This window comes from Gracilinanus agilis, chromosome 6, assembly GCF_016433145.1.
Source record: "Gracilinanus agilis isolate LMUSP501 chromosome 6, AgileGrace, whole genome shotgun sequence".
NCBI classification, from domain to species: Eukaryota; Metazoa; Chordata; class Mammalia; order Didelphimorphia; family Didelphidae; genus Gracilinanus; species Gracilinanus agilis.
Window position 1 is genome coordinate 176,044,161 of NC_058135.1, and position 120,120 is coordinate 176,164,280.

General features: G+C 35.8%; 1 protein-coding gene and 1 pseudogene across 4 annotated transcripts; one reads left to right on the forward strand and one right to left on the reverse strand.

Moving 5' to 3' along the window:
- Window positions 1–14,938: 14,938 nt before the first annotated feature.
- On the reverse strand, window positions 14,939–95,379 carry UBE2K (ubiquitin conjugating enzyme E2 K). 4 transcript variants are annotated; one of them, XM_044680406.1, is made up of 7 exons: window positions 95,131–95,370; window positions 66,551–66,644; window positions 61,456–61,514; window positions 45,796–45,878; window positions 25,392–25,491; window positions 15,579–15,707; window positions 14,939–15,215 (listed from the first exon to the last, which is right to left on the reverse strand). In XM_044680406.1, exons 1-7 carry the CDS (start codon window positions 95,191–95,193, stop codon window positions 15,141–15,143), a joined length of 603 nt encoding a protein of 200 aa, XP_044536341.1. In that variant the 5' UTR covers window positions 95,194–95,370; the 3' UTR covers window positions 14,939–15,140. The 4 variants fall into 4 exon arrangements, with proteins under 4 accessions (XP_044536341.1, XP_044536342.1, XP_044536343.1 ...); XM_044680407.1 differs by lacking the exon at window positions 15,579–15,707 and having other exon boundaries at window positions 95,131–95,379; XM_044680408.1 differs by lacking the exons at window positions 61,456–61,514; window positions 66,551–66,644 and having other exon boundaries at window positions 95,131–95,373.
- A 20,687-nt stretch (window positions 95,380–116,066) lies between these two features.
- On the forward strand, window positions 116,067–117,551 carry LOC123251780 (annotated as a pseudogene).
- Window positions 117,552–120,120: the final 2,569 nt, after the last annotated feature.

A 120,120-nucleotide genomic window follows, 5' to 3' on the forward strand; every position in this document is an offset into this window, starting at 1 on the left:
TGAAATGTCTGAGGAATCAAAGGCTCCACCTGAGCGTCTTAATTTATTAATCAGTGCGGGGCAAAATGCCAACACCTCCGGGCCAGTCTTCGAGGTAGGGGGAGGCAGACCTTACCTATTAAAAACAATAAATAATTAAAAGGAAACAATGCAATCTCAGATAATCCGATTTTTCTTCTTTTTTAAATTTAAAACATTCCTCCATGGCCACATGATTCATGTTCTTTCCCTCCCCTCTTCCCTCCCCACTCCCAGAGCTGACAAGCAGTTCCACTGGGTTATACAAGTATCATTATTCAAAACCTATTTCCATGTTATTCATATTTGCAGTAGAGCAATTCTTTAACATCAAAACCTTAATCACATCCTTATTGAACTATGTGATGGATCATATATTTTTCCAATGGTTCTGGAAATCTGATTTCTAATTGCAGGGAAAATGGGAGATGTTCCAAGTTGGGAGGGGAGAGTAATCAGATAAAATTCCCCAAATTCAGAAAAAAGGTGTCCCAGGGATGCCCTCCCCAAGAGATGCTGAGAAGGGTGTGATCTCTCGATCTCTCTCTCTCTCTCTCTCTCTCTCTCTCTCTCTCTCTCTCTCTCTCTCTCTCTCTCTCTCTCTCTCATATCCATCAGTATAGGCCCAGTTTTCAAATGCTGTGTGGGTCGCTTGAGGTCTTCTGTGAGAAAACTCAGGTAAATCTGAGGATGGGACTAGTCTCAGCAAAACTTAGGTCCTCAGTTAAGGTTCTCTAAGCAACAGAGGGAGGATGGCCCCCTTTCCCAGCCATACAGGGTTAGGTTCAAGCAGTGCAATGAGGTTTTCTCCCAGTTCTCACAATTGAATAAACTTTTCTCACAAAACAGCCCCCAATTGAACAGAAGGGAACTATGGGACTCAGCCAGGCAGCACTATGAATGAAGAGCCAGGAGGCCCTGGTCTCCAATCTGCCTCAAAACATGTCCTAGCTGTATGACCCTGGACAAGTCACTTCACCTCTGCTGCCCAGCTCTTAGTGTTCTTCTGCCTTGGAATGCATAAAACAGCAGTGATTCTAAGACAGAAGGCAAAGTTTGCTTGTTTTTTGAGCTCCAAAGTGAGTGTGACGCATTCATTTCCTACAATTAAGCACGGATGTCCTAACCGGAGGAACAATAAACTGAGAACAGTGTATGGGCTATGGATCACAGCCCAGCTTCCCCGGCTGCAAGTCGTATAACCTATGACGGAGTCTGTCTCTTCCCCCGAAAAATGCAGATACCTAACCCGACCCCCTCACAGTGCGGTTCTGAGCTTCTGATTCGATTTTCAGGTGTTAAAAGGCTTTAACAAATCCTAAGACATTCGCTATTATTGGCTGTAAACCCTTTTCTCTTATTTTGTAAATTTGAGGAAAGTGGAAGCATTTTATTCACTGCCCAGAAACGCTAGGCAGGCGTGGGACCTTATTACGTAGGAGTCCATCCATCACTTTGGGCTGTAATTGCGGCCCGGAAGCTTCGCCTTCTCCACGAATAAGGAGAACACAAGGACACTTGGGGGGGGGGGTCTCAGAGAATCAGGGTGGCGTCCCCTAGGCTCTTAGCAGCGCCTGCACTCGATCCCCAAGGCCGCTTTTCCCCAGGATCCCCACAGCTCCCCTGGGAGGCGGCTCTGGCCGCTATCCTTTTTACTGACGGGGAAACGGAGACAGAGTAAATGACTTTCCCCGTCACAGTCACTAGCAACTGCAGGACGCGGGATTGGATTCCAGAATCCTGCTCCCGCCCTCCAGGCACGGAGCTCCCTTTGCGGGAGCCAAAGGGGCCACCAATGAGCAGGCTGCTTGTAGTTTGCCCGCCAGCCATTGGCTCCCAACTGTAGACTGCACAGTGACTACATGGGAGTCCACACCCCCGCGTGTTCGGTGGAGAGCTCGGGCCTTAAGGATCTTGCTCTGGCAGCTGGTAATAAGGCGAGGAGAACCGAGGCAGCGGGACCCAGGAGCAAAGCACTGCCTTTGTCCAATTTCCCCAGAAGCAGTAGTGTGGCGCCTCGGGGTCTGGATAAGGATTATCCGGAAGGAACGTCCCTGGGAGGAAGATGGGAGCCAAGCAGGGGATCCGCGAGGATGAAGGGCTACCTGCGATTGTTCCAGAGACCGCCCCAAACACTGGCCATATCTATCAGGATCGGTGTAACCGAACCTGATGGGTCATTGTCTAATCACAGGAATCTTCCACTGAGGCCAAAACTGGGACTCCGGAAACCCGATCCAGACTGTTGAGGTTGTGCCGCAGGATTCTCTGGGAAGACGGGATAAAGTTGCATCAGGGTAGCTCAGCAGAGAAGAGAGGAGGATGAAGGAAGGTTGCATGAAAGGAAAACCGGGGATGGATGAAGGAGATATGAGGAAGAATCCGTAAAACTTAGCAGCTGAGCAAACATTTTGGGAGAAGCAGTCAATGCAGAGGCACGAGTTTGCAAAGGGAAGAACTTCACATTCCCAGTGCCAGTGCCTCGAATCATTTTGGGTTCCCGCACCTCTGTGGTAGGTACCTTCTAAATGGTTCTCAAAGCGCCTTGATTTTGACCACTTCTTCCTGAGCTGATGAGGAAAAGCAAATGAAGGAAGCCTGGGCCAGGAAAGCAAGTACAATGGATTAGACTGCCATTAAAGAAACTCCAGTTCCTTGAGAGGAATCAGAAGTCTTGGAGATTGAGAGCTATGCCACATGCTCTAGATAAAGGGAGACACTGAGTTCATTTCATGAGCAGGTAAATAAGACACAGATAGATCATTAAAACTTTTCAGAATAAAATAAGGGTAAATGCTTTGGGACAATGCTATGGTGCTATTCCGTTCTCTGAGGTACAATATACCTTTCAAATGAATATAAATGTATGTGCATGTGTATATATGTATATACATATAAAATTTGATTCTCAACTCTGAGAGGTATTATTCTTATTTTGCAGATAGGGATTAGGCTGAGAAAGGGAAGGGATAATACATATATTAAAGAATAAAAGATACAAAAAGCAAGTTCATAAGTTCTCCTTGGAGAAGAAAATACAGGAGTTTGCAAAGCTAGTTTTCTCATGTATCCAAAAACAACAAAAGGAAAACATCTCATGGAAGATTTGGTAGTATTATTAGTCAAGAATTCTTGTTAAAGATTTTTCAAGCGCTTAACCTTGTGCCTAACCCTTGCCCTTCTCTCTTCAGAGTTAAGACAGAAAAGAGTTTGCCAAAAAAAAAAAAAAATTTAACCTTGAAAGTAACTACAGGTATTAGAGGATGAGGAGGTAGAGTAACTCTATAAAGAATTCATAAAGGGTAATAATGAAAAAAAATGTGAAGGGGGCCTAGCAGAACCATATATTAAACTATACTATAAAGCAGTGGCCATCAAAACGGAATGATATTGGCTATGAGATAGAAGGGAGTATCAGTGGAATAGACTTGGGGTAAGTGACCTCAGCAAGACAGTGTATTACAAACCCAAAGAGCCCAACTTTGGGGACAAATATCCACTATTTGACAAAAACTGCTGGGAAAATTTGGAAACAATATGGGAGAGATTAGGTTTAGATCAACATCTCACACCCTACACCAAGATAAATTCAGAGTGGGTGAATGACCTGAATATAAAGAGGGAAACTATAAATAAAGTGAACACAGAATAGTATATTTGTCAGAACTCTGGGAAAGGAAAGATTTTAAAAACCAAGCAAGAGTTAGAAAAAATTACAAAATGTAAATTAAATGGTTTTGATTATATTAAACTAAAAAGCTTTTGTACAAAGACAATGTAGTCAAAATCAGAAGGGAAACAACAAATTGGGAAAAAATCTTTATAACAAAAAACTCTGACAGGGGTCTAATTACTCAAATATAGAAGGAGCTAAATCAATTGTATAAAAAATCAAGCCATTCCCCAATTGACAAATGGGCAAGGGACATGAATAGGCAATTTTCAGATAAAGAAATCAAAAGTATCAATAAGCACATGAGAAAGTGTTCTCAATCACTAATAATTAGAGAAATGCAAATCAAAACAACTCTGAGGTATCACCTCACACCTTAGCAGACTGGCTAAAATGAAAGAAGGGGAGAGTAATGAATGCTGGAGGGGATGTGGCCAATTTGGAACATTAATGCATTGCTGGTGGAGTTGTGAACTGATCCAACCATTCTGGCTGGCAGTTTGGAATCATGCTCAAAGGGCTATAAAAGAATGCCTGCCCTTTGATCCAGCCTTACCATTACTGGGTTTGTACCCCAAAGAGATCATAGATAAACAGACTTGTACGAAAATACTTATAGCCGGGCTTTTTGTGGTGGCAAAAAACTGGAAAAGGAGGGAATGTCCTTCAATTGGGTAATGGCTGAACAAATTGTGGTATATGCTGGTGATGGAATACTATTGTGCTCAAAGGAAATAATAAACTGGAAGAGTTCCATGTGAACTGGAGAGACCTCCAGGAATTGATGCAGAGCAAAAGGAGCAGAGCCAGAAGAACTCTGTATACAGAGACTGATATACTTTGGTAAAATTGAATGTAATGCGCTTCTGTACTGGCAGCAATGCAATGACCCAGGACAATTCTGAGGGATTTATGGTAAAGATGCTACCCACATTCAGAGGAAGGACTGCAGGAGAGGAAACATATAAGAAAAACAACTACTTGAACACATGGGTTGGGGCGGACATGATTGAGGGTGTGGACTCGAAACTACCACACCAATGCAACAACAATTTGGAAATAGGTCTTGATCAATGACACATGATAAAACCAGTGGAAATGCGCATCGGCTATGGGGGGAGGGGGAGGTGAAGGGGAAAGTAAGAACATGAATCATGTAACCATGAGAACTTTTCTAAAAAATAAAAATTATTTAAAAAATTCATAAAGACTCTCCAAATTAAATGTACATATAATTTGGGTTGATGACAAACCAAAAACTCCCACCTCACTCCAAAGCCTTGGGTACCCTACTGATGATGATGTTGGACTGTGAAATATGAAACAGTCTCTGAAGAATCAAAAATGTTACACAGAGCACCCCAGAGGAGGCCCAAGATATACAATACAATATACAATGAGGAATTTCATTGAAAAGAAATAAAAGATTAAAGAAAAAATGGGCTATTCATATGTAAAGAGATAATGACAGGTAAACAGTACAAATTCTCCACTGTTGGCCTTGTGATTAACTGAAGGAAGGCCACCAAATTATTGGGGAGTTCTCTCACAAAAAACTTTTAGGGAAAATGGACTTCAGAATGGATGGATTTCATATCATCTGAGAAGTTCATCCTAATTGATAAAAATCACAAACAGATTTGAGTATACTTTAGTATTCAGTATCTACAGGCCAAAGATGGACATAGGAAAAAAACAGAAACGTTGGAAAAACTGGTCCAAGGCAGTGATGTGCAAACTTTAAAGAGGGGGGCCAAAGGAAAGGAAATGCTCATCTGTCAGTCTGTTTCTATGGCAACTCTTTCAAAGTTTCATTGTATTGTATCCTACTCATTGTATTCTTCAGATTAGGAATAAATGTCAGGAGGCCTGATAGAACATTTCAGGGGGCCACATCTGGCCTGTGAGGCATCATTTGCCCATCACTGGTCCAAAGGTAAGAAACAAGTGGGCCAAAGGCTTGTGGATTACATATAATCCTTAGGCCTATATAGCAATGAGTACTTTTCTCAAGGGTTAAGCAGCACTAGACATGGCTTGCACCAAATAGCATAACAACAATTATTGAAATAAATTCTACATTAAGATAGGAAACTGCTGGCTACTAACATAGAAGTCACTTCTGAATCAAATGTAGGCATACAGATAATGATCTAGTGAAAGAAAAGATAGAAATTAATGAAAAAAAAATTGGTGTGCAAGTGAGGCAACTCCAAATTGTCCATTGACAATGAAAGTGGAAGCAGAAAGGAAAAAAACCACTAAAAACATTTAAAAGCCATCATTGCAAAACATCATCATTTTCAAAGTTAGTTTAACATGTAAATTAAATGTCACAAGGTATTGATTAAAATAGACCAGTAATAACCATAACCCAAAACATGACTCTTTGCCAAAAAAACATGACAGCCAACAACAATACTGTTTAAGAACAAAATTCAATTATAAAGCATGAATTATCCCACAAAACACTTAATAGCAACAGAAAGAGAAACAAGTTTACAAAAATATCTTGAAAAGAAATCCAAATATTTTCCTTGTGGCATTTAATGATGGAGGATGACAACAAAAGATAAAAGATGGGAAAGAAAGATCTCCGAATTTTCAAGTTCTTCTGGACCACAGGCATATTATATACTAACATTCTAGGCTTTGCTTCCTGAGGAAGTATGTGGCTATAATGAGCCAGGAGTAACAACCAGACCAAATTGTTCACAGAGAGATCTATTAATTCATTGATACAGGGATCCCCAAGATAAGGAAAATCCCTCTATCAATGGAAGTTACTGATATTGGGGCAGGAATGCAGTAGGTGTCACTGCTACTCCTAAGTGTACCTATAAGCTGTGCTAATGCTACCACTACTAGAGCATAAGTTTGCCTCATGTGGTAGAAACAGGGTTGTTCCCAGTTCATATCCTAGAGATCCATTAAATGTCATGGCTCTGTTACTGTCCTATAAGTTAGGACAAAGATTGTTCTCTTTTGCCCAGGCCCAATTCAGACTCCTTATACTGGGGCAAATACAAAATCAAAAACAAGCCAGAGACCCCCATGGATCAAACATATGTTCTGCCATGTGTAAGCAGAAGAAACGTTCTTCCAGTATTGGAGAGTTTTTGGCCCTTAGAAAATAAAGGCAACACTCCATCCATTAAATTGATTTTTATAATATATAATTTTTATTTATATATAATTTTTTATTATTTTATGTTATAAAATAATATAAAATATATATAATATAAATATAATATATAATAATACAAATAATACAATTCCCAATGGCCTTCCAAATGTTACATTTTCTTACAAATTCAACCATCAACAGTTGGCTCCAGTGTTCTTCAGGATAGAATTCTTAATGACATTGAGGATATTCTCATTGGTCTCTCCTTGCAGAATGGCCAGATGGTTTATATTCTACCATCATCCAGGGATGGAAGTAGGGTGGGTGCCTTAAAATAAGCATCTTCTAGGGGCATCACAAAAAACCCTATCCTCTAGAAGGATTGAGGTCAGACAGGTTCCATCTTCCCCCACCAATTGGTTCTAAGGCAGAAGAATTGTAAAGACTAGGCAGTGGGGGTTAAGTGAGTTGCCCAGGGTCACACAGCTAGAAATTATCTGGGGTCATATTTGAACTTGTGACCTCCCATCTGTATCCATTAAGATACCCAGCTGCCTCCAGATCTTGCAAAACTCTTTTCAAATGTTTTAGGACAATTCTGATTCAGGTTGGTCTCTTGGTAGTTAATATTGGAATGAGACATACCTGAGTCACTCAGTTACTATAAGAAAAAAATATTTAAAAACAAAAACTCTTACATTCCTAGAATCAATACTAAGTCCTGGTTCCAAAAGGCAAAAGAGCAGTATGGGTTTAGAGAATTGGAGTTAAGTGCCTTACTAGGCATAAGAAGTGTCTGTAGCAACATTTGAACACACAATCTACCATCTCTAGGCCTAGCTCTCTATCAAAAAAGCCACCTCGCTGCCCCCATGAGAAAATTTACTTAGTCATAACAGGAAAAGGATATTCCAGTGACTATGATTCAGAGGATGACCAGTTAATTCAGCTAACAGAAGTTCTTTAGCTTCTGGGTTGTCAACCAGTACCCAATTCAAAATTTGGAGGTATATTCTTAGTCAGAAGTCCACGGATATATGGAAAATTATCTTTTAATATAAGTGGTTTCCTTTGTGTTCCTATGTACTTTATAGTATGAATTTAAAAACATTATTCTGAGATGTCTATAATTTCACCAGACTGCCAGAGGGGTCCATGACATAGCTATGAGACTGATGTTCAGCCACTGCTGCATAACATACAAAAGTATCATTTACTATTATTATTTGAACTTGAGCACCTACATTCCTCATAAACAAAATATCAAAATGATAATGTAAAATACTGACACATTTTAAAAGGAAAATGAAAATACCAGACTCATTTCCAGAAAGTTCAAGTGAAACAAATAGAGAATTTTCAAAAGAAAAAACCCAAGCTATCAACAATGAGAAATTAAATGGAAAGATAAATGTTGGCAGAGCTTTGAACTACAGGTTCGGTTCAGGAAAACAATTTGGAATTATGCCTTTCCTCCAACAAAGGGTCACTTAAACTGTGACAGACACCAACTTTAGAATCAGGAAGATCTGATTTCAAGTTTGACACATGCTGTCAGCAAGTCAATTAACTTCGGAATACCCTAGGGAACTATCCACACCTCCAGAACAGATGCCAATCTCCAGTGGGCAGGAACTGTTCTCTCAACAAGAATTCTTCCATATCAATGAAATTATAAGTGTAATTTTAAAAAGTTTTACTTTTACTCTGGTCAAAGATATGGTCCTATAAATTAAAAAAAAAATTACAGCAACCATCTTCATAGTAGCAATGAACTGAAAGGAAAATGAGTGCCCATCAATAGCGGAATGGCTGAATAACTCATATATAAATAGGAGATGATCAATAGGAGATAGGAACTTGTGAGTTGTATGTGTAACAAAAGATGTGTGACAAAGAAAGTAGAACAAAGGGAGGAAATTATGTGATTACTACACTAACTTAAGTGAAGCCAACACTGAATTAGAAGACTGAGGAGGAAGCCCATCTTCCATCTCTTGTTGAGAACACTGGTTGACAACTGTGTTTGTGATAAAGCATACTTTTTCAGACAGGACCAACATGTTGAAATTTTTTGCTCAACTACATGCTTACTTGTTACAGGAGGACTCTGGTTGTAAGGGTCACTGAGAAATGAAAATGATATTTTTAAAAGAATATCAATATAAGATTTAAGAAAGGAAAAAAGATGAACACAATAACAAAAAGGCTATGTCAGTGTAGTGGTACTAGCTTCCTTTGTAATAGTATATATATAATAAGCTATAATGCTGTTATGGAAAATATTCTTCTATGGTCAGGTTTTAGTCACAAATGTTTGGCTTTTAGACAGGTACAGAAATGTTCACGTGTAATGCTCGCAAATAGAAGTCTTTTCTATAAAATGTTTGCATTTATTGTAGAGGAACTACTTATCCTTTGGACTGTAGTTTAATATATTAGCATTTAATGAATAAACTAGAAGTTTAGGAGTGGTTTGTAGATGCTGGCCTTCAGTTTCAATGGTGCCAGAAATTACCAGATCAGGAGTCTCTTGAAAATCTTAGAGGTCAGGTGATTTGCCCAAGTTCAGAGGAAGAAGTTGAGTCCCAGACTTTAGGCTCCAAAGTCAGCTCTCTATCAGATATTCCAAGAAAATGGAAGTCTTACAATGGCAAAATTGAATTTAGAGACCAATATACATGTAACTTGGTAACTGTTGAGGTACTTTAGGTTGGTTCTGAAATAATGCCCATCTGTGGGCCCATATTTAAAGATTTTCCTACTTGGCAGAATCTATCTAAATGTTCCCCTGAAATAGTCTTTAAAAACTCAGGGTCAGCCCTATCCCCAAAAAGATCAAGTTTTAATAGAAGGACTTTTTAATAGCAGAAAAATGAGTAAATCTCTATCACTCATATATAAATAGCTACTGATATATGCTCATAAAAGATTCAAATTTTCTTTAAGCAAAATAGACATCTGAGAAAAGATTTATTCTGAAAAGATACCACTTCAAAGTGTAACAAACTGTTCACTAGCTTATAAACCATATCCCTCCACAAGTAAAAAAAAAACAAAAAAACCTGATCTTTTTAATCTACCCTTTCAAATATTCTGGAACCCAAATCATTTTAGGAACTGTTCAAATAGCTAAATGCTTATATATGGGATGGCACTGCCTTGAACATTGTTAGTCTCATTTCCATTTTTAAAAAAAGTGAGCAGCCTGTCAAGATGTTTATCAATACTTTGTGATATCAAGACACAGAAAAATGTATATTATACATGTCAAACACAAGGGTAGCTTTGGTTTCAATTACTTCTAGTGAGAGTTTGGGAATAACAATGAGTAAAACTTAAATCATTTACATTTGGCTTTGGAAAACAGATTCACATACAGTGACTTCCATCCCAACATCCTAATTAGGGTCCCAATCCCCTCCTAGAAAAGCCATGTTATTATTGTTAACAGCCTAAGATTTAGTGAATCAGTGGCAGAAAACATTATAGATCACCAATGAAAAAGTATTCTCAGATCATTAGTTGTTAGTGAAATTTTCCTTACTTACATACAGCTCTCTATATCAAAAAAGGCCAATCCAGAAAAGTGAGCATTATGAGATGCGTAAGGTACTATGTCTTAATGTCAGGTCTAGAAACTAAGCAAAACAATTTTAATTTAAACAAACAAGATAGACCAAAATTTTAAAAGTTCATATTGTTGCTGTCAAAACACTTCAATGAAAATGACTATCTTGTACTTTTCACCATTAGAAAACACTAGAAATAACTGTTAAACAGAGATTGGTGTCCCTTCTTTTCGCATCCAACTGAATTGCTATTTAAAATATGAATGTTCAGAAATAAGATGAGAACTGTTTTCAGGGAAACATGCATTTATTATTAAGCATTCCCAGTGAAAAAAATCAACACCTTTTAAAATGTGTATTTATTTTTAAAAAATCATTTGTGTACAAAAGTGTTTTGTAGATTTTATTCTCAAGACAAATCCCCACCTCCCCACTCCCGCCCTTCTTCCCCACCCACCAGACAAAAGACACACATCCGCCTCCACTACTTCAATGCTATATGGGTATTCTCCCCTTACAAGAAGTTTGTGGCTCAAAACAAAACCTCCTTACAAAATTCATTATCACTAACAATTTTTAAAAATTTGGAGATGCTAAGGAGCCAGGATCTTTCTGGCTAAAGTTGAATATTCCTAAAATGGCAGAAAGTTTCCAGCAAACACCACAACAAAGCACCATCAGCTGCTGAAATCTGCAAAAATGATACATATTTTCAATAGAATTCCTTTTCTATTGAAAAAAAGTCTTAAAAGTTACATTAAATAAATCTCTTTGCCCCAAAGAAATTGTCTAGTTTTTATTGTGATGCCTAGAAAAGGTAGATAACAGCAAGCAGACAAGGGTAACAGTACAGTGCAATGATTTGTATCCATTTATCCCCTAGAACCAATCTGAAAACTAGTGCCACGCTTGATTATGTTGAAGAGCACAGCTGAATTAACCAAGCAAAAGGGAATACATCAACAGACATTTAAGCCGATGATCACATCTTTATGGCAGATCAGGCCAACAAAGCAATAAACAATAAAAATGGGGAAAATTAGCTATTTTTAAAGAAGTTTTCTGATCCATTTTGCAATTCTGAAAAAATCATCACATGGTACCATGTTTACATCACAGAAAAATCATACCTGGAAAAGGAGGCTATATATCAGTACATACTTCAGGTTGCCTTCTTCCCCAGAAAGTCATTGCCTGACATTAAGCATTTATTTTTAAATTAACGCTAAAAACCTGAAAAGGTAAAAATTTTAAATTAAATTATTTTGTACATCAAAGTTGAAATTCCTAAACCTATAAAAAGCTATTAAGACTAAAGATTTTCACAGGAATTCCATGAATTTAAAATCAACTGTGAACAAATGGCATCCTTTTGTACTTTTAAACATTGCCACCACCTGTATAGCCTACATACCTGAAGGTATGGATCTAACCTGGATCCAACTTTCCTGGCCTAATTCACCATATTTAATTAAAGCAAAAGACTATTCAATTCCTGTGCTTTACCCCTAGAAAGAGGTGTTTGTTATCTACTTCTCTAGAGAGGAATAGTGACAAATCTCCAGGGCATTTTTTTAAAAGTCCTGTATCAGGTACACACTGACAGCAAAGGTTTGCTTTTCACAGTAAGCAGCAAATGTCTCTCATCCACTACAGTGTGCCCCATTCTGTAGTGCATAAACAAACCACACTTCCCCTTTAAATGCCAGGTCTTCACAGTTTTTTTCTAAGAACTTTGCATAGTTTTTAAGCATAGCCAACAATTACATTAACTGCCAATATGATATGCTTCAAAATCAATCTAATTATTTTAGATTCAAAGTTTTTCTCCCAAAAGCAAAACGCCAAGGGACTCCCTAGTCAACTATACTGAAATTCATCTATTCTTGGAAATTGAATGTGTTTAAATGAACATATTCACAACTATAAGCATCTTTGGGAGTCAAATCTTAGCAGCTAATTTAGAACCAAATTCTTTTAAATATTTACATACTGCACTAATTCTTCTGTCACATACTGTTTTCCAGTCATCAAAAAAAAATTAAGTAAATGAATACTGTACAATCAACTATTCTAAGTTGGGCATGTTCCATAAAATTTGTACTTAACAATAATAAAACCTATTTGGTTGGAATGTCGGCGTTCTCTAGTAACTCTGCTACTCCAAATAAGATTTGTATTTTTTTCTTTTGTAAATCTTTAAAAATACCAAATAATAAAAAAATGCAATTAGAAAAACATTTTCCACTTGGGCATCTCTTCATTCCCCAATCCATATTTTTCAAAAGTGCCATTGTTCTAGAATAGGGGGGGAGAGGAGGGTGAAAGAGACGAAGAGAGGGAGGGAGGGAGAGGAGGGGGCAATTTCAACAATTTTGCAATAACAGTCAATTTTATAATCTAGATAGATATAATACAACATAAACAAACTACAAGGGAAGAGTAAAGGGGAACTATTGAAATATTTTAAAGATATAAGGTAAATTAAATTGTAGCCATGAGGATTCCTTTTTGGAATAATTCCTCAGTACCAAGCATAATCGCATCTTCAGACTTTCCTGGGCAGCCTTGAGAAAGTATCTGACATGTACTTACTGAATGGGGTGTCCATTTGAGGCTAAAGCATCTAATCAAAGGCAAGATTCAGCTGTCTTCAAAAAAACGAAGATGTGTAATCCTTGTTCTTTAACAACCACCCAGTTCTCTTATTTCTCAGACAAATATCTGACAATTTTGATACCCTAGCAATATCTAGAAATGGTAGGCTCGGCAGATGTATTTTAATTGGGGGAAAACCAAAAGAATGTTCACCGTATAATTCTATGAATAAGGTTGTGTATCAAAAAAACATGATTTGAGATGTGACCAAGAAGAAATGGGGGAAAAGGTCCATAATTCATTACTACTCTAATGCTTCAAATACAAATTAATAGTCCTTAATTGTTTAAAATAAATAAAGAAAAAAATCATTTCCTTTGGCATCATCAGAAAATAATTGGGCTATAACATTAAAAGATCATTGTAGGAAAAATTTCATGCTTAAGCAAACACTATAGAAAAAAACAGAAGCTTGTGTTTAGTATGTTATGAACAAAAAGCTTACTGCTGATCAGGAAATCCTAAGTTTTAAGAACTAGGTTCCCTTAAATTTCTTATTCTAAGCTTTTAACATATTTAATAATGGTTCTTATTGCTTCCAATATGAAGAATATTAAAAAAATCAAATGTTCACGGATCAAAAACAATGATGTTTGCATCTTTTAAAAACTGTTATGGTTTAGACTAAAGGTGGGGAATGGAAGCTTTTTATATGGTATACCATAACCTAATCTAGTATGTCAACTTTACTTTCTTCATCTGACCTGAAAATTCCATACAATAGTTATATTTGAAGTATACGACCGTTTGCATAAAGTTAATTCAACATTCAATAAATGGTCACACTGATATCTGAATTTTCAAAACTAATAATTTTCAAACTTTTGAATTCAGGATGAAATGTCATTTTAATATGAATAAAAAGTCTGACTGTATGTACACAAGAAGGTAAGGTTTTCAATTCTTGTATTATCAGAAACATCATAAAGAAAGCTAGGTTTATAACACACTTCTATTTCTTTCTATGTGCATTTGAAGTATGTACAGGAAAACATTAACACAGCTTCCATGTGTCAACAAGGGGAAAATGTAAGCAAAAGTGAAATTTTAAGTACCTGATAAGCAATCCCTACCAATAAAGCCCAAAATAATAGAAAACTTACAAACAGTTGATTGCATCAAAGCAAGTACTCAAAGAAAATCTTCAACTGCTGAGACGGTTTTTAAAAAAATAGTGTCTGAATAGCGAAAATTAAGTTATGTTCTTCCTGTTGATTACAGGGAAACCACAACATTAAGAATGTACTGGTTTTAGAAGAAATATAATTAGTAGCCCCATTTTTTGCACCATCTCTAATACAGGAAAGTTCCAAGACTGTGTTTTAAGTATAATGACAAAATATTCCAAATATATCATCTGAAAATGGAACATAAGCTATTATAAATGGCACATTCTCAAACAGAAACATGGGGAAAATAACTTCGCCATTAGAATTTAGATATGTAAGATGAAGAGAAAGTACGTGTGGTGTCCCAATCCAATGACAGGGATGAAAAAGGTTCTGAATAGGTCACCATTTTCAACTTTGGGTAAATCTTGAATTTTCTAAGCACACAAATATTTAAAATGGTGCTCTTTTCAGCTACCAGGTTCTAAGAGGTCTAGCAAAGTACACGCATGCAAGTAAATTCACAGGCACAGAAGATCCATGTTAAAAACATTAAGGTAGCTGTGATGAATAACATCGACAATTTGGATGGCCTTAACACGCTCAAAATATTATTTAAATAATTATTCAACAAAAGCCTGAAGCAAACTCTTGCTAGTCTTGGTCACACTTCTAAATGCTAAAGTAGCATGTTTTGATGTTTTTCCATAGTCTTAGCTGAGCTCAAAGAATTTTTACACTATTTAGTAAGAAAAAAAAATTAAAGTATTTCCCCTTTTTAAATTTACACAGACGTTTAATTAGCTTTATTTACAGAGCAGGGTTTTTTTTTTCAGTCTTCAATCATGCCTAGATAATAATTAGGCAAGAATGCCAGTTTTAAAAGAATCTATGCAGAATTCTAAAAATAACAACAGATGGTGATGCTCCTCAAGAAGGGGGCAAACTGGACTGGACTACAGCAGCAGCTTTCTCTCTATGCCTCAGTTACTCAGAAGCAATTCTGTTGCAGTCTCTACATCCCATGATTTTGAAGACAAGGCCACTATTACTGCATTCTGAAAAGAAAAGAAATGGGAAGAAAAATCAAATCCCAAAGAAACATTTCCAGAATATTTTCAATTACTATTTTTGAACTGGTAAATCGTATGTAAAGTTTTCCTTCCCAAATATATTATCTATTGTATTTAACTGTATTACAGGCATATGTAACAAATATAAATCTTTTAAAGCAAAGAACAGATTTTTTAAAAATGAAGATGTAAAAGAAAATAGATAACTTTTTAGTAGACATCAAATAAAAATGATTGACAGAAAGAGTAAAGATGAAATCAGAAGCTTTTCTGGTTCCTCTCCATGACACCAAGCATTAGAAAAAAACAATAATAAAGCAAAAACTCGCATACATTGTATATACTTACCCTATCAAAGCCCATAGCACATAGGTTTTCTATTTTTTTGGTGTATTCTGGACTAGAAACTGGTGCTCCAGCATACACATGTGCCCAAAGTCGAGCTGTCTGTTTGAACATTTCCGGATTTTGTTTGTACTATATGAAAACAAAAGGAAATAATATTTGTTCCAAATAAAACTACCTAATAGTATTTAATAATTAGCATTTCATCTGCTAATACTTTAAAAAAAAAAAGCCTGACCAAACCTCCAAGTTTTATTATATAAAGAACACACTAAAAATGTTCCATGATCAGCATAGAGATCAATCTGGCATAGAAGAAAGCATACTGGATTTTTACTTCTCTTGAAGCTATTCCCTCATGTATAAAATATGGGTAATAATGACTAAAAATACCTACCTCACTTTGAAACTTTTGTAAATTTTAAAACTCTGCATAAATTTGTTATTATTAATATTTCACAGTGGGTTTCTCTTCTCTGAGTTTAAGTCTTTCCATCCTGTGTGATTCAATTATACTTTAATAAATCCTTCAAAAATCATCTGTTCAATGCAATCTGGGAAAATCTCAAATTATTCTAACTCAAAAGTACCAAAGTATCATTAGGGGTTTGTCCATCTAATAAATAATCACTAGCCTGCCTTTTTTCAAATTATATACTTTCGATAAAATCTTTTACCCCCATTGCTTAGGAAGGAAATCTTTACTAAGACCCAAAATAAAAGAGAAAATAATGAAAAACCTAGAATCTTGATAAGACTGTTTGTTGTACAATATTATTTGTAAAGGGAAAAATCATTAAAAGGGGAAATATAGCTAAGTGACAATTAAAGACTGGCAATGATTACCAAAATTAAGAAACTAAAACAAAACAAAACACAATTACTAAAAGCTAAAATAAAAATACTATGCAAATTTAAGTTTCTAATGGCATTTCTTCCATTACCATTAACAGCATACTTACGTCCCCCAAAACATCTAGAATTTTAAGTAACAAATATTTATTATGCCTGATTTCAACATTAATTATTGTTCAAATATCAATGGGAATATTATATACAGAATTGATCCAAGGAAAATGGTAATTCTTTTGTAAACATCTGGAAATAAGTAGATTATATTATTTTTCTTTCTACTTACATTGAAATAGCCTATCTTACAGAGTAATATGGATCAAATGGCTTCTTAAAAAACTACATTTACACACACTCACACAGGTATGTATGTATATATTTTTATGAAGTACAAGATTACAATTTTGTTTGAGAAAATTTTCAGGAAAAGAAGCTTGCTTTTTTTTGTCTTTGAATACAGAAAATGAACTGTTTGGAGGAAAAAAATGCCTGCAGAAACCTACACTGAATCAGAAGATCCAGAATGAACTTTGGGGTGCAATTGATTGAACTGAAGGGGGTTGAACACAGTTATTTTGAACATACACTCTTATGCCAAAGGGGATTGCCCCCAATTGGTTTTTTGAAAATGTGCCTAGCAAACACTGGTTTTGCTTTCTCCCTCTTCTATGTTCCTCTTATCTCTAATTATTATAATTCCCACTTAAAAGGTGCAATATTGTATGTACCTATAGTTAGAAGATTATTAGGGGTACAAGATGATTGTCAAATGATCCATTGGGGAGACTAGTCTTCCAAAGGAACACAGGGGAGATTGTGAGGATGGGATTAACTCTCCCTCATCTACTTTTAGATTTAATCACTGGAAGCATATACACCCCACTTATCCTTAAGTATGGGGAAGTCTGTGACCCACTTGTGCTATAGTGGGTGATGAATCAGAACTGACTGACTGCCCCCTGGGTAGTCCTAAGCAAAGCTAAAGCTACGATTAGTCCACATAAAGTGGAAGGAATTCATAGGAAGCTTCACAAAGAAGTGTCTTTAAAAGCAGTGGCAACTTCCTATGGAGTCAGTTCTTCGGAGTTCAAGTTGAAGTTCGAATTGGAAGCTGGTGAAGGATCTGCTTCATGAAGGACCTGAGACTCTGAAATTTGGTGAGACTTCTTGCATCTCTCCCTTTGAACTATCATGTGGGTGAGTGAAAAAAAAAAGCTGACACCTTTTCCTGGCTCTTCTGGAGGTACTAGCCTCCGGAGAGGCCCCTTGTCTTGGAGGAGGCCTCATGGCTAGAATGCCTGTTTAATTTACCTCTGGGTCCCTCTTTGCTGGGGCCTCTGAAACCCTGCCTGGTTTGGACAAGGCTGGAGTAATTATCTACTCTCTCTCATTTCCTTACTTTCACTTTCTCCTTTTGTAAATAAACTCATAAAAAGACTTGAGTAATATATTCTCGGCAACCACATTTTTATACATTTAGTCCAACCTTTCATTTTTAACCCTTAAAGTATATTTATATCTCTCTCTCTATATATATGTGTGTGTATATACACACATATATATATATATATACATACACTCATATTTTTATATGTACATATCAATTCACTTCAGCAAATCTTTGGTATGGCATTATTACTATTCAGGTATTGTGCTAGGTGCTGAGGCTATAAAGGTAAATATGAAGCAGTCTCTATCTTCTTGAGGGTTCCATTCATAGACATGAAGAGGTCCATATAAAATGAAAAATACAAGATCAAGAGATTTAAAAGAGGGAGTACATTTTAGGAAAAGATGCCAGATAGAAAATAGAGAATTATGTTTAAGGAGCAGTAGGCCAGTTGGATTAAAACACAAAGTGCAGGAAGGTGTGGAGTAATATATGACATGACTTGAAAGCAGACTGAGGATAGGTTGTGTAGGGCATTAAAATCCTGAAAAGTCTGCATGGGATCCCAAAGACACATGGGAATCAATGAAATTTACTGAGTGGATAATTATTTTAGCAAACACATGATGGATAAGATTTAGGATTTGAAGAGATCAATGCAAAAGACACCAACGGGAAAACTAGTCTAATAGTGATGAGGATTTAGTGCCTGTGTGAGTGGAGAAAAATATGTAAAATATGCTGTGGAGGCTAAAATAACAAGATCCAACAACTGATTAAAATGGAGGAATAAGTTAAGGAAGAGTGAGGAGTCAGGAATACTATAGTTATGTGCTGAAGGAATTGGCTAACAGGCAGGATAGTAACATCAAGAAATAGGAATATTTGAATGGCAAAGCTGAGTTGAGATCAATTAATATAAATACTAATAGATCCAGACTTGATCCTGCAATTTCCTTCAAATTTCTTCAGAATAAGGGTAATGGGAGGAATTGGAGTTGGGTAAAACATGACCTTTAACAAGAAGACTAAAGGGATCCAAGAATCAACTGTAGTATAAAATTAATTTGGTTTGTTACAGGGTTAAGAAATAGGAAAGAAAGAAAAGTACAGTTAGAAAAAAGAAGACGGCCATGGAGAATAATTAAGGACGGAGAAGCTCCTGGTTAAGAAGAAAAATTTGTTTAGGAGTAAGGCTGGGGAACGATGGAATAACAAATTTATAATCTGATAAAGTAATTCTGAAGATTTTGACTTATAGATATTAGCAGCATCAATGTTATGACTATCTTCAGGAAAGATGAGAAAAGAAGGAGTGGCTTAAATGAGTTGAAGAGTCAGAGGAATTGAAGATGAAAGTAACTGAGAGCACATCAACATATTTTTCTGAAAGCAATTAAAATTTTTTAATTATCATACAAACATTGCACAGTGGATGATAATCTTAGGGCCTCCTACTAATTATTCCTCAGCTTATTCTAAGGGCCCATCAAGTCTGAGATCAAGTAAAGACTCCCCAATGAAAGAAGTTTGGTTGAAACTAATGGTTACAAATATTCTTACATGACAGGACAACCCCTCCCCCCAATTAAATATGCCCTGACTTGCTCTTAATGTATACAAATTATTTATTTCAACATTTTACTTGGGTAGTTAAACCAACCAGACAGAGCGACAATACATATAGTATTGGGCCACTCTAACTCAAACACTTGGCATACAAATAAAATATCAATCCTGTTCTTCTTCCCAAACTCAAGTCAAAAAAGGGGGTGGGGGGTAGGGGGAATCTAATAAAGTCTCCTTTAACTCACTGTTTTATTTAATTAAAATTATTCAAATTTATTTATTGCAAAATTAAAATTTTTCAGTCCTACCAGCCAAGATGTCATTGGCTCCTACTTGAGGGTTTAAAAAGAGAAAAATGAGAAAAAAAAACTGAAACGAAAAGAAATAGTATGAATAAGAAGCAAAGAGAAGGATAAGGAATTAAACAAATATAAACTGAAACACAATGTGAGAGGCTCTGAGAGAGATACAAACATGCAAAAGGAATCATCCATACATTTAAGGATATTATAGAGAAGGTAGAGGCAAGATGGTGGATAAAGTATAGGGACTCATTTGATTTCTACCAAATTATCCTCCAAAAAGCAATGATATATCATCTCGAAATGAATTCTGGGGCAGCATGATCCAGAAGAAGACAAGATGAAATAATTTCCAGCACAAAACAACTTAGAAGGCCAGCCCAAAGGATTTAGTGCATCATAGTGGAGGTGGGGCACAGCACACAAGGGCAGGCCCCACTGAGACAACAGGCCTTGGGCACAACTAAAGCTGCAGCCAAGGTTTCCAGAGTTCTGTCATAGACAGGAGCAGGGTCAGACTGCTCAGAAGGAGAGATTATGGGAGTCCCTTTGCTAGCCCTGGGAGCAAGACTCTTGTTACATTGTCCATATACACATAGAACTCGGGAACAGTCCTGGGATAGTCCAGGGTGAGGAGGAGCACCAGTATACACCAGCATTTGCAGCCACAGGGAACCACAGTTCCAAGGGGAAAAAAAGATTCATTGGACTTACTCACAGACCAGAGCATGCAACAGGAGAGTATTAAACACATAGATCCTTACATCATACCACATTGGGAGAACTAAAAACAGCGAGATCCCCAGTGCCAGCTTTGAAGGCACAAAGAACATGAAGTTTGGAATTAAGCTCCCTTCACCACAGTTACAGAGGTCAACTTTAATAGTGTTTTTTTTTAATTAAAAGAAAAAGGCAAAAAAATGAGTTAAAAAAAAAAACCTCAAAACAGAAAGTTATTTTGGTGACAGGGTAGACTCAAACTCAAAAGACAACAAAAGAAATAGTGAATATCCAAAGCCTCCAAGAAAAATATTAATTGCTCTTAAGCCCAAAAATGATTTTAAAAAATCAAATTAAAAGAGGTTGAAGAAGAAGTTGGGAAAGGAAAGGCGAGACTGATACAGGAAAATCATTTTAAAAGAGTTAAAAGCATGGTAAAGGAGGAACAAAAAAAAAAAAAAAAAAACCACCTCTGAAGAAATTAATACCCTAAAAAACAGAATAGGTCAATTGCCAAAAGAAGCACAAAAATCCAAAGAAGAGAATTCCTTGAAATATAGAATTGGTCAAGTGGAAAAGGACGGATGAAAGCTCATTCAAGAAAACCCATGTCTCAAAAATCAGAATTGGGCAAGTGGAAGCCAAAGTTATTATATGAGACATCAAGAAACAATCAAACAAAGTCAAAGTCAAAAGAATGGGGGTGAGGTTGAGGGTTAGAGAATAATGTGGAAAAAAAAAAACTGACCTGGAAAATAAATCCAGGAGAGATAATTTAAGAATTATTAGACTACCTGAAAGCCATGATCAAAAAAAGAGCTTAAATATCATCTTTCAAGAAATCATCAAGGAAAACTGCCCTGATAGCCTAGAACCACAGGACAAAACAGAAATTAAAAGAATTCACCAATCACCTCCAGAAAGCAGGAATAGTATAGTAAAAATCCAAAACTCTGCAAAGAACTTTACAAATGTTATGTCATTTAATAGTAACAACTCTGAGAATAAGGTGAAATTACAAACCCATTTTTTTTTTAAAGCTAGCAATGTCTGAAGCAGTACCACCTAGCAGTCTTACTAAAAGCTCTATAAGCTAAAGAAATAAAGTAGAGGAAAATCAAAAAGTAAAATGTTTAAATATGGAAAAAGAGTCTAACTATGACATCTCTGACAAGAGATATAGTTAAGAAAAAAGAAAATTTCATCAGTGAACAAGGAGGCCTTCAGCTTCTTTTGACAATGAAGTCTTAAAAGTGATGTGAAAACCAGACTGAAGATGATTAACAGAGGAGGCTAAGGAAAAATAAGAGATGAAAAAATTGTGCATGGCTGAAAAGGCAGAGGAAAAACTAATAGTTAAGATTCAAGAAAAGAACATAGAATAGAATTAAGGTAGTTAAATATAGGAAAGGAGGAGAGGATTATCTGGGAAAGGTCAGAATGATCATGAGATGGATATAAAGTTCAAATGGAAATACATTTAAGTGTTCTGTGATGTTAATCTAAGTCTCCTTTACTTTTTGGCTACTGCTGAGGAAAAATAGTAATATATGCAGTTAAAACATATCACAATTGACTTATAAAAAGCATTTCAAGACTGAAAAAAGGTAATAAAATGAACCACTGGTTATAAATTAAATGTACAATAAGACATACTTATATCTATAGTGTTTTAGATTTTCCAAAGGAAATTGCTAATCATACTAGACTGTAAGCTAACAGAAAGCAAGTATAATACCTTAGTTTTATATTGCCCCATTTGCAAATACACTATAGGAGCTTAGTAAACATAATTTCCACATGATCCTTACAAATCTGTATGAAGAAGGCACAGTAAACACTGCCATCATCATTTTACCAATGACTCTTAAGAGTATAGATTCTGCATTAAAAACTCCTCATTTGATATTTTAGGTAATTACAATCCAGAGAAGTCAGGTACCCAAGGTCACAGAGCTAGAGCAAGAGACAGATTAGATTTGAATCTGGTCTCCCTTGATTTCAATTCCAAGACAATTTCTATGAATCTTAGGATCAGAGATGAGAATTGGAAGGAACCCAAAAAAGTCATCTATTTTACAGATAAAGTGAGGTTCAAAGAGAAGTGCAAGAAAACTTAATCAAGATTCTCTAATTCAAATCTCATGACCCCCAATCCAATAACCATTGAAAAAATACACTTGTGAAAAGAACAAGAGAAGTACTAAAATTCTGGGGCTTAGTCTATACTCTTTCTCCTTACCAATGACCCTGCCTAGAAGATTCAAAACTGATTAGGGGGTGGGAGGGGAACAGTCTGATAAACATGGAATTCTCTCTCATTTTTTAAAAACGGTGTTTCCTTTAACAGAATCATGTAATCTTAGAAATGGAAAGGCCTTTAAAAATCACAAAAATTCCTGACATCACAATAGTTGTCTTCTGACTTTTCCTCTTTACTTCTCCTACATTCTGTTGTTCTGATCTCTCATTTAAATCAACTCTTTAAAAAAATTTGAATTTTCTGCATGGTAATCAAAATTAACCATATGAAAAAAGCTGAACAAATAAATACATTTCACTTCTTTCCTTGCAGGGATAATTATTTCAAGGTATTTAGATAATGTCAGGCACAGGTAATATTAGTATTGGTTGGTTTTACTGAATTTTTTTCCCTCTCTTAGAAACAAGGGATAATAATTTGGGAAGGAGAGAGGATGCTATAAAAAGAAAATATGTGGTATAAAAACCCAACCTTCAACAAAGTTACAATCACATGGGGGGAGGGGGGAGCATCTCAGTAGCAAAGTTGAGAGCCAGACTTTAGACTGTTGGTCCTGGGTTCAAATTTGACCTCAGATATTTCCTAGCTTTGTGACCTTGGGCAAGTCACTTAACCTCAATTGCCTAGAGACCTTCCATTCTTCTGTCTTAGAACTGATATGAAGACACAGAAGGTAAGAGTTGTTTTTTTTTTAATCCCACTGGGAGAAGAAAACAGTCATGCCACTTACTAAGAATATACAGCAAGATCATATATAATTGAATGTTAATCTGTTAAGAGTGCAAACTAAGTGCTATAGGTCTGACCGGGCTACTACTCGGCTCAAAAATCTCTTTGAAAGAACTTTTGGAGTCAGATGGGATGGATGCAGATCAAAGCATACTTGTTCTTCACATCAGCGTATTTATGGTTTTATTTCTGGGATGTGGTTTAATATGAAGTATGTTCTTATAACAATGACCAATATGGAAGTATGTTTTGCGTGACAATATATAAATGGCCCAGATCAAAATACTTATCATTTCTGAGTAGGAGAGGAAAACAATTTGGGTCTTACAATTTTGGAAAACTTATGTTGAAAATTATTATGACATTTAATTGAGAAAACAAAATATCTTTGAATTTCAAAAAATCTCTCGGCTCTTTATTGCCTATTTAGATTTCCCATGTGGAATAAGAGGTTGTCCAAAATCTGGAAAGATCTTCCCTTTTGAAGTTTAACTCCTAGGGCTATCCTTCCATGAATTCTAAATTCTAACCAAACTAATCTATTTTCTGTCCTTGGAATTTTCCTTTTATGTTCCCTGTCATCTCCATGAGTTTCGTTGTTGTCAATACTGTTCACTATGGTTTCCCTACCTTACAAAGTAAGTTTACTCTTTAAAAATTTTCTATCATTTCTTTCATGAAATCTTTCTTTATCCCTTGGCTTAGTAATGACTTTCTCTTCAATCAGTCCAAAATGAATGTCCAAGAGACATCTTCAATGTAGGTAAGTACAAAATTCATTAAATTTTCTCCTGACCTTCCTTTTTCTTACAAATTTTACTTTTTCTGCCAAAGATACCATCAACCTTCTAAGCTTTCAGGTTCATAACATCAGTGTTACTCTCAATTCCTTATACTCCTTCATCTAATAACTTTAAATGTAACACACAGAATCATTCTTAAGTCTACTTAATATAATTTGTGTAAGGTATATGTTTTTCTCCCCATCATAGTTAGTAAAATGACAAAAATATTTGATAACTTTCCAGTTAAAATACATCCTGCTGAAATGGAACTCAAAATAAGGACAGGAAGTAGAGCCAGATTTTAAAGTAACTACTTTTGAAAATGAATAAAATTGGTCTATAAACTAATTTTAGTCTTGACTGGAGGTACTGAGCACACATTAGCTAAAAATTAGTTGCCAAAGTCAAAAAATATACTTATTATTCTGTGCATGCTATTAAAACAAATATCAAGTAGAATAAAACACATAGGTATGTTATTAAGTTTTATATTCAGGATTCAAAATGCTTAAAAATTAGACAAAAACATCTTTTAAAATCTTGTATACAGGGGCAGCTGGGTAGCTCAGTGGAGTGAGAGTCAGGCCTAGAGACAGGAGGTCCTAGGTTCAAACCCGGCCTCAGCCACTTCCCAGCTGTGTGACCCTGGGCAAGTCACTTGACCCCCATTGCCCACCCTTACCAATCTTCCACCTATGAGACAATACACTGAAGTACAAAAAAAAAAAAATCTTGTATACAGTAAAATCTACTAACCTACCTCCCGAAAAAAATTATAACAACCCTTCTAAGAAGTTATAGTAAGTTCATTTATTCTTGTTCAAATAAAAAGTTTATAAATATGACATCCTTTGCTGAGTTATACGGAAGCCCTCAAAGTCTACGACTACAATAGAATGTTAACTAACCAAGACTTGTTTTCCGTTAAATTAACAACAAATGCCATGTATTTAGTAAGAATGTATAAGAAGTCAATCCCTATTTGAGTTAGGAATAGGTAAATTGAATTTTCAGTGATACCTAGAAGATTACTAGAACAGGCTAATGAATATATCTTCTATAATTAATCCCATCACAGCACACTAACTTTTAAACATTAGAGAAAACATATGATGAGTGTAATTTTTGTCTAATATGCTAAGTTTTAAAAGCCTATAAAGTGCAAAAGAACTTCTTACTTTGTGTTAAAATATTCATATACCTTACCTGATTTGCTACTACTGCATCTTGTGGATCATCTGGTTCTGCAGCTGCCAATAATGCTTGTAATGAGAGCAATACTGTCCTCAGAGTCATTGCTGCTGCCCTAAAATTTCAAATATAAAAATATTTTTAATAAAACGTTCTAGGTGTTCCAGTAAGAAAACTGGGGGGGGGGGGGGGGAGGAACAATTTTTTTGAAAACTAAGAAAATTGATAAAATGTTTAAAGATAATCTTTCTATTTTCACTTTAAATGTGAATGTTCCTTTACATTTTTCAAAAAGCCCTAATATTTCAATTGGGTTTTCACAATGACTCTGCTGTAAAACAAGGGGTTGAGATATTATTACTCCCATTTTTAGATGGGAAAACTGAAGCTCAGATATTAAACGACTTGCCCAAGACCACATAAGTAGAAAATCCAGGTCTCATATCCATAATCTTCTAGCACTATATAATCTGTAACCTTTCCACTACACTAGAGATCTGCAAAATACAGTGAGGTTTGTTTTTTGTAGTCTTCAAGCTGAGAATAGTTTTTATCTTTGTAAATGACTTTTTACTGTATTTTAAAATGCAAAAATCATTCTTAGTTCTCAATCCTCACAGAAATAGGAAGTTCACCATGACATCGCCAATCTCTCAGGATTATACAAACTGAAGTGAATTGTTAATTTATCTTGATTTTACATTCCTTTCTCCTAATTTACTTTCTCTTCTATTTTTCAAAAAATTTTAGTCAATATGAATTGACCTTAGTTGACAAATCAGTAAAACCAAATCAGCATTACATAGGGAGATCAAAAGTAAGGAAGGAAATCTTTCTTCCTTTCCACTACAGATAGGTTATATAAATAGAAAGCTTATTATTAACAATCCTAGCAGACTAGAAGAATAGAAAGTGTCTGTTTCATTTGTCAGTCTTTAGGGAGCTACAAGAACAAAACAAAGGAGAAATGTTATCCTCTCTACTAACGTATATTTGTTTTTAGGGGGGCAGAATTCAATGCACATTATAGCATTTCGTACTTCCATGATGTGCCAATGAAAACAAAAATTTGAACAAAGACAAGGAAAACAAAATGTTTTAATGTATTGATAAAGTCCTAAATTTACCTCAAAGTTGAAAAATTCATTATCAGTAAAATAGTTGGAATATACTGAGTATGGTGTAATCTTCCTTCAAATTAAAGAATAAGTAAATGAGTTGGCTCTCACATATTTGGGGCATTTATCAATTTTTTTTTAAAAAGCAAGAACTATTTTATGATAAACTTCTTCCCCAAAGAGAAAACAACAAATATTGTACCAATGCCAAATCAAAAGTAGGTAAAAAAAGAGTGCACAGTATAAGTCAGCTTTTATTTCAGAGTGATAAAAATCTGCAAAAGTAATTTCACTAATGTACAAGTTCTGAAAATTCCTTACCAACAACCAAGATATACAAGAGTCCTACAACTTTAAGTCTGAGCAGTTGCCATGGCAGGAGAAACTAAGTAATTTGCTCAAAGTTCTGTGTTCATGACTACAAACCTAGTCTCTACCCCAACATACTTCATGGCTTCTCAAGCAAAATTTATTTCATCCAAACATTTATCGCACTATGTAATAATGATGACGAATATCTGGTTTTGAATGTTATCAAATATCAATATTCATAAAGCCAGAACTTTACAGATTAATAAAACAAATATTTTAAGGAAAATAAAGAGTGTGTTATCTTTCTTGGAGGTAAAATCAATTAGTTCATTTGGTTGGCCTTATAAATTGTCTTTTATTTTGAAATGAAATTATACATTATAAAACATATGAAGCTTTGTAAATACAAACTCATAAAGTTAAAAATTCTCAATGATAATTACTTTTTCAAGTAATAGTTTCTTGAAAAAATAATTACAGATTTTACAAAAATTATCTTGATATTTTTAAAGAAAATAATCACTTAAAATAACTCTTGGACTGGAAAACTTGGGCTGGAAATAGAAAAATTTTAATATTCAAGAAAGATCTACAAATTAAAGATAAAAGAAACTATTGTATTTGGTAGTTTTTAATGGCTTCGCAGAAAAGTATTTGAGAAATAATTTTTGCATTTTGTGACAAATTTCATATCAAATGAGCCCTGATGAAATATTTCCTAACTATTAAAATCACAATTATAAATACTAGTTAAAAAGACAAATCCAATTCATATGTAAATCTTTTAAACAACTAACAACTATCAAACTAAAGGCAATAATTTTTATCTCAAAACTTCATTTGGTCATAATTCTGGTAATCCTTCCAAAAAGTTTACAACAAAACCCATGAAATACATAATACTTCAAAAATCAAAATATATCTCCTTACTGTCTATCCTACATTAATAAATATTAAAATTTATGGCTGAAAATAGTTATAACTCTAAAAGAATAGCATGAGCTAATTCCACATTTACATCTTTATTCTTTAATCCCTTCCTAAAGTACAAATGTACCAATTAAAAATATACCAAAAGTGTGTTGGGTAGAGACAAGGGGTTGGGTAGAAGCCACATGAAAACATATTTAGAGGCCACAAAGAACTATTAACCTATACAGTTTTAAAATGTACACATTATACATTGCATATATTTTATTACCTATAAACAATTTATCATATTTATTTTTACAAGAATGAAACACAGACCTTGGGCAAAGAAGTTGCCACATGCCACCACAATATCTGTGTCTGAGATCCTGGGGAAGAAACTAACCCTAGAAGAACTAAAAGTTTCTATGAACATATGCCTTCCAATCTCACTGGACTTGGCTAATTCCCAAGACTCTTCAGGGGAAGATGGAGATTATTTTAGATATTCAGATTATTTAGAGATTATTCAAGAAATGAAAGCTATTTCACACCACTAGGTTCTAAGACATCAACCATCTTTCAGCCTCAAGCATATAAGAATGCTATGGAAACTATCAGAGGTGCCAAGTATGACATCAGAGAGCTCTTGTACCTACTCTATGAAACAATTGAATTGACTTATCCAAGCAAGCAAGGTTCTGAGAATCACCAGATTAGCTAAAGGGTAGGTACTATTTGAGCTTTGCATCAAGTGGAGTGGCAGCCAGATTTTGTCATTTAAGATCTAGTTACTAATACTTGCTTTTTTTCATTTCTACCTATATGACTCTTGGGTAAGTAACCTAAATTAAAGACTCTATTTAATAATAATAATGGTTATAATAACAAACATCAATATAGCAATTATTCTGAGCCAGATACATCAAAATTATTTTCACATTTGATCCTCACAGCAATGTTAGAAGAAAGGGCTATATTTATTTCCATTTTCAGATGAGAAAACTGGGTCAAACAGTGGGGAAGTTACTTGCTTAAGTCACACAGCTATAAGTGTGTGTATGTATGTATGTATGTATGTATGTATGTATGTATGTATGTGTGTATGTCTAAAGATAGACTAAAACCCAAGTCTTTCTAACTCCAGGCTCAGAATTCTATATACCACATCAACTGTTGTCCCAATCAATGACAACTTTTGGGAAAACTAGAAAACACATTAGGTTTATACCAGTATCTTATACCAGATAACAAAAGAAGCTCAATAAGGAAACAGACTTTAATGTTAAAGAACATATTATTTTTAAAATATACAAAACAATGGCATGATGCTGACTTAAGGTTTGAGGGGAAGTAAATATGCAAAAGGACCTTAACAGAAACAAAATTAATGTTAAAATAAAAGGAAATGCCAATTGGAGAAAAATTCCATCTATAAATTTGACTGATAAAAGATCTGATTTTCAAAATATACAGGAAATGGATACAAATATCTAAAATTAAGTGCTACTGAATAATGAAGTGGTCAAATAATACAACTGTTAAAGGAAATGAAAATAAGTATATAGAATAATATTCCAGGTAACCAATAAGAGAAATATGAATTATAACAACTCATATTTAAGTGTAGAAAAATGTCAAAAATTATGAAGAACACAAATAAACAATGCTATATAAGCTATGGAAGAAAAATGCTATACCAATATATCCCAGGATACTGCTAGAAATTTATCTGAAAGGTCTGAAAAATATTATTTTTAAATTATTTTTTTAAAGTGGGGGGAAGGGTATTTTTTATATTACTAATATCCAGTTATTCGTATTCCTGAGAGATACCACTAAGTAAGTAGCCCAAAAACAACATTGAAGAAAAGATTCCTTGCTTTTCCAAAAATTCTTGTATCTATATACTTTTTAGTGGAAAAAATAAAATGGAAACACCACTGGTACCTACAGATTAGAAATGTATGAACACAAGTAAAAATGTACTAGTAGGTTGTTGTACCATAAAAAAACTAGTTCACGGAAATAAAGAAAGGCTCCATACACAAAAATGTTAATAAAAGCACTAAAAACAATTTTTTGTTTATCAATTATGGAATTGCTGACCAGATAAACCTATAGGACTTGAATGTGTTGTAAGAAAAAAACCAAAAAGGATGTATACTGATGCAAAGGGAATTAGGCAGAGCCAGGAAAACATGAACAATGACAGAAAACAACATATGAACAAAAAACAAAATAACTGAAACTGAATTTAACAAAATTATAATGGCCACAATTGACACCCACCCCCTGCCATACATTAATGAATGAGTAAATAAACTCTCCCATCTCTCTACAAAGACAGTTCTTAATTGTGGAGTATCACACATAATATATTAGAACTTTTCTTATGATGACTAGCTGAATTTTCTTCCTTTTTTATATTTTAAATTATTACAAGAGATGGATCTCTGGGATGCAGGAGAAAATTACCAGGAGAAAATGTCAGTAAGAATTTATTTTTAAAAGAAATTATAAGGGGGGCAGCTAGGTAGCTCAGTGGATTGAGAGCCAGGCCTAGAGACGGGAGGTCCTAGGTTCAAATCCGGCCTCAGACACTTCCCAGCTGTGTGACCCTGGGCAAGTCACTTGACCCCCATTGCCTACCCTTACCACTCTTCCACCTATAAGTCAATACACAGAAGTTAAGGGTTTAAAAGAAAAAAAAAAAGAAGTAAAAACTAAAAGAAATTATAAGGATGAGAAATTCAAAGAATATTTGAAAAATTATCACATATCAGGTTACAGATCAAGACAAAAGAGAATATAAATAACAGGATTGTATAAAGAAAAATAATACTAAAAGGTAGTAGAACTTTTATACAATGCAATAATCAATATTGTTCCTAGACAAAGGAAGAGGAAATATTATAAATAGTTGACTCTTAAGCAAATGGAATAAAGCCTTTGTTGTTAGGAATGTCTGATTATTTTGTTTGTTTCTAAATCTTAAAATATAAAGCTGGGGTGTTTTGGGGGCAGAGAGAATGTGAAGTGACATTACGTCAACAACAAAAAACATCAAAATGACAAGAGCAAACTCAGCTCTTAATCTATGATCAAAACTCTTGTTTTTATGTCAATATTGATTATAAATTATTGAGTAAGAATTAGGCTAAAGAAAAATAAAGCAAAAATATTTATAACCAATACTATTCAACAAAACGTTCTACAAATCTCATACTAAATCACAAATACAGAAGAGATACAGTAGCTCCAATCTGGTTTTCTCTGTACAAAAGCACATTATTAATTTTTTAAAAACAATAATTCAGAAAAAATTATCAAGTCATTTCCAAAAAAAATTAGCAAATTTAAAAACAAAAATAAAAATTTAAAAACTTGTAAGCAAAAACAAATAATCCTCAAAAATACTGTCTTGTACGGACAAAGGGAAATTCCACATATTCTAAAGCACCAGATAAGATACACTATCATAATTAATATTGTTCCCAATTATTGATATATGCTCCAAATTACTGATAACATAAAACAATCATATTCTTAAGTAAATCATCTAATATTAGAGAAAAGGCAATTCATGATTCCTACTTTGCCTCCATTTCTCATCATCCATTCCTCAAAACCCTTGGAATTCAGCTTGAGACCCCGCCATGCTACTTACTTAGCCTACTACCAGGCACATAATAAGTGCTTAATAAATAATTGTTTTTGACTGACTATTGGATTTACTCTTTCCATATTTATAAATGGTTTCCTTATCACCAACTCCAAAGGTGGTTGCCTATCATTCAAAATGTAGTGATTTGGGGGGGACAAAGGGGGTTATATTCCTTTCTCTGTGTTGGGCATGTATTCTACTCACATCTCTTTCTTCACTTTTTAAAAAAATCTAAATAGTTTGAAACAATTTTCTCTCTCTCCAATCTAACACTGCACTCTGCATGTCTCCTATCAATACAGATTATAAATTCAGAGTTGGGAAGAGACTTTAGAGATCATATCAATTAATTCCTATCATAGTCATAAACTCTGTCTACAAAATTCCCAGGAAGATATCATAGCCTTTGCTTAAAAGACCACTATTGGGAAGGACCATAGCTATCTCTCCCATGATCCTTCAATAATCAGAAGTACATCTTCAACTTCTTGTGATCTGAATTCATGGTAGTACTGACACATCTACTAACTGATCCAGAGTGCCAATTCTTGATTAATTCTTCCCAATCTCAAAATCACATTCTTTTCCAGGAAGTCATATGAAAAAAGCAATCTATCTTTTGACTTTTCTCCATCCTACCCTTGGGGAAGGGCCTGGAGCAGTGTTAGGGAACCTTTTAGAGATTATGTGCCCAAACTGCACCTTCAAGCCACCTGTGAGCCCGCACCTTAACCAAGATAGGGAAGGGAGGAAGGGCAGAGGGATTGGGCATATGAAAAATGTCCTCAGAAAGGTGGAGAGGGGGAGGGGAGCAACCCCCTCCAGCACGCAGGGGCATGCGTGCCAAGGGTATACCACCGACACAGGCCTACAGCAACTATCCCCATCACTGCCCACCTGGTTGCTCTTCTGGACTTCATACTGTCTCCAGAAATTCTTCCTTAAAATCATATCAACTCTGAAACTCACACCTCCTTCAGTGTCCCCTGGCTCCTGGAACTCCTCTCTAACCTCTGATTAGAGAATGTAGAGTGTGAAAAGTAGGTATTAAGGAATTTCTCCCAGAGGCTACATTTAAGAAAAGGACTCAAGGCAGTCATCTCATTATTTTCCACCAGGCTGAAGCACTGAATAATGTCCTCTCCTCCCCCCATTCACATTTTCAAAAGCTTCTTTTCAGTATTGTCAGCTCCTCTTAGATTTAGAGTTCCTTGAAGGAAGAAGCCATCCTTTTTCCTTTCTTTGTATCCATAACACTTAGCATAGGGTCTGTCATATTATAGATACTTAATAAATGTTTATTAACTAATTAATCAAGCAAGGGATCCTATTCTGTACCAAATCTTCTATTTATTCTTATGACAATAAAAATAGCTCTTTATTATTTAGCCTTTTTCAGTGGCTTCAATGTACACTGGGCTTTAGCTTTCCATATTACTGTTACTCTTCTATAGTGAACTTCAGTTACCAACGTTCAAGCCAATGACCATTTATTTAAGCCACTGCTGTGTGCTAGGCACTGTGCTAAGCACTAAAAATACAAAGAAAGCAAAGACAATCTCTACACTCAAAAAACTCACCACTGAATGGGAGAATCAATATTTAAGCAACTATATACAAACAAAATACATATAGGATAACTTTGAAGAAAGATCGAAGAAAAGCTTTAGCATTAAAAGGAGGCCAAGAAATTCACCTTACATAAAGTATATTTTGGCTGAGATTTGAAGATAGTCACAGAAGATGAAGGAGTCATACAAAACAGTGAAAATTCATGGAGTAAGGAAACAAAGTTCAAGGAACAGCAAAGAATCCAGACTTACTGAATTGCAGAGTATATGGAGGGCAATGAAGTTTTGAAGATTAGAAAGGGAGTAAGTTATAAAAGGCTTTAAAAATCCAAACAAAAGAGGGTATATTTGATCCTATGGGGTGACAATGTATGGGGGCAGAGGGGAATCAGACCAGCACTTCAGGGAAATCAATTTGACAAATTACTGGAAGATAGAATATATCTTGAATTTGTAAAAAAGTCTAGAAAAACAGGAATAAGATTATAAAGAGTTTTCAAAGCCAAACAGAGGGGTTAGCTAGATAGCTCTCTGGAGAGAGCACCAGGCCTGTTGATGGGAGGTCCTGGGTTTAACTGACTTCAGACACTTTCCAGCTGTGAGACACTGAGCACGTTTCTTATCCCCAATTGCCTAACCCTTACCAATCTTCTGCCTTGGAACTGATACCCAGTATATATAACAATTTTTTTTAAAAAATATCAACAGAAAACTATCAGGGAGACCAAATAGAAGTCCAAACATAATGTTACATGGGCCAATATGGCAGTGGTGTCAGTGTCAGAAGAGAGAATGCAAGCATGTATGAGTCATACTGGAAAGGTAGAATTGACAATAGCTTGCAAGAGAATAAGTACAAACTACAGAGTGAGGAGTTGTGGATAATACCTAGACTATTATCCTTAATATAGGTGACTTAAAGAATACTGGCATATTCAGCAATAGGGAAGTTCAGAAGAAAGAAAAACTGTTGGGGCAATGAATTCAGTTGAGTAATGATATCTCCAGAGCACTCACTTCAAGATGTCTTAGTAGCAGTTGAGAAGAGTTCAGAAGGGTAGAGTTAAGGCTTAAATATGGTCTGCGAATCACATACATGGAGATAGTAATTAAATACAATTAACATTAAGCTGAAGTAATTTCTAAGCAAAATACTAAAAAGAAAGAAGAGAAAAAAGGTGCCAGGTAAATGAAAATCCAACAAAGAACCCGAAAAGAGTGGCCAGGTAGGTAGAACCAAAAAGTAATGAGTTTCAAGACTACCAAGAGATAAAAAAGAATAAAGAAAAGTTGATTATATAACTAATAAGAGTACTAACAATTTAATATTTACTGATGAAATCTGGCTACTTTGCAGCATGTATTCTTTGTTTCACAAGGGCTAAAAAATGTATCATCTACTAGACAAACTTTTGGCAATAAGTCTCTATGATATTAGCATATGTGGATCCCTAGCCATGAACATTAAGACAGGATCTACCCTTGGAAATATAACCAAAGCCTTTCCAGCTTGGAAGAGCCCACGTGCAGCTCATATTATCTTCAAGAATCCAGCTGGATTGAGAAAAGTAGGACTCATAGGGGTTGGGGGCACAGTAATATTTATTTATCAAATGCTATGTAGCACAAGCACAAAGCATAAAACAATTTCAGAAGAGGAAAAGATCGTTAAGATTATAATCTGTGAAGATAACACAGATGACAGAATTTTAATTGGGCCTTTATGGATAGGAAGTATTCACACAGGTGTAGAAAAAGGAAGATATTTCAAGTAAATAAATTAATATACAATCCTAATCTATATGAAGGCAGAAAAGAACACAATGTCAGTAAGAGAAATATGATAAAAACCAACCAGAGAGGACAGAGGAGCTTTTTTACTGCTAATTAAAGGAAAAAAAAACACACACACACAATCCATTAAGTAGCGATTACAGAAGGGGTGAATGGCTGAAAAATTTGGACTAAACTCAGATTAAACAGAAAGATTTAAATATTTTAAGTCCAAAAGTAACATGATGAAATCATTTTCTTGGGAAAAGAATCCTGGTAACAGTGACCAGGACTATTTGTTGAAGTACAATGGAAAAAAAAAAAGAACAATTATAAGTCTCTTATCTAGGATATACTGAAAGGAACTGCTTGGGTAGTAGCAGTAACAATGAAGAATTTCAGAATGCTGATAAAACCTTTTAAAAGTCTTTTAAGGAAGTTTTATGTCTTTTCCTGAACACTGTTCACCATTTAAATTTATTTCATCTAAGGCATCTTACTTGTGGACTGTTTATACATGAAAAATGTTAAGCATCAACTCCTTCCTTAATGCCTAAAGATTTTTAATGATTAAAACTATGAGATTAAAGACTTGCTTCTGTTTCTGCATTAATTCCTAGTTTCTACATGTTTTATCGTCTGTTCAATTTCATGATATCTGCTTTCTTATTTCCTATTACTCAGAAACCAACTCCAAATCCCACACTGAAGCCAGCATGAAAAAGTTCATCCCAGGTCTAGAATACTACAAAGCAGTAATCAAATGATGTTCCACCTAAGGTTATATATGAGATCTAGTCACTGATCTCCTCTATTATGAAAGCCAGATTATTTATACTTTGTTTCCTTATAGTTATGGTTTATTTAAAATAAGTAAAAATTCTTCTAGTCAAATGAATTTATATTTAACTTGTGAAAAGAGGGAAGGGTGAGTATGAAGGGTCTTTTATACTTGATGAATTGTTCTATATATTTAAAAAAAAAAAAAAAGTGAGCAAGTCATTCTTGCAAACCAGAAAACTCTTGAAGCTGTTATATATCTCAGTAATGACCAGGAGCTATTTCACCAGAAAGAAAGAGAAGAAAAACAAGATGTCCAGACAAACTGTCAGGGAGTTGACAAAAAAAAAAAAAAAAAAAAAAAAAAAAAAAAGAATAAGGTAGTATTAAAAGAAGCCTTCCTGGGGGGGGGGGGGGGGGGAGAGTGCAATCATTTAAAAATACATTGTTGTTCAGTCTTTTCAATCCCGTCCAAGTCTTTGTGACCTTGTTTGGAGCTTTCTTGTCAAAGATACTGGAATGATTGGCGATTTCAAGCTCATTTTACAGATGATGAACTGAGGCAAATAGAGTTAAGTGACTTGCCCAGAGCCACGACCTCATACATATGTAAGGCCATAACAAATGTGAACTCAGGAAGATGAATTAGCCTGACTTCAGATTCTATTTACTGTGCCACCTAGTTGCATGCATGTATTAAAAATACACAGAGGTAGGGAGCAGCTGGGTAGCTCAGGGGATTGAGAGCCAGGCCTAGAGATGGGAGGTCCTAGGTTAAAATCTGGCCTCAGATACTTCCCAATTGTGTGACCCTGGGCAAGTCACTTCAACCCATTATCTAGAACCAATACATAGTATTGATTCTAAAGTGGAAGGTAAGGGTTTAAAAAAATGCACAGAGGAAAGCAAAACAAGTTGAGGAGACAAAAACACATCAATTTTGTTTGCCACTCTTTCTTTTGTTCCCCTCCTAGCCTTTCTACCTGTACTCATATGGATAGAATGCTTTCTGCCATCACCCAACTCTCTAGGAACCCCTGGATCCCTCTGGGTTTCAATTCAAGTACTACCTCCTCCAAGCACACCCTCCAAAATCTCACTTCAATGACCAAAATAATTTTTAATTTTTATATACTTTTATTTATGAACATATGCTCCACTAGAAAAATGTAAACTCCATGGGTGAAAAAGCAATCTTACTTTTGTAGCCGCATTGCTTCAAAGACCAAAAAAGAATGTGTATATCATCAAAGGTTCAATGTGAGAAATGACCATAGTTTTATCAAGGGAAATGGAACTAAAGAAGATACCTTATGATCTGCCTTGCTGATGTACCCTAACAACAACTAGGTCTATATGGACCCTGCCATTACTTGTTTCTCTCTAGTAGCAAAGTTATTACTCTTGGGTCCATTAACTTTTTTGGAATATTTTAGTTAACTGTATTTCAATGTAATTGGTTTGTTTGCAATTCTGTATGTTTTATTTTATGCATTTAAATATACATTTTGAGAAGGGGAGAAAAAGCTTCACCAGACTGTCAATTGGGTATATTACACAAGAAAAGGTTAACAACTCCTTCCCTAGTACACAGTGGGCTCCCTTAGAATAGGGATTATCAATTTTCTATCCGTATCCTCAGTGTACGAGATACATGGTAAACATTTCACATTCAATTATTCATTTTGTCTATCAAGCACCAACTCCCCTGCACCTAGAATAGTACATAATACAAAGTAGGTCTTTAATAAATGTTTGCTGAATGAAATTCCAAACAAGACCAGAAGTAACTAACCACAATCCACCTAAGAATAGAAGAATTCTATTTTTAGGGGCAGCTAGGTGGCTCAATGGATAAGAGAGTCAGGCTTAGAGATGGAAGGTTCTGGGTTCAGTCTCTGGAACACTTTCTAGCTGTGTGATCCTGGGCACATCACTTAACCTTAATTGCCTACTAGCCCTTACCCCTCTTCTTTTGCCTTGGAACCAGTATTGATTTTAAGATGGAAAGATTTAAAAAAAAAAAAAAAAAACCTTCTAGTTTTATTATTTAGTAGGTTTTAGATTTGTAAATGTATATTAAGCCAAGAATTACCCATTATAATCCATGTGCCTAATAGTTCTTGTTATATTGGGTTTCATGTTTATTACTGAACTAAAATTTACCCTATATTCAATAGCTCCTTTAATTTTCATTTAATACCTCTCAAGAAAAATTGAATTTATGTTCTAGGGTATAGTTTCCAGGCACTCTAATGTCCCCACCAACAGAATGGTGATGAAACAAGTTTGTGATAATGAGATTAAATCTACCCTGCCCATCTTTAGATTTAATCACCAAAGGTGAAAACATCTCCACTTAATTCACAAGTTGGGAGGTCTGTGACCCATGTGTGCTAGAGTGAGTGATGAATTAGAATTTACTGATTGCCTCCTGGGTAGTCCTAAGAAAAGCGTCTGTTGTGATTGGACACGTAAACTAAGAGGAAGGCACAGGAAGTGATGCAAAAGAAGCCCCTTAAAAAGAGAGTCCAGTGAGCTCAGCTGGTGTCTTCTGGTTCTCATGACCGGAACTTGGAGGAGCTCTGGAGCTGGGACCCTGAGAACTTGGTGAAACTGTTGTTAAATCTTTCCTTTGGAATTCCTCGTGGTGAGTGTAAAGACTGAATCTTCTTGAACTTCTCTCAAGGAACTTCCCTTTCAAAGAGACTCTGTGACTGAAGCTTTTGCTTCATTCACCTCCGGGGCCCTTCGGGCCTCTGGCCATCTGACTTTCCAGGCTTGGGCTCAAGGCCAAAAGCTGAGGGTTAATTAGATCTGCCTGGTTTAAACTAGGGGATCAGAGCAAATTACCTAATGTGTTAGGTTACTTATCCTATCTTATCCTCTCTCTAATTTTCTTACTTTCTCTCATTTTTCATTTGTAAATAAACTTCCATAAAGGTCAATCTGACTTGAGGTTATTCTTTAACTGGGGATTGATAATTATTCAATTCCCTGGCGACCATATGTTTTAATATTCACCCAATCAAAACCCTTTTTTTACCCCTTACAAATTTTAGAACAGGATCTGTCATCTAAATTTTCTCACAACACTCAGCACAATGCTAAGTACTTCTTAAATGTAAAACATCCTAATCTTTCCCTCTTAGTTCTGACTGGACAAAAAAAAACCTAATTGCTATCCTCCATATGTCCAGTGAATATGCAATTTAATCAGTTATGAATATTCTCTCTACCCACAAAAATCAAAATTTATCCCCATCTTATCCTGTGTAATTCATATACATCATTCCACTGAATACACGCTCTGGTTCTTTTAATATGCTTCAAAGTTAAATTAATAGCACTTAAGTCCAACAATGGGTTATCCTTTATTCTGGTTACGTGAATGATATACTTCATTTCCTTACCATATATATCCTTATGTATGCTATGCCACACACCTACATGGAAGCCAAAATATGTAATATACTATGCCTAATGAAAAAATTCCCTTTGGCAGATACATACAATTGTGATTTCTCAACAATGACCTAGTTCCATGATTCATAGCCATATGTAAACATAATTGGGAGAGTATTAGTGTATCTGAAAAATATGATCAAATATGATCCAGATCAATTTCTGCCTCTTGCACAATTCTGGGCCCAGCACAATGTTATCCACAGTTCCTGAGTTATATCATACACATTAACACTAAACTCTTTAATGTCAGGAACTGAAATAAGTCATCGTTTTATTCCCAGCACCTAGTATAGTGTCTGTCACACTATTTGTTGTACTTTGCTCTTCATTTTCAAAGAGAACCAATGACATTATACAGTGATATCTTGATTTGAGTGTGAATTGGATTAAAGTGAGTCAGAGCTACACAAATTCATCAACTCTACGCTCTCTTCTATAATCATTAAAATCCAAAGGCAAGAAAAAAGTCAGGACTACTAATGATGGCCTCTGATGAAGTGGATGGTCTTGACATCTTTGATGTTTAACCAAGGTCTATCTAAGCATTCCTGCCCTTCAGCCATTTTCATGGTTGTTACTTAGCTCATCTACAGAGATGGTTTAGTGAGGTGTGACCAAAAAGCATGCTATGGCTTCTTGGAGCCACCAGTGAGTATTGGGTGTCAGTCCTAAAAAGGGTTCTGCAAGCCTACACACTAGAGTTGTTAGTCCTCCTTGAGCACCTATATATCCCACTAAGTAGGTTGCTTAATATATGCTTTTGGTTGGCACTGGTTTAGTCAGATGACACAATTCTAATCATATTCCTTCTAGCTAAGATCCAAACCTTCCTCCAAATATAAAACTTTACATCTATCCCAGTGATTCCCAAAGTGGGTGACACCACCCCCTGGTGGGTGCTGCAGCGATCCAGGGGGGCGGTGATTGCCACAGGGGCATTTATCTTTCCTATTAATTGCTATTAAAATTTTGAAAAAAATTTAATTTTCAGGGGCACTAAGTAATTTTTTTCTGGAATGGGGGCTGTAGGCCAAAAAAGTTTAGGAACCACTGATCTATCCCAATTAGAATTCTCATTAGATATGGCCCAATGTTCTACCAGGCAAGATTTTGGGGGATTCTAATTATTATCAGATATGTTAATTAACCATTTGTGTCATCTTCAAATTTCACAAGCATGCCACCTATGTCTTTATCTAAGCAAATGATTAAAAAAGAGCCAAAAACAATCTCTGAAACAGTCCATTAAACTGTTCATTCTATAAATATTAAAAATGATAAAGGCTGGTATAAATATATAAATTAGTAATTTAATTAAAGCCATGGTTATAGATAAAGTTATCAGACCATGCGCTTGTAAGCATTCAAAACTGCCGCCTCCATTACTGTCTCCAGTCTGCTCGCCCAAGAGAGCCTACTGGCAAAAAGAGCACTCCCCCCTAACCCAGGAGATTTAAGCTCTTCCCTGCGTCAAGACGTCAGCCTCCCCAAGCCCAAAGACCCGGAAACGGAAACCAGTTGGACCATGTTGGATCACGGGAAATGTAGTTTTGATACATTTCCCATGTCCATAGAAATATATACATTTTTAGATGGCATTCCCCAAATTTCACTTTTACAATTCCAAGTTTACAATAAACTGTTAATGACTTTGAATCCAAACTTTCAATTAGTTTCAATCTCTTTATCTTGTCCACAAAAACAGCATGAAAATTATCAAATCCTTTGCTAAAATCTGAATCTTCTTCTTACCAGTTTTGAAAAATGGATAACATTTGCCCTTCTAATTTAGCCTTGAGAAGTATGTATTCCTTTTCTCCAGATGTTTTAAATATGGCTCAGCAATCACATCAGCCACTTCTAAGCCCTACTTGTAATTCATTTGGGTCTCACCACCTGAATTTATTGAGAAACTAGGCATTCTCTTACCATCTTCCTATTTATCCTATCTTTCCCATCAACTCCCTATTAGCAATTTTTATCCTGTGCTTTCTTTCTAGTCCAAGGTCATTCTGCTTGGAAAAGAAAACCCCTTCTCCCTCACACATTATCACTGTCTCATCCATTTTCTACTGTCCCAACTATGATACTGCAAAGTCATAGTTCCATCACATTTAGGATCATCTTTTCTCCACAGCTTGTAACATACACCACACACACACACACACACACACACACACACACACACACACACACACACACACACACACACACACATTCTGTGTTGATTACAATTCTTCAAGAAATGCTCCTTCCTACATACCCATGCCCAGTATTTATTATGCTGATCCTTCTTTACCTGTCCTTGTAACCATTTTCTGTATGTGTTAAGTTTTTTAAAAAGATAAATGGCCAGTAAAATCTTTTCTGTTCAATCAAAATGATTCTATCTTTGTTTTCAGAAACATGCTATGAACAAACCATTCTCTTCTAGGTAAACACTTCCAATAGATAATTTTATTTGAATGGGTTTTCCTTCCTTGTCCTTTCTCTGAAAGCCTTTAAAATGTTTCCCCCAAAATGGTTGGTATATGCTAAATTATTTCCAGCTTTCATATTATCTGGTATCTGGCCCTGTACTAATCAGTTACTAGCTAAATGTTTCTCTGATTGTTATAGATGCTCAGGAAAAATGGGACATCTCTTTTCCTGAATTCAGAGAATCCCACCTATTGAGTCTTCCCTCTCCCAACAGGGAATATTAGTAATATAATATTAATATTATTCCCTAATATTTCCTACAATTAGAAATCAGATTACCTAATGTTGTACTGTTTCCTTTTAATTAACTGATCTTATTTGTTTTTAACATACAAAAAGTATGTCTTCCCCTGGGTATTTGGAGTCCAGGCCTAAGCTAAGGAAGGGGAATGATACCAAATGTTGGACAATAGCCATGCACTGCTTAACTGATATGCTTAAAAGATTGAATCTTTGTTTCCTCATCTTTGTCATTCACTTACAACATGCTAAAATGAAGTTACCAAGAAATAAAATAAAATGAAGTTACCACAATTCATGGAAAGTTTCCACCAATTTCTATTTAAGCAGAATTATTTTCTGTTTGAAAGAAGCAGGTGCTGAAGTTCCCTTCACTGCCTCTTCCATTTTGAAGGAAAAAATATAATTAAACATTAAATTGTTAAATTCTGTTCTATACAGCAAACATCCATTCATCATCACTACCATGTCTTCATCCCAGACACGTGAACAGTTTCTAAACCTTGTCTTCCATATATTTCCTTCTATTTAAATCTTATATTACAAAGATATATTTATTACACTTTGAAAAATAATGCAATTACTGCACTTCACTTATATTGATAAACACACAATGCTTCCAGATTTCCTCAAACAAGTATACTGACTTAATATACAATGCTATTTATTCTACTCACTACCCAGTTCCTTTTTCCTTTAACTTTGAATGAAAAGACTACCCCTCCAGAATCATATTTTGATGACATCAATATAGTCAAATATGTTTCTTTGGTGTCTTTCACATGGTTTATAACCCATTTTTGGTACATTTATGTATATAGCTAAGGCAATGAGTTTTATTACTGGCTCCATTCTTGGTTTGCTTTTTCTTCCTACTGTGGATTTTTATTGATATTATTCTTCAAATATTTCAAATTAATTCTGCCAGTGCCTAGTTTGATAGGTATACAAAGGCAATTTTTGCCTTCCTTCACAATCACAATCTTTAAATTAGATTTTTCTTAAAACTTCAGACAAAGGCACTTTTGCCAAACTTTATAATGTATACACTATCCTCAGCCAAGACCATAATTGCTTTATTTTAAATCAAAGTCCAAAAATCCAAAATTCATTCTTAGAGACCAGCACCCAACAAGCTATTCAAGTCCAGATTAGAAAACACTAGCTGTACTCCTAAAATTTTCAGTTTCTTACCCAAAACTTTGTAGTCTAGCAGTTAGGTGACACAGTGGAGAGATGGCTGGGCCTGGAGGCAGGTTGGACTTGAGTTCAAATCTTGCCTCAGAAATTTACTAGATGTGTGACCCTGGTCAAGTTGGTCTCAGTTTCCTCAATTCTAAAATGGAAATCATAATAACACTGATCTCCTACTAAGGTTGTTATAAGAATCAAATAAGATAATATTTATAAAGCACACATATTTATAAAGCACACATTAGGCACTTAAATGCTTGTTTCCTTCCTCTCTTAAAAGCCTATAGCAATGCTTTCAGTGTGCTACAGTGATAAAGGTAAAAGATTTAGAATCAGAGCCCTGAGTTCACATCCTAGTTCTGGAACACACTACTTATGTGATCTTGAACAAGTCATTTGGACTCTCAGGACCTGTTTCCTAATCTGATTAGTTAAGGTTTTTTTCTGATTGAAATGCAGTTTTAAAATGAACATTACACCTGTTAAGAGTAGTTTTCATCATAAACTCAAGATATAAGGAGAAGTATAAACATACAGACCCCTATGGTAACTGGTACAATTCAAGCATATACAAATCAATAGAAAAATTCTATGAAGGTTATTATTAAAAATCTTTCACAAAAAAATCAATGTAATGCTTGTATACTTAATAACTTCAATCCAAAGAGAACCACATGCAAAGGAAACAAAAAGTTGGAAAATATGAGTTGGAATCAAGATATCAAAGAAGTCAAAGGCTTGTAAGAACTTGTTATGCTAAGAACTTTTTTTAAAAGAAAAGGTTTTAGATGTGGTAATCACCACAAAGAATTTTTTTAAAGACCTTGTCTATCTTGAATAGGAGACAGTCAGTTATCAACACAAAGTTTACTTCAAAATCAGAAATATAAAGACATGAACCAATTAGAAGATTAAATTTTATATTCAATTAGAAAAGGCCCTAAACACAAATATCCCTAGTACCTCCAATGACCTGTTGAAAAGAGTTGTTAACTCCAAAAACCAGGAAAGGGTTCACAATACACATTTTTATTAGTTCTTAGAAAAGGTTCACTGAGGCAAAATCAACTGTCTCAATGAAAATGCCAAATGAGTCCCATCCAACAGACTGAGTTCTCAAGTATCTCAAATTATCACATAAGGTCAAAATTCTCACAAATAAAACTAATTAAACTATTCTTCCCTTTTAAATAGATGTAGAAAACAACTAAATTCTATATATTGACTTTGATCTTTAACATTTAATTATTTAGAATTTATTTCACTGATATCCCTGACTTTAAGAAATTTTTGAGACTGAACGAATTTTGGGGCAGCTAAGTAACATAGTGAGTGAATAGAGTACCCGGTCTGGAGTTCAGAGGATTTGGGTTCAAATCTAGTCTCCGATACATCCTAGCTATGTGATGCTGGGCAAGTCACTTAACCCCAATTGCCTAGCCCTTGCTACTCGTCTGTCTTAGAACAGACTCCAAGAAAGAATGAAAAGAGTTTAAATAAAAACAAAAAAACCACTGAACTTCAAAGTGCTTCCATAAAGACAATTAATCTACTCATTTGAGCAGGTACTAAATAATAATTTACAATATATTAAAAATGAAGTCAGTCTTCTGATGTTCATTTTTTAGGTGTATTTAAAATAATATTCATTAAATGCAATATTTAACATTTAGTGTTAATATAGTTAGAAAGAACTGGCACATCATGTATACATAAAAAAAGCATCTCCTTGTGATTCTTTTAGTTAAGTGATTCTACTGAAAACCTGAAACATCTGCCATACATAAAATACAACAAAAGGGCTAATGCATGGACCTCATATATTATTTGGCATGATCTGTACTCTACTATGATCCATAATTATGTCTTTTAATCACACTTATACAAATTATCACTTTTTATTTATGTGGTTGTTTATTTCATTTTCTAAGATTAATATTCTTTTATTCTTAAAGAATTGATTTTGTAAGGCCATTCAACATCTAAAGCCTCACATTAACATGTATTTCTAGCCCTATGTTAATATATCTTCATCAAAATTCTCCTATGCCTCTTGAGGCTCTGGGTAATACAGAGATAGGGCCCTGGGACTAGAGACAGGAAGACCTATGTTAATATCTGTCCTTAGATACTTTCTAGGTATCTGACCCTAGGCCAGTTACTTGTTTGCCTCAGTTTCCTCAATGTAAAATGGAGACAATAACTGTACCTACCTCCCAGGGTTGTAAAAATGGAAGAAAATAATATTTTAAATCTTCAGCACAGTGTCAGGGACACATAGTAAGCACTATATAAACACTAGTTACCATTATTATTATTAATTATGGCATTGCAGAGATCCCGAGTTCTCTCAAATGTTAACCCAGCAGAGCATTAGTAGATCAAATTAAATGATAAAGGTTCCATAACATGTTTTCCTGTCTCTCATGTGAGAAGCAGTCTAAGAATTCATCCTCAAAAAACATAGGCTATGAGAAGATCTTTTATTGTGGTCAAAAATAAGTCCACTATTATATTTTGGAGTATGGGGAAAGGGGTGGATCTATATTCTATCTACCAGAATCAAGTTCATCTCTTAAAGAAATATTCTTTAAGTGCCCTTTCAAAAGAAGTCACCTGGGAGAAAAATGAATTTACAAAACTAGCATATTACATTCACTAATTTTTTAAAAGAAAAAATAGAATTATAAAGAATCTTTTGTCACTTCCAAACAAAATTCCTATTTCCAAATGTATAACTATAAAAATTCTAATTTTGTAATTATTTTATGAAAAAAGGACCAAAGAAAGCATAAGGAAAAAAATTTTAATAGTCAAGAGATATGGTATACAGTGTAATTTTCACTATAAGTATTCAATGGAGGGAGGGAGGGAAGAAGAGAAGAAAAAAAATAAAAATTTCTTACCATTGATCTTTCAGGATATCCAAACAAATGGCCCCAGTGACAGAACTAATATTAGGATGCCAAATTTTAGTAATAAACCGCACCTAGAATGTATATATATAAAGCATTACTTGAGATTTTTATAAACCAAAATACCCACTATAATATATGTATATATAATATCAAATTAATGTTAAAAAATGTTGTCAGCCTTCAGAACCAAGTCAATAAAAGCCCATTAGATTTTTCATCAACTTACTCATATTAATAACATTATGATGGCATTATGTCTATAAAGCAACAGCATCACAGGCAAGGGATGCATCAATTCAAAAGAACAAGATACTATCCTTCCCTTCTTTAATTCAACTCATCAATTACTAAGCATCTACTAAATGGGTTTCAGAAGTCCCTTACCCATAAAGAATTTATAATACAGATGCCAAAAAAAAAGTTTAATTACATATCAAAATAAGGGGTACAAAGAATTGACATCCGCCAGATATTTGCTAACTTCAATTTAAGGGAGGAAAAAAATATAACAAGAAAAAGACTTTGGAGGAGGCTAGAAAGAGTACAAGATGAGCAGAAGGCAGCCCTCCAACTTACTAGGCTCTTCTACTGTCCCTTCAAGTTTTAATGATGCGCAATGTTTTCACACCAATCAATTCCCACTCCATTTAAGCATGTCTTGCAACAAAAGAAAACAGTAAAACAAAAATAACAGAGACCAAAAGCTGTAAATGTTTGCCACATTATAAGCATTCTCTCCAAGCTCTATTAAGGGAATGGAAATTTCTTTCATCATCTATTCTTTGGAACTGAGATGTCCAAAACAATTAATAATTTGCCCTTTCCTATTTTTTTGCCCTTTATTGTGGACACCATGTATTAAAACTGCTCTTCTTTATTCTACTTTATTTAGTGTCAAGTACTTCAATGTGTCCCTAAATATCTTCTAGCATATAAGTATGTCATTACATTCACATATCACAATTTATTAACATTATTTAATCAATGGGCACTTAACTTTGATTTCTAGTTTTTATTGCTATGAAAAATGCTGCTACATATTCTATGGCACTTATGGGGACTAGTCAATTTCAAACTCTTATTTAAACTTATTTAAAAATTAAAAAAAAATTAAATCCATATTCAATTTTTTGGCATAAACTTTATATCCTTGATGGGATAAAAAAGATAGGAATAATTCTCACTTATTACAGTATCACTTCTCAGGAAAATATCAAAACATTGGTTTCATTCTTCTGTTAATATTTAAATACTTCTGAAATAAGTAACTCCAATTATTCCCAACATGCATAAGTCCACCAATATGTCACTTTTACTTCGAATTTAAGGTGTTTGAGAAAGGTTAAGAATAATCAATAGAACTACAATAGGTTTGCTGAAAGCAAGAAACATTTTTCCCATAAAAGGGCTTACATCCTGTTTTTAAAATTGCTTTGTGAATAAAAAGCATAAAGCCAATACTGACCTTATTCTACTCTTTGCCACCAGAGAATTACAGATCCTAAAATAGCCATCCCTAGATAACTAAAGGATTTTTAAAAAATAAATTTAAAAAAATGTTATGTGATAGAAACAAAATTAAAATTCCTGTTTTCATTGTAAAAGGTAAAATACCATGGTAGGTTTTTTCAATTTAATTGACAATTTTAGATTTTAAAAATGTCACAAAAAGGTAAGCAATTTGAGAATATTCAAGATTATAAATACAGCTTGCCTTTTATATAAGTGTAACATATCTCAGTACTTAAAGGTCTTTTACTAATTATCCAAAAGAATAATAAATTTTATAGTCTGGCAAGCTGCATAAAATTTTTGGTTCCATATTCTCCCCAAATTCCCACAGGGTCCCCTATCTGATCAAAAGTTGAATCACTTTCCCTAATTTTGTAGTTATTTATTCATAAATATCTCAACTCTGTTTACTAGATCTGGAAGCCATTTTGCTTCTCTTGTTACTACTTTTCCTTTGATTTATCTGTTTTTGTTCAAGGCCAGTGATATTTCTTCTCAAAATCTTTGGAAGTTAATCTTTTCCCTCTTGTTTTTCCTCCTAACTCCCTCTCTTTTATGGTTTCCTTGGGCACTGGATCTCAAAGTGCCTGAGCTTCCTCCCACCTTAGGCAATTCATGGATCTCCAGTATAAAGCTTTGCCCTGATTTTGGAGCAGTCAGAATTGGCTGGGGCCAGCTGGGTGTAATGCTCTTTCCATCAGGCTTAGCTGAGTGTCAACCACATACTCCCTACAATTCAGTCCTGGTGATATGTCCCATTCCCTCTTTTACTCATTTCTCGGAGCCTGCACCAGCAGTTCACAGTCTTGTTTTCCCCTTAACTGACAGTTCAATACGTTTTCAGAACTAGTGCTTCTGGGTTACAGCCCCTAGCACATTTTTGCTCCAAAGAGATTGTGGCCTGGTTAGTTGTCAAAGCCCAAGTAAATTTCCTTAGCCTAGAGCTAAGGTCTCTACAGAAATGGAAAGAGGGGGAGGCAGGTATCAGGATGAAGAAGTAGGTTTTGATGTAAACTTGTGGAGTATCCATGAATCTATTAATGTAGTCTTGCTTGCCAGTGAGTGGCATAGAAGGCAAGGAAAAGGTGTTGAGTGAGCCACAGGATCAGCAAATATCAATTCCTGGGGTATAGGGTTGTTGCTGTTTTGCTTTTATTTTTGATTCTGGGTGTCCTATACCATGGGAAAAGATGAAGTTGCTATATCTTTGGTGCATTATTAGTATTTTGAAGACATTTGTGGGGTTTTGGGAATCAGAGAAAATATCTAGTCTACCACCTAGTACTCAGGAGACCCTGAAATCCAATATCACATAAAATATGATTTAATGTAGAAGTGTTTTAGTAATATAAGCAGAATACTCTTAACACTGGCAAAGAGGTAACTAAGTAGTGTTAATGGTAATTATTCAAATCATTATGTTTCCCCTTACTTTCTCTATCTAACTCTTCATCATAACACTCAAATGAATTTGTGATCTAATCCATTTGGGAATTTTCCTTCCAATCACATGGATCAAAAACTCTTATCCATGTCTTCTCACAAGTTCTGTGAAGAAGTGCCATATAACATGTTATATTGAGGAGTTGCCTCACTTTCCAAAGACATGATAAAGGAATGTTATGATTAAAAATCTCTGGAGACCATGTCTTAATTTTTAACTAGTTATTAAATAATAGTGAGCCAAAGAAAGAGAAGGCACCAGTCAACAAGTGACCCACCATCTTCCCTTCTGATAGCCAGCTCCAGTGACACACCTATTCACTCCAGGTTTCCAAAGAAAAAGGTCCCTACTACTTCCTCCTTGTATTCCAATTTATGCCCTTCTTGATGACCCTTTCCCAAGCCTTTTTGATTAGAGCACTCTAACCTCACTCTGGACTCTAGTAGAGATAGATCTTCTGGACTCCAAGAAACCTTTAGAATGGTTCTATAGTAAAAATATGCCCACTTTTTTTGGACATACTATGTTAAGAGGCTTGTTTACACATAAACAAAAATCTTGTCTTCGTAGTTATGGGGGGAGACAGAGAAGAATTACCTGTAGTTTCAATCTTAAAAATTAAACTTTCTGTTCCCTTTAAATCCAATGACTATCTTGGGGTACTGAAAAAAGGGGTATCAGCCAGTGTTAAAATTTCCACAGGAACCAGTGGATTGATTTAGGTGTTTTCCCTTCAAGACATACATTTCTTTGCTGCCATGCTTCTTCAAAAATCCTCATCAGTTGTATGTTGAAACCCTCCCACACCTGCCTTTCCATTTCTATATGCATCATAGACATTTTAAATTTTTGACAGTCTATTGTATTACATGTCTCACTACCATACTGCAATACCAGTGGAATATGGAATTGCTTCATTTTTGTCTCTATATTTCCAGCACCTAGTAAAATGCCTGGCACGTAGTAAGCATTTAATAAATGTTTGTTCATTGACTAATCGGAATTTGTTTAATGGTGCTTGATTTCATGGGAAGTGTTGTAATTTCCTGAAGTGAATCCAACCTCTTTCTTTCCTGTTTAACTTAAATTATTTTAAATGATAATAGATTGATTTTTGAAGGATGGTTAACGTTCCAGGAATCACTGAAAGCAGCACATCATTACTTTCAAATAGGAACATCTGGAAGACCTCAATTCCTCTTTGACCAACTCTGCAGATGATCTCCTCCATCACACAGAAAACACATTTCTTGAATATATATCTCACCTTATGTTTATTATGAGATTGTCATTGAACACTGTTATTTCTATCATTAGGAACTGAAAAAAATCTTTAGTCAACTTGTGAAGTGGCCAAAAAAATTTTTTTTCATTGTTGAATATCATGATGTAAAACTACTTGTTCACCACTAATCTTAATTAAGGATTCCCTATATTTATATACAGATGACTAAAAGATTTTTAGAGAGAGTGAGAGAATAAGTAGTTATTTTCATAGCTTACTTTTTTTTGGTGTTATTAAAGACTCAGATTTTTTCAATGCCTTTGTTACCTTTCTCATTAAGTCATTAATTGCTGAAACAATTTTGTCTCTATATTACATAAATTTAATTTTGTCCTTCTTGACTCCCTTCTGTGCTATTTCTACATCTATCCCCTATAAAATATCCAGGATTGTGATGCTGGGAATTCAGGGTGGTGGTTCTACAGTCCTTCAGAATAAAAAGTAACTTGGGTTATCTTTATAAATCTTCTGTATTTTTCTTTCATTTTTGTCCTTAATTATCCTTGGAATTACATTGCCTCATTGAATCTTTTTTTCAAACTTTAAAAAAAAACTCATTTTTTCCTTCATTGCTTCTCTATGCTTAAATAAGTTAATATTTCTCTTAATTATCCATAATCCCACTCAACATTTTACAAGTGAGTTTATATTCTAACTTAGTAGTGTCTAGGGCTTTATTTCTTGACTATTAAGTCAAATGTTTGCAAAGATACTCCCTAAACAATTTTAATTAAAATTTAGTATAAAACTGTGATAATACATGTCAATATCACTTCTGTTATCCATTTTTAATTTGTTTAAATATGTCAAGGCTAAATTGTTTCCATTATGTGCTGTATCCTTTTCCTTCTCATTATCATTCTTTTGTCTTAATGTTTATGAATTCTAGTCATTGCCCTGACAAGTTGATGATCTGACTATATTCAAAGACAGCTGATACAAGGTGAATCCCACATTACAAACAAATCTTTATAGGATTTTTAAAATAAGATCTATTTAGTTTCTTTCATGTTATTTGTTATTCACCATGTCAAGAGTCTACCAGTTCTCCTCTTAAAAAGGTCAGTCATGAGACTAACGTGTAATGTAACAATTCTTTGTGTCTCTTCGTATCATTTCCTGAACAATGTTTAACCATCTTTTTCGCAAATATTTTCCACTTTTGATCTAAAGTTACCCACTATCAAGAGTATGCTAATTTAATTTAGAAAGTCTAAACAAGTTCTTCAGAGAATTTTTCTCTCTCCATTCTCAGCAACCAATGTTGGTATATAGGCTACAATGATTGTCTTAATGGTCTCTTTGCAAATGTGTGATAAGTATAGTATTACCAAATATATGCTATAACTACATACTACTATATACAACCTAGTATATAGCTACTGTAACTATTCTATTCTTTGTCTTTCCAAGGAATACCTGCGACTCATTCTTCCATTAGGCTATAATTTGCTTCTCTGTAGACACAGCTTTTCTAAAGATACACAAAAGAAATTTCACTCCAAAAAAGTCCTTGGAAGGTTCAATGGCTCAACATCAAAAACAGTGGGAAATTATATTTTTTACAAAACATATAGGCTATCTGCTTACCAGTACATTATAAAACAATGAGACTTCAACCTGATTTAAGGTAAAATCTTTTTAAAGTGTTGTCTTTCTCATTAGAACATGAACTAAAAAGAGGCTGTATACCCAAAGCACAGGGCTTTTCAGAGTAAGTGCTTATTAATAAATTCATTTCCCTTCATTTGTTAAAATTATAGTGATTGACACTATAAATTTGACACAGTACACATCAAAATTGACACAGTACAGCTTCTTCAACAGTTTGTATATTTGATCAACTGGACAAGAAACTCAAATTTAAAACACCAAATGTCAAATTAAAACTATAAATGGCCTAAAAATTATATGATTCAGTACATTTTGCCTACTTTTGAATCACTTTGATTCTATCACTATAGAGAAATAAAAGGACTGTTGTAAGGACAGAATGATGTAACTTTTTTTAAAGCCAGCTAAAGTGACCAGGCAGATAAAGGGTTGGACCTGGAGTCAGAAAAGACTTGAATTCAAATCTATCCTCAGAAAATTACCGGCTGTGTGCCCCTGGGCATGTCACTTTGACTATGGTGGGTCCCAGTTTCCTTATCTGTAAGATATGGATGATAATAACAGGGTCTATCTCCTATGGTTGCTGTGAGGATAAAAATAAGCCAAGATTTGGAAAGCACCTTGCAAACTTTGAGGCACTATATAAATGCTACCTATAATTAGCCCTGTTACTGAGGCCATACCATGCTTGAAGCTTTTGTATAATAAAACCTTCCAGGAGTACATTTGCTGGCCCAGAATGAAGAAAGCTAGGTAATCTCTACACACTATACTGAGGCAGTGGAGTAGGAATTTTTCCTGTAAAGTCTTTTAAATTACTTTTAACAACTTTATCACAGTAAATTAAAACATTTTAATCTAATTTTGGCTTAGCTACCCAACTCCAAATCTTACTACATATTTGCCATAGAAATTTGAATTCCATTGTTTTTTCTGGAGATCTACATATACTATCACTTTCTCCACCTCAAGGAAAAGATCAGAGGGTCAAAATATCTTTGGGAAAGATGGAGGAAAGGATGACAGTTAACTTAATCTCGTTTTCAATGACAGGCTTTTAAAAAAAAAAACCTCACCTTCTGTCTTAGTATTGATACTAAGAATTGGTTCTCAAAGCAGAAGAGTGGTAAGGGCTGGACAAACTGGGGCTAAATGATTTGCTCAGGGTCACAGTAGGAAATTTATGAAGCCAGGTTTGAAACCAGGACCTCCAGTATCCAGGCCTGGCTCTCTATCCACTAAGTCATCTAACTACCCCACTAATGATAGACTTCTATGGTTCTTCTTAAAAGTTTCAGAGCAAATGAGGCTTATCACAATATCAGAACATTTTAAATAAATCTACTATCCAATTAAAAGAAAACAAAACATATGCTAACTGTAACATAGGATACTTTTAATCTTATTATTACAAAAACTTGAAAAATTCAGTTATTTATATTACACTTATTCAATAAATGATACATAACAAGATCACAGGGCATTCATTTTCATCGGTATGGTATGGTATGGTATGGTATGGTATGGTATGGTATGGTATGGTATGGTATGGTATGGTAGACAACTGGGTCTACCATTTCACTGATTTAAAAACTTGAGATTCCACTAACTAAATATACAGCTTACTCTAAAAAAAGTTAAATGGCAGATATTCAGCAACCACTCTATATGTGATTATATTTTTCCTCTTACACTATTTCAGAAGCCATAGACAAGCTAATTAGTTAACCTAAAACTGTCTATACTATCATTATAAACAAGGACCAGATAAACTATAAAAACTAATTTTAATTCTGTTCTATCTACATTTACCAACAATTTGAATTCTAGATATTGATCCCATATAGACTTACAAAAAATTCATCTTATCTATGCTTTAATATAATTTTTGTGCCCCAGTCAACATCCACCATGGTTTACCAGAGAGAATACAAGTGTAAGTCAAAGGTACTGAATTTAAATCCAGGCTCTGACTACAATAATATTATTACCTATATAATTTTGGACAAGAAAATTCCCCTCTCTTGAGTCTCAATTGCCTCCTCTATAAGGCAAGGAGTTGAACTAGATGACCTTTAAGTTCCCATCCAGTTTTTTTGTTTTTTTTTAAACAACCCTTACCTTCCATGTTAGAATCAATATAAAAGTCAAATGACTTGCCCAGAGTCACACCGCTAGGTGTCTGAGGCCAGATTTAAACCTAGGACCTCCAGTCTCTAGGCCTGACTCTCAATGCACTGAGCCACCCAGCTGCCTCAACCATCCAGTTATAAACGTAAGACTCTACTATCTCCTTCCTTTATTTGCTAAGTTGTAGAAAAAGCCAAATGCATTTATTATCTACACTTCGCTATCCCATTCTGTTTTGAACCTGCTGCAATTGATCCTTCCAATCTCAATCACTGTTCAAATAAGGGAAGAAGAAAAGGATGGATTGGATTCTAATTTTTCTTCAATCAAAAAATGTAAAACATGCTTAAGAAGAAAATAAAGTTAAAATTAGTTCAGAAAGATTCATGGAAGCATCAGTTTTAAGTGAACTAAAGACTTTAACCCAAGAATAATAATGTTTCATGGAACTGAAAGAACCTGCTCAAGTTATTAAAAAATCATAACCACTAATGTTTAAAAAATCATGGAGAATTATATAATTGTTGATTGGTGCTATTGTTTTCAAATGAAGAGAAAACATTAGGACTTAATAATCATTTTCAACAAAATTGTATGATAGATTATCTGTCTGGATTCACAAAAACAAATCATTTTCTCTCCTATCCCAAGAAGTTCAGCATCTGGTTCTCTTAGCCAAAGTCAACAGCTTCAAATGATCATCCATTTTGGTCCTTTTTGTCTAGAAAAATTTCACTTTCAATAATCTGTCCTCTCTAAATCTAATTTTCACGGTCTGACTCTTTATCTATTAACTTCAAATATGTCAAGTCTCCCCTAATCTTTATCTTTTTAAATTTCTTTTCATTAGAACCTATAAACTCTCAAGCTATTGCCTACATCTCTCCATATTTTCTCAGCTGACTTTCTAGAAAAACCTGATTTCCTCCCTGCCTCTACTCTGCCTCCTTTTCAGTCACTCCTTAACTCTTGAAAATCTGGCTTCAGACTTCATCATTAATTCACATGAAACTATTCTTTCTAGAGTTATCTCCCCCCCTAAGTCATACAGTACATTACAAAATAAGTATTCATAAGCAAGTCTTAGTCTTGTCTTGAAAGATGATGTGAACTGAGAAGAGGTTATTAGATTTAGCAAAGAGAAAGTTTTTAGTAAGCTTGGAGAGGGTAGATGACATAGAATTAGTACACAGATCTGATTTTATCAACTTGAAAATTGATTAAGTAGTAAGGAAATGGAGATAAGTGTGAATTACTTTTTCTAGAATATTAACAATAATGAGATAAATTTAAGGGATGGCATGGAACATTTTTAAAACATGGGAAATCCAAGCATGTTTGTACTTAAGAGAAGTGGAAGGGGGAAGTAAAGAATGAGAAAATGACTACCCAATGGAACATGGAATTGGAAGAAATATGAGTAATTAGGATTAAGGACAAAAAAAATTTTCTAAAAAAATTAGAAATTCATGTTGGAAAAGAGGAAGGTTGTCACTCTAAAACTGAAGAAAGTGACTAGGAAGAGACAGATGGTGAGTGTCAGGGGAAAGGATAAGTCAATCTAAAGGACTGCAAGGAAAACAATGGAGGGGAAAATAAAAGGTACTTGATATTACTGTATTTCAGTATATACAACAGTAATCAGCAAAACTATTTGGTCCTTATCAAAAAATAGAAAAGCAAGATAATGAAATAGATTATATAAACAAAAGACAGCTAGGTGGCTCAGTGAATAGTGCACTTAAAGTGGTATGGTCTATTTTCAAATACTGCCTCGGCTCTGGGTAAGTCACTTAAACAATTTGTCTCAGTTTCCTCATCCATAAAAATGTGGATAATAATAGCACTTACTCTCCCCCCTAGAGGATTGCTGTAAGGATCAAGTAAGAGATATTTGCTGGGTTCAAATCTGACCTCAGACACTGCCTAGCTGTGTGAACCTGGGCAAGTCACTTAACCTCCACTGTCTAGCCCTTAAGTCTTGGAACCAAAACAGAAGTACTGATTGTAAAATGGAAGAAAAGGATTTTTTAAATGATATATTTGTAAATTACTTTGCAAACCTTGCTATATAATGTTGGTTCTTATTACAAGGCCCAAAAGTAATCAAAGAAGCACAGTGTCCAAAATCAAAGGACACCAACTACTGGATTTAAAGTCTCTAAGAAAGTCTGGCAAGAGAATGCTAGTTAAGACTAACATGTTTAACCATATGCCTACAATAAAACAAGTGTTGAAATGGATACATGACCTACATGTAAAAGATGAAAATTTTTTTAATTACAAAAAAAGAGATACCTTTTCACAACTATGGCTAGAAGAATTCTTAACTAAAACTATATATACCTTCAGAATCACATTGGTGTACTTAACTCATTCAAAAATTGAGGGGAATAAATGACTTCTAAGGTCTTTCCCATCTATAAATCCTGACACCAGGCTTTTATGACTGAGATTTCATCTTGTCTTGCCTCGATCCAGTCCTCTACATCATTTCTTGCCATCTCCACACTGTTATAGAAGTATTCTACCCAATTCTAGCTCCATTTTATGTGCTGTTTTTCCCTACCAGATTATAAGCCACTTCTGAGTAGGTAATTTGTCTTGTTTGCTTTTATGTGTATCCTCAACACTTAGCATACACAATATATGACACAGATTAATGAATGCTTTATGTATCTACCTAAATAAACAAAAGATGAAATTGACAATTCCAAAAACGTTAACTATATAAATTTTTTGTACAAGCAAATGACAGGTAGGATGAGAAAAGCAATTAATTGGGGAAAAATCTCGATAGCAAATATGTCTGATAAAAGTCTTTTATCACAGATATAGATTTAAATATATTATCAATGATATATATATATATATACACACACACACAATGAACTGAAACAACTATAAAATGAGTGATTCCCCAAGAAACAAGGGGTCGAAAGTAATGAACATAAATTTTTCACAACTACTACAAGCTATGAAAGATTGTTTTAAATCACCAATAAGAAAAGAAATGCAAATTAAAACAGTTCTGAGATTCTGTCACATACACATCAGCCTGGCAAAGATGGCCAAAGAGAGAAGTAGCAAATGTTAGTACAGAATGAGATACATATTTTCAGAAATGCTCTATGAGTTATTTTGTTTTATATGACTATACTTTTTTGGTTACAAGAAATGATGACTTCTATAGGATTAGTGTAAGTGAAAAACAATAGAAATATAAAAAATAAAGAGGAAAGGATCAATAAAATAAAAACTACATGTAAAAAAAAAAAACAAGTGAAGATGAGAGAATAAACAAATTGGTCAATTTAGTGCACATTGGGGCAGCAAATTGGCTCAGTGGAGAGAACTAGGCTTAGAGATGAGAGGTTCTGGGTTCAAAGCTGGCCTCTGATCCTTCCTAGCTATGTGACAATGGGCAAGTCATTTAACTCTCCTTTACTTGTCTAGCCCTTACTGCTCTTCTGCCTTGGAATAGACACATGGTATTGACTCAAAAATAGAAAAGAAGGATTTTTTAAAAAATAAAGGTGGTGAAAGTGATAGAATCAAGATGGGAGAATTAAATCTCATGTTGAAAGCAAAGGGTATATTCAGAAATAAGTGTGGGTGACATAGGAACAAGATTATTGTCACAGGTGAATTTATGAGTTAAAAATCTTGAAGGTTAAGCAACTTTTGAGTTATATTGAACTCTAGGGATAGGAAGCTAAAGATTATGGAAACCATAGAACCTCAAGAAAAGGTTCAAGATGTGTAAATGTAATTAGCTCATCCTCATTCATTGTTTAGACTTTAGCCACCAGGAATAATGTCACCCCACCCAACTTAGAATTAAGTGGAGAAGGGGGAGGTCTGTGACACACATGTGATAGTGACAAATCAAAAACAAGTGACTGTCCCCTGGGCAGTCCAAAACAGTGTTGAGGCCACGTGAAACAGGAGATGGACCTAGGAAGTGACAAAAACTACTATCTTTTAAATAGGATGGTAACTTCCTGAGAGGGCTTTTGGGCGCTTTGAACTTGGTGTTGAAGGAGCTCAGGTGAGACCTCAGGCTGCTTCCCTTTGAATTGTCACGTGAGTAAGTTAGGCTGACTCTCTTTCTCCTCCCTCAGTGTGTCTAGAGGTTCTAGGCTCAAGGAGAGGCTTCTTCTTAGAGGAGGCTTTGTGGCTAGAAGCCTTGTTTAATTAACCTCTGTGCCCCCTCTGCTGGGGCCTCTAAACCTCCCTGGTCCAGGCCAGAGTTTCTCTCTCTCATTTTCCCTATCTTCAACCTTCCTAAGTGTAAATAAACCACCATAAAAGTCATCCTGACTTGGGTCTCTTTTATTTTGAAATCAAGTAATCAATTTCTGGGGACCAAACTTTAAATATCCAGTCCAACCATAATCTTTCCCATTTTTCCCTCTTACAAAGATTAGGAGAATCCTACTTTGCTTAAAACCTAGCAAAAATAACTTTGAAGGTTCCTTCCAACATTAAGATTATGTTCATCTTGAAAACGAAAGGAAAGGGTCAAGGGCAAACCCATCCCTCCAAAAAATACATCGGAACTGAACAGCAAAAAAAGAACCCTAACTTGAAACATGAAGAACCTCCCCTTCACAACCTTGCCAAAAGAAAAATTAGGACCAACAATAAAAAGTTAGAAGAGAATTAGAGAATGGATGAAAAAACAACACATGATGTATGAACAGTATCTTAAGATACTATTGTGCTTAAAGAAATGATGAAAGAAGCTGTTTCAGAAAAACCTGTATGACTTGTATGAACTGATAGTGAAGTAAGCAAAACCTGAGAAACTAATTGTACAATAACAACACTGTAAAAACCAATAACTTTGAAACTTTGAAAAAATAACTTTGATCATGCTCAATGACCAAACCACAGAGGCCAATAATGAAACATGCTACCTAGTTCTTGACAGAAGTATTAAACTCAAAGCACTAAACGAAAACTATTTTTTGCACAGGGCCAATACTAGATTTTGTTCAATATGAATCTGCATTTTTACTAGAAGAATTTTCTTGTTCTTTTTCCTTTAATGGGGTGGGGTACAAAAGAAAAATAGATCTTTAATAAAGAAAGTGTTTTTAAAGAATAGCAAAAATTTATAGGAAAGTAATTTCAGCTCAAGAAAGTCTATCCAAATATGAAATGGGCTGTTCTTAATCACTGAATATATTCAATTTCAAAGATTCCAATATTTAATGAGAGAGGATTAGATATTCTAAGTTCCTTCCCAATGCTAAGATTCTGTGAAAAAACAAAAGGTTAATAACTAATAGTTTATTGAATATAAGCAAAGAACAAGAGAAATGCATATTAAATCACCTTTGAGATCACATCTAACAAACATCAGATTAGTAAAAATGACCAAAAAGAGAAAAATGAACATTTTTAGAAGGGCTATAACAGGAATAGGGGGCAGCCTAGAGACAGGAGGTCCTAGGTTCAAATCTGGCCTCAAGACACTTCCCAGCTGTGTGACCACTGCCTAGCCCTTACACCTCTTCTGCCTTGGAGTCAAGACACAGTATTGACTCCAAGACAGAAGATAAGAGTTTAAAAAAAAGAGAGAGAGAGAGAGAGAGAGAGAGAGAGAGAGAGAGAGAGAAAGAGAGAGAGAGAGAGAGAGAGAGAGAGAGAGAGAGAGAGAGAGAGAGAGAGAGAGAACATGAACACTAATGAGCTGTGTATTGAGCTGTGAACTGAATCAACAATTTTAGAAATCAATTTGAACTAGATCTCAAAATTTTCTAAACTGCACAAGATTTCTGACCAAGCAATATTACTAATATGCATTTACCCTAAATTAAAAAAAAAACAATGACTACATATAAAAAAATATTTATATCATATGAATTTTTGTTATAACAAATAGCTTCCCAGTTAGAATGGCTGAAAAACATATGCAGAAAATGATGGAGACAAGTTTCAGAGAAACCTGGAAAGACCTGTATGTGTATGAACTGATGCAGTGAAGTGAATAGAATCAGGAAAATATATACAAGGACTACCACAATAAAAGGGAAAGCAACTTTGAAAGAGATAAGAACCATAATTAACACAACGACCATGACAATTTTAGAAGTTTGAAGAAGTATCATTTGAAAAAAAGAGAAAGAACAAGACATACATTTTCAAAGTTAAAATGAGGTAATATTTATAAAGCACTTAGCACAATGCCTAGCACATAGTAGCCACTTAATAAAATGCCTTTTCCCTCCTTTAGACATAGTAAATTAAAGTAATTATTTTGCTCTACTATACTGGTTACAAGAAAGGGCTCTGGAGGGGCAGAAAGTGGAGGTAATAATAGTGATGTGAAAAGAAAAGAAAAAAAAGCATCAAATGCAACATTTTTATACTACCCAAAAAAATAGATAAGATTGGAACCCAAGCAAGAAGATAGTATTAATTTTACTTTTTCCTTTTAAGAAGCTAGTCCTTATATTGAAGGTATTCATCTTTCTAAATTTTCAACCCCCATCCCTAAGGTTATTTCCCACTCTTGACATTGACTATATACCCAGAATCTTTCTAAAAGTATTTAATAAGCACAAGATAATTCTTATATGTTGCCCAGGAAACGGAGGCAAGATAATATTATACACTCACCATTCTTCCTAGTGGCAACCTGAAAGCCTGAAACCACTATTACAGAGTACATTCACTTACTGTAATAGGAGAAATGAAATTCATTCACAGCATAAAATATGCAAGGTATAATTCTAGTCCTTCCAGAAGTTACAAAGGTGAAGACATAACCCCTGTCCTCAAAGACCTTAGTATCAAGATATTGAGATAAGATTTGTATATAAACATAAGGTAAATGAAAGTAAAAGTCATAAGAGTATCAAAGTACTATAAAGGAGTTGAAAGGAAGAAATGGTAACTTCCAATCTAGGAGAAGTGAGAACGGTACAGGTGGACTATGGACAAGGAAATCAAGTAAAATGTTAGGAAAGGGGTAGAATTTGATCTAGGCCTTGAAGGATGGTAATGAGTTTAATAGGCAGAAGAAGAATTCCAATCAGAGAGAATGAAAAAGAGAGATTAGGGCCAAGTTATAGAAGACTGATTAAAAAGTCAGATTATATAATGAGAAAAGTCAAAATTATCAAGAAAAATTGAAGTTCTCTATTAGAAAGTGATAGCATCAGACAAGTGGTTTAGGATGATTAATTTGGTAGTGAATACAGAGAATGAAACTGGAGAGGGAAAGAACAAGAAGCAGGAAATAGTGCAATTGTAGAGCTGAGAAGTAAAAGCTTCAATTAAATTGGTAGCATCAAGAGGAAAGAAGCCGCTCACATCAAAACCATATATCCATAGTTCAAACATCACCTACCCATCTATATCAAGTGATGATCTTTGAGGGTAATTAGAACCCCTCAGTTCTTGTGAGTATATTGTCAATTCCATGTCAAGGATCTGAGTCATACTAAATAGCACTTTCTGTTGCCTTCCAGAAAGTAGAAAGTTTTTAATCCTCCTTCCAACAGCTTCTAAAATCCTCTACACATTCACAATTTGTATGTAGTAAATAGCTTTGGAACTGGAACATAACTGCTGAAATATATGTTGACTTAATGGGCCAAGAAATGTGAAATATCATAAAAGGTCATGCACAAAAATATGTTTACAATACCTTAGGGGGATTAAATGGATATGTTTCTGGTATTTTTATCTCTAGTTGGTATCTTCCTCCTAAAAAAAATTAAGAAGTTAGGAATATTAAACCAAATAAATTTCTATAAATCTTTAAAATCATGTTTACATTTGATCATGTCAGTTTGAGTAAGACAAACCTGAAAGGTCAAGAAGCCATGCTTTAAAAAAAAAAAAGTGACTTATTTTGATTAAAATTTATAGCAGACATGAACCAAATCATCCAATATAGAAGGCATACATGAAGAGAACTATTAAGTTATGGTAATCAAAACCAAGATAACATAGACAAACTAAATCAATACAGCATTCACCACCCCATAGCTCCAAGAATAGCCAACTTTTTTTCAATTAACTTTTCTACTACAGCTGCCATTAGGAAAGTGATCGGTCTAAATATATCCTCTTTTGTTCTCCTGCTTCATTTTTTAACCTTTCGTTTTTGTTTTTAGAATCAATAATATGTATTGATTCTAAGACATAAGAGCAGTAAAAGTCAGGCAACAGGGGGGTTAAATGACTTGCACAGGGTCATATAGCTAGGAAGTGTCTGATGCCACATTTGAACCCAGGACCTCCCATATCCAGGCCTATCTTTCAATCCACTGAACCACTTAACTAACCATTCCTGCATCCTTTTTGGTAAATATACTACAGATAAAAATAGAAAAACAACTCAAAGGCAAAAGAAGAAAACCAATGCATATAGATTAGCCACAAAAGGCTTGCATTATTAGCTTCTAAATAGTGGCTAACACTCAAATTGAACATTTTCACTTGAATTTAACTGTCAATGATTTTAGTTAAAATCTGTAGTATGCAAAATAAAATTAAGTGAAATGACAGATCAGCATAAAAAGGAAAGCTCTCCAAAAGTGTTCTCATTAGTACCCTACAAATGTAAGACACCCACCTCTCCAATGACTTCTTTGCTCCAAGAACAATGTACTCATATGAGATGGACAAACCATACACTGATTCTATAGTGGAATTACTATACTAATTCAAATACTGGACTAGAGGACTTCCTCTAAGGATCTCCTCAACAATTCTAGGATGCTATTATCAATTACTATTCACAAACCAAGACTCAGAAAAATAGAAAACTATGTATTAACGTGAATATTCATTCCCCAAAACCACAGAAAGAGTTATAAGAAAAATCCAGGGGACTGATCTGAATCAAGTACAATCTTTCCTGCTCTATTATTTTGGGTAACTGAGTAAGACAATAGGAAAGGAAAGTTACTTTTCTTCCTAACTTTTTCTGTATTGTTTCTCCTTTTCCTGCTAATTTTTTTAAGAGGTCCCATTAGTGGCCAAGGCACTGATGAACCAGTAGAACTCACCTATGACAGTGTATACATGATAACATAAAGCAAAAAAAGGATGGTAGTCAATAAAAGAAAAAATGATTAACATAGAATTTTAAGAAATTTCACAAGTATGGAAAACATGTAAATAAATAAAACTTGCAAAACTAAATCTGCCCAAAAGAAATGTTTGTTAACAGGTTGGTTCTTTGTTACTGATCCCTTTTTTTCTTTCTTATTTCAAAGATCTCATTATCACTGGATTAAAAAATTTTCAGGTACTGTTTCTCTCCATCTTTCATAAAAAGTATAACTTTTTCATATAATAGAATACTTAACACAAGCCATATTGTACTTTTGAGGGCTTAAAATGTCATTTATAATATACTAAACATATGACCAGCATATCTAGTATAACTGTCTTAAAATGTCAAATTTAGAACAAAGCTATAGCTATAATTATGGAGATATTTTTAAAGTAAGAAAATTAGAAGATTATCACATCAGGGAAATACAAGAAAATCTACTATTATATGTATTGTTCATACTTTTTTAAAACTCTTATCTTCTGTCTCAATTCTAAGACAGAAGAGTAGGAAGGGCTAGACTGTCAAGGTTAAGTGACTTGTCCCAAATCATACAGCTAAAAGTGTCTGAGGCCAGATTTGATCCCAGGTCTGTCCAACTCCAAGCCTAACACTCTATCCACTGAACTACCTAGCTATCAGTTCATACTACACTTAATAACAGATATGTAAAGATATAAAGTTCGTGGTTTTCCATTGAAATTATACATGCTTGACACCTCAACCCCAAACAAAGTCAAGAAAATGACTTTGAAGAACCAAGAGACTTCTGAAAAAGTTATTATTTTGAAGAAGCAAAAATACTATCCACACATTTAAAATCACAGCAATGGGTTAAGCTAGGTGGCTCAGTGGATTGAGCCAGGCCTAGAAGATGGGAGGTCTTGGTTTCAAATCTGGTCTCAGACACTTCCTAGTTGCGATGCTAGGCAAGTCACTTAACCCCCCATTGCCTAGCCCTTACCACTCTTCTACCTTGGAGCCAAAACACAGTATTGACTCCAAGACAGCAGGTAAGGGTTTAAAAATATTTTTAAATGAAATCATAATAATGCAGCCTTTACAAAATCAAAATGGAAAAGAAATAGTTCTGGATCACAAGATTATACAACTCAAAAGATATTTAGGAAATTAGTAGCAATTTATATTCAGTAGCTTTGTTTTTTATAATAGTCATAAATAACAGACACTTGCCATGCTATCCTAGTTACTACTGAGATGGTTACCCAGTTTGCAATCTTGCCTAACAAATCCCATAAATAGCTACCAAAATCAGCCTTTCAAAAAGAATACCCTAGCAGCATTTTAAGAGTCTTAGTGGACAGAAAGCCAAACCTGAGGCTATGGGGTCCTGTTTTCAACTCTAACTTCATATACTTCATAGCTTTATGACCCTTAGCAAGTCACTTACTCAAAATGCCTGGACCTTACAAATCATCTGCCTTGGAACTGATATTTAGTGTCAATTCTAAGACAGAAAGTAAATATTTTTTTAATTAACCATCTCATTTGAAGCAGTAAGATAAATCATTACTCTACTGCCTCTTTTTTTCCTCTCTCTTTGCAGCTCAGTTTTTCAAAAATGTTTATTTCCAAACTCTAGAATAAGAAAAAGTAAAGTATATTTATAATTTGATAATCTTAGAACTAAAATTTTATCCAAATAAAAAAATTTTTAAAGGCTATCAAGATAATGCACATAATATCTTGTAAATGAAATTAGGACCTGTCCTACTACAGTATCAATGAAGTAGAAAGGACATATTTAATTGTATGCTTTTGAACAAATATATTTCTAATTTATATATAAATTTAAATACAAAGCAACTACATTTTATATATATATATATACACATATGTATTACAGATTGCTAGTAAAATTTTGCCTAGTAAAAAGATTATCATATACCAAACAGCTTATTCCCCATGATGATACATGGTACAAAGAATATATCATGAATTCTGCAATAGATACTTTGATATTTATAAGTTAAAATTGGTAACAGTTAATAAGGAAAACTTAAGAAACCTCCAAAAAAATTTCTAAGTATTATTTTAATAAGTTTTTTCTGAAAGAATTTTTAGCAATTATGTCACACTCCACAAAATATAATTACTATCATCCTCATAACCAGCATGAATATAGGCACATATTCCAATCTATATTCCAATATAGTTCAATCTAATAAATATTTATCGAGCAATTGACAATTAAGGCATTGTTATAGCAATCTAAGTGGGATATGATAAATAAAAATCCAAAACCATAATTTTTTAAATTAAATGCATTGGCTTTTTAAATGTTTTTGTATGCTACTACAGTCATTCCTCTGTAAATGCACTGTAGAACTGACCTTGTGCTCCTAAAGACTAATTCTCAACAGTGTATCTGCAAAGTACACAACAGAGCCTAAACTGAGGACACACTGGAATAATGGCAGTATTGTAGAGTGGAAAAAGCATTAGATTTGCAGTCAGAAGACTTGGGTTCAAATTTTGGCTTCATCTGGTGAATATATGCATGACCTTGGATAAGTCATAATCTCTTGGACCTATCTCCTCACCTATAAAATTTGGGGATTAGTATAGATGATTATTTAAGTCTCTTCTAGCTCCAGATCTTGTTAAAAAAAAGTTTTTTTCAAACCCTTACCTTCCATCTTAGAATCAATACTGGGTATTGGTTCTAAGGCAGAAGAGACTAGGCAATGGGGGTTAAGTGACTTGCCCAGGGTCACACAGCTGGGAAGCGTCTGAGGTCAAATTTGAACCCAGGACCTCCCATCTCTAGGCCTGGCTTTCAATCCACTGAGCCACACAGCTGCCCCCCAGATCTTGTAATTTTGCAAGCAGCCTGGTTATGACATATCTCCAACTGAATGCCCACATGAAGACTGTTTTAGCCACAGCACCTCATCAAACTAATTTTTACAATATAAATGGGTTATGATCTGTGTGGGAAGGAGTACCCAAATCAATGCAATCATAAATCTTTTGAAGTTCTCAAGTATATTTGTCAATTAAATTTGAATGTGGATGTCTAATGTCCCAGAAATAAGTCTTCACATTTTATCATAAATATCAGGATCCCCATTCAACACTTCAAGATAAAAATAAACAGCCAAATTAATCATGTGGACCAATTGAATTACAAGGATCTATGTCTCTCTTTACACTTTTCATTCATAATTTCTCTGCAACAATGAAAAATATTTCATTTTCACCAGACTTCCTTTCAATATTACAAAATGTATGCATAAAAATAAGACTGCTGAACGTGAAGACTTAAATAAAATAATGCAAATTAAAAAATTTAAGTAAAACACATCTCAGATATCAAAGTAGATAATAATGTCAATATTTTATGACAGGGATATAGTATATATCTTCTACAATTATATGGAAAATATAACCATGCGTTGCCAAATCTTGCTTATATAAACAAAATATGAACTGTTAAATCTTATTTACTTAAATAAAAAGTATATCTAGGTTTAAAGAAGAAAAAGCCTAAATCAAATAACATTTAAATTAAAATATTAAATAACATATAAAACAATTAAATGACTATCATAAACAAACTCTAACTTTGAAAAAATTTTCAAATTGTGAACTATTGAATTATCAAGAAAATCCCTACTTTACAAGATACTCTACACAAAAATATATTACTTGCCTTCATATGGTGTGTCTGGCGGTCCCGCTATTTCTCCTCTTAATTCTGTAAAGTTTTCATCTACAAGATCTACTTTAATTTGATTTTTGCTCGTCTTAAAAATAAACAGAAAAAAAATTAGTTAAGTAAGCAACAAATAAACATCTGTTTTTAAAATGCCACAGCTCTTATTTTCTACAATTGTTTAAAAAACATTTTACAAATTCAAATTCTCAATGAAGTTTTAAAACTCTTTTCAAAAGCATAAATTTTATGCAAGTAAGAAGATATTTAATTTCCTAGCATGTTTAAGCAATAGATTGTCAGTGAGTGCTAAAAGTGCTCAGCCCACTAACACTGGGAAGGTGAGAGTAGGTCCCACTGCTGAAATGTAACTAAGACAGTACATTCCTTTCTAGAGGTGAAGGGGGATGGGAAATGGGTAGCAGGAGTTAGTCTAACTTAGGAGGGGGGAAAAAAAGAATAGAATGAATGGTTGATAGAGGAGGAGCTTCCCCCCTTCACCCTAGTTCTTGCTGGATTTACATGAAAGGATACTTAGTCCTATAAAAAGGTCATATTATTTTTAAAAAAATAATAAGAGGAAAATGAGTGAAACTATCTTTCTCAGCTTGGGCTAGGGGGAAGAATTTCTAACCAAACAAGGTGATCACAAATGAAAATTTCAATTTTATGAAACTGAAAACTAACAACACAAACAAAATCAATCAGCTAAAAGAAAAATTGTGGTCTAGGGAAAAATCTTTGCATCAACTATCTATAATATAAAGATCTTATAACCAAGATATACAGGAAATTAACACAAATCTAAGACAAGAAGCACAATGGATAAGGGAATAAAAAAAACCCAAAAACAAAGATTTTCAAAAGAAGAAAGGCAAATTATTAAAAACCATATGAAAGACTACTACTCCCAATGCACTAAGAAAATATATACATAAAAAACTATTCTGAGATTTCAGCTGACACTTGATGGCATATTACCCAAGGAAAGTCACTTAACCTCTATCAGACTCAGTTTTCTCATATATAAAATGAGAGGCTAGGACTAGACCTTCTATGGTCTAGTCCTTCAAATCTATAATCTTTCTAATCTGGTACTCTCAAGCCTTCCTCCCCTCACTACCTTTCTCCTTCCAAAAACTTCAATTGGCATATACTATCTCTCCCTGAAATTACCGTATGAAATCTATCCTCATTTCTGCCAGAAGAAAAAACTTCTAGTAAAGATGGCTTTAACTCCTTTTGTTTTTGTGGCCACTTCTTACTTCTTAAATCCTTTTATTTGGCTTCCTATCTCATTCAACCAAAATATAAAATATCTCAGTGACCAGATCATATGGCCTCTTCTCACTCCTCATTTTTCTTGACCTCTGTAAAACACTTGACACAAACGACCATTCTCTTTTCTCCTGGATACACTCTCCACTATGACAATATTCTCTCATTTCACCTCCTACAAGCTGGGAGGATCCTTTTCATTATTCTTTGCTCTATTATCATCTGTATCCTGCTCCCTTAGAGAGCACACTGCTCTCTACACCCTTTCTTGTTGATCTCCTAAAATATTTAGTTAGCATTTATATAAGGCATTAAATTGGCAAAGCCCTTTACAAATATCTCATTTTATCCTTTAATAACCTAATTGGGAGGTAAATACTGCTATCATCTCCATTTTATATATGAGGAAACAGACGAAGACAGAGGTTAAGTGACTTATCCAGGGTCATACAGCTAGTTAGGTTTCTGAGGCCACATCAGAACTTAGGTCTTCCTTACTTTATGACCAGAAAACTCTATCCATCATGCCACCTTAGCTACTTTATTATGCTCCTATGCATTCATTATAGCTTTCTCCCAGGTCAATACAGTTAGCCCTAATCTAAGTTCCAGTTATACATCAAGTATTGCCCATTGGACATTTACAAACAGATGGCACCATAAGCACCATAAATTCAACATATTCAAAAAGAAAAGTCATCTTGTGACCCAAAACCTATCACTCATCCTAACTTCCCTATTTCCATATAAGAATAACATAATCCTTCTAGTCACCCAGTTTCACAACTTCAGAATGGAGCTTGACTCTTTGGTTATATCAATTCTGTTTTCATATCTCTTGCATCTTTCCTGCCCCTCAACCAAAACTTAATTACTTCTTACCTAGACTATGGCACAACCTTCTATTTTTTCTTCCTGTCTCAAGTCTTTCTGCTCTCCAATCCTCTATACCAGTGATGGTGAACCTTTTAGAGACAGAGAGCTGGGTCCCACCCCCACCGCCATGGAGTGCTGTGCCCCTCCCCTCCACTTCACCCCACTCCCTGGCCCCTCCTATCCCAGACAGGGGAGGGAGGAAGTGCTCCCACTGGACTGCTGGACAGAGGGACAGGTGAAGAAAGGTGCATGTGGAGAGCCCCAGAGCTCTGCTCCCCTCCAGCTGTGTGCCACGCTGGGAGCTATGCTTCCCTCAAACCTAGCTCCTCTCCAACCCTACCATGAGACTCACTTTCACCACAGACTCAATAGACTGCCTCATGCAGCATGCCTCCCCCAACCCCATTACCCCAGACAGAGGAGAGAGGAAGCACTCCCTGCTGGCTGCTGGACAGAGGAGCAGGTCATGTGAGAAATGTCCTCAGGCACATGGAGAGGATGAGGGGAGCAGTCTTCCCCAGTCCCTCTGACATTTTAGTAAAGAACTCTGGTGAGTGACTACAGGCATGCCCACAGAGAAGGCACTGTGTGCCCTTTTTGGCACACATTCCATAGACTCGCCATCACTGCTCTATACCCTTGCTTATTTAAACCCTCACCTTCCGTCTTGGAATCAATACTGTGTATTGGTTCCAGAGCAGAAGAGTGGTAAGGGTAGGCAATAGGGGTCAAGTGACTTGCCCAGGGTCACACAGCTGGGAAGCAGTGTCTGAGGCCAGATTTGAACCTAGGACCTTCAGTCTCTAGGCCTGGTTCTCAATACACTGAGCTACCCAGCTGCCCCATGTCTAGTGGTCTTTATCAAAGCAATTCTCTCAAGACTGGAATGTATTCCTCCTAACTTCTGCCCTTAAGAACTGCCTAATTCCATCTCCTTTAAGATCAATATTTTTCCTGTCCTCTCCCCAAATGACAAGGCCTTCCTCTTACCACCCCCCAAAAAAATTACCTTCCATTTATTTTTTCTGTATCTACAATTTCCCCTAAGCTTCTTGAGGATAAGGGGCACCTTAGCTTTTGTATTCCTATCTTCCCTGCCTAGCACACAGTACCTAGGACATAGTAGGCCTTAGTTGAGAAATAATTACAATTTAGGAATTCAACCAAACTGAAATTTACCGAAGGCTATTTCTTTCTCTTTTTTCATTTTTTTCCTAGGTGCCTTTCAAAATCATTATCACACTTAGAATTTAAGAAGAAATTTGAGAAGGAACTTTTACAGTGTTTAATAAAGGTGAATTAATACTACTGAGAATGTAAGGTCCTTGAAAGCAGAGATTCATTTCTTTGTCTTTGTGTCTTTAGCATTGAGCAGTGCCTGGCACACAATAAATAAATAATTAATGAATACTTGTTGAGATAATCCTAAAGCAGTTGGCTGCATGTTTAAGTATCAATAAATTCCCGTCTCCATTGGTTCATTTATTAGGTTACCCAATATTAATTATCTGTGTTACTGAGAAAGGAGACAAAAGATAAACTGAGGAGTGGAATCAAAGATTAAAGCTGATTATATATTAACTAATAATACCCAAGACAGAAACATTTGCATCTGTTGACCAGTGATGATCACAAAATTTGCAAGTATATTAAGGATAGTGATTTATACCTATAATAATTTTAAAAAAATCTATGAAGCTTAGAGCTGAATATTTCTAAAAATAACATAACGATAAATAGTATTACAATGATAACGATATAAGCCTTTCTATATTCCGGTTAACTTCAGGTAGTAGTTCCTAGATTTTTAGGATAGAGGTTGTAAAAGCTGGTTTGTAACTAGCTTTCTGACTTATAAGTGTTAGATGACAGTTTTTAGTGTGGGTGAGAGTGTGAAATGAGATCAAGAATCAGAATATGAGAGCCAAAGAGAATATCCCATTCCATCCCATTGACCATAAAACATGTCTGTCTGCATTGCAGAGAAATTTCACAATTTAGGAATGTTCTTTGGAGAATGACATAAAAATAGAAACCAGAGAAATAATCTAATAATCTAATAATAATCTAAATAATTATTTCTTAAGTAGCTATATATTCTACCCATTTTACTAACCACTAATTGTGCAGATACAAAAAAGTGGTTCTCATCAGATGAACAAAATACCACTATAGAAGACCACCATTAACAAAGAACTTTCTGGACAACAAAGCTATTTCCCCCCCTTCTATATGAATAGTTTTGTTAATCAGTAGTTTGCAAAACAGACAATGAGAAAGAGATTGACAGTTGATCCCTCTAACTCAGCTATTTTTTTCATCATGAAAGCAATTTTCAGCCTCATTTCAAACACCCCTATCAGCCTTCGCTACAAGAGAAAATAAACACAAGAATCCCAAACAAAGATCTAATTATTGCCAACACAAAAAGGTATTGGAGGTATGAGTGCATGAAACTTCTCACCCAAAGTCAGTGGAGAACATTTTTCATTTGTCATTTTACTTCATAGAGCTTCATTTCCAGATTCTGAAAACTTAAGAGCACAACTTGTTTTTCTTTTCATTTTCTACTTTAAACAAATATTTTTCCAATTAATAAACATTTATTTTTTTCCCTCTCCTACTTTCTTCCTAATCAAATGAACAATTAAAGAAAGACCCATTGTTAGTCAAGTGAGTAAGATTCCTCCACTAGTCATGCCTAGAAATCTCATATTCTGCATTTTAACTTCATCATTTGCCAGGAGATAGTGTTTCATCTTAGGTCTTCCAGAATCATAGTTTGTTATTGAAGCATAACTTCTGAAAATATATTATTACAAAATTCTACATCATAACAAGACACGAGTATACCCAGGAGAGTTTGTTAAAATGGAACTTTAGGAATTGTAATAGATTTTACACAGATCATCTCTTTAACTATTTCCTAACCCAAAATAGACTAGATGGCAAAATAGGCAGGATCCCTAAATTTATACCTGTTAGTCTCATTCTTTGTATTATAAAATTTTTAATACAAATTCTGCAGTATAAAATTTTCTTTATCTTAGTGATAACTAAACAGCTAACTAATTAGGGACTTAAGTAATGGGAACAGGGACCAAATATAGGCTGATGAAGCTAGAAAGAGAAAAGGAGACAAAATAAAAAACTCTATCAGATATCATGGTAGCCAGGCCATTATTCAAGAATCCCTTAACTCTCCTTCCCTCTTAGTCATCCTTCCTTCTTCTCCCTATTTCTCCTCTCTCCCCCATTAGACTGTGAGCACCTCAAAGCAGGAAACATTTGTCAACTTTCTTTACATAATTGTTAACTAACATTTTCTTAGTGTGTACATTTTTTTTCTTCTCAATAAAATGAAAATTCCTTGACAATAAGGACCTGATTCAATTTTAGTGTTTGTATCCCAATGCCTTATACAATATGCTTAATAAAAGTAAATTAATATTATTTTGAATGTAAGTTCCTTGAAAGCAGGAATTACTTCATTTTCTTTTATCTATATTTAACATTGAGTGGTGCCAATTAACAATAAATGCAAGTTGATAGAAATAATCCTAAAGTACAAGTTTGAGTATGCCATTCCCCTAATTAATAAATTCCAGTCTCCACTAACTCTCTATTACCTCTAGGAAAGGGATTCCTAACTTTTTTGTGTCTGAAAGCTCTTGCATTCTAATGAAGCCTAAAGACTCCTTGTCAGGATGTTTTTTAAATTCATAAATATAAGGGATTTTAAAAAGAAACCAATTCAGTTTATCGATTTTTCTCAATTCATGGAATCAATGTTAAGAAATTCTGCTGTGGGATAAATACAAATTCCTAAATTTGACATTTAAAGCCCTTCATAATCAGGCTCCACAATCTTTAAAGGCTTATAACATCCATTACTTTCTTTCTCACTCTCTCCAGTCCAGCCAAATTGGCCTTGAAGTTCTTCACACAAGCCAGAGTTAAAGCCTGTTCCACCCAGCATGAAGTATACTACCCTCCTCATCTTAGCATTCTTTAGCATCCTCTTAGCATCCTCATCATCTTAGCATTCTTTAAAGCCCAGTTCTAACTTGCCTTTCCTGATCTCTCCTTATAAAGTCTTTCCCTTCCCTCCTTCACTTCCAATTTCCTCCTCCACCCAAAATTAGTTTGTATTTATTTTTTAAATGTAAACATATTCTTCCAATCAACTAAAAGTGAAGAGTTCTTTCATTTTTTTCTATTTTGTCTACTGATTAGTACAGATCCTGGCATATAGGAGGTAATAATTACTGATAAAAGCATTTTCAATAAAGAGCAAAAAAGAAAAATAATTTTAAACCCATACATCTTAGAACTAATGCTAATTTTTAGTTCCAAAGTAGTATGGGTTAGGTGATGGAGGTTAAGTGACCTGCCCATATGGATTCACACAGCTAGAAGTGTTTGAATCTATCTCCAGACCTGGCTCTCCGTCCACTGAGAGACCTAGCTGTTCCCACTAAAAAAAAATTATCCTTCCAAAAGACCAAGGATATGAAAGAAAACTTGAATATCCAAAAATTAATAAAGCTGTGGCAAATAAGAATATTAATGAAATTAAAGTTGTAACTATATTTGTTCTAGTAGACAAATGTTCAATAAAATTAAGATACTGATAATACAAAAAATAAGTAAGCAAATGATAAAGGAAAATAACTTTAATTTTTATAGACCTCAGTTTCCTAATCTGGAAAATAAGAGGGTTGGACTAGACCACATCTAAGATACTTTCTAGTTCTAAAGACTGAGGTCCTCTATATTAATTTTTTAAAAGATCAGTCTACAAAACTTCAAAATTTTTTAAAATCGTTATTGTTGAGTATTGACAAAATGTACATATAATATTTATCAAAGACAATATCTTATATATTGCATGTTATATGAGCTCAAAGAGCTTAGTCTCATAAGGAATAAGACATATATGATAAACTATAAGAATAGATGAAAAGGACATAGTATAAGTATAAGTTCTATTATCTGGGGAGATTCAGGGTCATTAAAAATTGAGGTGGAGAGCTGGGTGGCTCAATGGATTGAGACACTTCCTAGCTGTGTGACCCTGAGCAAGTCACTTAACCCCCATTGCCTAGCCCTTACTGCTCTTTTGCCTTGGAACCAATACAAAGTATTGATTCTAAGATGGAAGGTAAGGGTTTAAAAAAAAAAAAAAAAGAATTGAGGTTGGGGTAAATGGTCAGGCAATAAGAAAGAAATCAGGGGAGACTTTATGAAGGAGGGAACATTTCAGTTGGTATTGGAAGGATGAGCAGACAAGCAAAGTATAAACAGAAAATAGATAACGGGTGTCCCAAAAGTCTAGAGGGCAGTTTTAAGCTGTTAGGAGCTTGTATACAGTTTAAATAATAAACAGCCTCCCTATCAAATCAGAGCTTATGATCTGATAGAGGGATATAAATTATACAAAAGCTATGTGGGCTGTGAAGGGAAAGGTTAATTACTAAACAAAGTCATTAGAAAGACTTCCTGATAGTAGCATTTAAATTAGTCTTTAACTTTGTTCCTAAACTAGAGCCCATGAACTTGTTTCCCTAATATGTGGAAAATTTTAGCTAAATATAATTAGTTTACTGAAATCCTATGCATTTTATTTTATTAAATTTAAAAATATTATTCTGAGAAGGGGTCCATTATGCTTTTACCAGAATGTCAAAAGGATCTATGACCAAAAAAAAAAAAATAGTTAGGATCCCCTACCTTAAAGTATATATATAATGATTCAATAAAGAAAGAGGGAAGTAAGAGGTCAGAAGGAATATTGTAAGCTAAAGCATAACAATACAATTCATGTTTGGAAGGCAAGAGAAGATTCCTGTTTTGTTAGAATACTGAATAGATGAAGGGAGTAATAAGATAGGGCATGAACATCAAGGATGTAACAGACTATGACTATGGAGAGTCTAAAATGTCATGCAGGAATTTGGAAAGCACTGAAGATTTAAAAGAGGAAGAGAGGAAGAGTAAAGGGCTATGAGGTGGGTTTAAAGAACAGGGAAGGAGAAAAACAAGACTGGACTTTCTTGGAACAGTCCTGACTTAGGATAATGAAAGCCCAGACCAGAACGCTGGCAGTGTCAGAGAAGAGAAAGAGGAACACAAGAAATATGTTATGAAGTTAAATTGTCATGCCTTGGCCCCACTAGGCTTATTTTTTGCTGACTATAAAAAGGAATCTGATTAAACAAATGCTGCCATAAAGGCTCTCTGTCAACACATTATCTCCTTTGTACAAGTCATACTAAGACTTTTGAAAGATGGAGCAGATATTTCTTCAATATTCCTCCAGTTATTAGCATGAAGCAGCTTAAGTATGGAAAAGTAAGTGCACAAAAGATGTTTGATCTTGTCATACAATACAAAAAGAAGAGATTTTTTATAGATGGTTGAGTTTCTCTAAATGTTCTTTTTTGGGGATGACATTAAGCCTAATACATTAAGCCTCAGAATAACATCGAACCTTTTAAATGAGATCTATAATTCTTCAAGAGTTTGGCCAAAATATACATGTAGGAAAAAATACTTGAATGAAGAATTTCCATTGTGGCACAGAAGATAGTACACTATTTCCTGGTGTCTGGAAGACCTGGGTGCTAATCTAACCTCAGTCACTTAATAGCTATGTGATCTGGGGGTAAGTCACTTAACCTCATTTATAAAATGGGAATATAATAATAGCATTTACCATCTAGGACCAAATGTGATAATATTTAAGAAGAACAGCACAGAGGAGGTGCTTATTAAATGTTTGTTCTTTTCCTCTAATATTTTAATATAGATAGCCAATTGTTCTGGTCCCTTAGTACATATATTTTAGTTAGACATTGTAAACAGACAATAGATTGGCCCAATAACTGAATAATGATGACAGCAGATTGTTATCTGGAAAAATGCATTATTTTTAAAGATCTCCCCAAAATATGGTCTTATTTGTGATTTCTTTGCTATAACAGAACTCCCAGTAAAAAAAGAAATTCCTTGGGAGGAGCTAGTTGGCTTCATGGGTAGAGTGAGACCTGGAGATGAAAGGTTCTGAATTGAAATGTGGCCTCAGACACTTACTCCCAAAGCTGTGTGATTCTGGGCAAGTAATTAACTCCAATTGCTATGCCCTTACTACTGTGATACTTAGCACTGATTCTAAGACAGAAAGGGAGGGAGGGGGGGAAGGAAGGAAAGAAGGAAGGCATATACCCAGTATTGATTCCAAGACAGAAGGTAAAATTAAAAAAAAAAAGAAGTATTGGAGCAGTGAGGTTTTATTGGCTTTCTCAGAGTGACAAATTCAGAATGGGACAGAGACAGGACTTGAACTCAAATCTTTGGGTTTTGAGATCAACTTTCTTTCTACTACACCATATTATTTCAAATTAATTTTACTCAGTGAGAATGTATGGCCAAGAGGCAAAGAAACCACATTTGAAGCTTTAAAGCTGCATTCATCAAGGGGCACTGCAACACAAAGAGGCGAGGCTTACAATGAACAAGAGTGAGTTGAAATGTATTACTAAAACATACTTTGTTAAGAAAATCAGTGTAAAAGTCAAGGATGCATGAAGCTCCTAGGATCATATATGGGGTCTTGCCTGTATCCATGCCTTCTTGGAGCTACATCACTTATGTCACCTAGGCTGGTAACCTAGTTACGTCAGTGTGGGTTATGCCAGTCTGGACCTGATTTGGACATGACTGAATTTGGAACATATGTGAAAGGAAGAGTTAAAAAAGGACTGATGAAGTGTTGACTCTCTTCCTCTGGTGACCTACCTAGGGAAGCTGTGGCAAGTCTGAGATCACATCCACATGGTAGTTTAGATCAGACTATTTTACTTTTATCCTTCTACCTAATTTCGCATCTTTTACCTATCCAAGTGATTCTAAAAAACTTTATTAATGTAAGGCCAGTCTCATGAATTTTAATTCTTACAGAAAAATTTAAGAAGAAAAAAAGTGGTATAAATCAATGAACAAGCCTTAATAGTAAGTGGAAGCAAGAAAAAAACTTATACAATGACCACACTAAAAAGACAATCAATTTTAAAAGACTGATAAATGTAATAATGACCAATCATAATTCCAAAGGATCCATGAATGAAACATGCTTCCCATCTCTTGAGAGTTGATGAAGTAGAAGTTAATAACACATGTGGTCCAACATGATCGATGTGTGTATTTGATTTGTTTGTGCTCATTTGTAGAAAAGAGGGTTTATTTTTCTTTATTTGAGGGGTGAGAATCAAGAAGGGAGAAAAGGATAATGGTAATGATGAAAAAAGATTAAGAATATCAATGATGCATCTTAAAAAGCACATAGGAAGCAGCTAGGTGGCTCAGTGGCCAGAGATCCAGGCCTGAAGATGAGATGTTCCAAGTTGAAATTTGGCCTTTGATATTTCTTGTCCCTAGGAAAGTTACTTAACCCAAATTGTCTAAATTTTACAGCTCTTCTGCCTTGGAACTGATACTTAGTACTGAAGGTAAGGGTTTAAAATAATATTATTGTATTAGAAATAATTATTAGAAAATATAAGAAATTATTTACCAACATAACTATTTAAATGAGATGGATGTATATCTACAAAAATATAAAATAGTTAAGAGTAGGACATCAAGAAAGAGAATTAAAGGGGACAGCTGGGTAGCTCAGTGGATTGAGAGTCAGGCCTAGAGATAGAGGTCCTAGGCTCAAATCTAGCCTCAGACACTTCCCTTATTACACTGTGTGACTCTGGGCAAGTCACTTGACTCTCATTGCCTAGCCCTTACCACTCTTCTACCTTAGAACCAATACACAGTATTGATTCTAAGATGGTAGATAAGAGTTGTTTGGTTTTTTTTTTAAACTCTTCTTCTGTGTATTGACTCCAAGGAAGAAGAGTGGTAAGGGCTAGGCAATGGCCCAGGGTCACACAGCTGGGAAGTGTCTGAGGTCAGATTTGAACATAGGACCTCCCGTATCTAGGTCTCAATCCACTGAGCTACCCAGCTGCCCCCAAGATAAGAGTTTGAAAAAAGAGAGAGAATTTAAGTTATGCAGTCTCAGACCAAAAAAAAAAAAAAAAAAAGAATAAGCCATAAACGAATCCCGACTAAGAAAAAAAATATACCTTGAACCAGATAGACTTATAAATTCTACGAAGGTAAGATTTACTCCAATTATCATATAAACTGCTTGCAAAAACAGGAAGAGATCCTAATAAATTCCTTCTAGATATGAATATTTGTCTTTTAAACTTTTACCTTCTGTCTTGATATTAATTCTAAGAAAAGAGTGGCAAAGGCTAGGCAACTGGGGTTAAGTGACATCCCTAGAGTCACAAAGCTAGGAAATGTCTGAGGGCACATTTGAATCCAGGACCTCCCAGCTCCAAGCCTGGCACTCTACCTGCCACCATAAAAATGATCTTAATATGCAAACCAGAGCTACAAATCAAAAGAAAAAAACAATATGCCACTATGTTCAATGAATACTAGTACAAAATTTTTTAATTCTATATTAGTAAGAGTCTAGATCTTTTTATAAAGATTGCACATTAGGACCAGGGAGGATTTATGCCAGGAATACAAGATTGGTTTAATATTAAAGACACTATAATAGATCATATTAATAAAAAATAATTAAAACCTCATAAATTATTTCCAAAAATTCCAAAAACAAGCTGGTAAAACAAACTACAATTCCATTTCTATTAAAAACAATAAAAAGCATAGGAATAAATGGACCTTTTCTCTATATGATAAACAATATCTAACAGAAAACAAGAGTCACCATTGCAACTGAGATAAAATAGGGATGAAAATAAGGACAAAAAAAATTGTAACAAGGATAAAAACTCTAGAGGTCTTTCTATTAAGATTAGAGGTAAATGTGTCCTCTATCACAGTGCTAAAAATTGATAATTATAGCAATAAGACAAGAAAGAGAAACTGAAGAAACAAGTATAAACGAAAAAACAACAACACTGCTACTTGCAGATGATACATGGAGAATCCCAGAGAATCTAACAAAAAATTAATTACGACAGTAACTTCAGCAAAATATGAGACATAAAATAAATCCACATAAATCACTGGTATCCCTATATAAACAAAAACTGGCAGGAAGAGATACAAGAGAAAATTCTACTCATGATAACCACAAAATGTATAATATGTGAAAGTAAACATACTGAGATATACACATAGCAACTGAATAGATAATATATGTGTTTTTTATATGCATGGGCACATGGGTTCCTGCAGGCAAGCACACACACTTGAGCATACACACACTCACAACTACAAATTACTCTTCACAGAAATAAAGACCTAATTAAGAGTGATTAAAAGCTCACATTTAGAACATGCCAATTTAACAAAAATGATATTACCTAAATTAATTTATTTATTCAATACCATATCAAATTACCAAAGGATCATTTCATAGAGCAAAAATAAATAAATAAATTCATTGGGAAGGACAAAAATGTAAAAGATTCTCAAGAGATCAATGACATATGAAAAACCCAGTGGAAAAGCTCATTGGCTATGGGAGGGAAAGAACATGAATCATGTAACCATGAAAAAATATTCTAAATTAATTAAGTAAACAATTTTTTTTAAAGATTCTCAAGAGAAATAATTAAAATGGGAAGGAGGGGAGTCTAGCAGTATCAGATTTTCAACTGCATTATAAAGCAATCATCATCAAAGCAATTGGGTACTGGTTAAAAGATGGAAAGGACAATGAATGGAATCAATTAGGTACACAACATATAGAAACAAATAACTACTGTAGTAGTATAGTGTTCAAGAAACCAAGACTCCCAAGGACTGAGGAAAGAAAAGATTTACTTCAACAAAATCTGTTGAGAAAACTGTAAAGGAGATTGGTTATCAAATTAGGTTTAGACCAAAATCTCATGCCATACTATAATAAAATCCAAATGTTTACATGATAAAAGTCACATAGTAAAATTAGAGGGTCAAAAAGAAAATACCTTGCTCATCCTAAGCTCAAAGGACATATAGATATAGAGGAATATAGAAGATAAAATGGATAAATTTGATGAAATAAAATTGAAAAGGATTTTGCAAAAGAAAACCAATGCTGTTAAAATCAAAAAGGAAAGGGTAAACTGGCTAAAAAAAATCTTTGCAGTAAGTTTCTGATAAATCTGATATCTAAGATATATAAGATACTGATTTAAATAGTGTCTCAAAAGTCTATAAGTTAAATGTAATAAGTTGAACTGCAACACTAAAATTTTTGGGACACAGTATTGAATTCTAAGACCTTTACAACCACACTCTTCAATAGATTTATCGTCAAAGGTTCTGAACAAGCAATTCTCAAACAAAAAAATCCAAGCCATCAACAGACATATGAAAAGAGGCTCTAAAATACTAATTATTAGAGAAATGCAAATTAAATAAAGTGAGTTTCCATCTGACTGGGAAAGATGGCCAAGAAAAAAGAATATTGTCATGGATGGGGTAGAAGACAGGAACCATGGAGTATGCACTGTAAGCATAATTGTGAACTGATGGTCTAGCCATTATGGAAAATACCTTGAAATTACATCTAAAAGGGTACTGAACCATACATATCTTGGATTTGAGCAATACTGTTATTGAGCTTATAACCCCATAAAGATAAAAGAAAGTGTAAAAAAAATAAATACAAAACTATATAAAGCAGTTGGGTTTTTTTAAACCCTTACCTTCTTAGAATCAATATTGTATATTGGTTCCAAGGCAGAAGACCTGTAAGGGCTGGGCAATGGGGGGTTAAGTGACTTGCCCAGGGTCACACAGCTGGGAAGTGTCTAAGGCCAAATTTGAACCTAGGACCTCCCATCTCTAGGCCTGTATAAAGCAGTTTTATCCACTTCTGAGTTATATGACCCTAGTGTCAAATCACTTAATCAAAACCGGCTAGCCCTTACTGTTTCTTCTGCCTTGGAACCAATACACAGTATTGATTCTAAGACAGAAGAGAAGAGATGGGGAGGAGGAGAGAAGGAAAGAAGAAAGATAGAAGGCGAGGGGAGGAAAGAAGTTTCAAAGAAGCCTAGGAAAGACTGGTATGAATAGAGTGAAATGAAAGCAATCAGAACAATTTACACAGCCTCAACTATGATGTAAAGAAAGACAACTTTAAAGACTGAAGAACATTGATAAATCCATTGCCCAGGGAGCAACTAGGTGGCTAAGTGTATAGACACAGAGATAAGAGGTCCTGGGTTCAGATCTGTGCTCAGATACTTCCTAGGTGTGTGACCCTGGGCAAGTCACTTAACAACTATTGCCCAGCCCTTACTGCTCTTTTGCCTGAGAACCAATGAACAGTATTGATTCTAAGATGGAAAATAAGAGTTTAAATAAATTCAACATCCAACTATGACTACAGTGGAACAATGAGGACAAAATATGCACCTTAACCTCCTGACAGAGAGGTTGCAGACTCAAGTGAAGAATTACAAATCCATTTTTAGATATGGATAAGTATGAGAGTTTTGTTCCACTATATTTATTTGATAAAAGGGAGGGAAGCCAGCAATGGCAACCCGACCACCGAAAAAAAAAAAAGGAAACAGAGAGAAGAGGTAGTCACTAAAGAACATTTTTAAAAGGACAGGAGGAAATAAAAAGGAATACAGAACAAAACAGACCAAGCAGAACAGCTTTGAAATAACATGTAGATTCTTTGTTATAAGGGATGGCTCTCTAAAAGGGGGAGACACAAAATTTTAAGTATGTAAAAACAAAAAAATCAATAAAAAACTTATTTTTAAAAAGAAATTTAAAATGTTGAGCTTACTATTAATTCTTCCAAAAAAGCAAGCTATACAGAATAGGAATATATCTTCACACGTAATCTTTTTCTGTTCTGATTTTGTATATAGAATTCAGAATAATTTTTTTCCCCTTAAAGTACACAGAATAGAAAAAAGAATGTTCAGAAGGAAACACAATTAGGACAGCTTTGGAACAAACGTGAATGTATTATATACTAAAATTTAACTCTGCTATATGGAATGAGATTTGAGGTTTCACAGAATATCCTATTTTTTGGTTTGTTTACAAAAATGCACATATTTGGTGGTGTTAGTCAAGTTCAGAATAATAAAAAAATTTAACATGTTTTTTAAAGGCGTCTATGTGCCAAGCACACTTTGCTACTAGATACTCTGGATGCAAAGAAAAACAAAACAATCCCTGCCCTCAAGAAGAGCAAGAGCCTGTGTGTGTGTGTGTGTGTGTGTGTGTGTGTGTGTGTGTGTATCAATTAAGTATAAGTGAAACATATACAAGGTAAATTATATACAAGGTAAATATGTAATAACACTAAGGGGAAAAAGGATCAAGAAAAATGTAATATCTATAGATATAGATATACATACATATACAAGCATATACGTTAGCTTTTGGAGTGAAATGAGATTTGAAGAGGTAGAAGTAAGAAAGTTGTTCATTTTTAGGTAAGAAAAACTGAAACAGTAAAGATATTGGCTTTCATGGACTGTCAGTTAAGAAAAATATGCCAAATATTAATAATATGGAAATAGGTTTTGAACGATGATACATGTATGACCCAGTGGAATTGCTTGTCAGCTCCAGGAGATGGGAGGGAAGAGGAATAGTAAAGAACATGAATCATGTAACCAAGGGAAAAGTTTTAATTAATTAATTTTTAAAAAAGAAAAAAACAATTTGGCAGACCTTCATAGGGTGTGGGGAAGCAAAGAATATATATATAAGGTTGTAAAGGTAAATTAGGGCAGGGTTGTAATGAGCATTTTATTTATTTTTTTTTAAACCCTTAATTTCTGTGTATTGGCTCCTAGGCAGAAGAGTGGTAAGGGTAGGCGATGGGGGTCAAGTGACTTGCCCAGGGTCACACAGCTGGGAAGTGTCTGAGGCCAGATTTGAACCTAGGACCTCCTGTCTCTAGGCCTGGCTCTCAATCCACTGAGCTACCCAGCTACCCCACTGATGAGCATTTTAAATATCAAACAGAGGTATATTTGGTATATTTTTTATCTCAATTATAGATTAATATAGCCACTGGTGTTTATTAAATAGGAAAATGAAATATGATTACGCTTGTAGGAGAATTACTTTGATAGTCTATGTATAGGATGGGTCAGAGGAAGAGAGACTTGAGACAGGAAGATCAAATAGCCTTTTGGTTATTGCAATAGTCTGGACTTGAGCATAAGTGGGGTCCCTTGTGAGTAAAGAGAAAAATCTTTGCAGCAAGTTTCTGATAAAGGTCTGATAGCTGATACACACACACACACACACACACACACACACACACACACACACACACACACGTAACTGATTTAAATAAAGGATTTTCTAGATACCAAACAGCACTAAGACTTTTGGGACACATCTAGAGAAAGAACTATGGGAGTAGAAATCCAGAATATATGAATTGTCACTTGTTTATATGGGTATGTGATTTGAGGTTTTGGTTTTAAAGGATTACTCTTTAGCAAAAATGAATAATATAGAAATGAGTTTCAAGTGATTACATATATGTATATGTGTATACATATATATTAATTAATTAATTTAAAAAAACAGTGGAATTGCTTGTCAACTCTAGAAGTGGGAAGGGATAAGGGGAGGGAGAAATCATGAATCATGGAAAAAATTAAAAATTTTTAAAAATTAATTAAAAAAAGACCTTTGGAACACCCTGCATATAATAATGACAGCCATTCCCCAAAACAAGCTATAAAGATATAAATGATGAAGTCTAGAAAATTATCAGAAATTAGGTATGGAAGAGTAAAAGATAATGCCAAAGTTTGGCACCTGGACAGAAACTGAGAAATTCAAGAAGGCATAAGTTTGGGGAGAAAGAAAATTATTTCTGTTTTCAACATGCCAGCCAGTCAACAAGCATTTAATAGGCACTTACTATTTTCAGGCACAATGCCAAGTACAAAGGATGACCCAAATATAAACACAAAGAGAGTCCCTACCCCTTCAAGGAGCTTTCATTCTAATGGGGGAGGGAAGGAGAACAACCTAGAGGGAGTTTCTCACCAAATGGGAGATAGGGGCCACAGAGTCAGTGATGTTCCAGGGGGAGAAGGCCATTGCAAATAATGAAGTGTGGAGAGTCAGAAGCAGAACCAGAACACATGAGTTTGAGATGTCTATGGGAAATCCAACTTGAAATACTCAATAGAAATCTGAACATAAAGCCTGGAGCTCAGGAGAGAAAGAGAGAACTGATATATAGAATTGGGAACAGTTTGTAGAGAAATGGTAAGTAAACAAGAGGGGAAGGATACTGATGAGGTTACAAAGTAAGAAAGCATCTAGATCGGGGGTCGGCAACCTTTTTGGCCGTGAGAGCCATAAACGCCACATTTTTTAAAATGTAATTTCGTGAGACCCGTACAGTGCTCACAGTGCTCACTCCTGTAACAGTGCCTGAAAAAAAAATTGACTTTATAGCTCCTGCAGAAAGAGCCATATTTGGCCCTCAAAAGAGCCAGATATGGCTCAAGAGCCATACGTTGCCGACCCCTGATCTAGAGAATGGGTTCAGACCAGAGCCTTTGGAAACACCCATAGTTAGGAGTGTGATATGGAAAAAAAAACCAGAATGAAAATGAGCAGTCAGACAGGTAGGAGGCCACCAACAATTCCAAAATTGCTGCAGATATGAAAAAAATATGAAACAAAAGACTATCAATTTTGGCCATTAAGAAATCGGGGCAAGAGCAGCTGGGAGGCTCAGTGGATTGAGAGCCAGGCCCAGAGACAGGAGGTCCTAGGTTCAAATTTGGCCTCAGATCTTTCCTAGCTGTATGACATTGGGCAAGTCTCTTAACCCCCATTGCCTAGCCCTTACCACTCTTCTTCCTTGGAACCTATACTTAGTATTGATTCTAAGATAGAAGTTAGGGTTTAAAAAAAAAATCATTGGTAACTTTGGAAAGAACTACTTCAGTATGGAGACTTTGAGTGTGTAGAAATTGAGAATGAGCCAAGAAATACTGAAAACTGGAAAGATGGGATGATTTCAAGCACCATAAGGTGGAGAAGATTATTAAAGAGGTTCAAGAGAGATAGAGCAGAACATGCTTGGCAAGGATAAAGGTTACCTCTTTAGAGGCTAGAAAAGGAAGAGGGAGAAGCCCAGAACAGGAAAAGGAGGTTCCCAAACAAGAGGTTTTATTTTCTCACTTAAATATGATGTTAAACTCCACTAAGAGAGCATGGGGAAATGCCATGGAAGACTTGAGAAAGGAAGACCAATGAGAGAGCAAAACATAACCGAAAGACAGCATGTGCTTAACCAACATGACATAGAAGAAACACCTTATCACAAAGGACAAATTATTTAAAGGATTTATAGGAGGATGATATTAAAAAAAAAAAAGCAGCACAGTATTAAAAAATGTAGCTGGACTACAACCTATACCACTGAAATACTTATATAGAGATTAAAGAACCATCAAAGTAACATATAAAAAAGTAATTATGATCAGTTTAAAAATAGTCACGTCCCTGGTTTGAGCTCAATTTAATTAATTTAATGTCCACCTCTAAGGTCATTAACTATGTAATTCCTTCTCACTAACTTTTCTCCTAAATTTCCTTTAGGCTTTTTTTCTGTAATAAATATATATTATCCTATGATATCATATCTCATTGTCATCATATATACATTCCTCAATATGCCATCATCTACTTATACCAAAGCTTACTCTCATCCCATGTACTACCACCTCTCTCTTTTCCATAGTAAGCCTAAAAAGGTTCATCTTCAGATTTTCTCTGAATGGCCAGATAACTAAGAAATTACAAACTTCAGCACTCAGCACAGTGACTGGAATAGCAGGTCCTTAATAAATACTTGTTGATTGACTGTTCCATGTGAACATGTAGTCAAATCTTAAGACTGTTATTTTTATTCTGTAAATATCTCATTAAGAGCAAATTTTTCCTTAAGTCATGTACTCTAACCATTAGGTCTATCTATTTATGCATATACAAATTTGTGGCATCATCAAAGTGGCTCACCTATTACTCCCTGAACTATTCATTCAAGATTAATGCACATTAACTCAGTGATCAATAATGAAAGTGGGATGCTTCTGCACTTTAAAGATTCTATAAACTCGAATATGAATCAGTATTATGTTATGTGTGTCCATCTCCTTGAGTTTTTATATAGATTTTTTTTTTAATTTTAAACCCTTAACTTCTGTATATTGACTTATAGGTGGAAGATTGGTAAGGGTAGGCAATGGAGGTCAAGTGACTTGCCCAGGGTCACACAGCTGGGAAGTGTCTGAGGCCAGATTTGAACCTAGGACCTCCTGTCTAGGCCTGGCTCTCAATCCACTGAGCTACCCAGCTGCCCCTTTATATAGATTTTAATATCTTCCCTGTGCACTCTCAGTAGATATTTAAATGAGATTGGAAAATAATGTCCTATATATCATGATACCTTTTTGGTCTTCTATTTCTACAAAGTTATAAAAACTAATCCAGCTTCAATCTGTTGCCAAGTCTATTGTAATTTATAACCAAATTCTCATAATTGCTGTTACTTCCTTATAAATTGAAATTTATTTTTTAAAAAAAGCCCCCACTATACTCCTCAAAATATTTCAGATGACGACATAATATAATGAGAGGTAATCATGCCTCTTGCAGAGATACTATATTCTGGAAGCTAAGATCATATTAGCTTTATAACTATTTTAAATGGTATGAATGAAGATCTGGGTTTGAATCTAGCCTCTAACACTTCCTAGCTGTGTGATCCTGGGCAAGTCACTTAACACCCCCCCACACACACACTGTCTAGCCCTTGCTGCTCTTATGTCTTAGAATTAATATTACAAGACAAGGAAAATTTTTTTGGTTTTTTTTTTAATGGCATGAATGTAGACTATGCGGCTGTAAATAAACATATACTAGCTGTTTAAGAGAAAAACACCAAAAACATTACATACCAATTACCATACAAAAAAAGATAATATATGTACATTAATCATAATCAAAGGAAAACTGATGTAGTGCTAATAGAGTAGGTTAGTTTTTTCCAAGTTGCTTATTAGTTCATCATAAAATTCATTACATAAAGATTTCAATTTTAAGGGGAAAAAAAACGAAAATTTTTTTTCTGAAAAGCAACTTTCCAGGGCACATCCTGGAGTAAGGCAATATTCATTCAATCAAAATCTTTCATGCCTATGCCAGTAACCAAAGTAAAAATTCAAGTTCCAAATGATGACCCTAGGACACTGAAAAACTGTCAATTCTCAAAGAAAGCAAATAAGTTTTAAGTTAACCACAAAATACAATTAAGACCCTTATTCTGATGAACTAAAACTACTAAGGAGTGATCTGGCAATTAGACTTCATTCTTTTAAGGAAAATATTAGTGAGTTTTTTTATATATTTTATACATGCTTCCCTGCTATGATTGATTCAATATAGACTAACCTGATATTGATCCAGAGTATGTTAAAATCACAATGGAATCCTAAATGCCAGTTACTGAGTCCAAGTGAAAGACTATATATCCTAAACTGCCTTAGGGAAATTTTACTAGATCTAAAGGCTTTAAAAATAGGAAAAGTTTATTTCCAAAAGTAATTTGTAGAGCTATATCTGCTATGAGACCTAGTACCTACATCATTTTAAAATAGTTTTCAGCTAAGGTTTGCAAAGTAGTTGCGAAAATGTGATCTCATTTGTTCCTCACAACCACCCAGTGAAATAGGTGCTACCTCCTTTACAAATAAGTACACTAAGGCTTAAAGAATTTTAGTGACTTGCCTAGTCATACAACTATTATTTAACACAGGATGTGAACCTAAGTCTTTTTGACTCTGAGTTCAACCCTTATTCACACTGCTTTTCTAGGTTTATTGTCCTTTTCCAAAAACTATTTTTGAGTTATTAAAAAGCATATTTTACTAAATTCACAATTGTGCTATGAAAATTATTCTTTCCTTGGTTTATATGTGTCAGTATGTCCTAGTTACAAGTTGGAGTAAAGTTTCTTTTGTGTTTTTATATTGCTTCAATTTTATGTGAAAAGTGTACTTTTTCATTGTAATCTAATATAATCCAGTTTTCTTTCATTTGCAATCTAAATTATAAGAAAGTAATACAATGGCTATATTACAATGATCAAAAGTTGCACATGTAATGAAGTCACATCTTTATCTGACTCTCTAAAAGTGACCAGTGTACAGTATATACATATTTCAATAAATACAGTAGTTTTCCTCATAAACTATTACTGTCTTCTTTGTATATATAACACCCACCCACCCACCCCCATACACACACTTTCACTCTCTATTTTTCCTTTTAAACAGAAACTGTTGCTACTCAACCAAAAAAGGCTCTGGAAAAGCAATTTGTCCATGTTAGGTAAACTAAGAATGCTATTTTTAAAATGAGATAATTGTTTACCTATATATTATTTCTCTTCTTCACTTGCTTTGATAGTCAGTAGTGGCTGCTTAAGAATGGTTGGTTAAGATAGCTAAAGAGAGATGAGTGACTCCATTATAAAGTCAAGTAAATTTAAAGTAGTTAATAGGATACTTAACTGCTCAGACTAAGCATTCACTTTCTTTCACTAAGAGAAGTTAAATTCTTGAAAATGGCATTCAGGGGCAGTTAGGTGGCACAAGAGACGGAGAGTCCAGGCCTGGAGTCCCATGGGAGGGTCTGGATTCAAATTTTACCTGAGACACTTTCCAGTTGGGTGACAGAAAGCAAATCACTTAACCTCCATTGCCTAGCCCTTACAGCTCTTCTGACTTGGAACCAACAAATTGAATTGATTTTAAGAAGGTAAGAATTTTTTTTAAATAGCACTCAACTGTAAAACTTCTGGTCCTCATTCTCTCTCTCCATTTTTGGAGGTGAAATATCTACAAAGAAAATTACTTAAATAAGAAGTTTTTTCTGCCTATGAATTTAAACTTGTGCAATTCAAAGGAAAGTAGCTTTATCTTCTCTAAACTTCATACAAAACTGTCTCAGCAACTAGTAACTTAATGATGAATTGTTAACAAGCAATAACAAGATACAAATAGATCATTTTTTAGCAAAGTGTCTCTTTTCTTAGAAGAAAATAATAGATCTAAATTACAGGTAGTTTTAACATCAAACAACAATTGGCTATGGGTATAAAAACAATTCACTTCTACTCCAAGGTTTCACCGCAATATTAACTCTTCTCTGAGCAACAATATCTAAAGATTCTTAAGCCAACCATCTCTTTTTTCATTTTCAGGTTTTTTTCTAAATTCTTATTCTTTCTTAGAATCAATACTAAGTATCAGTTCCAATGCAGTAGAACAGTAAAGAGTAGGCAATTGGGGTTAGGTGACCCAAGGCTGCAAAACCTAGGAAGTATCTGGGGTCTCATCCTGAACCCACAACCTCCCATGCCCAGGTCTGGCTCTTTGAGATTTTTGCATGTACTTTAAAGATCTGATCAACACCCTCTTCTCCCCTCCCCACCAAAAAAAGTTTAAAAAAGAAACAAAAAAAAAAAGAGAAGCAGAAAAAAGACAGTGGCCCCATATAGATAACCTTGGACATAGCCATAAATGAATTCAAAATCACAAGGAAATAATTCCCAGGTGATCCTTTGGTATCCAAGCATGAATATTCTTAACTCCATAACAGCTTACAGAGAGTAAAAGTCTGGTACTAGTTTCAGGTAGATGCTAGCAAGAATATCCTTAATTTCCTACCTAGTTTAGTCTGAAGGCTTAAAACAAGTTCCCCGAGTCAATAACCCATTAATATTGGGACAAGTTATGAACAGACTTTTTAGATGACTGGGAGGGTAAGAAAAGTAAGATTGCTTCTCGTATCTCTAAATTCCAATGAACATCTTCCCTAAGATATAGAGATAATGAACTAAGTTAAGATAATTTGTGGAGTTAGGAGAAGAGAATGTTATCTCTTGGTACAGATCTCTTACTAGTAAAAATATATATAACAAATTATGTAATCCGAGTTTCTGTGGTTGACAACATCTACAGGTTTCCTTCCACCTATCCCATGCCAGCAGTGCAGAGCGAAAACTCCTTCCACATCAACATTAGCTGAGAAAGAAGTTTCTAGGACTGCAAGATAATCCTCAGACTAGTTGAGGAAACCTAAGGTATCACAGGATAACTAAATCTGTTGATCTAATGGTCTTAAGAGGTCATCTAGTTAAACACCCTCATTTTCCAGATGAGAAAATTATGGCCCAAAGAGGTAAAGTGACTGCCTTTAAGTCAAAAGAACATTAAGGAGGGAAGCTAAGTGGCTCAGTGGATAGAAACCCAGGTCTAGAAACAGGAGGTCAAATCTGACTTCAGATACTTCCTAGCTGTGTGACTCTGGGCAAGTCACTTAACCCCAATTGCCTAGCCCTTACACTCTTCTGTGGTGGGACCAATACACAGTATTGATTCCAAGATGGAAGGTAAGGGTTTAAAAAAAAAAATTTAAAGAGCAAAGTCAAGATTTAAATTCAGGTCTTCTGTAATTCAATTGTTTTTTTCTATTTGTACCCTGTGGCTTCAACTTCAATTATGAAAGGAGTTCCCCAAAATAATGATCCTAGCAGGAATACTTCCAAGATCATAGAAAGGATCAACCTCCCACTGTCAAGTACCACCTTAGTCTTTTGACTATTTTTCTGAAAATAATAATACACATTGTCTTCATTTGATCTAAACGAAAATTCTACTTTGCAGATGAGGTTCACTGAGGTTAAGAAAGGTTAAGTGATTTGCCCACAAACACATAGGGTAGTAAAAGTATTTGAGCCAAGATTTGAATTCCATGTGTTTCTGACCCATAAGCCCAGTGTTCTATTCCACTATGCCACCTATCTGTCACTAGTACAAATAAAAAAGATATCTATAAGGAATAAAAAATGTTAAGACACCAGAAGTTTAGGGTCAGAATGCTTTCCAGGAATAGGGAAGAATGTGTGCAAAGCCATGTGTCATGGGGGGGGGGGGCATTCAGTAATCCAATCTAATTGAAGTATAATTATCTAAAAGAAAAGTTGTGTCAGATAATGCTCAAAAAGGAGGTTGAGTCTAATTATCAATTGTATCAAATGGAATTTGGTCTATATTCAGTAAGCAATGGGAAACCATTTTAAATTTTGTAAATGTTTGTTAATGGTGAGAGGACATGTTTTTGGGAGCACTAGGAGGTACAGATTTTGTACACAGAGGTAGAACAGAACAGGTTTAGGTTCATCCAGGATGGACGTACAAAAGAGAAACACACAAAACTCAGTACTGGTGGTTTGTGGATCAACTTTCAACAAAATATATAGGCCTTATTTTTTTTACCATATACACACAGCTTCAATGAGCACTATGTGTGAGGCAATTAGCTAAAAACATCACTAAGTTAACATAGATTTTCCTTTAAAAGCACATTTTTTTCACTATAATAAACAAAATGGTCACATTTCTTTCAGGCAAGATTTAATCTTCTGGTTTAAATTAAAAATAAAAACATTACCAGAAAAGAAAATTTAATAAAATTTTAAAACTAAAATACAACATCTGGTATGTTTTTAACTTGTGTGGACAATGGAAAGTGTGAAATTATGTGAATTTCTAAGTTGTGAGTTTATTTGGGTTCCTACTATAAATTATCTCACTTACTTTCCAAAGAAAACATAATATTGTTAAAGCTAAATCCAGCAATTAGCTTCAAATAAAGCAATCACTATCAATTTTAAAATTTAACAGGAACATCTAACATTTTAAAAATCATATGGTATGAAAATTTGATGTGACAAATATAATTAGTATGTATTCACCCTAGTTTCATTTTAACAAATTAAACTGCATTCCACGAATTTAAGTTTCTTCCAATACAGGTCTATAAATTGTGCCAAATGTGTGTAGATACAAATATAAATACATCTAATTAAACTAAGATCACTATGTAGTATGAAATAAAAGTTCAACTAGCAAGAGCGTATGTGTTCTCTAAAAACAAAACATATCTTGCCTACTAAACTGGAAGTTTAAAAATATACAAATCACCACTCAAAATGAAGAGCAATTAATTTTTTTTACAACTAAACATTTCTAAGCTAATTACAGGTGTTATTTATCTCTTCAAAATCAGTGATCACATTGAAAACACTGAACATGATGATCCTTCAAAGACACTATGGGAAGACCAAAAGCTCTTTTCATATTTCAACATTTAATTTTTTATAAACTAGAATCTAATTGGAAGAAAAATCTATTCACAAATAGTCTTGGAATCCAGGGTGAAAATAACTCACTAAAAAGGTCACATTTCCCGGTTAATCATTCCATTAATTCCATTTCAATGTCACTGAAAATAAAATTTAAAAAGCAAAAAATAAAAATTCATGGTTTTGTCATTTTCCTTGCTATTAGAAATGAAAGTGTACCTAAATACTAAATTCTAATGATAACTCAGGACTGACAGAGGATCTATCTTACATCCTATTCCACTAATTTTGAGTTACTATTTCTTTAAGAAAACATTTTTGAACTAGTTAAAAATGGCTCTAGAGATCAAACTCAGATAATATCTTAAAATAATGAATTTCAAATAAATAAGAAACTTTGAAAAAGCTACATAAATTTCCAAACTCAGACCTAAGGAAAAATGTGGACTATCCTTTTACAAGTTAAAAATTCTTACAAAAAAAGATGTTAAGCAAATACCTCTGAAATGCAACATGCCTTTGATATCAGCTGATAGTAAATAGATTCATAATACATAAACAAACCTTAGGAGAAAAGAATGGAGAATTCAAAACTTTAAATAGTGAAAAAGAATACTAACTTGACCAGACATTAGAAAGCCTTTTATAGAGCTTGATCTTCTTAAAAATAAGTGATGGAGGGGGCAGCTGGGTAGCTCAGTGGATTGAGAGCCAGGCCTAGAGACAGGAGGTCCTGGGTTCAAAACCGGCCTCAGACACTTCCCAGCTGTGTGACCCTGGGCAGGTCACTTGACCCCCATTGCCTACCCTTACCAATCTTCCACCTATAAGTCAATACACAGAAGTTAAGGGTTTAAAATTAAAAAAATAATAATAATAAGTGATGGAAACTTTTCATCCAAGATTAAATGATAGGACCTTTCTATATAAATGTCCTTTTCTACTGACTTGGGGGAAAGAGGAAAAAGAAAGGAATGGTTGCTTTCAAATGTTTATTGATAGAGAGCAGTTCCCAAAAGATAACTTGATCTAACCATTCATGATTTTAACTCTGGACACAGCAAGATAGCTTTCCTATTCCAGTTTTACCACCTCCAAACAAGTCTCATAAGAGAAAGAGTACACAGAAATAGTTGTATTCACTTAACTATGCATATTACAAAAAGAAAACAAGTATTTCTAGTAACTTTGAATTCAAGTCCTTAAATAAATATTATGGTGATAAGACAATCAACTTTAAAATGGTCAAAGAAACCAATTTTTTAAGTAGTAATGTGTAATCAGGTAGTGTAAAAAGGAAGCATCAAATTCATATTAAGTGTTTAAGGCTATACAACTTTGCTATACAAAAATCTATTTTAAAAATAGTATTTCGGTGTGTTAACAAAGAAAACCTATCCTTTTTTATTATGATTACTCAGGTCAACTGCCCTGAAGCACCTCCATTTCATTACAGTTAGAATCACCTATTAGTCTGTAGCAGTGCAGACACTTAGGGCTCTGAAGAGTGCAGTGGTTTCTGCACTGTACCACAAAAATACACAGTCATTCTTCCATTCATTTTGGCACTTGAACAAACATACAGGTCAAAGTTCACACACATGCTCGGTAGAAAATACTCATTTGGAATACTAACATAATACACAAACATCCCAACTGTACTAAGGAGCTAGTAATTTTGTAAAACATAAGATACTGTGTCTACCTGTGAAGATTTGGCATCTTTTTCATATGATCACTATAGACTCAAATTTTTAGGTCTAATGCCAACCTGAAATCATTTACTCTTCATCATTCTAAAAGAACACTAAATTTCGAAAATAACATTCCCTTTATTATCAAGGTATCATAAAAACAAGACATTAAAAATAGATCATGATCATGCTACAATTACTATATTAATTATTCTGCTTCTATTTTAGGGAATATATACAAGTTTCCAATCAAACCTTAATTCCTTAATTTAATTATCATATGGTAACATAGTAATGCAATATCTATTTCTGTTTTAAGTGTGGGAAAACTGTTTTGAAAGGTCAGCGTTGTTTGAATTTTATGACAAACCATAACATCGTCAGACGGTTACAAACATATATATTCAGCACTAATATAGTGTGCATGTTATCTAGAAGAAACAGAAAGAATTTTGGCCAACTGGTAATTTTTAATCATTCTTTTAACAGTACATGATAATTAAGCTACCTTTCATCCTCGTTCAGGAGAAGATAGTCTGGTGAACTTTCAAATTTTCAATAAAGCTTTTTTTCAAAAGTAACATACAAGTTAGCTAAAGGGGACTTAATGAAGTTTAAAGTATAACAACTCATCTAGACAATGTCTAAAGAGTATATTATCTACTGACCTTTAAAGATTATTTAGAAATATCCTACTGCAATCTGTTCTCCCCCAACCACTGTCACTGGCTAAAAATAAAAATTCAACCAAATGCTGCCCTTCTTCAGACAAAACATTTAAGGGGTCAATTAGGGGTCCATTCCTGGAGGACCTGGAAGTAATAATTTATTTCAGCTCAAAAAAATCTCTTCACTCCACTAGGACACTAAACCACCATGTTGTCCAGTCCCTTTCCTGCCTACCTTTCATCCAACACATCTAAGAGGAATCACCCAAAAGATCTTCCTTTCTTTTTTCGCTAGTGCCTGGGGATCCCCGCCAATCTCTTCCCATAGGAAAGATGGGGGAAACCTCATAATACACAACCCATCCCCATCCCCGACCACCCATCCACCGGGGCCTTCAGCAATCCTGCTCAGAGTCCAATTCTCTTCCCACCTTTCCCCTTCCCCCAACCTACTTCCCAGGGTTTCTCCGCCTCGGCCTGCTCCCTCCCGGCGCCGCCGCAGCCACACTTCCTGCAGCAGCGGCCACCGCCTCAGGGCTCGAGCTGGTCAAGTGGACACCCCCTTCCCCACGCTGTCCCCTCAAACCCAAGCCTCGCCTCCCGCCGCCCGCCGGTGACACCGCCAAACCGGGGCCCGGGAGAAGGGAGTGGAGGAGAGGGGAGGCTGCCTCTTCGACAAGGCGCAGAGGGGAACTGGGCATGTGGGGGGCCGCCCAGGGGTGCCGGGGTCCAAGAAGGTGGTGCCCGAGTGGGGACCCTCGGGCTGAGGCAGGGGACCGCCGGGAGTTCATTGCTGACCTCCTCGCTCTTCAGCACCTCCTTGAACTCTCGCTTGATTCGCTGCACCGCAATGTTGGCCATGTCTCCTCCCGCAGCCGTTTCACACCCCCCGCCTCCGCCACCGCCACGACCGCCGCCGCCGCCGCCGCCGCCACCTCCTCCGCCGCCGCCGCCTCCTCCTCCCTCTGCGATTTAGACTAGAGCTGGGGAGCCGTGCCGCTGCCGCCACTCTCTCCTCACAGTGGAATCACCTCCGCGCCCGGCCACCAAAATGGCGCTGGGGCCGCGCATGCGCATGGCGATTGCCCAGCCGGGCGGCGCAGCGGCTCTCGTTGTAAGCCCCCAGGAAGCTTCTGAGCCGCGAGCCCGCCAGCCGGCCGCGAGCTTTGGCCTGTACGCCGCCGCGTGCGTGGGATGGTCCCGGGCTTCCGTGGCGCGCGCGCGTGCACTAACCTTTCACCCTTACCCCCTCCCCCGCCCCGTACTCGCGGAAGGGGTTACCTGTAAGCGTCCCTAGATTGATACTATTTAGGCCTCGCCCCTTTCCTTTAAACTCTTCCGCGGGCTCCTAGGCCCCTGGAGCCTTCGGGTGCTTTCTTTGGCGCTTCGGTCTCAGCTTGGGGGAGGCTGGTGCGCCCAGGTTCAGTATATCGTGAGCCCCCGCCCCAAGTGCTTACGAGCCCACCCGACTCTCTCCTTGTGGCCGGCCGTAGGGGAGGAGGGAGGACACGGAGAAACTTCCAGGAAGAGGAAGAAAAGAACCTTCGCAGAACTCAGATCCTTTGGTGGGGCCCTCCCCAAAACCATGGTCGTCATTTTTTTCATTTTAGGATGTAATTGGGAGAGCCTAATGGAAATCTCCTCCTCCCCCACACCCCAACCCTACACCCCATCACAAAAGAGCGCTGACGAGGCATCCGCTGGATGCAGCCCCAAAGCCCCGGAACCGCCCCCGACAGTCCGTCTGCAGAGCAGTCGAGAAGCCGCGACGTCAATCCCGGAGCGGCCTAGGAGTTCGGGCCGAGGCCGCAGGTTCGCTCGCCCCGCGACTGTGGGGGCGGCGCTATGCGGGGTTCTCGGGTTCGGGAGAGGTTTGCCCGGCGTTGGATGCAAAGGAAACGCAAAAAAGAGAAACCTGGATATGGAGATAACCTGGGGACGGAGAGAGGGTCTTAAGTTGGGAAGGAGTTTCAAAGGGGAAGGGTAAAGCTTGGGGAGGAGGCTAAGGAAGATTTGAGGCCAGGGCAGGACGAAGTGCCAATTACCGAAGGGTTACAACCCGGCTTCGGAAAGATTAGAGAGGCGGCAGTGGGGTTGGGGGACGAGCGTATCACCCAGAAGTTTATCTACACTCCTGTGACCTTATCTCCAAAGAACCTGAGAAAGATATATAGTATTATTGACGTGGTTTTACACAATGTGCCAAATAGGACAAGATGTAACCATAGCCGCTACAAAAAAAAAAAAAATGCAGCAAGAGAAGGGTAACCAATAAAACTCCAAAAAAATACTAGTTTCCCAGATGATCGTCTAATATCAAAAATTAAGGACTTCTAGCAGAGCCCCCTTGTGGTCCAAAAAGGAGCCGAAATGTTTTATGTGGGTCACGGCGAGTGGACAACCAGTGAGGCAAGTACACGGAAGTTGGGGTTTTTTTTGTACTTTGTTACGTAATCCTCTGCGTCTTTGCTTGGACCAATTTTGATCCTAGGGTCTTTGGCTTACGCGCCACCAAGTGGGCATTAGCTCTCAGCCTTTGAACATGTCTTCATTCAGTACTCTTGTCAAATCCCCAGATTCCCTTAGAAGTGAAATTCACAGAATACTAATAGTTCTTTACCAAAACTTCAGGTTTTTCCATAAAGTCACCAAAACCATTTCAGACTTTTCCAAAAATCCTGTCGTTTACCAAGATGATATGCTTCTCCTAAGAGTTACCTGTCTCAATCTTCTTAAGCTCACATAACACTTTCATTGTATTTCTTAGAAAGGTAGCTCCTATTATCTTGTGTTGTTTTGAGCCAATGTGGCATAACTTATTAAACTTTCACCAGGGCAAAGAATGACATCCAAATGCTGAATTCCACACACAGTCTTTTAAAAGGAAAATAAGTGACTATTGCCTTTAATTTTCTAAAATCTCCTCTAATGTAATAGGATCACAGGTCGAAAACTGGGGAAGGTCCAATCCAACCAGCTTATTTTGAAGATGAAGAAATTGAGATCCACAAGTGATTCACCCAAGGTTACACAAGGAATAAATGGCAGAACTGGGTTTTGAACCTTCATTCTTGGAAGCCAGATCCGGCAGCATTCCATAGTGCAAGGCAGGTATTTAATTGCTACTTAGTGAAATGAATTTTTAAGTGGTTCCTATTTATAATGTTAAAGGCTAAGATTTCACAGGATTCTCCATCCTCTACTGCTGCAATTGTTGGGGGTGGGGGGTAGGGGAAGGGAGGGATTTTGATTGAGAAATGGTTTTTCAAATAGCTTGGTGAAAAGAGTACTGTGGTAACTTTTGTTACCACTTAAAAGTCTGTTTGTTTTTTAAGTGTTACATTTTGTTTTGACTCAACAGAAACTTCCTAACAAACCATCCTCCAATTCTTCATCTTACTCCTCCAGAACAATTCCAGTAAATAAAACTTAAAAGATTCAAAGACTACTATAAGTTTTGATATAAGCCAAATTAAGTACCATAGTGTAACAAGACTCAATTCCTTTCTAGTGATGCTAGTAGCCTCCACAATTTAAAAAACCTAAAAAAATAGTCATTAATTTCCTATTAAAAAGGAAATAAATATCCATGATTTCCACCTTCACTTTCATAGAGCTTGCTGCTTCTGCTACTGTTCAATCAATAAACAGTTATTAAGTACCTACTGTGGGCCAGGCACTGTGCTAATAAAGACAGGGCAAAAGACAGTCCCTGCCTTTAAGTAGTTCACGTTCCAACTGCTCTCTAGATTGAAGTTTTTCTATTCATCTTGCAGATAAATTCTGGTTTTCCTTAAGTCTTTTCCTGAACAAAGGACATCTGGCATTTTGCCAGATTCTTTAGACTTCTTCTCTTTCTTTGCTTCCCTGTCTATTCATCCTCTCGTTTGATTGTCTTTACAAAATCCCTTTGCTTCAAAAAATTGAATTCTAAGGTCATTTTACTTTCACTGCATTGACTGACCTCTATCCTTAGCATCCCTTTAACTTCCCTTGGCAGCTGGAATGGGGAGCTCCAGCTGCAGAAGGCAGCTACATTTAGTTCCAGACAGTCAAACTTCTAAACTTAGCTCTGGCCAGTGGGGCACCAGAGGATTGATCATGATGCATGCTGCATTGTTCTAGACTCAGAATGCATTAGAAATCTAACCAATGTAGCTTTTAAAAGATCTGCAGAGTAAAGCAGAAATGTTACAAGGCCAGATTTGCTAGTGCCAGCTCCCAACAGAGTTATAATAGCAATCCTTATCAAGGTAGTAGAAAATGGACATGTCTCTGAGCAAATTCAGGGTGCCTGGAATTCATAGCAAAGCATTTCACTCTCTTTTATAGTTATACATTATGGATTCTAACAAATTAACCTCTTATCATATTTATTAATTTGGCTTTCAGAAAATGGGTTACTATGAATTGAAATAGTTTATAAATAGAATTTCGTAATAGGATTTTCAACAATTTTATATACTTGATTAATTAAGAAAGGTGCCCTCAAACACTGAGGGAGAGAACCCAGAATCTTGAACCCAATAACCTAGAGAATAGCAGTGTATTTTGTACCTCAGGCCTACTGAACCTACATGCTACCCAATCCCAATAGCCATCATGAGGGGATATACCATTCCTCATCACCAGCAGCATCTGGCAGATAAACTTAGGAGCCCTGGGAATAGCAGCACCCCCATCCCAGACCACTAGTTTTGCTTCCAACCTAGACCTCACAGTATCATTTGGGGAAGTGGCTCCTGTGAAGAAAGGACCAGTCAGTCACCCCCACCAACTACCACATGTGAGACAGCCAAGCCAAACTCAGTGAAGTAATAGGGCATCCTAAGAGAAAGACAAGAGACAAGCGTGTGCTAGACAAGTTCGGCTCTCATGTGCCCTCAGAACCCTGACATAAGCAAGCTCTATGTTAACCCAATACCTTCCTCAGTGTTTGGTCCCACTGACTGGAATCAAACTGAGTGAGGCACTAAGAACAAAAGGGAGATGCACAGGCATTATGTTTAGTATATTCTTCTCAGCAGAACCACATGCATGTGGAATTCTTCTTCTTAAAAAGAAGCCCACCAGCTATAGGGGCTAGCTAGCTTTTATTGTTCAAAATGACCATAACTCAGGGGAAGGAGTGTAATAGTAAATTCCTAAAGTAGGCCTGGGTTGTTTTATGATAACAGTTTTATATGGAAAAGTCCCTAAAGCTGCTTTAGTAGTTGCTCTTTTTCAAGCTTAACAAAGCATTGTTGTTATGTCAAGGTTCCAAAGGATCAGAGACCCCCTGGAAAAAATGGAAGCTTGAGCAAATCCAATTATTATAATCATTATTCCTTTCATTTTCATACCCAGGACCCTGAAAAGGGCCTAGGAAATAGCAATTCTTCTAACAGTATCTAAAAGTCATCATCCTGAGAGGCAACTCCTCCAGAGGTGCAACCTGTCAACTGCTTAGGTAGGTGTTTACAGCCACATCTTTTAAAGATGAGGAAAAAAAATGAAGTCCTTTAAAGTACCAAATGGTTCAATATTCAGAAACTGATACAATTTAAGAGATATTTTGGGGCAACTAAATAGAAAACCAAGTCAGGAGATAGGGAAGTCCTAGGTTCAAATGTGACCTCAGATACCTCCTGGCTGTGTGACTCTGGACAAGTCACTTAACCCCATTTGCTACCCCTTACTATTCTTCTGCCTTGGAACTGATACTTTGTATGGATTATAAAACAGAAGATAACATTTTAATTTTTTTTAAAGGCTTTACCATCTGTTTTGCCACTTATACTCTAAGGACTGTGAGACTTTTCCATGGGACTAACAGCTAAAATCTTCCATATGTGTTGTCTCCCCTTTTAGAATAGAGTTTTTAAAAGCAGGAACTCTTCTTTTTCTATTTATATACCCAGTTGTTTGCACATAGTAAGTGCTTAATAAATGCTTATATTCATTTACCCACCCTTAATTGTGGCAATTTGCTGGTTACATTTCTCCAGATCCCTATTAGGGGTCTTATGTAGTATGGAAGCAATTTTTGCCCTAGGATCAGTTCATTATTTCAGTTGACTTTTTCATATGCAGTTGAGACATAAATATTCAAACCTCAGATTCTTAGGTGTATAGTTAGATCCAAAAGAGCTTCTTACATTTCATTTCATAATCTCTTTCTTTTTCTCCAAGCTGAAGTTCAAACTAACATCTTCTTTCACTTGAAAATAGCTACCACTTTCCAATAAACCATTTCTTTTCCTGAAAAAATATTCTTGGTTCCTTTAACTGACACTGGTATGACCTGACTTTCAGGTCCTTCAGGATGCTTCTCACCCCTGCAGGAAGTACTCTCTAGCTTGTAAATTTGTCCATAATAAAATGGAAAAAATCCTTATCCTCATTTTCTAGGTGAAAAAATTTAGAACTAGAGGACCAAATTCACATGGGTATGGGACTTGAATCCAGAATCTCCTCATAGGTAGTTCAATATTTTTACCACTCTACTTTATCATCTTCCTTCAAATTTAGCTAAGCTGGAATGTTTAGTAAGAAAGCTTTTTTAAAGGGAAAATAGACTAATGAATCAATATCCACAATATGTAATGATATCAACTTAACACATCTATATGACTAAATTCCTTATCTTTCAGGTTCTCTATTAGACTCCCTAAAGATAGTTATCCTCTTTTTCTTCTCAGGCTAAGACCAGTATTAGGTCATGAGAGGAAGCAAGGAATACACCCCAGTTGTTACTGGCCTTGACAAACTTTTACAAAGTCTCTTCTCATGACAGTACAGCAAAGTCCAGATCTGAAAAATTAGCCCATTCTTTTCTTGTTTCTATTTTTTTTAGGAATAATATTTGGAATGGAAAATATACAACAAAAATGGTTACAAACAGTTGAAATTCTAAGCTGAAACTGGGAGACAGTAAAAGAGCACCTACTTGTCCTTGATAATTTCAAGTTATCAAATGAATTCCATCTCAGGGTATTAAAAGAATGTAAAGATGTAACTGATAAGCCATAGTGAGAGATGTATAAAGAAACATAGAGAACAATAGGAGTCCTTCAGGGCTTGAGAAGAGCAATATTGTTTTGTTTTTCTTTCTTTTTCCTTTTTTTTTTTTTTATTCTTACCTTCTGTCTTAGAATCAATACCGGTTCTAAGACAGAAGAGTGATAAAGGCTAGACAATGGGCATTAAATGCCTTGCCTAGAGTCACAGTTAGGAAGTGTCTGAAGCGAGATTTGAACCCAGGATCTCCCATCTCTAAACCTAATTCACTAAGCTACCTAGCTGCCCCTATTATTTTGATTTTCAAGGCAAAGAAGGATGAAGTCTCAAAATGATAAACCAATGAACTGAACTTCCATTCCTAGCAAAATTCTAGAGGATGGTATTCAAGGGAGGATTAGTGAGTATTTAAGAAAAGAAGCAATGATCACAAAGAACCATCATGGTTTCATTAAGAAAATATAATTCCAAACTAAATTCAGTTCCTTCTTTGATATGGTTACTAGACATTGCTTCTTGGTCTTTTGACTAAAATTAAGGATTCATGTGGATACTAGATAAAAGAATGCTGTAAAATATAGCTTATCTATATTTTTGGAAAGCAGTTAACAAGTTTATCATACTATGCTTGTAAACAGTTTTGAGAGAGATAGCCTAAATAGTAACACAGGATGTGGATTTGGAAATGAGTAATTGGTCCAGCCATTGTTTTGATGTCTACTTGGAAAAGGGTCTTTAGTATAGTGTCTGAGGGATCATTGCTTAGACTTGTGCTCATATTATAATTGGATATTTCCTCCCAATTTTTAACAGTAGCTTGTATAAAAATAGATGTCATCCTTATTACATTTGCACATGACATGAACCTAGGAGGGATAAATAACACATAGGATGGCAAAGTCAGGATTCAAAAAGACTGGTTAGAATGTTTGGAAAGATTCCAAGATACAATTTGTTAGAGATAAGTGTAAAATCTTATACATATTCAAAAAACCAATTTCACAAATACAAAATGGGAGAGTCTAAGAAATGTATGTTTTAATGGACTTCCAGTCCACAAAAATAAATTCATATTAAGGCACTGTGAGAAATCTTTGAAAGATCACAGAGAACAAAATGAGCTCAATATATGTGTTGTAGCAGCCCCAAAATAATGAAAATGTTAAGCTGCATTAAGAGAGCATAATATATTACCAAGGGCAGGGAGATAATAGTACAGTTTACAGTGAGACCAGATAGTGTTGTTTTAAGTCAAGTACTTGGCAAACTTTAAAGTGCTATGTAAATGTTAGTTATTTTTTCATTGTGGACATTGCATTAATACAGTTTGGCAACTTATTGCACATTAGGGGTATCAGAGAGAGAGGAAAGAGTCCAAAGTGATTCCAGTGTTATCAAGTATGAATAACTGAGAGGACTGCAATTTCATCAATCAATAAGCACTTATTAAATATTAGCTATCTGCCAAGCATTAAAAATAATGAGTTCAGGTCCAACCATGTTACCTCTACTATTCAATAAACTCCAGTGGCTCCATATTATCTCCAAGATCAAATAAAAAAATACTCTCTTTGGCATTCACAATTCCTCATAATCTAGCTCCATCTCCCCCACCACCACTTTTGAGGTCTTTTTATACCTTATATCTCTACTACATACTCTTCATCCAGTGACTGGCATCCTTTCTATACCACAAACAAGACATTCCATCTCTCAGCTATGGACATTCACTCTGGATATCCCCCCATTCCTGGAATCTTCTCCTTCCTCATTTCTGTCTCCTGGTTTGGCTTCCTTCAAGTTTTCCAACAGAAATCCCATCTTCTATAGGAAGTCTTTCCCAACTGCTTAATTCTGGTACCTTACCTCTTAATTATTTCCTATTTAACCTATATGTAGCTTGTTTGTACATACTTTGTTTGCTTGTTGTCTACCCCCATTAGATTGTGAGCTCCTTGAGGGCTTGGAGTGACTTATGCTTCTTTTTGTATCCTTAGCACTTAGCAGAGGGCCTGCCCACACATAGTATGCATTTAATAAATATTTATTGATTAAATGACTGACAGTTCAGTCATATTATATATATTATTAAGAATATAATATTAAGTTTGAGGTGCCATTAAGCTTATTAAGATATGCATATACAGTAGGCAGGACCAGTGATAATCTAGAAAGAGATTATTGGTTGTGTTATAAATTTGTGAGTCATATATTGATGAGCCCACCACAAGGACTTACCAATTATCTATCTAGTCAACCTCAGTGGCCTCAGAGTGGGGTCATCCTCAGGAAGACAAGGCAGCAGGTGAAGAATGAGTGAATGAAAATGTTCAGTGCTTACAATAAACCAAACACCGGGTTTGTTTTCCTTTCCTTAGGGAGCCTAGGCCTTGGGAGATACATAGTAGACCCTAAATAAAATTAAATTCAGTTGATAATTGAATATGAATAGGATATACTGGGCATATCATAAGTCTTGGTGTACTTTTAAACCTCTAAAGATCAAAACCATACTGAGTCTTTTGGAACACTGCATAAAAAAGATGGGAAATTCATGAGAGCCTGAGATGATTGATTGTACAAGATCACATAGAACAAAGGAGAGAATGGGTTTGAGCTTCCAGATAAAAAGTTTAGTTTTGTCAAAGAGTAAGTTATCTGCTAAGGAAAGGGAAAAAAAAAAGAATAGGGGAAAACACTGAGAAGTTCAGAGGAGGTTAGTCTTAGGCTAAAGGATTTGGAAACTTAAAAAAAGGAGGCAATTAGAAGCACTGTTAATGGGAATGTAAAAGAGACTTAATATAAGAAACCCAAAGTCATCCTTCACTCCTTATACCTGATTAAATACTTATAATAATAAAACTAATACCTTATCTAGAAAGTTTTTTTGGAAGCTTTTTAGAGACCTATAATTCTTCCTGCCAGACCTAGAGTCAATGCTTGTAGATTTGCAAGCTTTTCCCACATGAATTTGTGAGGAACTTAGTATGGCGTAATAGCTGCAAGAAAAGCAGTGATGAGATTTTTTAAAACAGCTATTTGTTACTGGGTCTTGCTTATCACACTCATCATTTGGAAAAGCCTTTTTCTCCCCTCAAGGTTCTTTTGGTATAATGAAACAAATCTTATTTCTGTACCTAACTCTGTAACACTAGAGAATGACAACGCATTGGACTTACAAAAAATTCTTCTGTCACTAAATAATTCGGGATCCAGTTTGAACATTATTTCTTCTGGACTTTGTAACTATAGTTGTAGCATGCTCTTTTGCTTGGAAATTCATTTGACCAAAGGGAGAGCATTCCATATTTCTAGGGTTAGTGCTTCCATAATCTCATAAGTAATTCACAAACTACAGAGGAGCTATAGAAAATTGGTAATTCATTTCTAAATTGAAGTAAAATGAAATACTGGACATGGGAACTAGAAGGACTACTCACAATGAAAATACTGTTATAAGCAGGATAAAACCAATTCTGTCCTTTGAGTATGAGAGAACACTCCCTTTCCTAAATCAGGCTATAATCTTGCCTCAAACTGCTTCCAAGACAGCTTCTTAAACTTGGAATTTCCTGGTTTCAGAGTAAATGATTCCCCTTGAAGTTTGGGGCCAGTGAATTCATGGTTAAAGATACTTCCACAGGGCACTTAAAAAAATTTTTTTTTTAACTCTTTTTCTTGGAATTAATACTTTGTGTTTGTTCTAAGGCATAAGAGCAGTATAGGCTAGGCAGTGAAGGTTAACTGTCTTGTCCAGGGTCACACAACTAGGAAATGTCTGAGTCTACATTTCAACCTTCAACTCCAGGCCTGGCTCTCCATCCACTGAGCTACCTCACTACCTCAAGAGGGTATTTTAAAAGTAATATAGGGAAATTATGAGTACAATAGACTTCAGTTCAACTTAAACAGTGCTCAGGCACACATGCTGCTAGACTTTTCCAGCATAAAGACCTTTGGTATGCTAGTATTTAGCACTCCCAGCCAGAGCCATAACTGGGTATTTTGACACTTGGAACAAATTTAGTTGTGGAGGAAAGCAAAGGAAAGAGAGACAAAATAGTAGAGTTGAGTGGGGGGAAGGGTGCCACGATACCACATCCAAGATGTTCCACAAGGCATGTGTTCTCAGTTCAGTATATAGACAGTTTACCTTAGGCTGCTTCAGTCATATTTATGGGAGAAGACAGATCCAGAAGAGGGCATGATGGTAACATGATACTCTATGGAGGTTGCCTTGAGTAGACAAGGAATATGACTGGGGAGAGATGTGGGGAGCATATTCCAATAGGCAAGCACCCCAGAAGTGAAAAGGGTGGTCAGTTCCTCTCTTCTTTGAGATAAGCACTACAGCAACATGCTTGATTTCTGTTAGTATGGAAATAATATTATTGCACAAACTTAATTCCTCATATATTCAGATATACCCACAAGGATAAATGTTCCACAGGCAGCCAATCCTAGTTAGAGTTGACATGTAACTGTGTTTGACCTGATATTTGCATGTTCAGTTAATAAGTCAGGCACATCTCTGAGGTCCAGTGTTTGATACAGCATCTACAGGCAAAGCACAGTCTACATTATCCCACTGATGTCCTTTGTACTTTCTGAGGTCATATACATTGTTAAGGAAATAGCTCCCTCCTTTGAGCTTCTTGGAATTTTAATTGGTAAGGAAATATAGTGCTATCTTGGCTTTCTGTTTGATTTTCCATTTAAGGTTTTTTTGTTTTTAAATTTATCATATCCATACTTGTATGACTGGTTGTAGCCTTTTAAGGTCCCTCTTATAGAGCTAAGAATTGTCACTAAGTAATCAAAACCTTTATACATATATATGTCACTTAATAATATGCACACATTTCAAAAATCTGGATTGGATTTTCCTGAGTTGAAATTTGCCTTTGTAGTGGCATCAGACACTTCTGCTACAGAATTTTTTTTTTAATTGCAGGATAGAGTATAATGCTTAATCAAACATTTATGAGAATCCTAAAAGTTAGATATTGAACAAGAATGCTTACCTGCAAAGGCAAGCCATTCAGGCATTCCATAACTCAGGATCAATCCAAAAATCACCATTTGGACTATAGTCTTCCCAATTCAAATGAATGGCATGAATTGCAAAAAAAGGTTGTTGAGCAATGGTATCATAGGGAGGATCTTAAAGTGATAACAAGAAAAGAGTTTGACTCCTACTGGCCTACTATGTTTTAGAGCCATTTTGGTGAACCTATGGCACATGTGCCAAAGAGGACATTCAGAGCCCTCTCTGTGGGCACATATGCCATCACCCCAACACAGAGTTTGCCAGTTTATTACTAGAAAGCCAGAGAGACATGTGGCCGGGCTGCTCCCCTCCCCTTCTCCACAGACTCCTGAGGCCATTTTCTCACATCACCCACCCCTCTAAATGTTTTGCCATCACTGTTATAGAGCCTAAATAGAATATTCAGTACTGGAAACAGGATATGTGTTTCAAGGAACAAAATAAGTAGAGTCAGATTTTTGGTAAATGCTCTTCTTCCTAGTAATTGCTACTTTATTTTCAAAGTTTTCACAAACTATCATAATAAGATATTCTAGAATTCAAGTTTTTTGGCCTATACTTTGTGGAATCTATCTTTTCCCTTTTCTGAAAACCAGGAAAACATTTTCCTTTCTCCAGTTTTTCTGTTCTCTCTGCCATTGTTTATGATTTACATTACTTCTTTACATTACATTAAGCATAAATTTTCTTCTTTGAAACTTCTACCAGTTATTCCTACTTCTGCATTCAAAGACCAAGTTGAACAATCTCACTTTCACAGGGTAGTCCTTCTAGTTCCTTTCTAGTTCCCACTTTGAGGTTCTGAGGGATACATGATGCATTCTGACCACCTTCTTAGCATTCTCACATTCCCTTTATTCTCTCTTACTTTTCATCATTGACTTCAATAATAATAATGAAATCAGCACCAGCTTTCCTGGAGTCAGTTGCTCTATGACCCCTATCACCAGCCCAGCAAATGTCCTCTCTGGTTACTACTGTGTTCCCCTGTTAAGAATAAAATCTCCTTGAGAACAATGACCATCTTGTTTAGTATTTGTATCCCTAGTACTTAGCAGAATATTTGGTACATTGTAAATAGTTAATTAATGATTCTCCATTCATTCAAGTACTTGAAGATAGCTATCATGTTCCCTTTAAACATTTTCTTCTCCAGTCTAAAAAGATCCCTAATTACCTCAACTCACTCTCACATGGCAAAAACTCATGGTTTCTCACTATCCTGACTGTTGTTCTTCAATATTTTTCCTTAAATGTAGCATCCAGAATTGAGCACTCTACTCCATATGCATTGATCAGGGCAGATCACTTGCGTCGTCTTGGACAATAAGTCTCAACATATAACAGGTTTGCCTAGGCAAGGAGCACATCAGTTGTCCCTGCCCACAAAACTTCTTAGCTGGGTATTGATGGTATTAGGCTGTCACTATACCCAACTCATTCTAAAATTTCCCTCCTTAGACTCAAATTGACTTGCTTACCCTACTTGTACCCACTTCTGACAGGCTGTGGTGGTATTACTGAAGAGGGGACAACATGCTAATGTCTCAGAGATCTTTCTCAAGATTCTAGGGGGTAACTCTGATTTGGAGGAAATATTGGCCTACTAATTTCAACTGAAATTACTAAGCCATTCCTGGTGTAATGCCCATTTACACCAAATCAATATTAATGACACCACTGACTTGAAACATTTACTAAAAAATATGGCAAAGGCAAGAATAATATTAACATTGATTCATTAGAAGGTTAAACTCGTTAATTATCAACATATAACAGGTTACCCGTAAATGTAAGTCACATTCTCCTGCCAATACTTATACTGTCCATAGGGGAGAAGAGACATACACTTAAAGAAACCTAACAGAGAGGCCCATGGGAGGGACCCGTGTGCCTAAGGTAACACTTGTCTCTGAATGACAGGCCTTTATAATATGCTTGTTCTCTTCAGAGGACAATTTACGCTATGAGTTACCTGCTGAGCAAAACTAGTTTGTGTTCTTTTTCTGGTCTTCATAATGTCATATTGGGCAAAGCCTACACCTATGTTATTCTGAGGCCTCTAAAGCTGTGACTAGCTCATTTAGCACATAACTCCCCTTGGCAAAGTAGTTATCCTGGTTCGGTGGCAGTTAATTCTCTTAAATTCACTAGTTCTGCTCTGGAACTTTAAGGACTTTCTCTCTGGAAATAGAAATACAACAATGAAACCTTTCCTCAGGAAACTCTTCAAGAAATAGAGAATTCCACTTTCTCCAAACACCTCTCAATAAAGCCATAACTTTTTTTCATTCATAGCAAATCAGATGCAAAACCTGGGTTCTCCCTCTCAGACCTGAGTGATAAAGAACAACAATTCTGGAGCAGTTTCTTCTCTCTTAAGCCATAGCAAATGTGACTTCCTCCAGCAATCAGCTCTCAACAAAGTAATACCAATTTTCCCGTCTTCATAGCTGTCAGAAAAATAACAGTGTATCTTGCATGTCAGATTTGATCTTTTTTGCTTTTTTCTTCTTCCACTCATTTCCTAACATCCCCTATATGGCTTCCAGTGCCTAATATAAAAAAGAATCTTTCTAAGCAAAGACCCAACTCCCACTTATAAAATGAAACTCTAAAGATCTACTTTTCTTTCAGATATTATTCTGGTGACAGTGTTTATACAAATAATCCACAGTCACCAGAGTTAGATGATTAACCATTTATCAGCTATATCCTTCAAAACTCTGAAAATAGCAGCATGTAAATGAGCATGTGGTCCCACATTGAGTTGCAGCCATATATCGATAGCTCAGTTGTTGCTCTGTCTGAGATTTTCTCAGTACATTTATTTGAGGGCATTTTTCTTTCAGGTTCTTAGAAAATCTCTCTTCAACATTTGGTCTGAGAAGGTTGTGTTTCTTCTGGAGCTGATTTTATCAGTGATCCTCATACAAATGTTAGTTTTATATCCTTTTCAGCTATTGACTTAGAAAAAACACAGAACTATTAAATTAGTCATAAAAGCCACTCTTTAAATTAAGGAAAAGGGGGACAGGGCTGATTAGGCCTCTACTCAGAGCTGTGCACCATTGTGCCTTATGCAGAGTCAAGGATTGAACACTGCTTGCTCTGATCCCTGACCCCCTGGGAGTGCCACCATGCTAGATGACGACTCCTAGGAACAAAAGAAATTGGGGAACTTATATACCATTTGGGAAGATCCAGGAGCTGGGAAAGATGATTGACACTATCATACTGACAGGATACAATCAAGCTTGGGAAAGGAATCATGGCCGGAGGCTAGGGTATAAGGGAAAGGGGCTACTTACAATGGATACTAAAGGATGGTCCCTGCCCAAGTGTGTCTTCCTGGGAAGGGGTCTCTGATACAATGGGCAAGACTACCTAAGAGGAAAGGATATTTAGCATTTACCCTAGGGTCCATTATTCAGTCTGGAACTGCTAGCCTGAGATTCCCTTCAGGGTGGAACAGGAACAGGGAACCAAGCACAAGCTTTGGGGTCTCGAGCTTATAAGCTATTCCTAAAACTTGAGGTTCATCAGATTCCACCAGGCCACAAGTTTGGGGTCTCTAGATTCCATGTTGATGCAGCAATGACTATATCCACATAAGAAAGGGCTAGTATTTTACAATGGAAGAAATCCAAAACATTTGCATGTTAAAAGAACAGTCAAAATTAATGTAAGAAGAGAAATCTTGGAAATAGCATCTGCCTAGGGCTTCCTATGGGTTCTTCACCCCTGACTGATGGATAGGATTGAGCAACCTGAACTGCTTATGCCTAGTATAGACTAACATCTTGCTTTCTTGCCTGTGTGTAGCAGGACAGAAACATATCTAACTGAGTATTGACAGAACAAAGAAGGAGGCAGCTAGGTGGCTCAATGGACTGAGAGCCAGGACTAGAGATAATAGATTCTGGGTTCAAATCTAACTTCATACTTCTTAGCTGTGTGACCCTGGGCAAATCACTTAAACTCCATTTTTTTTTTTATCCTGGGACTCCATTCTAGGAGCATAGGGCCACAACCAGTAGGCAATGGGTCACACAGTCGCTCAGGGTCACACAGTCGCTCAGGGTCACCCAGCTGGGAAGTGTCTGAGCCCGGATTTGAACCTAGGACCTTTTCGTAGGGCCACAACCAGTAGGCAATGGGTCACACAGTCGCTCAGGGTCACCCAGCTGGGAAGTGTCTGAGCCCGGATTTGAACCTAGGACCTTTTCATCTCTAGGCCTGGCTCTCAATCCTCTGTGCTAGCCCAGCTGCCCCTACTTTAGGTTGCAGTTTCTTTAGCAGATGTAGTTTTTACAGGGTGGGGTTGCTAGCCCCACGCCCAACCCTCCTCCTTTTTCATCCAGGCTAGGACCTTCCTTGGCCCAGGAGTGGTAATGGTGGGCAATAGGGGTCAAGTGACTTGCCCAAGGTCACACAGCTGGAAGTGTCCAAGGCCGGACTTGAACCTAGGACCTCCAGTCTCTAGGTCTGGCTCTCAATCCACTGAGCCACCCAGCTTACCTAGCCCTTACTATTCTTCTGCCTTAAGTTCTAAGACAGAAGGAAGGTAAGGATTTAAAAAGAAAAAAAAATCTTAAAAAAAAAAAAGAGCAGAGACAGAGATGATCAATACTAAGCCAATTTTCCTAGTGTTGCCTCATTCGCTCAAGCTGTGTCCTTCTCAAGGAAGAGACATTAACTTACTGAGGCACCTTAAGTTCCTAAATAATTTCGATTGACTGGAAACCAACCATTCAGTAGGTTTTTCTACAAATGGAAAAAACCTAGGGTCATTGCCTGCTAGCAATCTAAGGGAAACACAAACAAAACTCGGTTAAACTCTTAACAAGGAATAAGAAACAGAGACAATGGAGAGATAGAGGAATTTGAGAAAGGATATGATAGGTAAGGGAAAAGTCATATATAAAACAAACTCTAGTTTAGGAAAGAGGAATGTGAAGGGCAATTAAAAGAAAAAGGATAAAGACCTGGAATCAGAAACAGGTAAGGGGAAAAAGAAAAAAAGAAGTATAAGAAAGTAAAAAAGAAATAATTTCATTAATAGATCACAGATGTTAAACAAACATCCTCTTTTTCTTTTCTTTTTTAACATTACATGTGTGAAGTGGAAGTTTAAGGGGATTTTGAAATAACAAGATGTACCCTTTTTAGCCACTATTCAAGAATGAGACCTGGGGAAACCATCTTTAAAATTGGAATATATTTTATTGAGAGAAAGAAAGAGAAAACAGACCTGAGACAGTGTTCCAAGATTTACAGAGACACTCTCAACTTACAGGAAAATGCAAGAGACTTATTTTACAAGTTCAACCCTTCCTGAATGGAATATTCTTCAAATTAACATTTTTTAGAAATGGTCAAGGGTTGGAGTTTTAATCCAGAAAAAAAGGACAGGAATATTAAATTGATTAGCTTTACAATGGATACAAAAGGGAGAAGTTCAGGGCCTGATTACCCAAGAGACTGATGTTTTACAATGGATGATACAAGAGGATGATTCCAACCATGGGTTTGACTACCTGAGAGAGACCTCTGACACGAGGGGAAAACCCACAAAACAAAAGGGGTACTGTTCAGTCCAAGTCAAGGTCAGTCTGGGACTTCTCTTAAGGCAAGTTCCCAGAGGACAAGGGCAAACTTATTAACATCTTAAAGTACAAACTCAAAAGACCTAATCCAAAACACTTACAGGCTGTTAGTCTCCCTCAGTCCAAAAGGGGATTAGGAGGCCTTTGTATTAAGGATGAGGGTGAGGCAATGCATCTGGAGATAGGAAAGATTAACTTTACTTACCTCTACTGGAGTCCTAGAAGTATAGATTTTGGAGATATGGGGTGGGGCAGTCCTATCCTGAAAGGGAGATACACTGACTCTTAAAATATTAGGGTTATAAGCCAAAATGTTACTCTGAGAATTATACCCTGATGACACCTGACACACTTGTAAAAGGGAAGAGTGACAGCAAAAAGAGGAAAAACCAAAAGAAAATAGGATGGGGAAAAATACACAATTTACCAATAACTAAATGTGGATAAAATGAACTCCTCCATAAAATGGAAGATTATAAGCAAAAGAGATTAGAAAATAGTATCTGGGGGCAGCTGGGTAGCTCAGTGGATTGAGAGCCAGGCCTAGAGACAGGAGGTCCTAGGTTCAAATCCAGCCTCAGACACTTCCCAGCTGTGTGACCCTGGGCAAGTCACTTGACCCCCATTGCCTACCCTTGCCAATCTTCCACCTATAAGTCAATACACAGAAGTAAAGGATTTAAAAATTAAAAAAAAAAAGTAATGATCATCATTTCAGATAAGTCTATAATAAATATAGAAATTTTAAAAAAGAAAAACATGGATACTACATTATTTTTAAGGACATCATAAATAAGGAATCAATATAAATATCCAATATAGGTCCAAAATAGTATATCTAAATACTTAAAGAAGTTATTTAAATTAGAGGAAGAAATAATAAAGGTATAACAATGTAGGGACCTCCATAAATCTGTTTCAAATCCAACAAAAAGATAAATAAGAAAGAAGACTTCATATAGAACTTTAGGAAAATTAGAAATAATACATTAGTAGTGATTCTTGAATGAGAATAGAAACATATGTAAAAATTAGTGTATTATTCTCAATGTATTTTTAGTTAGCAGCAGTAACAATATTAGATCAATATTTATGAAACTCTAAGAAGTTAAGTTTAAATCTTTAGCTTAATTAGATACAGCTTCACTCTCCCTTTACCCTTTCAGTCTTTCACATAAGCCTTTAATTATTACTCTTTTGCACAGGTGGAGAGTATTGTATTAGTTTCCTATAAGATGGAATTTCATTTGTATATCATTGGGGATTGCCTTTGGGTCTTTGTCTTAAGCACAATGTCCCCCATCCTTTGCAAGATACACAATAAAGCCATATCTGTCTGCATCTTATTCTGGCATCTCTGATTATTTGAGGGATTAAAGGGGGTGCATCTTACTATATCAAGGGCCACCCCCAAAACCCACTCCAGACAGAAGGGAATTTATATAATTCTCAGATGTTCATGGAATGTTCTCAAAACTTGAATATTTATTAGAGTACAAAAACCTCCCCCAAAATGTAGAAAAACAGAAATACTAAACACATAAATTTGTCAACCTTGAAAAACAGAGAACTGCCAAAACAGTTAGAAAAGAACAAGTTTTTAATCAGTCAATAGACACATTGACAAAAATCTAATTAAGGAGTGTGTAAATGGAATTAGCTCATCCTCATTCATTGTTAGACTCTAGCCATCAGAAATAATGTCATCCCACCCTACTTAGTAGGGAGGGAAGATTAGTTACCTACACGTGACAATAACAAATCAAGAACAAGGGACTGCCCTTTGGGCAGTCCAAAACAGTGTTGAGGCTGCCATTTGTCCACTGGAAATTGAAGGTGGATGCAGGAAGTGACAAAAGATGCTATCTTTTAAATATGATGGTAACTTCCTGTGGGGGCAGTTGCGCTTTGAACTTGGTGTAGAAGGATCTCTGCTGAGACCTGATGACTTCTCTCTGAATTGTAATGTGGGTAAGTTAGGCTGACTTCCTTTCGCCTCCCTTGGTGTTTCTGGAGGCTCTACCCTCAAGGAGGCTTCTCTTGCCTCTCTAATTGTCAAAGGCCTTGAGGCTAATAGCCTTGTTTAATTAACCTCTGTGCTCCTCTCATCCGGTCCATACCTCTGGTCCCGGCCAGAGTTTCTATTTCCCTACCTTCAACCTTCCTAATTGTAAATAAATTTCCATAAAGCCATCCTGACTTGGGTCTATTTTAATTTTGGAATCGAGCTAATTAGATTCCTGGCGACCATACCTTAAATATCTAATTCCCCTCTTACAGGAGCATTCCTCTTTGGCATAAGAGTTTATAATCAGAATAAATGATAGGTTCAACCTCCTTCAGTTCAGTTCATTATATCCCAAAGTTCACTCTGGATCTCTTGATGAAGTGTGTGATTTCTGTACACATCCTTATGGCATCTTCTCCAGAAGATCCACTTTCTCAGTTTGGGGTGTTGGTGATTTTCTTTTCCTAAAATGACTTTAAAAGATCTTAAACCTTTTCCTAAAATGACTTTAAAAGATCTTAAACCTTGAATTTTAGGTTAATTATACAATCCCACCCTCAGGAGGGTGTTGACCAACACTAGAATCATCCTAAGACGCGTGGCTGAGGTATGAGGTTTATGAATCAATTGTTTAAAAAAAAAGACAAAAAATTCTAGATAAAAATATGTATATATGTTGTAATAGTTAAAATTAAATCATGAGGCTTCTAGTAGCTTTAGTACATCAAAGTAGTGATAGTAAAGAGAGGGAAAGGTAGGAAGGAGGTAGAGAGTTGCCTAGCTAAATACCCTAATTGCCGTTCTGATGGATTGAAGCTCACCACCAACAAAGGCTCCTTCAGGTCCAGTCTCCAGTCAGAAGAGTGCAAGAGTCCCTGAGCAGATCCTTGGTCTTGCCTTTATAAGCAGTTTTCTCCACCCACTATCTCTTCCACATCACATCTCAGGAACCAATCATAGTTCCTTAATTTGCCTGGCACCATCCAAGGGGTGGTGCGTGTGGAATCAGTTTCCTGTCTTGTTGTTTTCAACTTGCTTTCTCTGAGGACCTGTCTATCCCTGCACATCTCAATGGTAAATGCTGATTGATTACATAAAAGATCACTGATTACATCAAAACAAAGGGAGGGAAATTCCCTTCTCCCAACTTCAAAATTTGATGTGTATCACATACTGGTATATTATGGCACAATCAAATGTAATAGACTTTTCTACTAGCATCAATGCAATGATCCAGGACAATCTAAAGGAATTTACAAGAAAGAACGCTATCCACATCCAGACAAAGAACTGCTGAAGTGGGGTACCTCAGAAAATGAGTCTAGACACCCAGAAGTTCAAATAAGTGGAACCAATATTTATTTATTAATCTATTGATTAATAAATGTACCTAGTTGGCCAAGACAACCTTCCTAGTGAAGGCTGCCCCAAAGTAAAATTATAATGCAGTTTTTATAGGGTTCAAAATACAAAGAAAATGTTCATAAATGATACATAACCTTGGGGAAGCAATAGCAACCCTTATCGTCTGTCTGGAAGCTATTTTGGGGCAGTAGCATGGTATTTAGGATTTTTCCACTGTATCTCTTAAACTAGACTGTGAGGCAGTAAAGGGAGTCATTTTTTTCATGTGAATGTTATTTTGACCTTCACAGAAAGTTCATTTCTGATTTTTACTTTTCCCCAGAGAAAAACAGATTTTCTAGACAATGACTTAGTTTACTTCATTTCACTTTAGGTACAGAAACACAGAAGAAAAACATAGATCCATCATGTGGTTGGATGGGGATGTGATTGGGGTTTTGGCTTTAAAAGATTACCTTCCTGCAAATATAAATAACATGGAAATAGGTTTGAACAATGATACACGTATAATCCAGTAGAATTGCTTGTCAGCTCTAGGAGCAGGATGGGAAGAGAGGTGAAAAAATTCATAAATCATGTAACCATGGAAAAATATTCTAAATAAATTTTTTTTTAATTCTGTGTGTATAAAGTTATGAATAAAAATAAAATCAAAACAAGTCCTTGAATCACCAGCAAGGGCCAATGGAGATAGCTTATATCCTACAAGCATGGAGGATAATTGCAACAATACTGCACTTACCCATCAGCAGCCAGGACTACAGAAAATTGCCATACTATAAAAGAGAAAAGGGGACAAAGTCTGAGGTAAAAGGGAAGTATGATTCCGTGGTCTGATTTTTCCTTCAGTCACAGGGAAAGGGGAGCTAAAATGAAAACCAAACAAAGGTGCTTGTAAAAACCAGGCACAAGGAAGTACAAAATCTGGATTTGCAAAACAGCCACTTCCTCAAACCCCAAAACAAGTCCTCTGTCTTGGTGTAGATTCTTATCAATCCCACAGGGATTGTGGGTCTCCAACCTTGAGCTTCTTTGCACTATGCAGTAGCTTCTTAATAATCTCTTCTTCTGAAATCAGACACAAATATTTTTTAAAGTCCCATAATACTTAACAATCAATGACAGGTATCCATAGTCTAAAGCTTTTGGGTATGCAGTGTTATTAGGACTAATAGGCATTATAAATTGATCCTTCAAAATCAAAAACATTCATACTGATTCCATATACTCAAGTTAAAAAAAAAAGAGAGAGAAAAAAACAAATTCCAATCTGAAATATAGAGAAAAATAATATCAAAAAAAAATCGTATTGTACATCCCTTTAGACAATGGGTCGGCCAAACAGAGGCATAACAAAAGGATTTATCATTAAAAAGGAAGATCTATTTCCTCTCTAACTTGTCTATGATCCACAGTGCGAGTGTACATAATTTTTTCACCTGGTAAAAGCTTGTTATAAAATGTAGTACAACAGGCAGTCGGACCCGGCAGTTGAGAGTGCAAGTTTGTGCCAGCTGGGAGCCCAGGGATCATGGGCAGATAAGACTTGGCTGCCGTTGATTGGCCTCGGTCTCCACAATCCCAAAAAGAAACAGGACCTTGACAAGTTCCATGAACTGAAGGCCAAAGCCAGGCAGATTATGAACCAGTTTGGCCCCTCAGCCTTGATCAACCTCTCCAACTTTTCATCTATAAAACCAGAACCTTCCAGCACACCCCTTCAGGGGTCTATAGCCAACAGTACCACAGTGGGAAAGATGCCAGGCCCCCCAGGGGCAGGGGGTCGTCTTAGACCAGAAAGCAATCAGGTTTTGACCAAGAAGAAACTACAGGACTTGGTTAGAGAAGTAGATCCCAATGAACAACTGGATGAAGACGTAGAGGAGATGCTACTAACAGATTGCTGATGACTTCATTGAGAGTGTGGTGACAGCGGCAAGCCACCTGGCCCGACATCGAAAGTCTAACACCTTAGAGGTCAAAGATGTCCAGCTGCACTTAGAGCGCCAGTGGAACATGTGGATCCCAGGTTTTGGTTCAGAAGAAGTAAGGCCCTACAAAAAGGCCTGCACCACAGAGGCCCACAAGCAGAGAATGGCCTTGATCCACAAAAGCACCAAGAAATAACCCATGGGAGGGGCAGGGAGAAGATGCTGCATTTGGAGCCCCAGGAGAGGCTTCCACAATATATCGCCAATGGAGGTTTTTTTTATGCTTTAAAGAGAAGCATATATATTTTTATTAACAATACAGCAATATCTCTAGTGCCTGAGGAGACCTGCCAAAAACCCTCGCCATTCGATGGTCCCAGCTCCCCTCCCTTGTCCCTGCCCTCTCAGAAAGGAGCGCTGTAGCTCAGCCCAAAGGAGCTTTGATTTGTGCTTGATCCTAAGTGGCTGTCCAAGGGACAGAGAGCATCCTGGACTTGTTTGGTGTGACAGTAGAGGTTTCCGTTTTCCTTTCCTCCCTGTACTTTGTAACGTCAGTGTTTATATGAACATGACTTTGATTTGTTTTTCAAAAATAAAGATGTTAGGTTCCGGGTTAAGATGGCGGCAGAGTAAGAAGCAGCTCTTAACCTCTCCTGACCGAAACACACAAAACTCCTCAAGGGGACATAAAAACAAGTCCAGACGAACGGAGGAACCCGACAACAGGGCACAGCATGGAAGGTACATGGAATCGAGGCATCTCCATGCTATAAAGGGGTGAAACAGCTCTCACTAAATCGCGGGCTGAGCAACCACCCCACCCCCACCCCCTCCACACACAACACCTATAGCGCCAAGGCCAGCTAGGAAGAGGTGGAGCAAGTTTGGGGCACCCATTGAGTCATTGGCGGCTCCGGGGCCTGTTCCTGAGAGTGGTGGGATTTGGGACCCCAGGAAGCTAGCGAGCGCATGCGGAATTTGAGCGCTGGAGCAGGACGCCAGGAGCGGATGCAGGGCGCAGAGCACAGGCTGAGAGCGTAGACACGGGTGGAGGCGTGGGTGGAGGCAGACACAGCCACTAGCTAAAGCTCTGAAACCCTGAGTGGGGAACCAGTGCAGACCGGCATACAACTGTGGAAGCAGTGCCCTGAGACTTGTAAAGAAACCTCCGGCAGAGGATCAAGCAAGGGGGTTCACCAGGGGGCTTGACCTTGGAAAAAACCAGACAGACCTCAGGAGCCAATAGACCACGGACAGACCCTGAGCGGGAGGATAAACCTGAGAAGCTGCTGGGCTAACGATGGCTACCCAGTCTCAGGAAGCTCAGAAGAGAAAGATTAACAACAAGAAAAAGAAGTCTTTAACACTCGACAACTTTTACACAGAGAAAATCCAGACAACCGAGCAAACAGAGGAGGAGAACAAACAAGCATCCGGACCCTCCTCAAATAAGGAAAACTCCTCACAAGCTATAGAAGAGTTCAAAACTGAGATTTTGAGGAAAATGGAAGAGATCTGGCAAGAAAATAACAGTTTAAAAGGTAGAATCTTGCAATTGCAAAGTGAGGCTCAGAAACCAAATGAACTGATAAGTAAATTGAACAACAGAAATGACCAGATTGAAAAGGAATACCAGAAGATTATAGCCGAAAACCAGAAGATTATAGCTGAAAACCAAAAGATTATAGCCGAAAACCAATCCTTAAAGGCTAGAATTAAGCAATTGGAAGCTAATGATCTCTCAAGACAACAAGAACAAATAAAACAAACTCAAAAGACTGAAAAAATAGAAGGAAACATGAAATATCTCAATGAGAGAGTGACAGACCAAGAAAAACGGTCTAGAAGAGACAATTTGAGAATAATTGGTCTTCCAGAAAAAACAGAAATTAATAGAAACCTGGACTCCATACTAACAGAAATAATTCAGCAAAATTGCCCTGAAGTCCTACAACAACAGGGCAATATAGACATTGAAAGGATTAATAGAACACCCACTACATTCGATCAAGAAAAGAAAACACCCAGAAATATAATTGCCAAGTTCAAGAGTTTCCAAGCAAAAGAAAAAAATCTTACAAGAAGCCAGAAAGAAACAATTCAAATATCAAAGAGCACCAATCAGGATCACACAGGATCTGGCAGCCTCCACGCTAAAAGATCGCAAGGCTTGGAATACGATATTCAGAAAGGCAAGAGAGGTGGGCCTGCAACCACAGATCAACTACCCATCAAAATTGACTATATATTTCCAGGGAAAAGTATGGGCATTCAACAAAATTGAAGAATTCCAGGTATTTGCACAGAAAAGACCAGGGCTAAATGGAAAGTTTGATATCCAACCACAAAAATCGAGAGAAACACGAAAAGGTAAATAAGATACAAAGGGGAAAGAAAGAAAACTGATAATTTTTAAATTTGCCTTTTTAAGGGCCTCAGTGAGATCTAATTATCTGTATTCCTATGTAGAGAAATGTTATGTATAATTCTCTGTAGTGAACTGTATTCACTATTATAGTATTCACTATTATAGTAATCAAAAGAATAATTCACAGGGTGAGGGTGGAACACTAAATAATCTAAGATGGCATGGGGGATGGGAAAGAGGGGGTGAATAGCAGGGGACACCAAGAGAAACTTGAGTGAATAAGAAAATAGGATATTCTCTTACACACAAAGAGGGCATGGGAGGGAGAGGGGACAAAACCTTACTCTTAGTGTAATCAACCCGGAGAGGGAAGAGTAGCTATACTATCCATTGGGACATAAAACTCTTATCTAACCCTTCTGAGAAAGTTAGAAGGGATAAACCAAGGGGAGCAAGGG

What these genes read in the sequence shown, in the direction of transcription:
- UBE2K (XM_044680406.1), bottom strand. Translation starts at nt 95,193, where the DNA reads ATGGCCAACATTGCGGTGCAGCGAATCAAGCGAGAGTTCAAGGAGGTG. An exon ending in ATCCATTTAATCCCCCTAAG is followed by an intron (nt 45,879 to 61,455) that starts GTATTGTAAACA and finishes TATACATTCTAG; the next exon opens with GTGCGGTTTATTACTAAAAT. An exon ending in GATATCCTGAAAGATCAATG is followed by an intron (nt 25,492 to 45,795) that starts GTAAGAAATTTT and finishes TTGAAATTTTAG; the next exon opens with GGCAGCAGCAATGACTCTGA.